This window comes from Brugia malayi (assembly GCF_000002995.4).
Source record: "Brugia malayi strain FR3 genome assembly, contig: Bm_v4_ChrX_scaffold_001, whole genome shotgun sequence".
NCBI lineage: Eukaryota > Metazoa > Nematoda > Chromadorea > Rhabditida > Onchocercidae > Brugia > Brugia malayi.
In genome coordinates, this window is record NW_025062479.1 from 5,820,309 (window position 1) to 5,948,120 (window position 127,812).

At 34.1% G+C, this 127,812-nt stretch overlaps 22 protein-coding genes across 34 annotated transcripts; 9 read left to right on the forward strand and 13 right to left on the reverse strand.

Moving 5' to 3' along the window:
* Nucleotides 1-1,641: 1,641 nt before the first annotated feature.
* Bma-wrk-1 (Uncharacterized protein) lies at nucleotides 1,642-10,406 on the forward strand (the record flags this gene model as incomplete). Its single annotated transcript, XM_043073769.1, has 11 exons — nucleotides 1,642-1,786; nucleotides 1,984-2,087; nucleotides 3,179-3,284; nucleotides 3,580-3,701; nucleotides 3,933-4,083; nucleotides 5,495-5,521; nucleotides 7,104-7,234; nucleotides 8,531-8,696; nucleotides 9,251-9,400; nucleotides 9,625-9,792; nucleotides 10,318-10,406. 11 exons carry the CDS (start codon nucleotides 1,642-1,644, stop codon nucleotides 10,404-10,406), a joined length of 1,359 nt encoding a protein of 452 aa, XP_042929703.1.
* Nucleotides 10,407-12,135: 1,729 nt separating this feature from the next.
* Nucleotides 12,136-14,702, reverse strand: Bma-lpr-7 (Uncharacterized protein; the record flags this gene model as incomplete). 3 transcript variants are annotated; one of them, XM_043073771.1, is made up of 7 exons in its annotated part: nucleotides 12,136-12,241; nucleotides 12,318-12,501; nucleotides 12,884-13,039; nucleotides 13,236-13,284; nucleotides 13,694-13,841; nucleotides 14,157-14,225; nucleotides 14,542-14,702. In XM_043073771.1, the coding sequence occupies 7 exons, from the start codon at nucleotides 14,700-14,702 to the stop codon at nucleotides 12,136-12,138; spliced, it is 873 nt and encodes a 290-aa protein (XP_042929705.1). The 3 variants fall into 3 exon arrangements, with proteins under 3 accessions (XP_042929705.1, XP_042929704.1, XP_001899234.2); XM_043073770.1 differs by having other exon boundaries at nucleotides 13,601-13,841; XM_001899199.2 differs by lacking the exon at nucleotides 14,157-14,225 and having other exon boundaries at nucleotides 13,601-13,841.
* A 3,756-nt stretch (nucleotides 14,703-18,458) lies between these two features.
* Nucleotides 18,459-26,896, reverse strand: Bm9611 (Uncharacterized protein; the record flags this gene model as incomplete). 4 transcript variants are annotated; one of them, XM_043073774.1, is made up of 23 exons in its annotated part: nucleotides 18,459-18,957; nucleotides 19,077-19,300; nucleotides 19,588-19,758; nucleotides 20,083-20,227; nucleotides 20,459-20,640; nucleotides 21,104-21,231; nucleotides 21,336-21,702; nucleotides 21,806-21,991; nucleotides 22,399-22,527; nucleotides 22,686-22,836; nucleotides 23,127-23,356; nucleotides 23,618-23,759; nucleotides 24,004-24,098; nucleotides 24,163-24,249; nucleotides 24,340-24,493; nucleotides 24,574-24,676; nucleotides 24,857-25,106; nucleotides 25,394-25,484; nucleotides 25,673-25,859; nucleotides 26,191-26,371; nucleotides 26,508-26,615; nucleotides 26,721-26,767; nucleotides 26,887-26,896. In XM_043073774.1, 23 exons carry the CDS (start codon nucleotides 26,894-26,896, stop codon nucleotides 18,459-18,461), a joined length of 3,867 nt encoding a protein of 1,288 aa, XP_042929708.1. The 4 variants fall into 4 exon arrangements, with proteins under 4 accessions (XP_042929708.1, XP_042929706.1, XP_042929709.1 ...); XM_043073772.1 differs by having other exon boundaries at nucleotides 23,594-23,759; XM_043073775.1 differs by having other exon boundaries at nucleotides 26,721-26,773.
* Nucleotides 26,897-29,633: 2,737 nt separating this feature from the next.
* On the forward strand, nucleotides 29,634-32,799 carry Bma-mrt-2 (Uncharacterized protein; the record flags this gene model as incomplete). Its single annotated transcript, XM_043073776.1, has 7 exons — nucleotides 29,634-29,744; nucleotides 31,420-31,575; nucleotides 31,730-31,870; nucleotides 31,960-32,130; nucleotides 32,287-32,406; nucleotides 32,507-32,596; nucleotides 32,749-32,799. The coding sequence occupies 7 exons, from the start codon at nucleotides 29,634-29,636 to the stop codon at nucleotides 32,797-32,799; spliced, it is 840 nt and encodes a 279-aa protein (XP_042929710.1).
* Nucleotides 32,800-33,054: 255 nt separating this feature from the next.
* Bma-nas-15 (Uncharacterized protein) lies at nucleotides 33,055-36,755 on the reverse strand (the record flags this gene model as incomplete). Its single annotated transcript, XM_043073777.1, has 10 exons — nucleotides 33,055-33,280; nucleotides 33,528-33,741; nucleotides 33,845-33,919; nucleotides 34,196-34,333; nucleotides 34,536-34,742; nucleotides 34,899-35,057; nucleotides 35,281-35,417; nucleotides 35,795-35,928; nucleotides 36,245-36,409; nucleotides 36,663-36,755. 10 exons carry the CDS (start codon nucleotides 36,753-36,755, stop codon nucleotides 33,055-33,057), a joined length of 1,548 nt encoding a protein of 515 aa, XP_042929711.1.
* Nucleotides 36,756-39,065: 2,310 nt separating this feature from the next.
* On the reverse strand, nucleotides 39,066-40,226 carry Bm5560 (Uncharacterized protein; the record flags this gene model as incomplete). Its single annotated transcript, XM_001899195.1, has 4 exons — nucleotides 39,066-39,232; nucleotides 39,428-39,590; nucleotides 39,719-39,796; nucleotides 40,053-40,226. 4 exons carry the CDS (start codon nucleotides 40,224-40,226, stop codon nucleotides 39,066-39,068), a joined length of 582 nt encoding a protein of 193 aa, XP_001899230.1.
* Nucleotides 40,227-42,046: 1,820 nt separating this feature from the next.
* On the reverse strand, nucleotides 42,047-43,045 carry Bm4859 (Uncharacterized protein; the record flags this gene model as incomplete). Its single annotated transcript, XM_001899194.2, has 3 exons — nucleotides 42,047-42,226; nucleotides 42,564-42,710; nucleotides 42,971-43,045. 3 exons carry the CDS (start codon nucleotides 43,043-43,045, stop codon nucleotides 42,047-42,049), a joined length of 402 nt encoding a protein of 133 aa, XP_001899229.1.
* Nucleotides 43,046-43,805: 760 nt separating this feature from the next.
* Nucleotides 43,806-44,489, forward strand: Bm9612 (Uncharacterized protein; the record flags this gene model as incomplete). The annotated part of the gene is made up of 3 exons (XM_001899193.1): nucleotides 43,806-43,879; nucleotides 44,199-44,303; nucleotides 44,381-44,489. 3 exons carry the CDS (start codon nucleotides 43,806-43,808, stop codon nucleotides 44,487-44,489), a joined length of 288 nt encoding a protein of 95 aa, XP_001899228.1.
* A 158-nt stretch (nucleotides 44,490-44,647) lies between these two features.
* Bma-mdt-9 (Uncharacterized protein) lies at nucleotides 44,648-45,381 on the forward strand (the record flags this gene model as incomplete). Its single annotated transcript, XM_043073778.1, has 2 exons — nucleotides 44,648-44,775; nucleotides 45,216-45,381. 2 exons carry the CDS (start codon nucleotides 44,648-44,650, stop codon nucleotides 45,379-45,381), a joined length of 294 nt encoding a protein of 97 aa, XP_042929712.1.
* A 1,240-nt stretch (nucleotides 45,382-46,621) lies between these two features.
* Nucleotides 46,622-47,371, forward strand: Bma-lsm-3 (Uncharacterized protein; the record flags this gene model as incomplete). The annotated part of the gene is made up of 3 exons (XM_043073779.1): nucleotides 46,622-46,705; nucleotides 46,803-46,892; nucleotides 47,177-47,371. 3 exons carry the CDS (start codon nucleotides 46,622-46,624, stop codon nucleotides 47,369-47,371), a joined length of 369 nt encoding a protein of 122 aa, XP_042929713.1.
* Nucleotides 47,372-52,191: 4,820 nt separating this feature from the next.
* Nucleotides 52,192-52,770, reverse strand: Bm17931 (Uncharacterized protein; the record flags this gene model as incomplete). Its single annotated transcript, XM_043073780.1, has 2 exons — nucleotides 52,192-52,250; nucleotides 52,560-52,770. 2 exons carry the CDS (start codon nucleotides 52,768-52,770, stop codon nucleotides 52,192-52,194), a joined length of 270 nt encoding a protein of 89 aa, XP_042929714.1.
* Nucleotides 52,771-52,787: 17 nt separating this feature from the next.
* On the forward strand, nucleotides 52,788-56,799 carry Bm1956 (Uncharacterized protein; the record flags this gene model as incomplete). Its single annotated transcript, XM_043073781.1, has 7 exons — nucleotides 52,788-52,932; nucleotides 53,234-53,428; nucleotides 53,820-53,938; nucleotides 54,634-54,807; nucleotides 55,121-55,217; nucleotides 55,638-55,706; nucleotides 56,609-56,799. 7 exons carry the CDS (start codon nucleotides 52,788-52,790, stop codon nucleotides 56,797-56,799), a joined length of 990 nt encoding a protein of 329 aa, XP_042929715.1.
* Nucleotides 56,800-60,960: 4,161 nt separating this feature from the next.
* Bm4546 (Uncharacterized protein) lies at nucleotides 60,961-64,069 on the forward strand (the record flags this gene model as incomplete). 2 transcript variants are annotated; one of them, XM_001899190.1, is made up of 9 exons in its annotated part: nucleotides 60,961-61,036; nucleotides 61,539-61,619; nucleotides 61,840-61,915; nucleotides 62,047-62,228; nucleotides 62,425-62,684; nucleotides 62,985-63,056; nucleotides 63,152-63,358; nucleotides 63,709-63,918; nucleotides 63,992-64,069. In XM_001899190.1, the coding sequence occupies 9 exons, from the start codon at nucleotides 60,961-60,963 to the stop codon at nucleotides 64,067-64,069; spliced, it is 1,242 nt and encodes a 413-aa protein (XP_001899225.1). The 2 variants fall into 2 exon arrangements, with proteins under 2 accessions (XP_001899225.1, XP_042929716.1); XM_043073782.1 differs by lacking the exon at nucleotides 62,985-63,056.
* An 82-nt stretch (nucleotides 64,070-64,151) lies between these two features.
* Nucleotides 64,152-67,479, reverse strand: Bma-tut-1 (Uncharacterized protein; the record flags this gene model as incomplete). 2 transcript variants are annotated; one of them, XM_043073783.1, is made up of 8 exons in its annotated part: nucleotides 64,152-64,235; nucleotides 64,700-64,790; nucleotides 64,859-64,978; nucleotides 65,066-65,207; nucleotides 65,526-65,656; nucleotides 65,807-65,985; nucleotides 66,305-66,478; nucleotides 67,381-67,479. In XM_043073783.1, 8 exons carry the CDS (start codon nucleotides 67,477-67,479, stop codon nucleotides 64,152-64,154), a joined length of 1,020 nt encoding a protein of 339 aa, XP_042929717.1. The 2 variants fall into 2 exon arrangements, with proteins under 2 accessions (XP_042929717.1, XP_042929718.1); XM_043073784.1 differs by lacking the exons at nucleotides 66,305-66,478; nucleotides 67,381-67,479 and having other exon boundaries at nucleotides 65,807-65,916.
* Nucleotides 67,480-68,796: 1,317 nt separating this feature from the next.
* Nucleotides 68,797-70,081, reverse strand: Bma-rab-19 (Uncharacterized protein; the record flags this gene model as incomplete). The annotated part of the gene is made up of 4 exons (XM_001899188.2): nucleotides 68,797-69,062; nucleotides 69,236-69,357; nucleotides 69,609-69,764; nucleotides 70,050-70,081. The coding sequence occupies 4 exons, from the start codon at nucleotides 70,079-70,081 to the stop codon at nucleotides 68,797-68,799; spliced, it is 576 nt and encodes a 191-aa protein (XP_001899223.2).
* A 1,327-nt stretch (nucleotides 70,082-71,408) lies between these two features.
* Bma-hecd-1 (Uncharacterized protein) lies at nucleotides 71,409-91,618 on the forward strand (the record flags this gene model as incomplete). 6 transcript variants are annotated; one of them, XM_043073787.1, is made up of 60 exons in its annotated part: nucleotides 71,409-71,480; nucleotides 71,585-71,728; nucleotides 72,192-72,333; nucleotides 72,669-72,790; nucleotides 73,110-73,232; nucleotides 73,383-73,693; nucleotides 73,855-74,021; nucleotides 74,115-74,209; nucleotides 74,486-74,650; nucleotides 74,733-74,889; nucleotides 75,121-75,239; nucleotides 75,544-75,777; nucleotides 76,086-76,308; nucleotides 76,450-76,553; nucleotides 76,708-76,816; nucleotides 76,990-77,146; nucleotides 77,256-77,315; nucleotides 77,397-77,535; nucleotides 77,695-77,860; nucleotides 78,016-78,200; nucleotides 78,411-78,620; nucleotides 78,762-78,961; nucleotides 79,163-79,353; nucleotides 79,668-79,836; nucleotides 79,936-80,044; nucleotides 80,191-80,302; nucleotides 80,424-80,533; nucleotides 80,755-81,023; nucleotides 81,249-81,436; nucleotides 81,503-81,603; nucleotides 81,686-81,786; nucleotides 81,869-82,005; nucleotides 82,196-82,321; nucleotides 82,459-82,544; nucleotides 82,728-82,908; nucleotides 83,425-83,566; nucleotides 83,687-83,884; nucleotides 84,101-84,312; nucleotides 84,654-84,809; nucleotides 84,952-85,107; nucleotides 85,313-85,429; nucleotides 85,711-85,845; nucleotides 86,092-86,234; nucleotides 86,504-86,677; nucleotides 86,854-87,042; nucleotides 87,244-87,333; nucleotides 87,391-87,525; nucleotides 87,714-87,851; nucleotides 88,111-88,316; nucleotides 88,616-88,688; nucleotides 88,808-88,927; nucleotides 89,053-89,193; nucleotides 89,291-89,397; nucleotides 89,504-89,687; nucleotides 89,837-89,912; nucleotides 90,255-90,414; nucleotides 90,506-90,650; nucleotides 90,831-90,908; nucleotides 91,093-91,282; nucleotides 91,437-91,618. In XM_043073787.1, 60 exons carry the CDS (start codon nucleotides 71,409-71,411, stop codon nucleotides 91,616-91,618), a joined length of 8,931 nt encoding a protein of 2,976 aa, XP_042929721.1. The 6 variants fall into 6 exon arrangements, with proteins under 6 accessions (XP_042929721.1, XP_042929720.1, XP_042929722.1 ...); XM_043073786.1 differs by having other exon boundaries at nucleotides 76,714-76,816; nucleotides 81,869-82,002; XM_043073788.1 differs by having other exon boundaries at nucleotides 76,714-76,816; nucleotides 80,833-81,023; nucleotides 81,869-82,002.
* A 1,605-nt stretch (nucleotides 91,619-93,223) lies between these two features.
* Bm13432 (Uncharacterized protein) lies at nucleotides 93,224-93,654 on the reverse strand (the record flags this gene model as incomplete). The annotated part of the gene is made up of 2 exons (XM_043073791.1): nucleotides 93,224-93,363; nucleotides 93,567-93,654. The coding sequence occupies 2 exons, from the start codon at nucleotides 93,652-93,654 to the stop codon at nucleotides 93,224-93,226; spliced, it is 228 nt and encodes a 75-aa protein (XP_042929725.1).
* A 1,032-nt stretch (nucleotides 93,655-94,686) lies between these two features.
* On the reverse strand, nucleotides 94,687-96,281 carry Bma-szy-2 (Uncharacterized protein; the record flags this gene model as incomplete). The annotated part of the gene is made up of 4 exons (XM_001899186.2): nucleotides 94,687-94,793; nucleotides 95,165-95,391; nucleotides 95,897-95,994; nucleotides 96,192-96,281. The coding sequence occupies 4 exons, from the start codon at nucleotides 96,279-96,281 to the stop codon at nucleotides 94,687-94,689; spliced, it is 522 nt and encodes a 173-aa protein (XP_001899221.1).
* Nucleotides 96,282-99,630: 3,349 nt separating this feature from the next.
* Bma-hpo-5 (Uncharacterized protein) lies at nucleotides 99,631-102,102 on the reverse strand (the record flags this gene model as incomplete). The annotated part of the gene is made up of 7 exons (XM_001899185.2): nucleotides 99,631-99,936; nucleotides 100,368-100,463; nucleotides 100,590-100,862; nucleotides 101,075-101,365; nucleotides 101,463-101,603; nucleotides 101,751-101,921; nucleotides 102,028-102,102. The coding sequence occupies 7 exons, from the start codon at nucleotides 102,100-102,102 to the stop codon at nucleotides 99,631-99,633; spliced, it is 1,353 nt and encodes a 450-aa protein (XP_001899220.2).
* Nucleotides 102,103-103,832: 1,730 nt separating this feature from the next.
* On the reverse strand, nucleotides 103,833-106,056 carry Bma-tsp-12 (Uncharacterized protein; the record flags this gene model as incomplete). Its single annotated transcript, XM_001899184.2, has 6 exons — nucleotides 103,833-103,910; nucleotides 104,129-104,239; nucleotides 104,425-104,670; nucleotides 105,067-105,251; nucleotides 105,511-105,718; nucleotides 105,967-106,056. The coding sequence occupies 6 exons, from the start codon at nucleotides 106,054-106,056 to the stop codon at nucleotides 103,833-103,835; spliced, it is 918 nt and encodes a 305-aa protein (XP_001899219.2).
* Nucleotides 106,057-106,451: 395 nt separating this feature from the next.
* On the reverse strand, nucleotides 106,452-107,750 carry Bma-rpl-33.2 (Uncharacterized protein; the record flags this gene model as incomplete). The annotated part of the gene is made up of 4 exons (XM_001899183.2): nucleotides 106,452-106,475; nucleotides 106,727-106,913; nucleotides 107,272-107,382; nucleotides 107,701-107,750. The coding sequence occupies 4 exons, from the start codon at nucleotides 107,748-107,750 to the stop codon at nucleotides 106,452-106,454; spliced, it is 372 nt and encodes a 123-aa protein (XP_001899218.1).
* Nucleotides 107,751-113,321: 5,571 nt separating this feature from the next.
* Nucleotides 113,322-113,880, forward strand: Bm1264 (Uncharacterized protein; the record flags this gene model as incomplete). The annotated part of the gene is made up of 2 exons (XM_043073792.1): nucleotides 113,322-113,391; nucleotides 113,810-113,880. The coding sequence occupies 2 exons, from the start codon at nucleotides 113,322-113,324 to the stop codon at nucleotides 113,878-113,880; spliced, it is 141 nt and encodes a 46-aa protein (XP_042929726.1).
* Between the last annotated feature and the right edge of the window lie 13,932 nt (nucleotides 113,881-127,812).

Sequence of the window (127,812 nt, forward strand, 5' to 3'; positions counted from 1 at the left end):
AATCAGTATTTGGAGATGCAGTGAAGTTTTACCCCCAAGATTCACATATGAGCGCATGAGAAGGAAGCAGTAGCTGGGCGGGGCTCGTCGAAAGACACATTTGTTGGGTTACCGGATGTTGTTATTCCGTTTGCGGTGGCGATCATTTCTACTGAACATCACTACTCCCAAATGACTGATGGCTAACCCGATATTCGAATCACTTTCTTAGTGCTTCGTATTTTTGGCGGTGAGGAATTCACCTTGTTTTTTGTGAACTATTTATTTGTGTGCCAGGATTACATGAAACCCTTGCTTGCTTACCGCTGATGCTGTTTTTGACCAATCGGCATGATGCTTTCTATAAATCTAAGTTCAGCCTGATATATGGGTCATCCATCCTGTAATTAAGGAATAATCAATGTCTTCAGTAAAAAAAAATTTTAATTCAAAAAAAATTTTTTTTTATTTAATATGATTATTGCATAAAAGAGATGTGTCGATTAATTTATTTTGCTTCCACTAATGGATTTTTAAGCTACCGTTTATTCATTCATTTACCCACTTTTTTTCACATATTTTATTTTATTTTTTCACATACTTTCAAAGTATACCTATTTCACGTTTATTGATTACATTGAGCGTATTACTTCTTGTGAGTGATTGCTTTTTAGCATGAGAAATTGATTTAATTTTAAATTGATCTGATTCTTTAAGGACCGTACAGTTATGTCATAGCCTGTACAATTGAAGGAAGCTGTTCGTCTCAAGCAGCAAAACTAAAGCTTTTCATTGCTAATAAATAAATTTTTGAATAGTTCGTGGAAGGAATTATTTTCATTGGTGGATAAAGTGTTTTTCCAAATTCTTGAAATTGAACGGATAAATAAGTAGGAGTATATACCTACGTTTCAATAGCTTGTTTGTGTGTGTTTTGTAAGTAAGAGATTGATGAGAACAAAATTTAATTTTGCTCGTTTTCTGTCTTATTCATCTATCAGCTTTGCATGTCTTTCATGACGGCAGCCTTGCTTTTTCTGCCTATCCAAGGCTATAAGTCTATAAGCACTGTGAAGTGGCCATTAGTTATCGACTTTTCAGTCCATGTAGAGCAGTGTTGAAGATGTCGTTTCCTTTTTGTCTCCTCCACGTGTGTGTCAATACCATTTAGGATAAGTTCTAAAAATTCCTATCAGTAGGTTGACGGGACATGTATATCTGCTGCATTTGTACTGTTGCAAGGGGAACGATTAATCCATGTAACATATTATTCTCTCACTGATAACAAACTTTGAAAACTGCAGAGCGCAGTAGTCATCTTATCAGGAATATGTAAGACTTTTGCTGTGAATGGTATACCGATAAACAAATTAAAACTTGTGTGTGATGACTTATCATCATACGTCGCAACCAACTTGAATTTAAATTTTAAAATTGGTTTCGAACTCTTACTATGGATGGAAATACAAGCAGAAATAAAACTCCTTAAAGCTTATAAGCAGCAGCACCTTTTTGTATGTATATTTTTGTTTACTCGTTGTTTCTTGAGATGATATCGTTTGGGACATTAGAAGTGTCATTTTCATTCACTTGGACAGTGAATATACCGGAAAAGGAGAAATTTTTTTTCCAGGTTTTTCTTTTTTAAAACAGACGAATGTTATGGCATACAACGTTACTGGTTTAATCTTTTTGACGTTGCTCGTACTCTTCAGTTGTGCGCAAGCTACCATAATAACGAAAGGAGGCCGTTTCATTGTCGATGAAGGTGACAACGTCGAATTACCCTGTAATATACGTAACATTGGTATGCTTATATTTATTCCGCAAATGAAATAATAAACTTATATAAAGAAGCAAAATAAAACCAAATTCTCAACAATAAGGAGATGGCATTACAATTAATCACTCTTTGTCATATGTCAGGCATCAAATCCGTTCCAAAAATTTGCAAATTATGAAAGCTTTCATAGTAAGCAAATCTAAAATTGCAATAAATTGTAGCGGAAGATACAGTAGTGATATGGAAACGAGGAGAACTTGTATTGTTCACTGATGAAGAAGTCTTTCATGAGGATCAACGATTTCAACTGCGCAGGAAAGATAATGTTAGTTTCTACTTCCTAAATTGGTTGTGACACTTAACATCCTTGTACTTAGTTTTTTCTACTTTTTTTTTTAAATATTTAGATTTTAATTTTATAAACTGGTTTATAAGGTTGAAATTTGAAGTCACGCTATATTCTTTGATGTTTTTCTTATATCACAACTTGAGCAAGAAGTGATTTATTGAGTATGACTTGTGTTGCAACTTTGGTTTGTTATAATTAGATGCTGTTACTACCTTATATGTTTCTACACAAACAATAAAGTATTTTTGGAAATTTAATGGGAATTTCCTATTATCAACAAATTTCATTACTTACTATTTACTGCCTCATTAATTAAATAAAGCTATCTCATAAATTTCGTGAAATTAGGTGTTTTTTGAGCAATATGAACATGGGAAATTTAATTACATTATTTTCTTCAACTTTACGATTTTGGGAAAGTAAAGATTTCAGCGAACAAAAACATTTGTCAGGACTTTGAACTGTAATTAATTCCTCCTTGTTATCATGATGAATGCACATAATCGATCACCGAATCAAGATCACTTTGAACTGTAATTTCCTGATGCTAATAACAACTACCAAGAAATAGATTATACCTACTCAATTATTTCTTTTCCTTCATGTTATTTATTATCCTTGTAAAATCTCCAGTTTCCAGCATCGCTCCAGTCACTACTTTTCATTTTAAAATTATAATTCCAGAGCTTCTTTACTCGCACTTCTTATTTGCTGCCTTTTCGCTGTTCCCACAAATAATAACAGCTTATCGTATTATCAGGTTATAATCTTTCCTTGTAACTTTTGCTTCTTCTCAAAGGTGTTCTATTCTGTGCTTTCTCTTTTTGAGATTTTTATAGGTAAGACTGTTTTGCTATACTTTTCATTCTTAGTTTTTGCGCAGTCACTTGAGAATGACAGAAATAATAGTGAGAATTTGGAAGAAAAAATATGCAGATATAAATAACAATCATTACTTCCAACTACGAATCAGCCAGTCTTTCAAAAATATTTTTTTCACATCTTTCATTGACAGGAATCATATTTACTGGAATGTGTTTCTGGTATTTGTGTCAGCAGTTTTGCAGAATTTTATATTAGTTATCGAACGAGTGGAGCCATATGATGGTGCCAAATATATATGCGAAATAACATCACCTGAGATGTCAATAACGCATGTATTGGAAGTGAACGGTGCGACTTTTATTTTTTTTGGGTTTCTTATGATTGCATCTAAGCAAGCATAAGGGCATCAGAAGCCCAGTCTAGAACAGGAATAGTGTAAGTAGAATGCACCTTAAGCAGATGATGAAATTGAGGTGCAAAAAACGGGTATTAATAAGTTTCTCTATTCCAAGTTATAATTTGTAATTTACAGAATTGCTGAGTATCTAGGCTATTCTAGTGAAATAATGTGATCCTAATAGGTGTGGCCATTGTTTCCATATTTATTTCGCAAATTTTTTTCTTGAGATAAAAACTTTTTTAGTACGTCCTATGGTTTCTATATCGCCGGATGCAAATCCCTTGCTGATGAATGTTGGCGAGAACGTGGTCATAAAATGCTCAGTATCTGGTAATCCACCACCAAAAGTTACATGGACTCGGCAGGTTATTTACAGTTTTGTTTTTTTTTTTTTTTTTTTTTTACAGTTTGTTTACAGGGACATACAAAACTGTGGTTTTATTTCCCGGTAATCTTTGGATTGATTTGAAATATTCTAAATGATTAAATATCAAACTATTGGACAGAATGGTTCATGAAAGATTTTTTGAATCCATAGTTCATCCCTAAATTGTATCCTTGTCATTAGCGTTAGCGAATATATGATTCATTTGTAGGATGGCCAAAAAATGCCAACAAGAGCTACATCAAGAGATGGACAGCTCAGGATAACTCGTGTGACAATGAATGATAGCGGTATCTATGAATGCACAGCATCAAATAATGTCGGCATCGATGCGCATGATACTATCGAAGTCCTAGTGCAGGGTAATTTTTCATTTTTTTGTTTCAGATTTATGAAGTGATCATGTGTATTACCTATAGCAGTGAATTCAGCAAACCTACAGATATAATCCAGAAATGTTGAATTAAAATTAATGCATTCCACGTATCCAGAGCTAAGTACTCAGGCTTAAATGATTCTTAATTTCATCTCCTAACTTAAACTTATTCCAATAAAATTTTATTGAACTCATATACTAAGTCTCATATTCATGAGGAAAAAATTTCAATAAACATAAAATTTCTAGTTTTGTAAGTTTTCTCGCGAGTAATTTTGGTGTGAACTTGGAAAACAGAAGGGATTATTCAGAAACCATCTTTTGTGGTACGAATTTAATTGTGTAATATAGTCTTTGCAAGTTAATTTTTTTTTAACGAAATTAGCTGTAGAAGCCATTTGATAGTAACCCTCCTTATCCTTATGTGTTCAGTGATCATACCGCTATTGATATCATCTTTAAGGAAGTGAACTGAATGATATGAATCATCCATAAGAAAGGAAAAGAATTTTACAGGTCTAAGTGGTTTTTAAAATTTATACATAGCGTAAAATGCATTACGGAAATTTTTACATCCATATTTACATATACCCATATTTATTTAAAAGCTTCTGCATAGAAATTTTGTTTACTATATTGTAAGTTGTTGTGTGAGTTCTTGAACTAGCTAAATTCACCTTAGAAATTATTCCTTACGTAGTACCTCTCAGCATAAATACTATCGGAGGTAATGACAAATGTTCCCTCTCTTTTATCAGACTCACTTATTTAATAATATCTTTTTTCTGAAGCAATTTTTTATAGGAATCTTGAAAAAGCAAATTTAATAGTAATGAATCCGTTGTTTGAATCTTAAGAAGAAACGCAACTATTAGCATGAGTATGACATTAGCAACAATGGTAAGGGACAAATGGAAAAGATGAATCAAAGTAAATATCTGAACTCATTAAAACTGGTTAATGTAACTTGGATTTAGTTTTGCAAGTAAATTAATAGAGGAAATGTTCTTAGAGTTTATTTTCCGCAATAGTTTGCATTTCTGCTTTTATTGGAGTAAATAATAACAAAAGTAAACTTTATGACTGGTTGTTTGCTACAAAAAAAGCACTCTATTTGATGTAAAATTCAGTTGAAATTCGGAAGCTGGATTGCACTTAGTTAACTTTTTAATAGGTAAAAATTTTGTTAACTAGCATGGTGTGATTTAAAAGGAAAAATAAATGTGCATTTTCTGAAAATGTCAATTTTTTAATTTAAAAGTTGTGTTGAAAGAATTTTGCAATATTAGACTTACTTTAAAAAACGATATTGAAAAAATGTAGGAGTTTTCGATTGTTTTAAACATTAATTCCATAACCTTTTTAAATTAATTGATTTATTGTATTGTTTATTTCAGCAAATCAGTACGGAGCGCATGAGCCGTGTGAGTTTGCATACATTTCTTCACTTTTTTCTTTGTTTTAAACTAATACTTGCATGCTTTTATCCGTCTACTCGATCTGTTAGTTAAAATTATTTCCTTATATTGTTATTGAATATTGAATGTAGACTTCAATTTCTAACCTCCAGTTCGTGGAAGTAATGAAGAATACTCCCAGTTATTCTTGACAAGCCTCTAAAAGTGTTTTCAATTAAAAATTTTAGTTGTTCCATAATGTGATAATTTGCGCTGGTATAACCATCAGTTGATGATATCTAGGAATTTGATAATTAAGCATCTTAAGCAAAATTTTTTGGGAATTGAAATTTGAGTCTTTTCTGTTCGAGCAAAAAATTTAAAGTTTGTCTCCTTGTGTGATGATTACCACACTAAGATTTCTCTATCTTTTACGGACAGTTAAGCAGAGATGAATTTGCGGGCGCAACAGATTATATGGTTTCATCCTTTTTCATTCTTTTTTGCTCTTAATAATAAACGACCAACAGTAGGCTGTGTTGCGAAAAGTAAACAGATGGATTCATGAAGATTGATGGTCCGGTCACTCGTCTTACCTTACATCCTATTTCCATAGACCATTCATTTGTTAAAGTCAGTACATTCTTCTTTAAAGACTAATGAATAACAACCGATTCCAAAATGAAAAACAAGTTGAATGATTACTTTTGCCTCACATACATCAAATACTGTTTTCATAAAAATCTTTGTGACAAGGATTATCTCATCTATATCAATTTTCATTCTAAACTTTGTTTGTAATGGTATATAGCGGAAGTCCGATAATGTGTTATTTCGTTTATTTATATTTGCTTTTTCTTTTCCGTCTTTCACATCGTCTTCCACACCTTTGTGTCACATTATTTTTGTAGATCTATCCTACTCTATGCAGTGATGTGTTATTATATCATATTTTGTTAAGGTGTAACTCATTTATTATGTCGGATTCACAGGGGCGTCCAAGATACTGAAAATTCATAAATTGTTTGTGATTTATTCTAAACGTAATCATGGCGTGCTCTCACTTTTGCACACAAGAATTATTACTTTAGTTTACGTCATAGTCGCTTAGTATAGAATTTAGCTTCCATATAACTAGTCAAGACCGAAAGGTTATTGACGTCTGTTTAATCCTATATTGGAATTAAACGAATTGCTTTTGAAGCATACAAATATTATTGCCAATACTGCATGTGGCAAGACCAACCAAATTACCTCCAAAATTCCGCCAAATTTTAAAGTTGCACACGGTTTTCACTTCATTAGTATATTTTGAAACTTGATTTGCAAATTATTCATTTCTACTTTCCACATTCCAAATGCATCACATGGATCAATTTGGAATCCGTGTATTTATTACTACTTTTTTTACATGCATTTACACCAGTACATTTTGAAATTTAGACATTTAATTGGGAATACATTCATTTAACTCAACTGATAATATACGTCAACACAGCTGTGCGTTTTTTCTTATTTGTTATTCCCTGTTTTTCTCACTCTGATATTTCTTTGTTCACAAATAAAATTACAGAAAAATAATTTAACGGAGTAAGTTTTGTATTTTTAGCAGCACCTTGGGTGGATTCAGTATATACATATATGCCAGTAAGGTTAGATCAAGATATCAATTTAACCTGTAAATATAACGCCGAACCATCACCTCAAGTTGATTGGATCTACAATGGATTCACAATTAATGTTAGTGATTTCAATTCTTTGTTTTTTCTATTGTTAAGAATTTTTTTTGTGCGTGCATTGTAAAGGAAGGATAACTTCACGGTTATTCGTGTTACAAGACACCAGGAAGTAGATACCCTTTTTGTTGAAGTCTCTAAATTGCATCGAGATATGTCGGTTTTCTTGAAAAGAAACTAAAACAAGCAGCTCGAAATTCTCTGGATATTAATTCTGCCATTTAGATTGAGCGACCGTTATTTAAGGATGGTAAGAAATTTTATGCAAATGTATGTTTCTTATTGTTTAGTAGTAGGTAAATAAGCTTTAAAATCACTTTGCAGCATCCACTGACACAAATTTAAGCTTTGACAGCAAATTCTCAAATCACTTTGGTAACTGTAATTTTTGGCATGGATCATTAACGGCACATCCTCGTCATTTTTTCCCTTTATATAGAGAGCAAATGGCAACTCGTATCTCTCGAGCAGATGTTGCCTTTTTTTCGTTTTCCTTATGTCAGTCACGCATGTGCTGTTTTCTAGGATACAGAGAATGAGTAAAGAGATTAGATTCGAATGAACTATAAGCAGATTAAATAGCTCTTATTACTAATGCTACTGCTATACCCAAATGTGAAACAGAACAGAACAGCGCCATCAGGTTACGTCACCAATTCATCCATCAGCTCACAGTTACAAATACTGACCGAATAAGGAGATAATGCTGTTAACAAGTTGGAATAATCAAAGATTGACCTTATGCTGCTATAAATATTACACATATATTTTTTTCATATGTTTAAAAAGTCCATTGTTATTAAAAAGCATAAAAAGGTAGGATGGAAGGACAAATGTACGCTTGTTCGTTTCCTGAGATAAAGACGAAGAGCAAATGAGCACTTTTTCCTTCTGTGTTGATTATTCAATTCATAAACAAGCAAACTAGACATCGAATGATCTACCTTACATGACAAAGTGTTGTTAGATCAGAGTAGTACGAACTGATGTTTCACATTTAATGACATGTTAAGTCATGTAGAACTTATAGCTCGTAGCTGATGCTTTGTTTGCTATAATTAATAATTAGAAGAATAATTAACAGTTTTAATGAGAGTCCACAGGAAGAAAATTCAGTTTCAACCCATAAGACCGATAGCAGATGTGCTTCAAACATCATTGTTACTTCAGATGCATATAGATATTCTTAATATTTATTGTTTAGATATAATGGACAGCATTTGACCTTTACAAATGCTATAATTACCTTAAATCTTCTAACTATTTCCCACCTTTGGTATTACAAACAGTTTTTTTCCAGTTTTCGGACGACAAATTCAAAGGTTTAATACAGTATGCTGCCAGACGGGATAATTACAGTGAATCCATTCTAGCAATCGAAAATATCAAGGAAGATAATTTTGGTGATTACACATGTCGTATAGCGAACAATCTTGGTATAAAAGAGAAAACCATTTATGTCAGCGGTTGGTTCCTTGCTTAATCATTTCGCCGACCAATTTTTTGGATTTCTGGTGTTTAGAAGCAATAGAGTAAGCATTTGGAGTGCTCAAGATTATGAATAGTTTATTGAAAACCTGTGCTAAATAAATCTAACTTGCCTTAATAAACCAACTAATCGATTTCCAAGAATATTAAATTATGGTCGAAAATATGACGGTTCATTATAATGTTATTGAGAAAATGATTTATTGGTCCATAAAATGAGTGGAAGAATAATAAAAATTACCCCCTGTGGCAATCATTTTTTGTTCTTTAGGTGGGCAATTAAGTATTTAGACCATTCAGTAAGCAGATGTAAATTGTGCAATACGATTTCGAAATAATTGTGGTCAAAAAACAAATTGTCCTTTTTTTCTTTCAAGTCAATCAAAGCTGATTTTATTTAAAAAAAAAAAAAAAAATCTTCTTAAAATTTTTTCTCGTCAAATTGATCTATCGATATGTTTAAAATGCAGTTTGCAAGGGAGATGGAATTTTAAATTTGAAATCGAAATATTGAAGTTGCATTATCTTGCAGGTCGACCGGGACCACCTCATCTAAACGCAAGTGGAATCCGGCTTTCTTGGAGCGTACATTCGATGGATCCAGTCATCGAATACCAAATTTTATATCGATTCTCCAACGATGATACATGGCAGCAATTCAAGTCAATAAGAGCGAACAAAGGTTGTCTGTTTGAAAATTTCAGATTTGACCGGGAACTGATTTAGGAATTTCAAAATTTTCATTTCTCTTTTCTACGTTGAATATATATATATGGAACAAATATTGAATGAGGATAATTGAAAGAGATTAAATGGTTTCAACATTGTTTGAGTTTAATTAAAATAAGTGAATGATGTTAAATTTTCAAAATTTTTTGAGTTTTTAAGTATGATTAAACAATTCAGAGGAGCAAGATGGTGATATTTGGAGCGGAAGCGAAGATTTAGTTTGGCTACGACCAGGCTTAGAATACGAATTACAAATGAAAGCACGAAATACACTAGGGTGGGGCTCTTTGGCTCGATCTTATGTTATAATGAAAATACCGCCCTTTGACAATGTGACCAGTGACAGTAAGTTTTTCATTCAGTTCAATTACTACATCAAAAAACTTGTAAATCTTTCCTCTTATATGCTAATGATCATTCATGCAGTCATTTATCACGATCTTAATTTTTAGCTGTGCAACTCTTCGGTCTAATATTGAAAAGCTAGGTGCTGTGACACATTTTGATAGGCTTTAAAAAAAGTTCTTAGTTAAATTGTTCGCATTGGTTTGATATAGCTGAAATCCCTATGGGTGCTGAGAATTATAATAGTCATCTCGTTTTAATACCTGATTATAATACCTGAAACTTTTTCAGTTACGTTACATTCTGCTTTGAGATTAAGTATTGACATCTCATGCACTACTGAGATGTAAATTTTAAATTTCATAATCCTGCTGAATTTTGCAATGTTTTTCTGCTGCCTTTTATATTTTCATTTAAAGTTTGAGGACGATTTTCTTTAAATGTTAATTTGTTCCAATCTAAATATTCTAATGCACTACCAATGTTCGGCAAATTATTCACATTTATAATTAATTACACTTACAGAAAAAGTAAACGCAGTAAAGCGGATATATGCTTCACGATCATGTTTGTCCGTCGTTTCATTTATTGCTGCATCGATTTTCCGATTATGATTTTACTTCTTTCATTGATATTCAAGTGATCAGTATTCTAATTGGTTCAGTCAATTACTGATATTAATTCATTGGTCAACAGTTTGTGAGTTAACGTAGATTTTGTTTTTTGCTATTCTATGGCGTCGACATTAAGTTGAAGGAGTTTGTATTTTTGAGAATTGGTTTTTGTAGTGATCTTAAAAAATAATCTGAATTTTGTTCCACAGACGAATCGAACCATAAATACACTAAATACATATGTGTAAATGAAGTCTGTGTTCTTGCTGATTCAGTATTGTTGTCCGACTTCTTAGTTCAATTGTTTGAATCTCATTCTTCACATTTTTTGTTTATTATAATTCATATCTCCTTGAAACTCGTTACGTTTAATATTGATTTCAGTTTGATCATAAGTATTGAATCTTCAGCTCTATTTGAGATAAGCGTTTGCAAATAAGCGTACTGAATTTGTGTAGTTCAGAATTTGGTATATTGGAATTACTTCTTTGTTAGAAATATCCAAAATTTGCTTTTTTTTTCAAAAGAAATTTTTTTTGGTAGAATATATGTCATACCTTTCATCAAATTGATGAATGATAATATGATTTATCATTTCCACTCGCTGCAGGATGACATTACAAGCAAATGGGATTCCTCATAGTCATAATTGTGGGTCATCTTTTAACTATTTGTCTGACAAATATTAAACTTCATATCGATTTTTTCATGGTTTTGTTAACTTTGTCGTTGCTGTCTAGTACCACGAGGCGCTTTCTAGGCGCTTTGTGCTGGATCATATTTCATATATCACTCCGTCACTGGTACGTAACACTTCTCGTCCATTCACTAAAACCCTTAAAAAGAATCAAATAGTGCTTTATTTATTTTTATTTTTTTTCGTCTAACCGATTTCTCAGTAGCAAAAAATTCGGACAAAGGAATATCACTTATTTGTAATAAGCTATAACAGTTAGTAATGATTTTAAACGATAGGAAAAAACTTACTGAGTCAGTCTACAAATAGATTATCAAAAATACCTCTTTAGCATATTTTGCTGGTTCATTTAGTCAAGCCATTTTAAAAACAAAGTTTTCAACATGTTAGATAATTGCCTTCGCAACACATATTGTATAAATCAGCCATATGACGACACATTTCAGTTGTCCAAATATTTTTTCTCATTATGATGGTCACTTTAAAATGCCCGTGTTGTTTTCTTAAAACTTTTACATCTATCGCAGAATTATGGATGTTCGATCATATTTTGTCTTTTGTTATATCGCCATTACAAAGCATTATTAACAAAAATTAGTGAAAATCTGCCACAGTCAGTTAAGGTCCAAAAGCCAAAACAGTATTATCTGGCACTTTGGAAGTCTTTTAGTCGCATTACTGCATGTCCCTTAGAAATGCTTGCTGAACTTCGGTACCAGAAGTGTCATGAATAGCTGATATTTCTTCAACAGTGACTCAATAAAAAAATAAAGCCTCGGAATATTCAGTAAGATTCATGTCACTATTCTACATTGACCGATAGGTTTAACTAACCAAGTTTTTAACTCGGCCATCCACAAATAGTTTGCTGTAGAAATGTGTTATGTCAGATAAGAAATAAGTTCATTTAATCCGAAAACTTTATTTTTTTACAAAGTAATGGGGAGTTTAGTTTTCACACATTTCATTATGTTTTTCTAACAATTGATATCACGAACAACAAATTACATGGTAGAATTACATTGTAGGTGGTCACAATCCAATAATAAGTCGGTTTATAATGTTTGAAATGAAAGCAGTAGGAGTTAATGGCTTGCAGTCAGTCCAATCAACTTCATGCATCCAATTACCGATTATTCTGAAATATACATAGCTCCTGTAGATCCATGTTTGGAAGTAACTAATCAATGTTTAAAAAAAAAAAAAAAACTAGCTCAGAAAATTCGTAGATATATCCCTCATTTCTAAGGCGCTGTATGAGTTCATTTCTGTAGTTGGCATTGAACTGTGCCAAGTCACGAGTCATAGCAACTAGCGGGAATTTCGTCCAATTGGTAATTACGATATACTCGTATTGTCCACTTTCAGTATTTTTTGGTCCTGTTATCACGATTTGATCTGAAATTTAATGTTCAAATTAAATGACTAATGCATTAGTTAGAAGGATGCTGCGGTTCATCGTCACAGAGCTTTTAAAAATAACAAATGCCAAGAACTGATTATACAGAGAATTTAGCCATTGCTTCACTGTTCGTTATAACTAACTATCAGTTTCCTGAGGTTATTTGTGCCATTTGAATATTACATTAAATAAATAACTGCTGCACTCGGTCTCCACCATAATTCTCTAGTGTCAAAATTCTCTCAGTATTTACTGGTACTAATATATCTAGTTTGAAAACAGCCAATTTTAATATGACAGTGTTAACATGTGGTGGAAGTAACCTAATGAATTTCATTTTAAAAATGTAAAGGTCAAGAGAAGATATCTTCAACTAACAAGGACATGGATCTTCCTGGACATAAATGTAAACTTTTTTGCTGTGTATGATGCCGTAACCAAAGCCCATTTTAGGAGTGCCATGAGGACTATTGACGAGGAAGGAATCCATTGTTGAAAAAACTGACGTATTTCTCACTTCTGTCACATTTTTAACTGCAACTATTGCTTTCATTAAAAAATCATGACGCGAAAGCGATTACAGACTGTGAGGGAATATAGGACTCATATATAGCTATGAACAATTTCTCATTGAATTTTATTTCTTCTTAATTTAAATTCTAAATTTAAACAAATATTTTGGAGAAATTAGCTGGAGAAGTGAAAGAAAAAGAAGGAAATAGAGGCTAACACTCAGTAGTAGGACAATAACGATCATGCACTCCGGCCGTAGAAATTACCTGCAAAAAATTGTCCAGTCAATCATATGTGTAAGACAACTATGATAGACAATGAGTGTATAGCATTCATACTTGTCTTCTATACAGATTGACTGGATGACTGGTTATCACTGGTTATCAAATTTTTTTTCTCTCTTAACAGGTGTAAAGAACCTAATAAATCAACAAATTTTTTCTAATACCAAAATAATCTGTTATTACTAACAAATTTCAGAATAATCACTGCATTTCAATATATTTTTCATTTTCACAAACATATTTTTGCATGTCTCGTCAACTCATCACTAAAAAAATCATAACTAAAGCAATCTTTTACCCAGTAATACTTTCCCATTAAAGAGTTAAAATCGACTATTGGCGTTTTAACCAAATTAGAAAGGTAATCTTGCACTCCAGGTATGAAACGAACGAAATTCTGGAATAAACTTGGTGAACGCTGGTTAACGAGTGGCGTTCGACGCAGTAAACAACCACCAATCCCAGGAAAACTGCCGATAACACCAGGAACAGATGGAATACCATCAAGAAGAGTTACGTGCGGTAGTGGTTTCTGTAATCTGCAGTGCGATATTTAATCTACAATATTTAATGCGTACAAATATGCAAAGATAGACTAAAAATCCTGAATTTACCAAATGTTTTGGGGAAAATAAATGCAGTTTGAAAAAATACACATTGTGCAATAATTTTCCTTTTATACTTTCAAAAACTGATGAGGTTTTTCTTTTAACTAGATTTCATAAAAATCTAATATATAACATTTGAAATCAGGGATACGATCGAAGTGTCAATAACTCCTATGAAAAACTGCTTGCAATGTCTTCTGTGTTATTATTCAAAATCATAAGAATATCCCAACTCTTTGCATTCACCTTTTATTGAATGGATTGCTTGAATTTTGCTGCAAACCTTGAATGAAACTGATAAGAGCAAAACTCTGACTAAAAATACAAAAATTGCGAGGAATCTAGTGCTTTCTGTCATTTTGTTATGAAAAATAATAAGAGAAAATGAAATTATACAGTAAAATTTAATATTGACTGTCCATCAAAATGCCTTTAAAATGATCTCACATATTAGTGTAAGTTAATTTAAAACCAAAGACGAATCTATTTTTTCCACCTAAAAATGAAGCAAAAATGATAAGCAAATAGAGTGATGCCCTTTGTAAGAAAATCTTGTAAGACTGCAGATGTAAAATCTATTGTAAATTTGATAAGCAATATGGATATAGAGAAAAAATGGGATTGTTTTCACCTGGTAATATCATCAATCGGTATACGATCACTCACCGTACCAGTTCGTCCTGTATTTATGCCAAAAATATCCAATAAATTGTTATACTGCGTCAAAATCGGACAGCAGCACTGAACTATGAAGACAGCGCTAAGGATATCTAAGTTAGACGGAAAGGCCATGATACCTCCTTGGTTTCACCACATTATAATAATGATGGATATTAACCGATGTGATATTAGTTGGAATAAATTTCAGTTTACATTTCTATACTGCCAACTTCATCTAAAACGAGCAACTGTGAATGGGCAACTCCATGAAAATGGGAACCATTAAACAAGAAATTTGCAGAAATGGGTATATAGACTTTTAAAACCAGTAGAAGTGTCCGCAAACATGTCAAAGATATCCGTGGAGTTCAATAATGATTGTTTATCATTTAGTAAAGTTTCATGATATTCATTTCATTCATTTAAACACTTCATTTTTTACTTGATTTTGCTTATTTTTTTAAAATACCATCTGATTAGTACATGTCACTACTGCAAGGATGGGAACTTTTCCCTCTGAGACGCCCATGAAACAAATATAAACTTATGATATGAGGAAATAATAAATTCAGACATTAAATTGTAACACTAAATTAGATCAGAAAAATTGCAAAGACGGAAAATTACAGCAAGTTAGAGGAAACTTTCACCAATAACTATATAAACCCAAGCCTATAACAACTCTTCATTAAGACATCAAATTGGAAAATTAGAATGATTCACGAGAAAATACCTCGAATATGAAAAAAAAGTCTCTCACTATCAAAAATATAAGGAAACTGACAATTTTTGAAAATTTTCACAAAAACAGTAGAATGTTCAATGCGCCAAAGCTTCAAAATCACCGTTGGCAAAAATTTTAATTCTTACCAGAAATTTTAGCTTTTTTCTCATAGTTTTCAATACGCTAATCATTTTATTCTATGCAATTCTTAATTCTCATTGATTTTCAGGAAAACTCTAAAGCAAATATTAACACGTCTTACAGCATGTTTGTTTTGTTTCAATAGCAAATGCTAAGTTACAAATTAGATAGATAATTAAACCAGTCAACTTGATACACTTCTTAATTCTGTTCTGCTCCCAATTCATGCGACCGAAATAGACACCTACATATATTGAATTTGCTTTACCTGTGATCTACCTGAAACCAGCATAAGTCCTTCCTCTGTCTTTGCTTTTTATCTCTTTATTATCCCTTTTCATACCCACCCACTGTTCCATATCCACTTATTCCGTTTTAATTTGATGTCACATCTTCTCCGTACATTCAGATGAATAAAGAAGTTAAAAGGGACCAACCCATATTCCTCCTCTTTTTCGACTTTTTCATTTTATCCTTATTTTGAGTTTTATTGGAATGAAGTTTAAGTTGTTTCGCGTCGAGTGTTAATCCTGTCAAGAAATTTCCTTATTTTTATGAAACATTTCTTGAAATTCTATACGAAAAAACTTCGGTAAACCAAGAAAACTAGATGTTTTAGCTTCTCTCTGCTCTGATTATATGCACAAAAGCAGCCTTTTGTGCCAGCTGATATAACTGAGACATGACTTCACATTACTACCCATCTTAAAATAAATTAGGTTCATATTCAGACACAAACCTTATATGATTCAATTACTTTTTGTATGTTATTGTGCACAATTCCAAAAACTTTATTCTATAACAATTCCACATCAAAATGTATCTTCTCGCAGCATATTTAAATGGTTATGTTGATAAAAGTTAGCTCGGTTAACAATCCGTTAACTGTCTCGAACAAAACATTTTGAAGAGCTTATGGAATTCAGAAATTAGAAATGTGCATGACAGCGTACAGAAAGTAATTGAATCCGATCGACTCACTATATGAAAGCGTACAGAGCATACTCCCCACAAAAATTTTGATTATGAATTTGAAAATCAGTCTTTTGAGTTGGTTCCAAAAAAACGAGTAGTGAGAAAACAAACCTACCTAACTTTTGAAAAGACTGCACAATGTAATATTTTTGAAGTGGATTTTAAAAACAGAAGCACAGAAAATTCCACTTTAGTGAAAACTGCTTTTTTTCGCTAGGCAAGCAAATTGGATGCATTTGTAATTCGCAAGAATAGATCAGTCGTTTCAATTTACACGGATACCATATTCACCATTTCTCCATTGGAAAAGGCTGAGCTAGATTGCTATGCTCATTGATCAATAAGCACATGAATTCACCGGAATTAAATCTTTCGTTTTCTCCTATGCTCTTTTTCCTTAGTTTTAGGCAACCAGCTTGCTCCAGGATTTTGTCTTATCATTCAACAAATTCCCAGATTACCACTGATTTCGAATGAGATAATACTTTTAGGTCAACGTTTCAGCGATTACCGTGTTGATAGGGTCAGCATTTGTCTGCTCTTTTTTAATAGTTTAGGTCCTATTCAACGTCTATTTTACAGATTACCAATGGTATATTCATTAACTTTGTCACAATAGATGATCCGCAATAATCTTACTGAATCTTATGTTTTGATCTTGCTATAGAGATTACAATATTGCAGTAAAAAACAAAAAAAAAAAAAACGAAATGAGGTTAAGTTTCATTTGAAATATTCCTACCAACTTTGAATTATCACGAGCAATTTAATTAGTGATACTCATCCTTATGGAAGAAAATTTTCTTATCACTTTCACCCATTAACGAGTAATTTTTGTGACCACGGTGCTCATTACGGTGTTCTTCCATTCGACACTCACTAAGAGTGAGATAGCGTCGCAGTATACACCGCAATAAGTATCGTAACGCTTGTACGATTAATGGTTGAGTAAGGATATTTCTGACCATCTTACATGTTTCGAAATTTTTATTTCTTTCATTAATACTAAATTTTCTGTGAATGCAAAACCGCTAAGAATGAGAGCATTTTCACAAGAATATGAAACAAAGGTGACAACAATGTTAAGGATTGGAATAGGGAAAAGTAATCCACACTAGATGGAAAAACATGAGGGAACTGAATAGAGAACAACAGTACAAGTCAACAGCTCTAAAAGCCAAGAAAATAAACAAGAAAATAAAGTGCAAGTAAGAGATAGGTTTTGTGACGAAATTTCCAAATACAGAACGGAATGCCAAAACTTGCTCACTATTACTAGTTACAGATTGTTCAAGATTGGAAGTATTTTTCTTTGACAATAAACATGGAACACAAAGAAGTAACAACATCTATTGATAGAAGACATGGCTACCACAAAAACTATAAGACATTTTCGTACATATGATAAAATAAAAAACACCGATACACCAACTCAAATACAATGCTACATCGATTTACATCAATTTAGTTCGTCTCTCCCAATCAAAGGCAAACAGAATTTACAAAGCTCCTCACAATTTATGGTAACATAAACTGCAATAAATTTGGATTAAATACATAGGAAGAAACACCTTTAAAAATATATATGAAGTTAAAGATAGTAAACGGTAGATCTTGCGATGCATTTCCAGAAAGAAAATGATACAAAGACAAACACAAACTCCCTGACATAGACAAATTACAATTGCCGTTAAGTGATATTATAGAAAATGTATGGTCATTGAGAATAACATGCATTTAACATCAAATAACACGATCCAAAGCTGCAATAAACACCATAAAAATACGAGATCATGTACTATTGATTTCTCATGAAAATTATTGTGACTATTACTCCTGCTAAGAAAAATCAGCAATGAAACTTCACGCTACAAATGAACTAAGTGAAAAACATGCCATTTAGACTTGTAAAAATAAAATTAAATCACTAAATATGATGAATCAGGGTTAACAGTAAGGGCTTGGACATGCAGGGGCAGATTGCTTGAGACTTAAGTTTAAAATATAAGTGAAAGTATCTAAAATGAAGACCGAAAACGATGATTAATTCAGCTAGAACTCGCACCTCTATTTTCTCGATCGAACAGATCTGCTGTATAATCCCTGAACATTTTGATCGCTTTCACTGTCAACACCTCACTGATTCGCAGCGCATGTAACAGCGTGGCGAAATGCTCGCGTATGTATCGCCCGCGTGTTTGCACATGTTCTAATAAACTATCATCATTTTGGGTAGGATCTAAGTAAGGCACTGTCACCGATGAACCAACATGACTTCCATCGCTTCCATTCCTATGCTGTGATTCTTCATTCTTCAACTTTCCAGTAACAATTCCTGAATCTTCAGAAATTATTGCCGTAACATCATTACTCATTGCACTTCTATTTTCTATATTCATTGTTGTATTCTTCTTCAACAGACCACAGTCTGCACAGGACTGAATTGACATTTTCGCTGTTCCCAATCTTTGTCGTTGTCTATTATGCGATGGTTGCTCCTGATCAACATATGCCGAATGTAATTCTTGTTGTGAGCAACGTTCATATCTAAATTATTCGAGCAGAAGTATCTAAAAAATTTAAGAGCTGCAGGATAGTTAAATTAGTCCATCGTTCGAAAACACGTGAAAAAACAAAAATTAGTACGAAAAATATATTCAACTTACCGAAATGCTTTCATATCCATTCCAAATTCTTTCTTGAACATCGTATCCATTTCTGCAGCTGAAAAATGTGGCTCAAGATCCTCCAGCTTCGGCTCAGGAGTCGGAGATTTTTTTTTAGAATGTGTAACACTTCCGCGTTGACGACCGCGACCTCTACGTGACTGGCTTTTGCGCGCCCGTTTCATCCCTGACCGAAAACGTTTTGGTGGACGAATACATTTCTCCTTAAAGCCATTATATGGTTCAAGAATGACTGGGTAAGTTGAAATTAGCTATGATGAATAAGCAGATCAGTGCCCGCACAGTCAATAGCTGGTAACTCCATTACAATTACGAAAAATGAGACCACCCAAAAACAAACATATGAGAAAGATGCCCTCTTCCAATAACCGAATCACAACATCATAACAAAGACTTGATCGATCTTAGTTTAATCCAAAAGTCATTATGTTCATCTAACATATATTTTATTACATGAACATTTCTATCCTCAAAAAAAAAAAAAACAGACCCGGAACAATTTGAGCGTATAATTCATTGGAGGATGAAGCTTCATTGATATATTTGCATCATAGTTTTTTGAAGTTGGAATAATTTTCGGAGGAACTGCTTTAGTAAATGACAAAAGTCGACTTTGCCATTTTTCTTCTCGAACGCTTTCATTGTCGTAAGGCTGACAGTCCTTAAAAAAGTATACTATAATAACCTAAGACCAATAGTGGTGTGTCAATTAAATCATAAAAAATGCAATAACACGTAATATAAAACTGCAAATAAATTATATATCCCAGAAAATTTTAGACCTGCATTCCTTCGCTGCTAAAAAAAACTTAATCTCATTAAAGTTACTGCAAGGTTAACGGCTATGGCAGAGTTCAGCGATCCACTTCGTGTTAGAATGACGATAATTATGAAAAAAATACCTCGAATTGATCTAACAATCACATCTTCAGCCCAAAACTACAAGAGTCCCTGATTCAAGTAAATTCATTAGAAGTAAACTAACTTCTTTGTGACCATTTATCAGTTCGACATAAGATGTAGGGTCACTGTATCTAACAAGATTAAGCATTTGTTTTGTCGCTTCATTTAAATTGTCATGTTCAGCCTTTCGCACGTCGGATAATCTCTGATGAACTGCTCGCATATGACTGAAAATTCCTTTTTAAAAGACACAATTTACTACTAATTGTATTGAACTGATAGCCAAGTCCGGTCATCATATGCATAAACTTTTGGAATGAAGATGTGACGACTGAAAATTCTAACCATTTCTGGATCAGCCATGTGTAAAAGAGTAAAACCGAGGACGAAAAAAACCTGCTGTAATACGCATTTTATGATATAGATACTACATTATGAAAGCAAGGTATGCAACAAACCTTAAAGAATGCAAAGTCCTCGAAAGATTTTTATCTCCTCCAACTCGTTTCTTTTTACGATTCAGTTCATTCTCAATATTCATAAAGAAAGCATCATCCGCATCTACAGCTTCTGGCTTCCTTTTTCTATTAAAAGTGTACTGGCTCATATTGTCATATAGAGCAACAACACTGTTTGAAGACTGAAACATAGGCTACTAACATAACTGCAATAACAATTACTATCAATACGAAACATAGGTAGAAAGACAACGACTAAAAAATGCACTTAAAATCTAAAGAGAATACGACACCCAAAAATAAAATAACTGTCACAGGTCTAGACCTAAATTCGTTGAATACAAGAAGTGAACTCTAGTTTAAAAAATTACAAAACTGATATTGACCAGCATTAGATAACGAATAGCTCAGAATATAAGATTCATTGAATATTTCAATATGCTATAGGCTAAGAAAAAACTAGAACAGAAAGTCATGTTTCTTTATTCATGATGACATGTGGAACCCAACAAATCAACCAACACTAGAGGATGCAACACGCAAAGGTGCAAATGTCTTCAGTAATTGCAACACAATTCGACTTATGTTTACAAAATCGTCATTTTTCCTTTTACTAGATTTTCTGAAGAGAATGAAATGCTATACTTGAGGTACAGAGTGAGATAGTTCAAAGACACCAAATCGGTCTGCAATTTTGATTTCGAACAAATGCTCATCTTTCTTTCTCCTTTTTCTTCCTAAATGCCATTGTTCATTTCTTTCTTCTCTTCCTTCTGTAATATAATGCATGATTCCCCTTGATGTCAGTAATTTGGAACCAGTAAAAAACGAATCTTTAGTAACTGCTCAAGCATTAAATCCAGAACAAGTTTATCACCTATATCATTTTCGACAACAACTTCAATGATTTCCGCTAGAACTTCTGCAACGGCTTGTAGCATTTCGGTTTCTGGATCACGTCGACTCATGCAACCAAAAGACTGCACGCCACGAGATAACCTAACACCTGTTTGTATGCATCTCTGAGATGACGTATGGCCAGTTCCTACTAGGCGACTGTTCGCTCTATGTGTATAAATATCTAAAGCTTCTTCCAGATATTTGTAGACGTATACAGGTCCATTATCAACATTCTTCTCAAAAACATTATCAGAGGTTGACGGTGAACAAATCGGGTAATTTTCAAGGAATTTCTCTGCCTGCTTTTTGGCTGCCGTAAGTGAATAATCATCCAATGAAGCAACCTGTAAATCATCCAAATTCTGGGCACCTAATATAATTCAACATTTAAAACCAATACATTAATATGTAATGGATTATTAACATAAGGAATTCTTGGGTACAAACCAAATGTGGATTTAGTTCAACATCGGCTGTTGCTGTGTGTTTTGTATTACGGAAATGTTCCTGTAACATCCAACGTTTCATATATATTCGTTTCATTATACGTTCGCAACCGGAAATGCGACCAAAACGTTGCCAACGGTCCTTTAAACCAGAACAGAGAAGCATTTGAGCAAAGACTTTGCGATTCTATAAAAATAAATATTTAAATAAAAGTGGCTTTCCACCCTCACAAACCTAATATATATAAAGGTCATCGACAAATAGTTCACCTTATCCTGAACATAACAAAAACAACAGTTCCTTACTTTTTCATAAAATATGTAAAATTCTACAGCTTCTTTAGCATAAGTATATGCATAGATGTCCTTCTCTTAATCGTCTAACAGTCACCGATTATTATAACAAGAAATTTTAATCATATTAACCATCAAAAATACTGAAAGCATAAAACTTTCAAGTGGTTCGAATGCTACTAATTTTTCTGTCAGCGCCAAAAGTAGAAAACCGATGAACGTAACTAATAAACTACTATATTAACCACTGAAAGCAACGAACTATTGCGTCTCATTAGAAGTTTTATACAATTACTACACCTGTTCAGTAAATTGACGACAATGGATTTCATTTTTACCACAATCATTTTGAATATTCGATGTGTCTCCCGATGTGATGACACTTTCTGATATAGTCGATCCAACAGCTTGTTTTGCCGTCACTGTTGCCTAAAACGTAAAACAAACATCAGATTATTGATATCTGAACAGTGAACTACAGACAAAATAACTAAGGGATATGCTTAGTGTAGCAAAAGAGCAGGTATAAATCACAAATAGTTTGAATTTCCCTCTGTCCTTTCCACTATTAAAAACAAAAGACTTACACGAGATAAGGTTTCATCTAAAATAGTTGATGGATCATTTCCATTTATCTTGTCCTCACCAAAAAAGCAAAATGTTGCTGATATATCACATGAACTGTGAAGAAACCGTTGATTGTTTGGGTAAGGATTACTTGGGACAGTCATTTGTAACCTGTAAGAAAGTTTTGTAATTGTAGAACACAGAAAATGAGGGTGGAAGCAAACGAATTATTCAAGCTGCAACTAAAGGAAATGACATCAATCTACTTTTCGAATATTCCCAGTTGTTCATTATAAATCTAACACAAACTTCAATAGTTCCTTCCCTAAAATCGAACGATTAACTGTATTACCGAATAACATACATGCAAAAAAAAAAAAAAAAAAAAAATTATTTGTTCCGAAGAAAATATTTGAAAGCATAAAGGAAACAGCTTTTACAAAACTGAACAAAAAAATCACCCAAATATATGACACATCAAGTACGCAGTATCCTCTATTTTCTGAACTTCTGCATCTTCCATCCATTTTTCGTTTGCCTGAGCTTCTATCGTTTTTGCATCTGCAGAGTTCATTTGTCCATACTGAAATGATGCCCGCTTTTCATCGACAAAACTACTCACCGGCCATGAATTGGAGTCCAGCTCAACAGCTGGGATTCCTAATGCAGATAATTTATTCCGCGGAATTATCTGTAATTAATCAATTCCTTCCAAAAAATTATGTGTAAAATTTAAGCAAGGCATGGATCTGAAGAAACTAGACGAGAGGACTAGACTTGATAAACTTCTTACGATACATATTAGTAAAAAATGGGAATTCTGAAATTAGTTTCAGGAGGTGAGGAAGTTAATGAAATTATGATAGCATTCGTTTAAAATAGTTCAAAATGGTAGCAAATATTTTACTAATAAACAATAAAGGCAAACTTTAGTTTTCTTCATCCTCTTCACCTTTGTATAACTGTCGGAATTATTCTGTTGGGGAATTGACGTTGAAACGCGCTGCTGAAACGACACCGTCCCTGTGCCATTATCTATGTGTACTCGACTGCGCCGTTTCGGCATTTTTTCAGGCACTGGATCTTCTACTCCTCTAAAAAAATTTTCCTGTATTTTGATTCACCTGAATTACCTCTAAAAGAACACATGCAAAATGCTGACAAATGATAAATTCTGAACACAACTTCGCTAAAAGAACTTGATGATCAAGCAGTCTGATGAAAACATGAAGCGCTAAACATTATTCCTGGATAACAGTCAAAAGGAATGATTTAGCACTATGACAGGAACTACTATGTTGTTTTGGAAGGCATGTATCACTAATATAGCAAACATACCGTGATTCACAGTTAAGATCTGCAGATTTCCAAGTCAGTTCATCTTTCACAGTAACGAAGGAGTCTCCAACAACCCGTTCAGTACTTATAAGTAACTGAAATATTTAATAAAAACCTTATTCAGAAATTTAAATATGAGACCAGAGAAATAAACCACACCTTCATTTTTTCCGTATTCGTGCACTCGAAATTTTGCTTTCTCAGTCTTTTTCGTGGTGATACTTCCACGGCTCCAGCAACCGCAACCTTAGATACAATATTAATTACGAATAAACAAATTTGTGATAATTCATGGATACTAGAACATTTATTCTAAAAAAATGCAATCTGTCTAACCTGATCTGAAAAGTTCTTCGTGTTTTGCACAATGTTGCCAATGAGTAGAGCAGGCGTTTTCCTAGCAAAAATTCCACGAGTATCAGGTGATATACACGGTGCTCCACTCAGTATACGACTGTCTGTAGCGTTCGTGCGTTTGAAACACATTAAACTGAAAATGAAATAGAAGATATTGAATGACACATAAGGATGAGCTCCTGCAACAATTAAAAGTTGAAGGAAAAAACTCGCCTTGAATTGTCTTTTACTGCAGTTAAGGGGGACGCCACAACTTCCTGATATGGGTTTGCATGAGCTTCCGCAACAATTAAGCGACGCACTGCAGAGAGAGGGCCTGAAAAAACCGTGAACACGTCAAGAAATACAGAAAGCTTCATATAAAATGGAAGTAGTGAAAATATGAATATTTCGTAGAATGTCTCAAAATAGCCACTATAAAATCTTTTGTTTTAAACTCTTTTACTATAACATCAAGTTACTGTACTTGAACTCTTTCACTGAAACATCAAGTTACCTGATTCGCGGTTTTTGCGCAAAATAGTAGGTCGCGCACTCGGTCCAGGGTAGGAGGTACCAACTATGCCATCATGCTGTCCTGCCGAAATAGGAATACCTGTATCATGCAGTGTAGTAATAGACGCAGTAGAGGCAGTAACAGGTGCAGAACACGTTATGTTTACAGTTGGTGCGGGTATCATGACAGGTTTCACATCCGCTCTTTCATCAGAAATACGTGTTACTACTTTCGCACCACGCAAGAAGTCCTGAACCGAATTTTATAAAATAGAGAGAAGTAAATTTTTTAAAAGAAAGAAAAATTTTTGTCTTTCCCCATCCTTCTGTCCAGTATATAAAACTTGCAGCTTCCTTAGCAGATGTTAGAAGCTAATTTATGCTCTAGGGATGTACAAATATTGTTTGCAATAAAAATACTCATTAGAAAAACAACTTCTAAGACGCATCAAATAAGATAATGAAAAGAAGACGCTGCGTTCCTCAGCAGCTAATACTTGCTTACAAGCTAGAATTACTGAGATAATACGAAACGTACCGCACTGCTTACAACTGGATTAACTCGAATAGAACCTCGAACCGGTATATCACTAACACCAACAACACTTCGACCAGATGACAAATAACGACTTGAAAAGGATGAAATGAATATACTAAATTATCTGATTCTCAGACTAGAATACTATATAACGAAAGCAAAAGAAAAGTTCTACTGGAAAAACATATGCTATAAAAATCTAAATACATGGATTCTAGTACAATTAAATCAACTATGAAAAACAATTACAAAATATGAACTTCAGGTAGAATGTCATACCGTGAATCGATATTCCCACAGTTTGCAAAAGCGGCTGGAGAAGACCGAACAGCGCGTGATTCCTCCAATTCTCGAGCACGTGGCGATAAAGGAAGAACAGGTTGCTGTGCACCTGCTAAATGTAAATTATGTTGCTGCTGAAGATATACAGTCGTCATAGGGCTACCACTTAACTGGGCAATGTCATCTAAAAATAAACATTACTTAAGAAAAAAAAGAACGACCAAGTAAGTATACGATGTATACGAATGTGATGCCATACCATTATTGATAACATATTAGCACTAAAATGTTCAAATTGACAGCCACTTCAAAATTTTCAAAGCATTACAGAAAACCCTACTACAAAGAAAAAAAAAAACCTCAGCTTGCTTTAAGCCATCATTTTGATGATGAAACGACAGCATCTTTTATACAAATCCTAAACTTCCTTAGAAGATGTTGCACATTTTCTTTTTTCTTTTTTGACAGAAATTCATTCCACAGTTACGAAAAACACAATCATCGCCTAAACTAACATGATTTCAAAAAGGAATGGGCAGCTCCAACTGGACGTATGGTAACTAATTTAGAACGACCAGGAACAGCAGCGGCGCACTGGGGAACAGAAGAAACTGTTGTTCCATAATGTACCACTTTTTGACTACCATTTGAACAACCTGCTGGAAATGGCGCATTTGCTTGGCTCCTTATGTACGTCTATAAATAAAAGTGCTTACCTAACAAACTCTACATAATAAATAATACACACTGAGGAAAAAATGCAATAAGCCCGCTTCATATAATAAGGACAACAAATTCAAACTAGTGATCCTCTAGAAATATAGGAACTAACCTTCATAAATTGACGTGAATTCTGCTGCAAAGCAATACTCGGCACAACTGGAGTAATTCGAGCTATGGGAACATTAATTGACTGTTGAAAGAAACGTCGACCATCTCTCTTAAAATTGAGAAAGGAATATTTAAGCATTCGATAACTGAAAAAGCTTAATCATCTGTATGAGCAGAAATTGTGAAAAAAGCAAACAAAATATATTAGACTTACTCTTTCCACTTCGTCAACAGACGGCATTGTCTCATCGCAAGTTAAATCTGAAACTATAATAATAATAATAACGTGCCACGACCACGCCAACTTTGCAATATCAATTTTGTAGTATGAAGGTCAAGTTTGTCTGAAAGAAAATCGAAGACACAATTTTTGAACTTACCACGAGACATAGTAGACCGTTCTACGACGAGCTCTACATCAAACGGACAAAAGTTTCTGCAAAAGAATACACTTCAAACCACTGACCGAAAAGTTACTATACTACACAAACGACAAACGGGTCACGGAAACCGAATAGTCAAGCTACAAAACGCGAAATGTCGAAATCCCCCCAAAAAAATGATAATTGACTGTAAAGCATTTAGATTCCAAATGTTACAAATGAAGTGCAAAGGAGATGAAGGTTTCAAAGAGGGATAATGAGGAAGTGATGAGGAAGTGTAGATAACATTAATTATCATCTTCACGAAATTATGGACGACAATACAATTCAGGTCGAGATAAAGAACAGCGTCGCTAAGCACATAAAAGCAAAGGATGTATAATGATAACGATGAACCAAATTTCAAGCAATGGACAGGATGCGAACAACCTTGTAAGATGGGTGTAACAAAACAACCAATACTATAGGGAAAATGCAATGATGAAGTGTGCTTCTTAATTGTAGCATCACCGTATGTGTTTGCGTCACCAACCTTGTTCTTAACCGGATGTTTCTGAAGTAATAGCGGGAAATATAAAACGAAATGTAATCAAGAAGTGATATCCGGAAATAATGCACTGGAAATTGCAATAGCCAGTGAACACAAATTTCACGCGACACAAATTCACGAGCAGCAGAAAAAGAAAAACGACAGCAACTATTGCAAATATTGCGCCCACTCGATGCTATTGAATTTACTGACAGCTGCAATTCTGATCTCGTACTCTCTGCAACCAGCACCTTCCTCTCTGTCCTATCCTCGTCTTTTCTATTCATGTGGGGAGAAGAGGAGATACCAGTTTTGCTGTTTTATTGAGAGGCAGAGAAAAGAACCGAGTGCTGTGCAGTCCTCATGGAAGAAGGTAAAGGTGCTTACAACTGTTGCTGGTAAATGAAAGGTGGTACCATAAAAGGTCGACCCACGTCACGCATACCTCCTTCTCCTCTTTCTTGTTCAATTCGGTATCCATATATCTTCACTGAGACGAATCATCAAACATATTCTTCATCTTTTCACTGAGATTAATTCTCATTCAAGCACTAAGTTTCGTTTTTTGTTTTTTGCTAGCTGCAGATATTTCGGGGAAACAAATTGTAAAAGACGATAAAAGCATGCTTCATTAGTAAAGTGTATGTTGATGTTACACACAAAAACAAACAGTTGTCGAAATGAGTAGTCAATAAGTATTTCTTACTGAAACGGTCGATAATTTTGACGTAGTACGTCGATCGTAGAGACTGGCAGACGACGGCATGCGGTGGGATGGTGGCTTTGAGCGGATGATTGCGAGAGAGTCGCAGAGAAGCGTGGCGATAACGAGAAGTTTGTGTATTGCCTTAGAAAAGAGGTTGCACGAAGTTCGATGTATTCTGGGTAAGGGATCTTTTATGATATGTATCGTCACTGGATGGTATAAATGGCTAGTAACTTGGTCAATTCATTCACATTATCACTTAATTATGGAGGCAAGAGGGATTTACTCAGCTGCCAATATATTTGTTTAGTGTTGCGCTTTGTGCCACAAAGACTAAATCGTAACTTTCGATAGTTTAGCTCCTTTTCCGCTCACTTGCATGCTAGTACTTCGTCCTGCATGTTAATCTGTTTGCATTCTCTGTCGTAAAAATCATCCGCTCAGTGTACTACAAAGTAGTACCAACTGAATTTGTGATGAGTTCATAAATAGAAATTAGTTCCTATGGCTTTTTAAATATGCAAACCCATACAATTATATAATAACATCTGAAATAAGAGCCAAGTTTAATAAGCATAATAAGAGCTAAAAAGACATATTTCCTTAAATTCATCACCTAAAGCGAGACTTGTAAAATACAGTTCCCAGTCTCATATTAGGTGATAAATTTCATATATTAACGCAGTTGATCCTGACCACTTCAGCCAAAATTAAGACATGGTATTCTATTATTCCTACATAAAGTAGCTATTGATTATATCATAGCAAATCAAGAAGGCAAACATCTGAAATGAAGAAGATAATAAGGAAATTGGAATTGTCAGTGTACAAAAACCCTTTCACTAAAAGTAACTTTAATGAGCCAGTCTGAGAGAATTTTCCAATTTTTTTTTTTTTTTTTTGAGTTTGAATTCTATGTTCAATGTCATGCTCTTATTAAGTCATTAAACATGTAACATTTCCTTGTACCTCGGTAATATACGTAATATTACTGTTTTAGCATAAGTTATGTATGCAGTATGTTAAGCCTTAAATTTCTACTTTCCACATTACAAATCACCTGCATATTCCGATAACGAAAACCTGCTCCTTCCCATAATTAACTACGGACAACAGAACTCCCTCAAAGGATTCGAAATCACCGGACTTCTGTTCATCTCTGGACTGAGCGCTAAAAAACTTCATACGGCTCTTCATGTGAAATTTATTGTCCCCAGTTAAAGGAAGTAACGAGAAACATCTGAGTCAGAAACGTAGACTGCAAGGCTTTTTTTTCGAACAGTTGGTACTGTTTGGTGTTTTTACTATAGAAAGGATTTGTGTGTTGCTTTGAGAAATTTCAAAGTATGAAATATTACACTCAAAAATGATTGAGAATTCGAAGACAATACTTCGCTCACTGTCAGTGCAAATGAGAAATGTTTTAGAATCAATAACTTGTTTAGTACTTGAAGCCTGAAATTTTTCCTTTCATTAGCTTTCTGTTTCAGAGCGGAGAAAATTTGGTTTATGATGACACTTGTACTCGATGGAATAGCACCTGAACAGACGCTGGTCCTGTTGAAATTAGAAGATGGACGTGATCTTCATCAGGCACTGAGGGCACTCGATTTTCGAGAGGTGGTATTACTGATTATAAAACTGATACTGTATGTGCAGGCAATATATTTGTGGAATTCAAGAACATTCAACCTTTCAGTGCAGCGTCTTCGGGTCTTCACCATGCGAGATCCTCTGTATTCCAAATCGACATCCTCACACTTTTTCACTGATATGTGAATAAGGTGGAGAATAAATTGATACTTCATATTTCACTTCATTTTCTTTTCCCTTTTATGTTAAAGTGTAGTCTTCAATTCTTCCCAGTTATTATGTTTTGAGATTGGTTTTAGCAATTTGACAGTGAAAGTCTTTTTACAGTTTTCATGTCCCAAACACTTAATCTTTTTTCCATTTTGACGAGTTCTTGTCTTTACCGATGATTTTCTGTCTCATGTGGAAAGCTATATTTTATACATTGTAAAACATTTACTGATTACTTTCGTGCCAACTTACTCGGTGTTTACTTCCTTCAAACTTCATTACATGATATGTCAGTACTTTCTTTCTGTGCACTTTCAAATTTGTATTTGCGAATCTAGGTAACAACTTCAACCACTATCGTTGTTAAGGTACCTGTTGGGTTTCGTATGAGGGAATATACTTGCGAGGAATATACTACACTCATATTATCTCCATAGGTTATTGTTACCAATAATTGTTCCAGAAATTGTGGAACTGTTACTTGGCACTGTCTTCCCCATTCTTAAATCCTAAGCACAAAGTGAGTTCTAGTACTTTTTTATACCTGCGAGAACTACTACATCCCTCTTTGAAACTATGCGATCGTTTCTTGGATTGCGATCGTTTCTTGGATTGGAGATATCCTAACATGTCTGAATATGCGTGCGTTATCTCTCAGGAAATATTCGTCCCTTACTTTCTATAAACTCCATGCGTTTGATTTTCTTTTTTATTTATCTTATTTATTTACTCAACATTTACTTGTTTGCCTGTATTCCTATCTGTAAAATTCCACTCAAAATTCTTTCATCACCATGTGGTCGTATTTTATATGATCTTTGATTTCGTTATAGGACTCCAAATATAATTATTATCATTTGCCGTGGAAAGACGCACGCCGGATAATTTCTGAGGTTGTAATTTGTTTGGCAGAAAAAAGCACAACAATTCATAGGGAGCGAAATTTTTGGGCATTAAAAAAACCTTTATTCCATATGAAATAGTTTTCCTCACTCTCACCAAAATCGTTATAAAACGTCTCCATCTTTTGATACATTTGTGAATAAAGCAGTCGGTTATTTATCTCTTAATAACTTCTGCAAGAGTCCACAGAATTGAGAATATGTGCCTTCATGGTTTATTCCTATCGATAAACATAACAGATTTTATTCCTACCGATAAGCATAAGGATCAGGTAGAAATTATACATCTAAGAATTCACGCTCACTACTGGAAAGATCTGTTGCTATCTTAAATTGTTCTTTTGCTTTGCTACATTGTGATTTCATTAAAATAAATTGACTTAAGCAGAATTAATCTGCCAATAAAAATATCAATAGTATCAACCTTGTTGTGTTGGAACTTCTGGTTATGTTAAAAGTGTAGGCTGCATTTTTAACAGCTTTTCTTGAGTCTTTTCAAAAAGAAACATTTAATTGTTTCACCCACTTACTAGTTGTTACACAAAAGCTGAAAATGCAGGATTATTTTTATGAAGTTAAGATTCTTTTAGAACTGTGTTGTCGATATTAGCAAAAATGGTTTACGAATTGTCGTGGATGACCAGAATTGTGTTCAAGGAATCGCTTACTTTAAAAGCGATTTATTTGCAGAGTTTATTCTAAATGAAGATGTTGTAACGTTTCGCATTCCTCTCTGTATTTTTATGGTTATTTTTGTCCACTTCACGACTTACTTTTCCTTTCTGTTACGTTTTTCTATTTTCATCGCTTTTCTACGAATTATCAATTTGCCACAGATATTAAGGAGTGCAAAATATCGAGTTACTACAATATAAGTACTCTCCCCTCTTTTATTTGTAGGAATGCTTAAGCGCCTTCGGTGCTGGAGTCAGTACAGTTCTGAAAATGACTTACGATGGTTACGGTGAACCTCTCAAAGTCATGCTCGAAAAGGATGAAATTGTTGCAAGATGCTTGATCAAAACACAGAATCCAGAAGTAGTAAGTGATTTCCAGTTTTTTTGATGAATTTATTAAACTAAAACAAAGAGCGAAAGATATTTCTGATGTCAGCATGCAAATCAATTCAGGTACTTGATTTTGATTTCAATCCTGCCAGAGTTGCTGCAAAAGTTATAATGAAGCCATGGATGCTGAAAGAAACATTTCATGAGCTTGATCAGAGCAGCCCATGTGTTGGTTTCAGAGTTGACCAGTTTTCATTGAGTGTAATCACGAAAGGAGATCTGGGTAAAATCAAGGTTCATTTTACACTTAGGTATCATATGTAGATCTATTTTGTGATACACTTGCAACACTACGTAGTTTTTCGATAATTGAAGTTACGGGTCGCGAGTATCCGACGACTTTCATTATGTTTAATTATCGAAGTACGTTGAGCCTACATTTATTTGCAGACGAAGTTTCCACATTATTCTGAGCAAATCGAACTGTTGGAATGTAAGCAAAATGTCGAGTTTATCTATAGACTGAGTCTGGTAAAGCGAATGACTCCTTCGTTAGACATCTGCAGTAAGGTTAAGATATTATGGTATAAGGGTATGGTCACTTAACTTTCTATAAAAACTGACTCGATAAATTTCGTGAAAAGATATTTTATTGCGTGACTTTTTTTAGTTGTCTCTTCGTATTGATCATCAAGGGATACTGTCTATACAATTCGTGGTGGAGCATAATGGAAACAGCCATATCTTTCTTGAATTCTTTGTAAGTTTGTTTTTACAATATTCCATACAAGAAACTACCAAAATATCTGGAGATTGCAAAACAGATATAGCTTAGGAACGGTTTTTAAAAGAGGTGATATGGCCGAATTGACTAATTCCGTAATGCTAGAAGTCAGCTGCTTAACTTTTCAGTGTATACCTGATATCCCTACATCAGAAGAAGAAAATATGTCCATGGATTAATGCTGCAATTTATTTGGATTATGATCGCTTTGGAAGAAAATGATTGTTACAATTTTTTCGCTGCTTAAAACATAGCAAACCGGTAGTTTGAGCTCCATGAAAACAAGTTATATATCTCTTGCAATTGAGCCTCCTTAAACATAATGTTATGATTAGGAAAACAGTGAGGAAGCTATACCTAATCTGTTCAAAGATTTCAGGTCAGAATTCGTTTGGTTTCTTAATCTTAGCTTTAATAAATTATAAGTGTTTCATTTATTTGGAATATTTATCATCATATTCATCGGTACATGTTTTACATGACCGTTGACAGTTTTCCATCATAAAACTGGAAAACAATCCTTTGCAGAATCCAACATTTTTCCAATGAGTGCAGAAACGTTTCCTATCACTGCACAGTTTTTGCGTAGAAGATACTTCAGCAGGATTTATTTTTGAACTGATTAGCTTTCTCCATGCAGTTCCGAACGATTGTTTCAATCTGTGATTTTCAAATCTCAATTTTTTTAACATTCAGCGAACGCTAAAGATTTGAGTGAAACTCACGAAAGACTAAAAGATTATAAGTTAATTAATAAGCCTTCACATAAATCCATGAAGGTATGTACTGTATGTACTATCAGTGACCGGAAAGTCCTGATTAGACATATGCTACGTGGAGAGGTAGAAACTAGGAAATCAATGAATTGAAAAAGAATAAAGATGTCCTATTCTTACCACAAACCCACCTGCTGAATTTCTTTGTTGTCGCCTCTGTTGTCATAGTTAGGGTTGTAGTTGGTAATTTTGTTGTTGCCGCTGTTTTATTGCTCAACATCTCTATTGATTTGCAAAAACCACATGATTTTGAGCAGAAAGCCTGCATGAATGCATTCGAAATTGTACAGTGACCATTTTGCAGAAGTGTAAAACAATCTAGCCGTTGGTCTACACATGGCTGAACTGAAATCTTGCTTTAAATTAACTGGGATGTACAGTATCTGATTCTGTTAAAGATATAGTGAGCCTATGTAAGAAGATTTCAGTGTATTATTAATTATCGCACCTGTGAAATTGCTGCACATGCCGCAGCTTTTTGAGCAGTAGTGCTTCATCCATCGCGGATTACCTATACACCATCCTGAACAGTAAGAATGGAGAGTATCATGAAAAATTATATATCAGAAATAGTATGCCAACCGATGCACAAAGGGAGGGTGCTAGTTGTAGACCTACTGAAGAATGTACAGCAACAATTAGAAATCAGAACTGGTCAAATTATTCTAGTACTAACACCGTAACTTAAAACATTTTGAAAGTATCGTCACTGAGTGAAATCTTTCAAGTGATAGAAGTTCCTAATTGACATTGAAGTGAATGACTTCAGGTTTTAGGAATTTATAACTCACAGAATTACCGTAAGTGACGAGTTCGTCGCAATCCGAACGAATGTTTTTACAAGACTCAGTTATTATCAGGTGTATGGATGCATTTGTGGGTTCCTGACTGATTTCAGATGCTGTAGTTGCTACTATTCTCTGTGTTTCAGTTACACCTGGAACTAACAGAACTGGGGGTTCACTGTTTCAAAAAAAGTGGGATCAATTATTGGTATTATGCGCAACTTTTAATTTAAATCTTAAATTTTGTGCTGAAATCTTGATGCAGTCTTCATTCTAATGGTTCTATCATTCACATCAAACTTTTGACCTCTTTACTATTGATCTGTAAGAAAAAGATAAATTTCAAATATTTACGTAATGAACAGTTGTAAAGTTTATTGATTTTGAATATATCGAGCGTGCTGAAATTCAATCGCTGACCAATAGAAACAGGGATTTTCGGCACTAACGTTGGTTGACCATTGCGACTAAATGCTCGAGGTCCATAATGCATAATCGAATCGTAATCATAGTCAGCACCGAGTGAATCGACCATGCCGTGATCATATTTTTCAAATTGCCCTGCAAATGGGATAGCGTGATAGCGTTGAAGGAAGATAGTAATAATGAACAAAAAAATCCTAAATAAAAGAACAGGTTAAAACAATGGAATTAGAACTAGTGTCGCTTTATTTGTACAAGAACAATCAGTTGAAATGTACTACCAAAAGAACTAACCCTGCATTCCAGGTTGTATATTTCCCCAGAGCACTGTTATGTGCTTATCTCGATCAGTTCTGGACTGTTCATGGAAAAACCCAACCGCGTGCATTAGTTCATGCATTACGATGCCCTTTTGTATGCACCCCGTACCCAGTGATACCGCTTGTTTACCTCCTAATAGCAAAATTAGTAAATTTAGGGAAACTCTGTTCAAAGTATTTAAATTTGTGTGGTAAGAAAAATGTTTTAAATTCATTTCATGCCTTGTACTTCGGCATCTGCTTCATTACATGATTGTAGGCGGAATTTTAAGTTCATATCGGAACATCATATGCGATAAAAATGTGAAACAATTAAAACAAGAATTCAAAGAAAAATAGTAAGAAAAGGTATTTACCAGTTTTTCCAACCATTGAATAACAACCTCGATCGGGCACTATGTAGATATAATCATAATCCTTAACAGATCGTGGTACCCAACGAACACATGTATGTTTCATATATTCCTCCATTGCGGCTGCTATTATTGACCGACTGCAATCTACCATTATTCATGCATTAACATATCATATTTCATTTTTATTATTAATCGCTGTGAATAGAATTCAAGATGATATTCTGTGTGCTAAATCTAATTTCATAAGGTACAGAATTCTCTTTCATACGATTTTCATATGCTTCGGAAAGAAAGAGCACATAAAGTAAATGTTCTTCAGAACATTCTGAAATCATTCCAGTACATCGCACTCAGTTTGTTGCATCAAAGATGTATAAGAGTTAATTGGAGAATAGCATCAGTTCTCGAAAAATCTCATCCAACGAATTGTTAAACTTCTTATTCCTGATTAAAAATTAAATGCAAATAATTTTAGCACTTTTCAGTAATTTTTAAAAGTAATGAGAAGTGTTACCTATATGGACTGTATTGGCTACTTATAGCATATGGTATTCGGGCACTAGGCCACAGTTGGTGTCGATTTCGTACCGCATTATATAGTACATTGTTTTGTGAATTTATATCGTCGTTATCAACATTTCGATAGATCTGAAGATATGGTGACGATAACAAATTGAATAATGTGCAAAGAGTATAATGGCATATCGTTTATATTATCTAATGGGCACTGCAAAGCTGCATTTAATTTTCAAAATCGAAGTACATGTAATGAAATATTCAGTCAGGAAGAATGACCTTTTAAAAATATATACTATATTTCTGAATTGTGATTAAAATTTCAACAAAAAATACTATGCTAGAAAAGTCACAAGACTGAGGTTAGCAACGCTAATGTTTCCAAATAAAAGTTCAAAAAAAAAAAAAAAAAAAAAACAGTGCTGAAGCGCTCGAAAAATGAGCTTACATTTGCCAAATCAATGACATTTATATCCATATCACCCTCAAATTTCTCGGTGTTATAAAGAACCCAGTCATCACTATTTTGCCAGTGATCATCAAGCTCTGAAGCCATTGCGAAGTCAGTCGGCGTTAGGAATGTCTCATAATCAGCCTTCCGCCGATTGAAATACTATAATTGAAGTAAATACTATAAATTTTTGTTTTTTTTTCGGCCTGGAAAAATAGCAAAAAACAACAACTTAAACTATATTTTTTCAAAATTTGTTAAAATAAAATTTTACTTGTTAAAAAAAAAACTATGTGTTATATTCAGTATTAAATTTTGTATAGGGAATGTATAATGCATTTCATACATATATTTTCCGTTTAATGACGTTTGTGAAACTGACTTCACAGTGGCTAAAGCGTTCATTATAGCCAACCTTTAAATCATCCACATCATTCATTGCAGTTACAGCTGTGTGTAAAATTGACTGATGTGCAATGACATATAAACTTATTTTTAGAAAAATCATAGGTCTACGCTTCGCTGCAAATATTACTGATATACTTTTAATGAAACACTCCTACGATAGTTGTAGGGAATAATGTGAAAATATTCTTCGGAATTGAACCGCATGACAATATTAGCTATTATCCGTGTAAAAGTGATGAAATTGTAGCAACTGCAGTGCAACATATCTCATATTCTTCTATTCACGTGTGAGTGCTATTTATTACTCTATCCACTGTTTTATCAGAAATTTAAAAAATTTATTACAGATCTGCAAAATAAAAAAAGGTTACGGGGGAGTTTAGCGAACTGTTTGGTGTAGTTTTAAGTTATTATTTGGAAACTTTTAAAAGAACTGTTGTTTTGTCGTTTTTAACTCCTCATATGAGATTAATAATATAAAAATTTAATCAAAACAAATATTGCTAAATTTCTATTCTTGATTAAAAACATTATGTTTGTCGATTTTCTCCTTTTTGTTGACGTAAGAATGAGAGGGTCAAATCAAGCAAACTAAAAAAGTTTCTAAACAGAAGCAAAACTCGTACATCAAGTTAAAGTGGACTTAAAATAAAAAGTTCATTTTTCATTATGAAAATGGCTCTACTCCTTCACTTAATATAAACATTTTCATTTCCATTTGCTTTGAATGAAAGATTTACAACTGATTTAGTAGCTATAAATGTCGCCAAATTTAAGTAAAACGTTTGGGGAACAGAAAAGAAGTTGTTGGGAATATACAGACAGGTGTTCGAAGAGATAGTTGCGGTTGGTTACTAATGTCGACAATACAGATATCGAACTTCTTTTACATTCAAAGTAAATAAAACTAATAGTGTATGATGTGGAGATCGTGTTGGCCCAAGGAAAACCAGCAATTTGTGTCGTGCAATAGACAACACAGACCACCAAACATTCAAATCCTACACAGAGTGGATGCTACTTATCTAATATTGCACGCGAAGTGCTTCAAAACCAGTACCGACTATTGCAAGTTACCCAACAGCTTCTGACCTATTAATGGATTTGAATTGCTGTCTCACAATTCAGAAACTAGAAAACCTAGTTTTAATTACTAACCCTTCACTCTGTAGCTTCCATAGTTGAAAAAATGAGATTGAGAAAATGGTACTAGACTTCATATGCGCTTACTTCACTTGTAGCCTTCAAATCAATATAGTCAACCAAAAGAACAAATCTAGACTTGTAGCGCAGCTTAACCATGTAGAAATAACAAAATAGGTGACCAGACACGAAGTGAAATGCCTATCAGTAAAGATTATATGTCCTTTATACAGGGTGTATAATATAATCTCGATGGTCTTACCTTAGCAACAATCAGTTTTGATAGATCTATTTCCAGCATTGTTATTTGAAAGGAGTATAACTGTATTAATATTCTAATCACTTTGAATTTTTAAATATATTTAGCAAACCTGCACAACGTAATCAAAAATGTTTGTAAAATGTATGCATTTCCTCACTGCAAGAAAGCAAGATTTGTCCACTTAATTTTTATTTTTCTATTTATCTTAATCGAGCATTGCAAACTGCATGGAAAAATAAAGTTACCACATAACTACAAATTATATAAACCTCATCTTGTAAGCCTCTCAAAGGTACAAAAATAAAATAATTGAAAAAAAAAATTCCTTATAAAGTCAGAACCTTATACAAATATAAGTTATATCATAATGACATGGAGCAATCTGATGTCACATGCCACAAAGAAAATAACTGAAGTATAGTAGCGATAAATTATATAACAACAAAAAATATAAGCAGCAATAACACAACAATTCCGCTGTTTTCGAAATCAACAATTTCAAACCTGGATGATTCTTAATTCCCTTTGCAGAAAGCAAATTTTTAATCAGCTGTAAAACACAATCGTTCAGACCAACATATAGACAAAACAGTGAAAGTGACACATACACTTTCGCAACAATAGTTCATTCATTTGATTAAATCACCCGATACCAAAAACATAATCTGCTTTAAACTAAGTTTTCTGTAGATAACAATCGCTGAACATATTTGCTACGCATTAACAGGATGTTTTGAAACAACAGTCTTAAAATTTAATTTTTCATAATACTACGGAAGTTGACGCAATAAGAGTAGTAATTCTAATTAAAAATTTTTTCATTTAGCTGATCTATATCTGTATATCATTAAACACTTTTTTTTTTTTTTTTTTTTTTTTTTGCAAAAATTTCTTTACCGTTCGTATTTCCGCAGTCATAGAACCTAAAAAATCTATCAAGAAAGATATTTTCGAAACCTTTCGGTTACAGCAATAATAATGTAGATTGCAATATCCACATGAAATTCATTTGCTTTTCTTCAGCGGAGCTTCCTGATCATATTTCGACTTACTGCTGTACCATAGTATAAACGGAATAACTGTTGATGGTGCAACCAACATCAAAAATACCAACCATACACCCACTTTCGCCGAAAACTTCCGATCATAATCTTTCCTTCGATAAATATATCCTGAAGATATTCTTCAATTCTAAAAAATCAAGTTTCACTTTCCGAAATGTGCATTATATGCTACTATACTTATTTTCGCCTGATCGATGCTGCGTGTCCCATCGTTAGAGTAAGCATAAATACGAATCTCTGTACTACTTCACGAAATAAAAACATCAAAATATGGCATCATTCATTAAATGAAAATAAAAAGACCTTCTCCCGGAGCCGTTGTATAGCTGACGCGCACTTCCTTAGCATCTTCAGTTGGATAGTAAGTTATTTGAGCTGATGAATAATTAAATGCACCAACAGCTCGTGGACGCACTACTACTGAATGTGAAACATTATTGCCCGGAGCTATTCTTTCCCAACGTACCTCAAATTTAAAGTTTTTTTCATATCAGCAGCTTTATTATAATAACAATATTATAACCAGAAGTTAAAGATATTTAAAATTATTAAAAATATCTGCGCACTAAAAAACCCGATGAAGTGTGAAATTACCTGCAAGAGACCTTGTATAACGTCAAAAGTTTGCGTAGGGAAACCATCTCGATCATCTAATGCTACACGTAAGGCAGCCTGAAAAACTTATTCAACAAGCATACTATCACTCCTTCTATTGACTATATCTTTTAAACTTATTTAAATATAACAACAGTTTCACAAGGCAAAACAAATGTTCGTCAAGTATCCATAAAACGATGAACGGTACTTGACCTTTGCATCCATTTCTTGTTGGGATCTGGTAAACAGTAATAATGAAAAAACGTTCATTCACTATTAATAATGTGAAAACTTATGCAATGAAAACATTCATTATAATATCCATTCTTACCTTGTCACCGACGTTGTATAGACGATAATCAATAATATAATCCATCCCTTCAACTGCATATTGTGATAGTGTAAATTTTGATGCAACAATATGTGCTGAGTCATTCATATCTGTATCTTCTCCATACGTGATACTTACATACAGCATTAAAAACGCTGACAATTTCCACCTCATCTTAAAGCACTGATAATTATATATAAAAACAAACACACTCCAAAACAAAATACATACATTTTCACATCATCTGAAGAGATTTGCAGGGAATGGAACTAAAGTGAAAAACCCTTAAAGTACGAAAATTATTACATGAATATACTCTATGAAGCTTCAAGTCAGACAACAGAACAGCACATATAAGTATTTCAACCAATGAATGATCAATAATCGGATCATTGATCGCCGCTACCGTAAGCCTTGACCAAAGAGAGAAGGACCACACTCCAGTCTCATTTATTCAAAAGAACAATTTTGCTACGTAATTGCATAATAAAATTTACCAATGTTTTAATAGTTTACTTGGCAACACTAAAATCTCTCGAAAATTTACCGAAAAATCATACTATAATTAATAAAACTTCAACTATACGTATATATCATTTCCATTAAGAGACATAGATCCAAACCAATGAACGGACGGCATTTCTTTCAGTACCTCGTCACTACATCCACACCAATATCAGCCTCTACATACCCGCTGCGTCTTGCCTTCATGTGACGTCGACAGTCCGACGTCTCCTCTCTACCTGCAGTACATTTATAGAGAATTTGATGAAATGCACATATGAGCTACACAAACTGCAACTACGATGTGCAATTATTACGACTCAAGAATCATCACTGGCTTACTGCCGTCTCAGTGCGAAATGCGATTACTACTAGGTTTTGGTGAGTTGTGTACCTTGTTTAGTTTGGTGAAAATCGGACAACGACGCGACATTGCTAAAATTCACATGATCGGAATGGTATGCACCACCAGCTTCGGTAACGGTTAATTTACCTGGTTACACCGTTAACGCTCACACAGAAACTGAGACTGGAGGGGAAACAATAAGAGATGGTAGCGCACGGAGAGCGAGAACACTTGGGAGGGAATAAAAAACCAACGAAAATAATGATAAGAATATGAAGCAGAAACTAGATTGCAAGTTAATTGATTTTACTATGGAAAATAAATCGAATCTATACATTTAATAACTGATAGACGCATCACGGATTCCACCACATCCATATGGAATGAGTGGATGAACGAATGTATAAAACCAATGAAGGTAATAAGTTAATGTTATTAAAAAAGATCCGCGCCATAGGGCCTAAAGATTATGGAGTAAATCAGAAACGCTGATAACTAGAATCTTGTCTTGATGTGTTTTCACTTTTTTTGAGGAAACCAGTTCACAATTTATACCATAATATACTTTGGTCATGTCAAAGTCTTCGTTTTAAATGGCTCTTGTTTAATACCACTTTGTTTGCTTTTATATCATCTTAATTTTATCCTCTTTTCCAATGCTTCGTTCTGTTTCAGTTTAATTTTCGTTTGTCTTGTTTTTCTAAGAATGAGTAACACAAAACATAATTCTAGTTTTCAAGTCACTTTAATAAAAGATTCAATTTCGTCGAATTTTCCCTTGAAGTAGTGTCGTAAGATTCATAAATTTTCTAGAGATTTTGGATAATCATAGAATGTAACGGCAACAAATATATGAAAGCCACATCCATATCAAACTGCACTAAAATCTATCGAAATATATCAACGCAAGAAAAAAAAATACTAGCGCAGCATATTATATCAACATATAGCTTTTCGACTTCCAAACACAGAACCTGCACGCGCCTATTAGCATAACTATAAAAATCTAAACATTCGCTTGCTAAATATGTCGTAACGTTTATCAGTAATTGACAAGAGCTACTGGATTTTTAATTATTTTTGTTTGTAAAAACTTCAAATACATATTTCCAAAATAAATTAGGAAAAAAAACTACGATGTTCATCAAGCTTTTGGAGGAATATCACAAGTGTTATCTTTGTGATGCTTCATCATGTTGGTCAGCTTTTTGTCAACATAGTTTGCTGGAACAATGTATCCAGCAAACGAACGACGTCCAATAGCTTCACCAACAAAAAACCAACAAATTATTTCCACTGCAATACATGTTCGCACTAGTGTATCCTATAAAACGCTCCTATAAAACGCACTAGCGCATTATATATACAAAGTGAGTCCGTTTATCAAAACAGTCAAATTCTCTTCTACCGAAGCAGTTCCTATCCTTGAACATTTATGGGAAAAAATCTAGTCAGTGATAACTAATAAAATTGTTATGCCGCACAGCCGCGTTTTCGTATAAACATCATATTCATCATGATAACCTCGGCAGTATAAGGCGACCCCATTTTTAATTTCTTTACTTCAAAATTTATTTATCCCGTTACAACAAAGTTTTGAAATCTATTGAACAAGTTCTGGTCTACAAAAAGTGATATGAAAGGAGAAAATAGTAATTTACCATGACGGTCCACTGAATATATGATCTGCTTGTAATGGCATCCATCATTTGCTTGAAATCTTTCTTTATAGTAGGCCAATCTTCCAACGTTGGTGGTTTTAATTCCTTATGCCAACAATCTTTCCACAATACTTTTCTTCGTGGAAGCTTAGAAACAGAACGCTTGCAAGAGTATTAAAATTTCAATAATCTCAAAAAGTCCTGACAGAGAACATATTCCACTCTGAAGACCTTGGCACAAAAACCCCTTTTTTTAAGGCATATAAGATGTTAAGATCGTATAATTTACGAAATCATTCTTTTATCTCTCCCCTACAGTTACAAAAGGAATCAACATCTTTCCATTTTCACTAAAGTAAAATAAATAAACGCTCAGTGTAATCACCCTTAACTGTTCTGTTGATTACCTGAGTCAGCTGATAACGGTACAAGTAGCCCGCAGCATTTGCCAGTTTTTCGATGAGACCTATGTGTTTTGACATACCTAAAAAGTGAGTAGTTAAGGCAAACAACACTTAAAACTTAACAAATCCAAACTGTAACCGACGAAGCAAAACACTGAAATAGGCGACCTACTCGAGTCTTACATGATTGCTTCAGGTATACTACATACTTAAGCTATCAAATAGGATGATTGGTTTAGGTATACGTTACCTACTTAAGCTAGCTCAAATACATTTTAATCTTATTCCAACGAAATAGCAAACTTCTTCGACAGTTGTCCTATGTCTACAATGCACATCTCTAAAATAACAGGTACTATAAAACGGGAAAGCATATCGCTATATATTCTAACGAACGCTTTCCAGGACGATTTTTTCGCAACAATTTAATGTCTGTATAAAAAAGCGGGGTTCTGGGACGGAAATTAACACTACTGAGAAAAAATGTCGCTCAGTATTTCTGAATATATACTAGATTTGAAATGACAATACAAAGAACAAAGAAGAAAAATAAAACTCTTCCCCTTCTCTTATCCCCGCCAATCACTCTTAACAGCTCCCAAGAACAACCAAATCGTTGCACTGCAATACGCGCATCACTCGTATAGGCCCAGTCGTATCCGAACAATTCTTCATAAAATTCGAACTCGACTAGACATGATGCTTACCAGAATACAGACGGGTCAGTTCAGTGTGGGTCATCGTAAATGAGAGTTGGTTGAGCGTATTTCGTGCTGTTATAAGGTGGAATGGATGGAGTAAATATATTCGTCGGTTTAGTTTCCTAAATGTGGCTATTATGAGCGTGGATGGGACCACTGCCTTGAAGAATTTAAATAACATTTACAACAGCATCCACAACTTCATCGCTTTGTAAGTTATTTCCCTAATTTCTCACTTATTTTAGATGGAATTGCTTTGACGGCTTTATGCTAAACATATTTCAGGATTTCTTCGGTTTGATGGTTTCATCCTAAACATATTTCAGGGTTTCTATGTATAGTCATGTCCAGCACGAGATGCTTGCAAGAAGCGTGGATTTATTTTAACCTTTTACCCTATTTCAGCTGCTTCCGTTCCACAGTTCGAAGCATTTAAGTTCAGTGACTACTCTCGCCATTTTCTGTTATAATGTCTTAATTGAGGTTCCGATATAGCTTGATAAAGACGGATAACAGCTTTCAAATTACAGAGCTGAAAAGGGAAACAGTTCGGATATCGCATTAAAGCTACGTCACTTGGAAGCATCACTGGAACAGTTGAAAGAAGCCATTGATTCTACTTCTGATATTATTGGGTATGACAGCTTATGTTGTTGTATGGTGGCTTCCATCAGAAACGATTAAAAAGAAACTGCAAATTTTTTCTTTTTAGGAACGAAAATTACCAACGTGCTAGGATAGCTGATTTGAATCGACGAATTACATTGAAAGACGGTTTAATCAATTCATTTCGAAATGGACAGTGCTCATTCGGCACATAATATTGACCTTGTATTGTTTTTTCCTTTAGTTGCACTGAGAGGTTCAACACTTTTCTCCTTAAATTTTACTAAGATCACCAGTATTGCCGCCAACTTCCTAAACTTAGATATTTCAGAATCTTTCTACAAATAACCGAAATAAGCTTCCCATTCTTTGCATGCGATGTAATTGTGCAATACTGTCTCCTAATGTTGCGTCTTTTGTGGATGCCAAACCATTTTCGCTACCGTTTTGTCGACAGGCAAAAAACAGCACTTCGATAAACGCAGAGGTTATCAATTCTTGGTGTGTTTTTTGTGAAAACATATTTCGATATCATTGTCTTAGAAAGCATAATACTGTAAATTCCAGCAGCACAAAATTCCAATGTACCAATTTATAAAAATGAATGCGTTATGAAGAAGTGAGTTGCAGTTTACAGCTAACATGTAATGTTAAAATCGTGTAAACCAGAGATTGCATCATTAGTATTGCCAGCGTTTAGCGTAACATTTTTTCCAGCAGCTGACTTATTTTCTAAAGGCATGATTTCTCTCATGATAGCAAGAAATGAAAATTTTCAAGGGAGGTGAGTGAACATATTTCAAGGAAAATAGGTGAGCATAACCTCTCTAAGCTGATTGAAGGTGTATCTCACTGGTGTGTTACTGGTATTCATTATCTGCATACCTTGTAAATAAGAGGTATATTAAATGTTGCACTTAGAGATTTTACGAATGTTATAGGTGGCAGGTTGAGAGAATGTTCGATTTTGAAAATATTGGTTTTACACATGCTCGCGATGGTGTCAAATATTTGATATGCGCGAATTGTGAAGATGGCCCTGTAGGCTATCTATGTCCGGTGACCAAAGCGCACTTTGTTGCTGTATGTCGTGTCAAACAAGAATAATTTGTTAGTGTTCTGAACAGCTCATGATTCTCTTTTCTCCATCTTTGTTCGATTGTCTGAACAACATTCAGTGATTGACGGTATTGCTTTAATAGCCTCAGATTTGATCTATTTTATGCTTTGCAAATTCTGATCTTTTTTATTAAAGTTGGAAGCTGTTTTTTGGAGTCAGACTAATCTTCTATTGTCCAAACATTACGATTGGCGTTGTAGGTATTTATCGTTCAAAAAAAAGAAAAGTGAATTGGGAAGAAAACTCGTTTTTACATGCAAGAAGTTGGGTGTGAGCAGCTCTGTAGTCTCGTTCAAGGTTTTGTCTCTATCATTGTCAATATATGAATATTATGTTGCACATTACTTTTTGAATCGATTAATAACTTCTGGATATGAATGCTATAATTCGAAGAGCTAAACATGCTTCCATTAAGAAGTAAGGCTGTAGTTGAGTCCAGTTACCATTAAAAATTGGAAAAAATAAAGTATGAATTTATTGTAAATAACGGAAAACATGCACGCCGATATATTCCTTTTTTTCCTAGGAGTTTCTTGTTTTTTACTTCCGAAATTCTTGTTTCTAAATTCCAAGTGTGAGCAGCTCTCTTATAAATTTCAAGAAATGACATGCATATGTCCTTCAAAGAATTGAAATGAGGCGTTTTTCGTGACTGATTCGTCGTTAGTGTATGTGGTATGTTTTTAATATAAAATATATATATGTTCACTATAGTTTCGTGCTGGTATCACGGATGATAATGTTGCTAGTTTATTATAATTTAATGATATCAATGATAACGTTGCTATGTTTTTAATTCATAAATTGCATGCATTTCTTGTTTGCTGTAATTTAATAATGCTGTTGCAAATTATTATTATTTTTTGCTATTTTTTTAAATTAAAAATTGTATTTCTTATTTATTGCATTTTTACAGTAGTATCACAGATACATATTTCTCTTTCCTTAATTTGAAAATTGCATCTGTTTCTTATCACATTTTTGCAGTGATATTATATTTGTTGCCATGTTTTTCATATAAAAGTTGCATATATTGTTTATTATTTAATAATGATATTACATATTCTGTATGTTGGTATGAAACATATTTGTTACTGTTCTCTGCACATAGTTTTTCTGCTGTATTGTTGAAATTCAGAATCTGTTAGGATTTTCTGATGTCCTTTAAGTGATTGATTATTGGCTTTTCTTTTTCTGCTGAAGGTCTTAATTTGTCGTGCTGTTTCGATGTTAATCCATGTTTGTTTTATGGATTATAGGAGGTGTGCTGTCCGACTGTTTAGGATGGCAGCAGAACAGGGACAAACAAACGTAATTTTTTTTTTTTTTCGTTATGTATCTCCTAGTCTTATTTGTTTAAATTTACCAGTTATTGATCACTTCATTAGTTTTCAAGTTTTATTTATAGATTGTCAGTACAGGTGTGGAAGAGCCATTGGATTTAATTCGATTGAGTTTGGATGAACGCATTTATGTGAAAATGCGCAACGATCGTGAGGTGTGTGTGTGTTTGGTTTTTGTTTTCAAACACGGAGTTATTAGAAACCGCTTTTGTGGGTAGTATAGTTATATGGTGCGGGATTTATCGCTTGAAAGTTGCTCTTCTGGTTTTTTATAAGAAAATTAATTGAAGTAATGGTTTCCTGAATCTGTCGTGCATAGTTATGGTCTTTAACTTTTTTTTTAGTCAATTTGAGTCGTTTTATGGTGGTTATTTCGCGGGTTGTTGATTACATAAAGGAAAAATACAAGCTTCAATAGTTGTGAACATTAAATTTCCAGGTCCGAGGTCGTTTGCATGCCTTTGACCAACATTTAAACATGATATTGTCACAAGTGGAAGAAACAGTAACCACTGTCGAACTGGATGAAGAAAATTTTGAGGAAATGCATAAACAGACGAAGCGTCAAATACCGATGTTGTTTGTTCGGGGTGATGCTATTATACTTGTTGCTCCACCTTTGAGACATACATAATTTCTTTTCGGTTTTTTATTGCATTGATCTGACTATTTGATATCTGCAAGCTCCTTTGGGATAGTTTTATATAATTTTCGATTCGCTCTGATAATTCAAGTTTCCTGGTTATCTCATTTTTCACTACCGATTTTGATCACACTGCTTACTGACAGAGTCTATTGCATCACTTTATTTGAAATTATCATTTCCTCCATCAGTTATTCATGACTGTGCACTTGTTCTCCTCTTAATAATTTCGTTGTCATTTGATCCATTTCGAATAATTTGTTATTTTCTGTAAGTTGAAGATGCTTGTTGTTTTTGATGTTTTTTTTTTCCTTTTTGAGTGGAATTTCAATTCAGAAGCAATGTTTTATAACATTGTATGTCGCTTCAATAGTATTATTTATGAATTTTTTAATGACCTACCTTGCTTACACTTTTTGAATTATTTCCCTAATTTTATATACTACTTACTGATCTGTGGATTATATATTATGAAGTCTCGGTATACAAATTTTAAGAAAAGGAGAAAATTGAGGTGAACTTTGTGCACTTATAAAATTTTTTCCCATGAACGAGTAAAAGTTTTTGTGGTCCTTTATCGCGTATATGTAAAGTCACTGTTCATATGAACATCTGGAAAGAGACCACAGTTGCTTACACGAATAGTGAGTTGCAAGTTGAAAAGGTGTGTTGTCACTTTATTATATGAAGTTAGCATGTGACGTAAGACAACAGTGCACTCCAGCAGTGTTATTCAATATGGTGGCGTGAGATTGCTGACTTAAATTGTGTTGTCACTTGTTAGGGTTTTTCATTTGGCATTTGGTTCTTCATGGTTGATATGATAAAAAAAGAAATGAAATTGAGGTAACTGCGTTTCAAATAGAAGGTTCAGGTCATATTGGAGTTCTTCACTTTTTGCCAAGAATTTCTATTTAAATTTACAATTTGGTCGCAACAGTAATGTACATTGCGTATTTTAAATTCTTGTAGATTTCTTTATCCAAAAATGTCTCTACTTATTGCTTGTATTATTTTTATCAAACAGTGCCTCTGAAATGTCAATAATATTCTTTGATGAAGAAAGCGATAGTTAAAAAGCACGAACTACGAGACAATTTCTTCTTTTGTAGTGTTGAAAACCGATGATTTCGAAAAGCACAAGATTTTAGTTCTATTGATGTCGATGAAATTAATTTCTTTCTAGCGCCATGCTTATTGTTTGCATAGATCTGGGACTAAGCGCAACTGCAACTGCAGTAAACTTTCTTTTAGGTGAAAAGTTACTCGAAAAGCATTGCTTAAAATGTTTAGATTTATTAAATAATAGTGGTGTTTTATTCAACACAAGCATGCAAGACTAGTAACTGAAAGGAAAGAATAATGATGAAGTTGTGTGGAGTAATAGTATGGAAGAAAGAGGATACCAGATTTCGGATTGATTCAGGAAATAATTGTCTTTCATGACTGAAGTCATATTCTTTATTTGTTTCTGTGGAGCTTGTAACAATTAAAATGATTGCCACTGCACATTACTATAGATTCAAGATCAAGTCGAGTAATATTTCTATTTAGGAGTCAGTCTCTTAAAGGGGTAACCTAAACAGCAAGCAGATGAATAATAGAAAGGTTTTGTCGAAAATGTAGCTGAATAGTTATTTTGTAAGTTTAAAGCTTAAAAATGGTATCTTAGATAATTTGCATGTTTGATAAAAGAGAGGAAAGAAAGAAAAAGAAAGGCTAGACATTTGAAGACCTTCAAACTGAGATTACGGTGTTTCATTAAACGATAAAATGGACGAGGGAATGAAAAGAGAGGTTAGCGAACAAATTTCTTCAAACAGATAAACATTACCAACACTCAGAATGTAATCATGTAAAATACCTCCTTCTTAATGTTCAGATCAATAGCTTTGAACTTTACCTGCTCGCAGCTGAAAACCATTTCATCAAACAATATATTTTTCTCATGCATCATGTTTTTTAATCACTTACACCTGAAATATATTATACTACAAATCAAAATGAAATTTTCAAAAATTGTAGTAATCTGTGTTACCTTTTGGAATCCTTTAGTCTATCAGCATTCTTGATTTCAGTTTTAGCTTACATCGACTGTTACTCCGATATCTAAGTTTCTGCATTCCGATAACCTGGAAAACTATAAAATTTGCAGCACTTGTACGAAGCTGAAAAAATAAATGTAAACAGCTGCTTGTTTCCTATTTATAGGTGGATGCATGCTAGCTAATGCGGTATGACTTGACGATGAAAATGCCAGTGGAAAACAACTATAGAATAACTGAATTCCGTTTACAACAGTCAATCATTCAATTTAGAAGTTGCATTCTCGATGTAAACAAAATGCACATCTTTTCTTTTGATTGTTTGTAAAATAAAATTCATTTCATATTAATAATGAAACTTTTTTATTGCTTCAATTGATAGAAAAGTTGAAAATCAGTCAAGAAGAAAGGCACAACTATGATGAAATACATTTCAAACATACCAAAATAGAAAATTTCAAATCTCATTTCCATTTTTATTGCCAACTATTTCCTTTTTCATATCAAAGACAATTCGAGATAAAAACGTTTGCAATATTATAGTATTTTCCTGAAAGAAACATCTTATTGCAATGAATCTTATCGCATTAAGATTATTCTCCAGAAATGTCGAAAATGCTTTTTGAAGCAGTAGTTGTTATAAGTAGAATATTTTTCTAAATTTTTTTAAAACATTCAATCAGTATTCTTTCTATTTTCTTCTTTCCTCCTTCATATATAGATGACCTTTCTGTCGTAATCCAATCACTATTCACCTGCAGAATTAATCGGGATTTATTAGTATATCAAAAAGAATTCGGGATAAAATGCCTACAGTATTACAGTAATTTTCATGAAGAAAACATATCATTGCAATGAATGCATAAATATTATTTCCCAAGCGTAATCTTCTTGGAATGCTTAATTAGCATTCCACCTACGCATATCAATCACCTTCCACTGTTCATATAAATTATACTTAATGAGTAGTCCATGTTGAACTTCGCTTTAAGCAGTCATAATGGTAGCAGTACTTAAAACCGATTATACCATGTACGACTACAATTACATAAAGTTACAATGTATACTAATAAATAGTCCATCTTGAACTTCGCTCAAGTTATCGTCTGTTAGAAAAAAACCCTAACAGTTTCATTTATTTTTATATTTTAATTATAATCCAAAATAAAGCATTTTGGAAGAAGGCTAAAGTTGTTAACTACTGAAAATCGGTTTTTCTTAAAAATGGTAATGAAGACAATAATGATCATTGAAGTGGACTGATATTTATATTGGACTCCGTAACTTGTATCTGTCACTTGAAATAGAAAATATGCTGCATGAAATTTTGACAAATTTGGATAATTGAAAAGATGGAACTCTTTAGATTTCGTAATAATTTTTTTTTTCGGAATTTAAAGAAAGTAGCATGCTATCGAAAAATTACTTCTAAAATATTTTTTTGTGATAATGTCATCACCAAAATGATTGAGAAGAAATTAAAAATACATGTACTTTTCCGAAATCGACAAATGACTTCCTTTATTTCCATAAGTTTAAAAAATGACTAGATATGGCAAATAAAATAAAGATAGCAAGTAAACATGAAATTGTCGGACCAATACTAAGTTGTTACTGATTATCTATGATTATAGAGGTGATGAACACTTTACCTGCATTATTTCATTTATCAATGCACATGAAAAAGTTGACATGGATATTGGTCATTAAATAGTTGAATATTAAACTTTATTAATTTAAATCTTCTTGTAACACAGAACTGATGAATAAATGAACCAAACATTGTTGTTGCAATTGGTTAAAAGTTATTTTAGACTAGTTTTGAAATCTAAATGAATTTTGAATCTGTAAAAATTAATGGAATTTTTTCGGTGGCAAGTTTGAGTTATTCTAGTGTAGTTAATAAAATTCACTTTTCTAGGCTTTCAATAGCAAACGCCGCAAAAGAAGAACAAAGAATAATGAAACCGAAAAAAAAGTTCCTTTCAAAAGTAAGTAATTATGCGAAAATTGTGAGTGTAAAATATTATAGTTTGAAAGCACGTATCACTTTACCTGCATTATTTCATTTATCAATGACACATAAACAAGTATCTGTCAAGATGTTTACACAAATTCGTATTGAAATGATATCATACTGCGGATTAGCAAATTCAATAAACTGATTTTAAGCAAACAAAAAGAAAAAAAATGTTGTCAACAAAAACTGATTTCCAAACAGTAATATTTTTGTCATCTTTACTAAAGTACAACTGTTAGTGATATAGTTTACTTTAAAAGTACATATGAAAATAAAATGAAGCTTTAATGACGGAAATATATTAAATTTTGCAAAGTAGGTTATTAAAGTAAAACGTGCATAGTACCATGATATTGGGGTTTACATACTCCTTAAATGAAAGAATAGGATGAATAAAAAAGTTCATGGAATTAACTGATTTTTTTTTTGTTCATCTAAATGATATCTATTCCGCACAAAATTCCTTATGTATCTAAAAACCTTTTAAGAAGAAAATAAAATCCAAATCTGGAGTTCTAATTTTGAACAGCAACATAGCTGTAATTCACTTATCATAATCCAAATGTTGACTCCATGAATTAGATTGCAGAAATACATAGTGTGAAAATAAGCAATGAATTTTATACCTATGTCAAAATTACCTAGTTCATAGAAATTTATTCTAGAACAGTTATTTCTTACTTTATTGTCAGGTCTATTCAGTAATAAAAACAAGACATAGACATAACTATTCAATCCTGTATGATTTAAGCTGTGCTGCAGTCATTTTTATTTCGTTTACATGATTGCACATAATACGATACGTCTAGAACACATTACAATGGATCAATTTTTGCAGTTCGAAACAGAAAGTTCAAAAATTGGATTAAATTGTGAAACGTTTGAAGATTAAAAGAATCCAAAAAGATAATTTACAAACCTTATTTTGCAAATAAAAATCTTCATTATTACCGAGTAGGTCTGACGATAAAAGACAAGGTTGGATCGAGGTCTAAGTAGTCGAGAAAGCAGGAAACAGGTGGACACTGTCCAGAAGCCTTTAGTACGGTGTAATTGTGGTGCAAGTTTTGGAAAAATTAATGGAAATGCTTGAAAAATAAGTAAATAAACGAACACTTCACATGGTTAAGATGATGGCAATCGATGACTGATAAGATGAAGTGAAATACCTGCAGTGAGATATGCTTTCTGGGCATATACGATAGAAAGTTGGTAGGCGGAGGGTTGGCTTGAACAGAAAGGCGGAGTTCGATAAGTGCGCACAACCAATCAGCTCCGCACAAACGATCGTTGCCTCCGCTATGCAACCAAGCATTTTCGGACATTGCTCATTCATTTGACCATGGATTGCTCCTTGTGGCCTCGATATGCCGCAGCAGCTGCCTACAATCCAGCAGGAACCACTGTACCGAATCCAACTGCTGGTGCCGCAAGTGCTGCTGCCGCTGCCGCCGCTGCTGCTGCTTTTTATACTCAACCATTTACCAGTAATAACTCTCATATTATAGTGTACTTTTAAACAAAGCTGTTGCTGTATATATGCTGAATCAATTATAAAAAGCAGTAAATATCTTAAAAAGTACCAAATCCTCAGTAAGCTTATATATTTTGTAGTCAAAACCCATTATAAGCACGAGTAATAAGCTACTACGATGTCTCTTCTGAATGCATTCACTTTATTCGTAGATATCAAGAAAACGACTCGCTGCGAACTTGATTTAAGAAATTCTTCCATTTAGCAGAATAAATTACAGAAGTTCTAGAATAAACTACCGTTTCTGATATCAGGTCACACAGGCGTCAATCAACTCGGAGGAGTTTTTGTTAATGGACGGCCTCTACCGGATCATATCCGGAATCGAATTGTTGAATTAGCACATCAAGGTGTTCGCCCCTGCGACATCTCACGGCAATTACGGGTATCACACGGGTGTGTATCGAAGATACTTGGCCGTTACTATGAGACTGGATCCATTCGACCAGGTCCTTCCGCCTTTTTCTTACCAAAAATTCAAAGAATATATACAATACAGTATGAACTCAAGTTCTTTCTTCTTAAGCGTTCTATTTTTCATTTGTTTATAGTAAATAGATTCAGAAATTTTTAATTCCTAATTTCTTCTGTGAAATGTACCTAATATCAGAGGAACACAGAAATTCTTGTTATAACAGTCTAGATTCCAAGTCACACTCATTGCAAAAACCATATTGCACGATGACACCCAAATTCGAAATATTCATATTTTTGGAGTTTTATAATTTATTTAAGCCATTAAAAAATAAATGTTATTTCTTGATTTTTTAGATTATCCAGAACATGGTATCATAAAATTGTTAAGTTTGAAATTTTTGTCCTTTTATTTACGCATTTTAGGTGTTATTGGCGGGTCAAAGCCGAAAGTAGCCACACCAAAAGTTGTTCAAACAATTGCCGCTTATAAAAGAGCTAATCCGACAATGTTTGCCTGGGAAATTAGAGAAAAATTGTTAGAGGTAATTATATTTTGATTTCTTTATTCATTTTCCAGATTTCACCTTGCTCTTACTTTTCTGAAACCATGAGATCTAGTTTTTGAAAAGTAATTTAATAGCTAGGCAATCGTTACTATGCATTTCACGACTTTTTCTATTCTTTTCAATCTATGTCCTTAAACAAATCTTTGATAGCTATTAAGCACCGTGGAACTTGCCCTCGAGTTTCTTTCGCAACTTAAATTAGTTGTTCTAACTTAGGATACTTTGTGTTCCCGATAGAATTCTTGGTTTTTTTTTTTTTCTTTTTTGTTAAATATCAATTTTGTGTATTTCAATGTCCTAAAGACAACAGAGAAAAACGCTTTTTGGTGTAAACCTCATCTAAAACAAGGATCATTAATTATATCTAGGAATAAGCTTTTCACTTTCAGAAAAGCACGTCAGCAAAAAAAATTCAAAACCATTTTTGTATCGGAACTTGCTACTTAACTTCAATTCGATTTTATCTTTAATGATTTTCAACTCGAGTAAAATTCTAAATTAAAAATTAAGAAAAATATGGAAGCGTCAATGTTCATTGAAATTTTTGTAAGAATTATTGCATCAATGGGAACGGAAATTAATAAACTTGAATATATGAATCTTCTCCTTAATCTGAAGGCGGGTATTAACGATATGAAATGCACTCCTAATTCGATGCTAACCAAATTTAGGAACGAGTGTGTGATTCAGAAAATGTGCCAAGCGTATCTTCAATTAATCGGATCGTTCGGAATAAATCATCCATGGATCGCTTATCAGAAAGAACCCTTCAGCAAACAGCTTTTTTAGCACCGACAACTCCCTATTCTATCAATGAGCTCCTAGGTTTCGAACAGCCTTCTAAAGTCTGTTTTCTGGAATCTCCCATTGCCACTTCATTTTGAGAATGACTAGTTCTGGATTTTTCTCATAGGTTCTCATAAAACGTTGCAACCTCAATTTCTAAAATACACAACGACAAAATAATTCCGCTTTTTGTTATAGGAAGAAAATTTATTTTTTAGTTTAAAATTTTCCCTCTTCTATTTCTTCCCCAGTGTTCTTTCTCCCATTATTCCTCTGTAGTTAGTATCACCGCCCTTAGATAGCCATCAGCCAGCGCAGCGTATGCGTCTTCAGCTTCATCACTCATCTGTTTGCAAATTAAATTGTTTCAAGAGCAGCGTGGACAATTCCCAAACATCGCAGCAGTTAGCAACAAATTTTAAAACGACGAATAAAAATGCATTTGGTTCACGTCTTCACGTTTCTCTAGGTGACCTCTTACGTTATATTCGAATATTTAAACTTCATTTTTAAAAATTGGAAAGTATAAATTGGGAAGTATCTGCAATAATCAAGAATTGAATATAGTGAACAAAGTGCTCAGTATTGTCATAAATAGTGCCTATTTTCGACATAAATAGTGCCTATTTTGCATAAATAGTGCCTATTTTGCAAATTAATCGACATAAATAGTGCCTATTTTGCAAATTAATTAATTGAATCTTATGTGGTGTTTTTTAGACGTATGATATTTTTAAATTATTATTTTTAGAAGCTTAGTAAGATATGAATGCCTTAAGTAATTATTTTTGCCTGAAATTTGTTAATTTAAAGTTGCAATTAATTTCAAAATCTGTAAAGTATTCTTAAATAAAAAAGCACGCTTTCCTATTGTAAACAATTTTTATAGAAAAAGGCTGGGAAGGAACAGGTCCTACAGTAATCACATCATCAAATACAAATTCTCAAACATATTTTGGTAAGTGTTCGAATTTGTTAGTCGTCTCGTCATTTGTCGCTGTCATTGCAGTTGTACCATAAATAAAGGGAATTTATGTAATATTACTTAAACTGTAATTTTATTTAAAAAGTCTTCTTTCACAAAAAAACCCCATAATTATCAACCCTATATTTGAGGAATGAAGAGATACCGATAACAGAAATCGGAATTAGCAATAATAACTGTTTAAAGTAATATGTAATTAATCAGGCTAGCTTATTTTGTCCATATGAAATGGTTCCTCTTCTGATTGCTCACTCACCTCTATAGGTTAAAAAAACATTTTGCCCGTCTGTAGCATGCAGTTCATTGAATTATGATATGAAATCCATTACTTCAAACTAAACCATTTCTTATCGAAAGATCATTGATTCCGTACTTGAAATAAATCATATATATGGACATCTACTCAAACAATTTTTCACCTATTTTGGCGAAATTATTGTGAAGATTTATAACTGAAATAATAATTTTAGACCTGAAAAACTGGAATAGTTGGTTGATCAGTTAGAACGTCTGTACTATTAATTAACATGCTAGTCTAGTTTTGCCCCAGTTGTACTCTTTTCAAATTTTTAAAAACTCCTGTGTATCTTTTTCTTACATTTAGTCTACTAGCTACTTTATCATGTGAATTTTCACTCTGACCAGAAGTCGTCCTAGTAGCTTCATATATTGAAACATTAAATTATTTTAGTAATATTAACGGTGGGAATAAAGAATCTGTGACTTATTCAGTTGAAATTATTAATCAAAGCTTTTTCTAGTGAATTCTTTAAGTGTTTAACAATACTAACTTCTATTTATCATTCCTATTAGGCATGCAGTGTGTTCGTTTCTAGTTCATGAATCTCAATATCTACTGAAGGAAAAATTTTTAGACGGATTTCTCGGTGATCACTGGGCTGATTCGACACGAAATCCTGAATGCATGCTACCAGGCAGCATTAACCTCAATATAAACTCGAACAACAGCCGGAGTAATGCTAACATCAGCATGCCATCTGCTACATCAATGCGAACATCTTCGTATGTATTTTATTCATCCACAACCGCCGCTGGTTCGTATTAAATAATTGTTTTATTGAATTCACATCGCTTTGTTTTGTTTGCCTATTACTAGATAATATTGTATCAAGATTTCCAAATATGTAGATTTTTGTGGAAATAAATGCATTTATTGATTTTTTCTTTAGTTAACTATAAAACATAGTATTTATGGATATCCATTAGTTGCAATTCCTACATCTATTTGAAAACCGGAATCTAAGTCTAACTTATAAGTTAAAATTATTGATATTAAATCATCAATAGTTTATCACTTAAACTTCAAACCATGAAGTTAGGGACATGAAAGTGGAAAGAATTTTAAATAAATTTCAAAATTTAGATAGTGGAGAGTGATGCATTGTGCAAATTATATGAGGTGTGCTTGATGTTTCAGAGAAGAACAAAAGGACGGGATACCCATCGGGGATTGAAGCTCATTTACTTAACGTATTTCTACTTCCAAACCACCATAACAACATTAGCGCCTTCTTTTTTCCATCATCCAATTTACTGTTACAATCGCTTCTTTAGTAATGGGAACATTCTAAAGTGCTTTCGATTCATTCCTGAAAGCAATATTTCCTTCCTCCCATCTAATCATCTTCCCCACCTCCCCTCTTCCCTCTTTCCTCCTCCCCTCACATAGCTTTCTAAAATATCTTGATTACTTAAGTTAGAAATTCCAATACAAAAAATATGAAATTTGATTACTGCTCCACTGACTTATCAGCAACATCACAGAAAGATAGTAATTAAGGGATAAAAAGAAGTACAACTTGTTTAACTGTCCAAAAACGAGATCCATATGAAATGGTAAAATTAAGCGATATAGGGAAATGAAAGATGCCTGCCGCATATTAGACAGGAAATGAATAAATGTTGAAAAAAGTGACATCGCTTATGTTTCTGTTTGTACACGACTGTTTATGTGCTTCTGATATCCTTCATATGTTTCTCTTTACATTCACAGTTACCTTGAGCCATCCAAAAAAAGTGTTATTCATCCTCGACGGTCGGTTGCCTAAAAACTGTCAACATTTCACGCTTCTATGGTCAATTTCGATTTTCTTTTTCAAGCAAAATTGCAAGCAAGCTGAGGGTAATGTCTGGTTACTAAGAATTATGAATTATTAATATTATAGCATGGAAAGAAAAAATGATTTCTCTTAGAATAAACGATAACAAATAACTCACTAATTTTTAAAAATTTGTTCGCTTCTGATTAACCCTGCAAAACATTCAGTTAATTCATTTTTTGTTATATCATAATTTAATTTGAATCATCGCTTAGGCAGTTGGCTCATTTTTTTACTTTTGTTTTAACGACAGTTGTAATAAAGCTATTAGATAGTTGAATCGCTTGTTCCTGATGAGATATAAGTGTAAAAGAACATCTGAAAAACAAAGTGCTGATTAAAAAATTTGGATCTCGCTGTTTGAATGAAAAGTGGATATACAAGACTGTGACACAAAAGATATGAATCAACACAAGAATCATGCCAATTCTTGATTCTTGCAAATACAGATCCATCAACTATTTTTTTTTTTCTTTTTTGTTCAGATAAAAGGTTGGAAGAAAGTAATGACACAGAATAGATTTAAACAGTAATCATAACGCCCTCATCGTTCATCCACAAATGTGTTATTTTTGCCTATTTGAACTACAAAATCTTAGCAAAACTAGCCGATATTACTGCATTATGTTATATTCGGTTCTTCCCTTCTTCTCCAATTCCTTTTTTATTTCCCTCCAGTTAAACCTTGTTTTTTCTCCCACTCTACGATTTCAATTTCTTAATCGTAAGTCAATTTTGAGGCATTAACAAAAATTAACTTAAACGTTCAAGTTTAACTTATAGAGGACTGGTGATAAGCGGAACAAAACTTTACAACGCCTCTGTCTTTCTGACGGAAATACCCGTTGCAACTGCTTTAAGAATGAAGAAATGTCTGATTTGTTAACAGTGTTAGGATGTTAAAATTATTTACAAAACTATGGCTTCAGAGAATACGCTTGTCGATTGTTAGTTATGATTATCGGATAATATTTAACTAGAAATGGGCGGAGACCGGGAGGAAAGGGAAACAGTTGGGTCACAACTGAAGTATACCCAAGTAAGGTCACCGACTTTTACCGGAAGTGCTTGGTTGTCGACATCTAGCTGTTAACAGATCAATGGCGTTCATCATACAAATAGATGAGGGATACTTGAAAGTAAATAGTGCACGATGTGAATAAGTGGGACGCTGAAGGGATTTGTCGACAGTCAGAGGATTGCCGAGAACGATGAATTTTAGTCATTGACTGCCTGTTTAATTCACAAACTTTTCATATTACTCAGCCATAAATTACTTTTCTATTATTATTCATCACCGTCAGATTTGTTAAAGAAGTTAGGGAGGTGAAGAAAATTACCTATATCATTGGACGGATATACAACGAGATATTTCAAATTAAAAATGGAAATCACTAAACGATTTTTTTGTTTGAAATGCTATATCCAGTGAATGACTACCGCAGCAACTGTGAAAATCACACTATTGGATTTTTGATCAAAAAAAAAAATGTATGGAAGTTCTGACAAAAATTATTTTCTAACAATCGCATAATTCCAAAGAGTTGAAGAGATCTACTGAAAACACTATTTTTGCAGATATTTATAAGGATCGCTATGATTTGATCATACAAAGTTTAGTCAGAAAATAGTATTTCAAAAATATGATCACTTTTAAGGTCTCTTAGGAACAATTTATGTGAATGTGTTGTCAGTAAAATTTTCACAACAAAGTTGCATGTTAAATTTTGGTTAAAAATTAGGATTCCAAATAGGTTTTATGTTAAGTACTATTAGATGTCGAATAATATATTAGGGTTTCGCTTGTCAAGTAGCGATATTATATAGCTAGAACTATAAGAAGTAAAATGAGTACAAAGGCGATAAAGATGAAGGTCATACAAACCCAGGAGCTAAACAGCATGGATAACTAAATCAACTGCAGTGTATTTAATCACTAATGCAATTATTTTCTGAATATTGACCACAGTTATCTTCTGAATTTTTTATTTAAAAATCATTAATTGGACCAGAAAACCAGTTTGTATAGCGTATCAGTTCATCTAAATCACAGCAAGATAAAGCGCAAATTACAAAAAGAAAAAATAGGTACGATCTATTCCTGACAGATGAAAACCCGAGACAATTTCTAATGTTTTATCAGCAACTTTTCCTTTATTATTACTTAGTTACCACCAAAATTTCTATTCTTTTCATCTGATTGGTAACAGCTACTATAGTTCCCCATATCTCTTTTTTAAAGATAAGCAAATTTTTGTGATAAATGATTTATGGAAAATGAGAAAAAAAAACATTTAACGAAGAAATTTCTTGTAGAAATAGTGCCGTATTTGCATCCAATCCGTATATATAAACATTACAACTTCAACTACTACAACCCTAATAAACCTGTCGATTCAAAGAAAAAATATTATGCGAACTAAAAAGATGCTAAAAGAGCAGAAATTCAGAAAAATGTAAAAGACTTTCAAATTAAACCTGAGTGACATTTCATTTTTGGTACCTGAAGGCCACTTCAATCTTCCACAACTTTCACTCTTTAGGTGAACAACTCCACTATTTGTTTTGAGAAATACGAGAATATACAGAAGCGAGGCACGCTCTTAATGTTGATCCAAATATAGTAGCAACACGTGGCTATTCCTATTTCCACGGCCGCGATAAGTGAAGAGTTGTTTAGCGTAGAGTTTTAATAAGTAAGGGAAATGGGTTGAGGCCTGAACTAGTTCTGGTGGGATTCTTGTCTTTCATATGTAGCATTGATGAAGAGTGGTTCAAATTGCGCAGTTCTAGGTGGTGGATGGAGCTTGTTGTTGAGATGAAACAGGGTTTACTGAAGCGATTAATTTGTGTTTCATTTTACTTCAGTTCAGATCGCCCCTATTTCTAATACAGCATGAAGTTACACTTATAAGATGGAACCTGTATTCACTGTGCTTTGGAAATAAGTAGTGGCGTTGTGATGTCTGTTACTATTGAAATATTAACCACATCTAATAAGTTATTCGTTGGAATTTTCATCAGTTTTCCAAAAACGTGTTGATGAGCAGTTTGATTTAATGTGACATGTCGCGTATACTCAACATATGACTGTTTTACTTGATTAAATGGGAAAACGACGTAATAAGAACAAAGCAGATCGAGAAGATTTTGCTGTTTTCTCCTCTGTTTCACACAAAACTGGTATCTCTTTTTTCCCTTCTCAATGGAGAAAAAACTATCATCGCAAACCTCATTTTTAATTTTGGTCTTTAACTGCATGAGGATTAAATAGTCCGAAATTTAGAAAGATTGAGAGTTATCTTTAAACGTGTTCTGGTTCCCGGAATTTGTAACTTAAACTGTTAGCTATATTGACTACTGGTTGAAATAAGCTATCACATGAATTTGTTTTTTCTCCTTACTCCGTACACCATGATGTAGCTATTAAGAGGTAATAGATTTATTAAAGAAGTCATTTCTCAAAAGGAAAAAGTCTTTGTAATAAAAGAGCGAAGTTTAAAGTGTAGAAAAGGAGATATGGCGAGTGGTTCTTCCACAGAACTTCTCCAAATAAACAAAGATTTAATTAAGATTAAGAGCGAATTGAACGCAACTTCGCATCTCTTTACCTTAACTCATAAATTTGCCAATATAATTGATATATCAACTTAAATTTCAATTCTACAATATTCAGTGCTTTCAGTGGTTGAAGTGGGCAGTGATGGCAGTGATGATGCATCCTGTGTTACACATTTGATACGGGATTATGATACGCGTAGCGCTGGTAAGGAATCTAAGTACTTTACGTAAGCCCAGACTAACAGCAGATTTTAATTTAACGGAATTTACTAGGTTGGAATTACACGAAATATATAGATTTAAATCTTAGCCCTTGTTCCGAACTGAACTTTTTCTCAATACTGTCGTAAAATTGCTGTTTTACTTAGAATTTTGCATAAACTTCGATGAAGTGATCTCTCGTATATCAGTGTATAACATTTCAGATGAAGAGGATTTCAGTGACACAGTGACTACATCCGATCAGCTGGATGGTTTTCTTGATAAGGCTACCAACAAAAAGTAAGAAGAATCGATGGGAGTGAAGGAGTTTTAACATTAATAAAATGTGTTGTTAACAGTTTACTGCGTAAATAATAATTTGATATCTTCTTCTTTTTTTTATTAGTAGTACAAAGCGCCTTATATTTCAGTATATCCATCCGTTTTGCTGCAATGGGTAATATCAAAACTCTATTAACTGAAAAATACATAGCTCTGGACCTTGAAAAATGGACTGCAACCTTAATATATATTACTGATAAAGCGTTACGAAAAACCGACAAGGAAGCGAAAATTGCTGCTTCTTTGTCTATTCTGATCTCCATTCAATTAGGTCAAGTTGATGGAAATTCACTCCCGAATAAATTTCTACCTATTATAGTTAGAAACTTTCTAGAAAGCAGATTCCAGAAACGAGACTTGCACAGTTTTGATGTTGACGAATGTTTTTTTTTTTTTTTAACAATCATGCTGCATCGATGATTCATCAAGAAAATTTTGTCAGTTTTTTGTTAGTCATCCATTTTCAGGAGAAAAGGTTGCCAGTGAAATGGAACCGGTCGTCAGTCTTTTGTGCCAGTTATGCAGTGATCCAGCTCGAAACATCCAGTTGCGTAGCCATTGTGCACGGTCGGTGGCTCTTTGTACTTTTCTGTGCTTGGAACAGCCAACATCAATCCTTGCATCCGTTGCCACACTACGGTCTATTTGGGTTACTGCGAAATCAAATGCTGCTTCTGTAGGGCTGTTTTGTGCAGCTTTATCAGGGTGGTCTCTGCTTATCCATCAAGTAAGAATAAGATATTGAAAGACAGAAAGCGTCCATCAATTTACCCACTGGTGGGAGTCACAAACATATTTGTCTTCATTTGGCTACTCGTGAATCCCGGTTGCATTCTATAAACTGAGTACGGATACATATGGAATGCTGCAAGTTTATGGTTATTCCTTCAGATCAATAGGATTATTCCACTAGTCAAATTACTAGCAACCTAATAGCAATTATGTCTGCAGTTCAACTCACACTACTTGTCGCAATATTTTATCAAATTAAGTTGGTGCATTCGCCGTATTCAGGGAGGATTTTCAGGGAGGACCAGAAGCTTTGAGACTTGCATTACTAGATGAACCCAAGCTGTCTACATTTCTCGATGGGATACATGTAAGTAGAATAGTATCGGTTATCGTATTTTCATGTTTTAAGAATTGAAGTTAACTATAACTACAGGTGCATTCGCTATATTATATTCATTAAAGCTGGAAATGAGACTGAGTGCGGGTAAAGCTTTGGCAGTTTTACATGAAGCTGCCGTAATGACATTCGGTGATAAATACCGATTTCCTAACCAGCAGCATCTTCTGGATATCTTTGCAAATTTGACAACCGATTCGTTGAAGTCCCGAGCCAAGAAAGATCGAAAAATACAAAGGTTCACGTTCAGGCAGATGTATGCGTCTATAAAGGTAGCCTTACATAACCCCACTGTGTTTTAAAGAACTGTGGCCAAATGACATTAAAAAAAGCCTATTTCAAGAATATTGGTTTTCACCGTGATTTCTCAAAGATAAGCATTATTTTGGAATTTTACTTTTTTATTAAACACTGCGTAACGAATTTTAAATAGTCAACTATTCGTATTTGGATATTGCATTTTGTGTTTTAACCAGTGGGTTTAATATGCGTGTCGACGAACTTACACGGTTTTGGTTATAAGATTTATATTACAGAGTAATATTTCAGCAACCATTGGTAAACAGAAGGGAATGAAAAGACCGTGAACAATGACTTTCTGTAAAATACTTTGATCTTTCAGGAACAAGAAGCGCCGATATTTGATGTAAGATTTGGTGATGAAACACTGAGTATTAATTCATGTCGAAAGAAACTTTTATATGAATTTATATGTGATGCCTTACATGGCAACATAATTTCCCATCTGAAAATGAATGCGATTTTAAGAGAGCAGTTCGATTTAAAACCGACGATTGAAATATTTCCAATGAAAATGGAAAAACTGCGACGGGTATTTGCATATTTCACTGCGTATGTTTACTTCGGCAACATTGACGAGTCATTCTTGTGCGATTTTGTTGCAGGTTGCCATACAAAATGCGATCAACAAAACAAGGGATTTGCAGCGGTTAAAGCAGAGAGACAAACGCACCGTATATTGACTTTTAATTTTAAGAAAAGGCTGTGCCTTGAATTGTTTCATTTCAATTTCCTGTTGTTACTGTTGCTGGGAACAGGAGAAATTCAAAAGCAAAACTTGTTCTTTGTCTCGCAGGCACATTCTTTTTTGAGATGTTTCTTTGTGTATGTTCTTTTCTTTACCGTTTCCTGCAAAAGCATAGTGAATTTTTGAACAAATTTTTTTTCGGTTAAAGTTGTGCATATGTAATGCATGCCACATACGAAATCGAATATCATTAATTTTTGAAACTTGTCTTGAAGCCCACCTACAAGTTTCTCAAGCTGTATTTTCTTCAGGAAATACAATCACTACATGTAAGGAAGGGGAAATTGTGTAGATTCCTGTGATGAAGTTCGAGATTTGTTACTAAGATAAAATTCGAAAAAAATTCGGAAGCAATGTAAATTAATATCCCTAGACATAAATACTATAGCACAAATTGTGTAAAAAATTGTATAAAGTTTTGATCCTCTTTCCGTCAAGCAATCGGAAATTGTTAGAAGCGAGACGTTCATCTACGTAGGTCTTTGTTTCTCAAATATTACGAGGAAGAAGTATATATCAACAAAATGTTATCCAAACTGTGACATGTTTCAACAAATGAATTTACCTTTTTGATACCCAAGCTATAATCGTTCGTAAACAGACCGTGCAGCAAAAGACATGCTTTACAATGCTTCTGCGAAGACATGCAGCCACATCTAAAATTAACTGATTTACCCCTGATCATGAAAAAATTATGACAGTTCTGCATTGAGACAAGACTTACCTTTCGCATGTGGTCAGTGCGGGGAGAGAAACATCACTGCGAGCAGAAATTGTCTCGCCGGATCTTATTAAATCCAAAATCGCCTTCGGTTGCAACCTCTCCAATTTCCTAACATACATTCTGTAAGAAGAAATTGCTCTTGCGCCAATTTATGATGATTAATTTGGCACCGTACTCCCGTAAATTCAAATTTAATTGAATAGGTACCTCACGTAATTGCGAAAGGAATCAGGTGCATATCTACATTCGGTAGAAAAATAGTCCAGCCTGTTGAAGTGTGCGTACATCACAATATCTTTTTCAAAGACATATTTTAGAGGTTTCGTTCTAGGCAAACAGCCTTCCAATCCTAAAAGAGATAACTGATCTCTATTTCTAAAAAGTACATAGAATTCCTTGACTACCAGGAACGCTGGGACGTTGATATGATAATGAGATAGAATATGTGGGACCGTATTTTTTATATATCTAAGGTATCAATCTTACGGTAACTCTTAATCACTTCTATTTAGAACCCACTAGTCGCATTAGTTTAGTTTCACCCTATCTGAATGTTCTGGACAATTGTACACTATTTTCCGAAATACTTAGTTACGCTAAGGTTTTTAGCTCACACTGATGTTAGAATTATTAAAAGCTGAAAATATAAAGGAATTATTAGCGGAACCTGTTACAATTTCAGTACATCGTTGTAACCGTGCCAAATCGCCTCGCAATACGTTAAGTAACACTGTTTCTGCCATATCATCAGCATTATGCCCTGTTGCAATAATATGTGCTCCACACTCAATTGCGCCCCTAAAATGCAAGGAATGAATTTCCCCAATCTTAGCATAACTAAATTGAATAAAACTGATGATTCTGGTTCTAACAATGATGGATATAGAAAGTAACCAATGTCATGGATACAAAGATTAGAGCAAAAAAAAGAGTCAGGAATGTAGTCACCTGTCTAGAGCACGTCTCCGAAAAACACCACAAAAAGTGCAGTTATTTCTAGCACCAACAGCCGACACTATTTCATCCATCGTCCAACCATACAGTTGTTTATAAGACATTACAACCAACGGTAATCCATAATCATTTCTGTTTCTTTCAACGGCTTTTAGCGAATCACCACGGTAACCCTAAAACGACGAGTTTGAACCTTACTTAGAAAAAAAAAATTGGAACCTTTGCTAAGTCAATTCAAAGCCTTTTCTTAAACCGAGAATTCGTTGTTTTCACTTTCAAGATCGAGAAAAAAAAACATTAACTTGCGAGCTTTCGAATTTGCTCATTTGTAATAATGGGTAACTCACTTTATCCTTGCACGTACTATAAAAAACTTCTCGATACATTAATGTTATAAAAGATTTCGGAAATTTGGATCGGAAATGCTACACTACATTCTAAATGCGAACCACACATGCAAGAATTCTGGGAATACCAGTTAGAAAAAAGTACCGCGATTCCTTCATCGACTGAAAGCAGAATGATGTCCAATCCATAATCATGTTTTTGATTTAGTTTATTTAATACATGAATTAGTACTGTCGAGTCTTTACCACCTGACGCTCCAATAGCAATTTTTTTACCCTTGCCGAATAAACCGTAACTTTTAATCACGTTATGCACTTCCTGCAGCAGAAAAATAATTTCAAGTAAGTCCAATATTACCCTTAAAACCGTGATTTATAATCTAGATGATGTCTAAATACACTAAAGCCAATGAGGCCACACCAACCTACTTTTATAGTTGCTACTATCCTTAATTTCTCTACGATTCTTAATTAAAAGTTATCCAGTTCCAACTACTTCCAATTGCTACAGTTACTCAAATGCTCTACAGGAATTTTATAAACCTTATCAATTAGTGACTTTTCTTAAGATGGCTGAAAGCATCATCTTGTCGCAAATTCTTGTGTATCGATGGACTACCACATACAGCGTGGGACCTACCTATAACGCAAATATTATCAGGACCTGATCATTGCTTAACGATATTAATTGGCAGTTCAAAACCTGCATTCCTTCTTATAGCTTTTCCCACGAAAAAAAACATCCCATTAAGCATTACTACTTTCCTCCCAATTCTTCCGCATTTCAGTGCATGAATTTCGCAAAATCAAATTAACATCCTTATTACTGACGCCTTACAAACCAACTGTCATTAGCTTGCAACTACCTTTATCTAGCTCGTCTGATGGAAGTCTGTTGAATCCATCTTCCTCAATCAGGTAATTTTACTAAGTGAACTATATTCCACTAAGATATGATCAATGTCTTGACACTAAGACAGCAATCAGCCCGTCTACATAAAAACCATAACAGCTTTAAAATCACAACAAATGGTAGGGACATGCAGACAGCAACTCCCATTTCCTTTTCTTCATGTCATTGTATTTCTTTCTTGTTGCATTCCAGTGATCTACAGAAAAATACTACAGTCAGTATGCGAAAATTTTTAGAATGATTGCTTTAGCTTAAAGCACTAAAGAAGGTGGAGAATATAATTCTCTAAATTTTTATATCCAATTTACCGCTTCGAAGGCATCAGTGAAGCAAACGACACAGGCATATTTACCATCCTTTGACCTCTTCACCGAAGCAGACGCATTGCACTGCCAACATGGTGCCATAGTGTATTCTAAGTGAAGATCATTAGTCGTATGCAATAAAGAGACGCAATAAAACTATTGATCGAATCATAGTACAAATCACTATCCTTATTCCAAACGTGCATTACTGATTCACTACATTCGTTTCTAATGTTTTATTAGATTGAAAGTAACCTCGTTGCATGAAAAGGCTATATTAAGTACGCTGCTTCCAAAAAATTATAGTCCATCCACCTAATTCAGCATCACACTTTTCAACTGTTCAAAAAATCACTGAGTGCAACTTTCCTGAGTCCCTCATTCACCGTACTACAGTATATCTAGGGGTACATAGTTTTGCGAATAATGAATTCATGCACATGTAAAGATTCTATATGCATATTGGAAGAGATAACAAACAGAACCATTCAGGTGAATAGTTTGAAAAATACAAGAACAGTTGACCAAGTATATTAACATGAACATGGAAATACACAGTTTGTATTCAGTATCACTCCAAATTCTTTCCTCTATGCATATAAATTATGCATTATGAAACTGAAGCACTAGAAAGGAAAATAAAACGCATGAAGTATGCTAAATGCATTAAAGAAATCTGCCTCGACGTGGGATACAGCATCTAATTCAATATGTTAAAACAAATGAGTTAACATTCAAAAATATTCAATATTATCCATTTCTTCTTCAATGACGATGCGATTCACCTAGAACATTCAAAATGACTATCAATAAATGAATAGAAAAATTTGATGCTTTGATTTGATGCCACTGAAAATTTGCAAAAATCATGTAGCGCCAAATGTTAATGATAGAACGGGTATGAAAATACAGTACACTTAAAAGGATTAATTTCACAAACTAAGGAAAAAATAATATTTACAAAATAGTGTAGATTAGGATACTGCTATTAAAAGAACCATGAAAAATTTCGACGTCAGAAAAATCAGATAAAATTATTGAAAACTTAGTGGCCAACACTGAAGCTCAGCAGAACCAAAGATGATCAAGCAATCCTTTTTGGACAGTATGGCTCTAGTACTATCAGTTTCTGTTTAACAATGTTTTCAAATTGAGTACAGTTTTCTAGATTTTTTAGAATCCAGCGTCCAAAGAAAGGTCTCAACATTATCATGCCATACACAAAATACCATTCAGACACACTCTTGAAAGACTGATATTTGTAAAACAGCACAGCACAAACCTAGAAAATAATTAAAGCAAACACGGATTCATAAAAAACAAAAGGCAGCGAAAAAAGAAAATTTGTAAACTAGAGAAATTCCAAAACTGTAATTTCTAGCCGAATTCCACAATCCAAGAATTTGAAAAGTCGGATTGTCATAAATAATGGCAACATGAAGTCCATTTGGAGCTTATCGTTGTTGTACCTTGCGAAATCTTGAAAGCATCCAACTGAGAATCCAGATGTACACCTGCTTCATATTGTCTCTTCAACTGACACGCTAATTCCAAAAAGGCATTATCCACATTTAAATTATTTTTTGATGATGTTTCAATGAATATGCACATACCATTTGCATTTGCCAATTCGCTACCTTCATCTCGTTCGACGAGACGTTCATTTTCAAGATCTGCTTTTGTTGCTAAAAACTAGTTACAAAAGCATTTTGCATGAATATCTTACTTACTTCCTTGTAATTATTTATCAAACAAATAGGTGCTTCATTTGTTTTTTATATCTGCAAAACCTTAAAAACGGTATCAAAATGTCCAAGAAATACGCAATGTAACAAATTAAACGACTCAATAAACCTACCAACAAGTATCTTGCAGACATTTGGTGCAGCAAATTTCGATACATCATCCAGCCAACGATGAAGTGATTCAAAAGACTGACGACATGTTAGGTCATAACATAATAAAATGCCATTTGCTGATCTGCAATAAACGAATCATCAGAATAAACATCTGATTTATGTTAAGACATTAACGCAAAAAGTACTACATCCTTTCAATAATCTAGCCTCTGCTTTTTATATTACCCCCTGCTTAGTGTTCCATGTATTGCTGTGAGCATAAAAACTGCTTCTGGAAAGCATATCACAGCACAGTAAAACATAAAATGGCTTGTTACAATACCTTATAGCGCTCTCTTTTACGAAAGGACACCACAGTTTCAATATACTAACCTGTAATAGCTTTGGGTAATTGTGCGGAATCTTTCTTGACCACCAGTATCCCAAATTTGCAACTTCACACGCTTGCCTTCGATAATCATTGTTTTCATGGAGAAATCAACACCAATTGTTGTTCCTTGTCTTTCGATAAATGTTCCATTTTTGAATCTTAAGTAGCTCAAAGCTTCAATTAAATTCAAAAATATTATTTGATTACGGGTAAAAAAGCAAATTATTAGAAACCATTTCTTATTACCGAGTCTTCTTCTGGATGCTGTGTCTGTTAATAGCAATATTTCAGTAATAAATCATAAAGTTAACGACTACATTTCAAGATTTCAATAATAAATAATAAAGTTAACGACTACCATTTCATGTGAAAATCTAAGTCAGTAAAAAAAAAAAAAAAAAAAAACAATAATAATGAAGTGTTGTTGAAAACGTTCAAGATACCTTTGTACGACACATGTTTTACCCACGCCCATATCGCCGATTAGAACTATTTTAAATAAAAAGTCGAAGGAATCGTCCGTTTCCATTAAGCTGCTAGTTACCAATTTCCTGAATTAAAATAAGCTGCATATAAATAAAACTAGCAAGCAGGGAATGAGTGAAATTCGTAGAATTTGTTCAGCTTTATAAATATAGCATAGGTACGGACCCAAGCATTGAAAGTGGAAATAAAATAGAACCAGTAAATCACTATAAACAAAAAAATCAAATAAGGAAAGACGATTACCTTATAGACATTCAAGAAAGAATTTTGTTCAAAATAGTGAGTGAAGTGCATGATAGAAGAGCAACTATGAAAGAAGTCTTTTAAATGACAGGGAATAAAAAACAGTAAAAGTGTAATGCTATCTGCCTATACATTGGGATTATTATAGGTACAACTTGAAATTATAAAAAAAGTTATCAAAAACATAAGATGCAGTGAACAGTCATCATTGATTATTCAAACACTTTTCATAAATGGTTACAATTCTAAAGATTTGGATTAATCATTTTCAGTGCCCGAAAGTTTATTTGAGTGACGTCATGCACGAATTTCAGTTTTTTTCGAAGTGTTCATAAACATCACAATCGTTGTTTGAAATATCAAAACAATGTCATACTTTCGCACCTCAGGCTTGATACTAGGAAGTTCTTTACTATATCAATCTATTTTCAGAATAAGTCTCACTCTCTCATTTGCCACCTGAAGGGGCACTATCATGGACGACGACCGACTCGTCGCTTACCCATCAATTTAACATCATGCAGAATGATATGAACCAGCCAGGAGCACTAATTGGTGGGAGCATATGAAAATAAAGATCTCTCTTGGTTTCTACATAGATGTACATCGTTTTTGATATCGGGTATTCATACGGGGTAAAAATCTAGTGTGGATTACCTATTCTATCATGTAATGATAGCAACGTATTCTCCATTTCATCTTGAACGTTTTACTGACTGACTTACTGCTTATTAAGTAATGTGTACATATTAGCTTAACCACGGACAATTTTCAATTTAGTTAACTTTAAATTGCCACAAATAGCCTGTGCGTGTATGTTCGCATTGTGCAATTGTTCGTTTGACTGTGGAAAAAGGGGTAGAAGTGGTCGTGTGTATTCCTTTCAGTGACTGTGCAGATGAGTGGTATCCGCTATCATGTCGTTACCACAGATTTCGTGTCATCGTACTTTTCATTTTATTTTGTTCTTCCACTTTTATACCCTTTTATACCTTTTCATACTTCCACTTTTAGTTAACGACTTATTTTTAAGGTGTGGGGGTGTGCTGTTCAAGGAATACAGGACAAGTGTAATGGAAGGTGTGGATCCAGACACTCTTCTGGAATGGTTGCAAACGGGAGTCGGTGATGAACGCGATATTCAGGTAATTAGTGGATCTTATTTTCCGTCATATAAAATAAGGATTCCATGTTTTTTTTCTTTTTTTTTAGAAACGGCAAAAACATTTAAAGAAAAATTGGATTTCAGTTAATGGCATTGGAACAGCTTTGTATGCTCTTGTTGATGAGTGACAATATTGACCAGTGTTTTGAAAGTTGTCCACCAAGAACTTTCCTTCCCGCTTTGTGTAAAATATTCCTTGATGAAACAGCTACAGAAAATGTTTTGGAAGTATGCATAATATATTATTCCTGAATTTGTAGTTTAGAAGGTGAAAATGATTGCAGATAGATGTAATGATTATGTAGCTACATATTAATCATAACAGTTCTGCCCTAGGACACGAAAATATTATTTATCTATAAATGGAAAAGTTATGAGCTAACATTTTTGCGCTTGAACACAAAAATTTACATTTTCCTAAATCATTCCAAACACATTAGTTTGCAGGTTGAAAAATACTTAAGGAACACGATATTAGTTGAGTTTAAAAAATTATACTTGGTCTTTATAAAGTAAAGTTCATACAATTTGGACCAAGTAACTAAATCAGTGGAAAAAAAAAGATATGAAACTGTTCGGAACAAGCTAACAGAATCATTTTATAGCCGCGATATCTCCTCACAAATATTTTTTTATTACATTAAGTCTTTTTTCTCACTGAATTCCTCGGACCTAGGCAAAATAAATTTAGGTCACTGCCCGTGCTATAACGTACTATTTGGATGTGTCGAATGAATGTACAAGACGAATAACACAAGTGGATGGTGCTGTTAAGGCAATTTGTAACCGACTAGCAGTTGCGGAAATGAGTGATCGTACAAGCAAAGATCTCGGTAACACATTGCACTACGTAACAGCATTAATACATTTTTTTATAGGTGTATGAACCTAAAATGTCGAACATGCTGTAAGGGCTTTTTTCAAAATTAGCATTTCACATCTCGCTACATTGTCTTGTATTAAGAAAAACAGGAAGAATATATGAAGAATTAATGAAGGTTAATCTCAGTAGGTCGCAACTAGTTAAGTTTTGATAACTTACATTTATTTGTCTGTTATAAGTTGTGGCACTGTTTTTATCTTTTAAAGCATTTTTATTTCAGAATTTACAGATGTTATATAGTATTGTTTATTTGAGATACCTTTTTCAAATTTCCTTTTTTTCTAGCCGAACAGTGTGTGAAATTACTCGAGCATGTTTGTCAGAAGGAAACATCTGCAGTATATGATGCTGGAGGTTTACAATGTATGTTGACTTTAGTTCGTCAGCATGGACAGTATGTTCACAAGGTAATGCTGTCAGAAATTTTACTTGTTTGATACTAAACTTTGAAGGATAAGATGGAACATGAAGTGCTCAGTACTAAAAATTAGATTTGCACCGATATAAAATTTTGCCTCAAAATTCTGATTTTCCTTTTTTTAAACAACTAGCAGTGCTGTAAAAATCATAGTCAAAACTAGAGGTATTCAATCCAAAACAACTGAGTCTGATCTGCCTACACTCTAAATGGTATAGAATTTCAGTAACATTGCAAAGATAATGGGAGTCGAAATAACCTTTTGATCGTAAAATATAAGATGATAATGTTATCATTTCATATTAAAGGATACTATTCACTCAGCAATGTCTGTCATTACGAAACTATGTAGCAAAATGGAACCGAGTGATTCTACTCTGCCAGAATGTAGTGCCAGTTTGGGAGCTCTTCTTGAACATGATGATCCGAAGGTTTGTTTTGCCGAAATTTCATACATTATTTGACTGATTGCTGTCAGACCAAGTAGTCTCTAACATTTTCACAAATTTTGCTAGTTGAAAATTTGAACCATTCTGCAAGTCTTTGTTTTTCCAGAAATTAAAATACTGTTTTCTGTTTAGGTTTCAGAATGTGCTCTTCGTTGCTTTGGCGCACTAACGGATCGTTTCATTCGTAAATTCATGGATCCGGTTGAAATGGTGCAACATGGGAATCTCGTTGAACATCTGCTTAATTCACTATTGCCTGTACACCTGACTAGTGTAGCTTGCACTGCAGCACTTTCACATATGAGAAATACTAATTCAGTGGGATCAAGTGACTCAATGGCATCATTTGGCTTAAATCGATCAGCGTCATTTGTCTCCGTTGTCATTTCATTATTGAGTAATCTTTGTCGTGGCTCATCGATTGTTACCGAACAAGTCGTAAGGTGATTTTTGCGACTAGCCAGTTGGGTGATTGGAACTACATTTTGACACCAAATATATTTTTGATCATATATTTTCGGCGCATTTTTTGATGTATCAGCGAAATTTTAATTTTGCTGGTGAAGCAGGAAAATGAGTATTTGGCAAATAGCTTTTTTTGCAGCTCTCCGGTTCTTCTTTGTGCACTGAAAACAGTCCTGATGGGCAAAGATGAACGCTGTATTATGGATGCTTTGCGCTTTTGTGATCTTCTTATGATACTTCTCTGTGAGGGGCGAAGTGCGTTACCTAAAAGTATGGGTTCCACTATAGTTAATCGTACCGAAACAGGTTTGTCATTTGGAAGCTCTGCTTATTCTATGATCTACTATGATCTCTTTTTTAAAATTTTAAAAGAGATGATCAAATTTCGTTTGCTCTTAGGTCCTAATTCATTTGACCGATCCCATAGGCATCTCATCGATGCAATTCGTCAACGTGATACAGATGCTTTAATTGACGCTATTGAATCAGGACAGGTAAACTTGAAGATTTTTGACATGAAAATTTATGTTGAAAGTGAACATTTTGTTCGACGATGCTAAATAAGTCACCCATTTCTTACGAATGATCTAAATTTTTGTTTTAGTGAAAATGCATTCTTTAATTCTTTCTGCTATAGTTATCCTTTTAATAGCTTGAAATTAATCTGAATAGTTTCTTTCAATTCAAATAATAGCTAAGCATTACACCAGTATTTATTTTGTTGGAAGTAAAAGTTCATTTCTTACAATGTGTTATGTAAGTCATTTCAGATTGATGCAAATTTCACGGACGATGTGGGACAAACTTTGCTTAATTGGTCTTCTGCATTTGGCACTGCTGAAATGGTGACGTATTTGTGTGATAAGGGCGCCGATGTAAATAAGGGTCAACGGTCCTCATCGTTACATTACGCTGCATGTTTTGGAAGGTCAGATGTAAGTTTTTTTATATCCAATCATGGTTTTTTTTTTCTTTTCAAAACTTGTTCCTTATGTAATGCTTTATCCTTATTTCAAGATTGTGAAAATTTTATTGAAATACGGAGCAAATCCTGATCTTCGTGATGAGGAAGGTAAAACAGCACTGGATAAAGCGCACGAAAGAAGTGAAGAGGAGCATCAGCTGGTAGCAAGTATTCTGGAAAGTCCAAGCGCTTATATACAAGGGATTGATGGTGAGATAATTCTTTTAGAAAGATCAACTTTCACTTTTATAGTTTTGATATCTGGTTATCCTGTCAGTACTTATATTAAGTTTTACATATCTGAGTACCTTACATCTTCACACATTATCTCTAAATATTAAAAAATAGCTTAAATATCTAAGGAGTTAATATAAGCGTGGACTTTTTGCCTGAAGAATCAACAAATATGGGATTCAAATACTATCTCGAACTTTGTTTTAGAAAAGGTAGTGAAGGAAAAAACTGACGTCGCGGGAGAAACATCAAATGAAAAGATCGATCCCACGATCGTGCGTCAATTACTGGAACAACTTTTACCAGTTTTGTGCGATGTTTATCAGGTAACATAGTCCCTGATGTACAAAATGACATCACTTATTTGAATGTGAAATCTGGCTTGAAAGTACATCTCGTATCATTTTCTATTATGTCTGTTATGCATTAGTCAGATAGTAATTGTTTTGAGATACTGATGAACAACTACGTGCAAACTTAAATTTAACCCTGCTGTAAGATTTTTTCATGTCTTGAATTAAGATTGTTGTTGTGAATAATATTTGATTATATTTCTTAGCGTAGCAGTAGCATTATAAGCGGTGGCAGTTTTATGCTGTTGATTGGAACAAATTTATCAAAAACTTGCAGCGTTCGCTTGGTGCTAGTGTACATAGATCCAGTTTGTCGCTGCTTCGTAAAGCTGTCTGTCATATATCACCTGAGTCAATGGAATCGATGGTTACAAATGATAGTAATGGAATTGATATTACGACTGATATCTGTTTTTCTCGTGGACAACGGCTTGCTGAAAATCTTGTTAGCGTTCTCATGATGGGTTTGGAACATGAAGACGACACAGAATCGCATGAAAATGTGTTACAAGTATGTATTTAATCGCAGAGGTTACACAGTTATTCTTTAGTGATAGTGCAACAATAGTAATAGAACAATAATTAATAGTAATCTCCTAAGCTGCGTAATTTCTTCGTAAACGGAAGTACTGCACCAAATATGGAAGAGTAAGAACATATATGGTACAACAAAAAAATGCTTTTACACTTAATAAGGAAACAGTTATGATAACCACATAAGATGCTCACTCTTAATAAAACAAATTTAGTTGTCAGTACATCAAGCATTGATGTACTGTCATTAAAATAAGCAAAAAATACCACCAATTAATTTTGCAGATTGTCAAGTCCTTGTTCATGAAAAGTACAGACTTTTGGTTAGAGCAGTTGGTGCGCGTTGGGATTTTCGAAAAAGTTGAAGCTATTGCTAATCAACCAGTAACACCAGTGAAAGATAGTGCTGTGACAACAGTGGTCACTGACGGGAATGGTCGTATGTCAAGCTGTTTATCTGTTACAGTTATGGATAACATGTTTGTGGAAGCAGATGAAGTTTCACAAGGTTTAGCTGGTTATAATTCTTATTTCTGTAAGCAAACGTATAAATATTATAATTCTTATTTAAGTAAACGTACAAGTAGTTGTCACAAATGAATAGCTATAGATGTAAATTGTGGTGTAAAGAATGGACAACATTTTACAGTGAATGCTTCAAAAAACTGGAGTGATGAAAGTACCACATCTTCAACGGTTATATCATCAGCTAAGGAAATAAATGATCACGCAATGGTCAACGTTCCTGTTCATGTAAGTTAAATATTTACGAAAATTCATTGTAAAGAAATGCGTTGTGAAAGTAAATGAGATTTCATATGGTCATTATTTCTATCTCTTAACTGGTATTTCTGGTTAAAGATTTTCTAGTTTTGTTCTGCATTGCACTCATGACCACAGATTCCAGTTCCAGGATGATGATCTACACAATATGCAGGTAACTGTGTCTGCAAGTATAAATGCTTTAACTCCATCCTCTGTTTTCGAAACATCTGAGACTGGTTCTGTCACAGCGGGTTGGTTTTTCTATTAGTTTTGATGCTATTTCAGCAAAAAACTGCTACTGAAATTTTTTTTTTTTTTGACTTTTCTGTTATTCACTGTACTGAAAAGCGTCGTCTCACTGAATTCTGCAGATGTATAATTCTTACCTATTTCTCCTGCTGAATATTGACAGTTATGTTTATAGTAACTTCCAAATATAATACGGGCGTTGATCTTTCGTTGGCAGTAGATGATGAATGGGAAATTGTACAAGGTAAGAGCTATCGATGGAAAGATTGGAGGATGATCAAAAGCAGAGATTCCTTTTTTATTTGGTGCGATGCTGTAGCCGTGGAATTTAGGTCTCTTTTTTTATAAAATAGTCTAGCATTATGAATTCATGAATTTCATAATCAGATAGTAATCTCAGATGAAATTATCTCCATTTGTTCTTATCAGTATTGTTTTCAGCGATGGTAGTAATGGTTGGTTCCGCTTCATGTTAGATGGTCGGCTTAGTACTATGTATAGGTATTTTATTTGTCTTAAATTCTTACCAGGCCGCTATTTTTTCTCCGTTATTGCAACTTTTGCTTGATCACGTACTTCTAGCAGTGGGAGCCCAGAGGCTGGTTCTGACAACGCTGAAACCCGTGGTGAGTTTTTGGACAAGCTCACCAAAGCTCGAAGTGTTGTACCACCAGGCAGCTTTCTTCATTCAATATTTAGCGCACCGGATATTAATAAAACGGTATTTGTTCTTATTTAAACTAATTTGGCAACACATCAGATTACCATGAATTTGATAGTAGAATAAGGTCGAAAAATATTTTCAAGGTGTTAAGCTTATAACAAGTTTGAAGTAAAATTAAATTTGGTTTTTTATTGCTTTAATATTATACATATTTAGATTGAAATTGGCAATTGGATCTTGAGTTCGCCAAAAATTGGTGAATTAATTGTAACAAATTGTGATGGGAATCAGCAACGTTTGATCATTGTGGAGGATTTGCCTGGTTTCATTTTCGAATCAAATCGCCAAACAAAACATTGTTTCCAAGCGGAAAGGACTCTAGGTTTGTTTGAAGATCTTTTGAATTGTTCAAATCTCTTCATTATTATAAATTTCCATGTTATGTGTTTTTGTCTTTCATGTATGTAAATGTTCACTTGTACCAAAAGTAATTGAATGTATTTCGTTTCTTTTTTCTGATATTGTGTGTATTTCCAGGTTTAGACTTTGTTACTGGGTGGGCTGCACGAGGTGGAGGGCGACGCTTGCGCTTCCGTGCCGAGACTCAGAAAGCGAAACTACAAGAAATGGCGAAGGAAATTTGGGACAAATATTTGAAAGAAGCTCAATCAAAGCCACGGGACGCTTTAGTTGAATTGCAGAAAGCATCATCCACAATCAAGGTTCGTGTAAATAATGCATGCAAACAATTATGTATCATGGAAGTGGGTGCGGGTGGAAGCTTATAGTGATTCAATTAAGAGAAAAGAGCAGATATTTTGTGAACCAGTGATGTGGAATCTTTTTCATAATGTTCGGTACTCTACTGCATAGTAAATGTTCAGATTTTTGACTATTTAACTTCCTGGAGTAGGTTAATTTTATTCTTTAAGAATATCTGCCAGCAAAAAAATGATCAGTTATCGGCACATATGCTTTCGGAACTAGAAGCAGCTTTGAAATGCATACATTCTTCCGTTATTAATGATCGTCTGCTGTCAACTTTTGAATTGTCGATATCTGGAATGGTTGGCGCTTTATTAGCGTTTCTGAAATTTGTACAAAGGGACACGAATTGTGAAATAGCAATCATTTTCCGAAGGGTAAAGACATTCACTTATTTTTTCTTTTTCTAAATATTGCATTATTTCGTTACTTTTCTACTTTTATATACCTCTGTTATTCATTTTTAATCGATTCTGTATCATTTGGCTTTTTTTTTTTTTTAACCAGTACCTTTTTAGGTTTTCGTAGACCAGCGTTCACTGTCCGCTCTAGTGTGTAAAATGGTGTCGGTTCTAGATTCTATAGAAAAATTTCCTCAGTATCTCTATGACACTCCTGGTGGTTCATCATTTGGTTTACAATTAATTAATCGTCGTATAAAACTGAAATTGGAACAATTTAATTCGAATACACCTCCTCAGATGCAGTTGCTGGATCGGTAGTTTTTTTTTTTATGTTGTCCCGCGTTAAATTGGTGTTACGCTCAAAATTAAGTTTAAAGGATTCATTGTAGAGTATGGTTTCCAGTTAAGTTCAAGTAGTTTTAAGCAACTCATGTTTAATGTTTCTTGAAAGAACTCATAGCAAGAACAGACTGCACCCTATAAAATGCTTCAACCACGGCTTTATTTATTTTTAGATCGGGTAGAACAATGAAAGTGGAACCATTAAGTACAGTGAAGCAGTTGAAGTGTTATATTTTGCGAATGGTTACTAAACAGTGGTATGATCGAGGACGTCAAACGTTTCATTTTGTGGAAGAAATAAAAAACGCAAGAAAGCATGGAACAAAAATTTCATTCACCTACACTAGTGACTTCGATGATAAAGGTTTTCAGTACTTTTGATGTATGTATCTCTTTTATAGATCACAGTTTTAATCATTGTCTGATGCATATTAGCTGTATCATGCATGCAGGATTTCAGTGCAGTAATTAAGTACTTTTTGGTTGAAAATATATATTGTTTTAGCAAATTGTTCAAATTTTCCTAACAGGGATGACCCTGCATCGTTCTAATTTAAAAAGTCAGGTCAACAATAGTGGGTGCTTGGAAGTGGGCACAAAAGCGTTTTATGTTTTACCGATACTTTTTTCTATAGATTTATACCATTGTCAGGACTTTTTTTACTGAGACTCTTTCAGGCATAATTTATTGGCTGGGAACAAATGGAAAAACAGTTACTGAATGGACAAACCCAGCAAGTGTTCATGTTGTTTTCGTAACAAGTTCGGATGGTGAACGTCTACCATATGGCCAACATGAAGACATTTTAAGTCGTGAAGCTCTCAATTGTCATACTTCTGACGATAAGTGAATTTTTTTTCCTTTTGGAATGGTATACATCGACTTATACTTTATGTTTTCCAAAAAATTTTTTAGGATATTAGTGCTGTAATCTATCATTTACAGGAACGCTCACTTTACGATTGATCTCGGTATTTATTTTTATCCAAAAACTTATACGCTTCGGCATGCTCGTGGTTACGGACGATCTGCCCTTCGTAATTGGCTTTTACAGGTTTAATTAAAGAATCAAATAATAAAACCTCTGGAATGAGTTAATTTGACTAAAATTTGTTCTCATGGATACAGAAGCTGTTTCTTTCTGAACATCAGAAAGAGATTTTGGTTGTAACTTTGTTTATTGTGTTTTTATTTTTGTAGGGTTCTCATAACGGTCGAATATGGGATGTACTTGTGGTGCATGAAAATGATACCTCATTGAATTATCCAGGTTCCACAGCATCATGGCCAATTGCTTGTCCAGAGGAGAAAGGTATGTTTATGTATGATACAAGGGTAGATTTATTTCGATAGATTTATTTTTATTGTGTCTACGGTATACTGAATTTCGTGTTTATTGCAACATAAATAGAGATTATAATATGCTGTATTAGGTCCCTATCGATATATTCGCATTGCACAAAACGGCAGGAATGCCAGTAACCAGAATCATTATTTGTCGTTATCAGGTTTTGAAATATATGGTGATGTTGTTGATGTCGTGGTAAGTGTGTAAGCTTTGAACTTTTTTTTTTTTTTGTTCTGCTGTGATAAAGATGGAGGTTCTGTGTCATCATTTTGTTTTCGAGGGTTCATAAAGAAGAGAAGGATTATTAAGTTGTTTTAAGTTTTATGTATTTAGAAGGAATATATAATAATTTTCGTTAAGAGAAACAGGACAGTTTTCCATATTTTCTTCATTTCTGTGACTGGAGAAATATTCAGGTAGATGGTTTTAAAATTCTGGAAGAAAAGCCAAGCATGAGTAGCAGGCGATCCAAAAAATGTATTACTAGTACTAAGGAAATATCAGCGAAGGAAAGCATTATTAATGAAACATCGCTCACTTCAATCAATACTAACATACATTCTGCGACCTCACTTGGTGATGCCAGTGTTGTATATTTGCCTGGCGGTCAAACCAATAATAAAGTTGTAAGTGGTATTATTGGATGTGATGTGATGCTCAGCGGGACAAATACAGTGAAGAGCAGGTTTGAGAAATTGCATTTTAAAGTAGCTCGCTTTGTTTTTTGTTTAAAAAAAGAAAAAAAAAGAAGCTTTTAAGAGGGTTATAATTGTTGCAATACCTTTTCATTATTTTTTGTAATAACTGTAATACGAAGGGTCAAATGAAATGTAAGACTGAGTTTATCATTTCAATCCTATTTCAGTAAAACTTTTACATTTTCTTCAGAGTATTTTTTGTGAAGTTCTAGGACATTTCGGTATCGGCGTGGTTCGCGTTTACTGGCAGCAAATATAGCAGGACGTGGAATCCGTATAGCTAGCGTACCTGATGCAGTGACTTGTCCGGTAGGCAGTCGCGTAGTTCGAGGTCCAGATTGGAAATGGGATGATCAAGGGAGTAATATGGAAGGCACGGTCATATCTCTCATTGATAATGGTTAGTTTCTGTTTTAACCTTAGCTGATCATCATTTTTAGAAGGAACAGTGAATTGCATAATTTAGGTTGGATTGATGTTCAGTGGGATGATTGTACATCAAATTCTTATCGCTTTGGTGCCGACGGAAAATATGATATTGAATTGAAGTCTGCTGAATGGTCACCGGTAAATTTTACATTTTAAAATATTTTCATTGGATACATTTTACGCATTTGTTTGGCTGTATCTTTCAAAGGGCAAGTTTTAGGGTTTACGTCGAGGTTTTCGAATAGTTGGTGCACGACGAGAGAGTCATGCCGCAGCTACATTGTATCCCACCGGTAGTGGTGAAGTCCCTCCTGGATTTTCGTAAGGAAGTTCTTCAAAATTGTATTCATGACATTCACAAATCTTGTTTTCCGGAAACTTCGTATTTTATTCTCATTTTCAGAAGACAGCTTCCTCCAGTTCCGCGCGGGTTTATGGATCATAGTCCCACAGAAACATTACGAAAGGCGAAGCCCGGCAATGCATCTTTTTCCCGGTATCATCAAAGTGTCAGTTCACGTAGCAGTGCTGAAATGAGTAGTTTGTTTTACTTTTCTGTTTATTATATTAGCCGTTAAATTCGTGCGAAACTGCTTTCGGTAATCATAAAACCGCTTAATATGTATGGTTTCTCAAAGTCTTTTCGATGAACAGCTCCTTCATGATAAAGTGGTTTTTAATGAAATGTAAGATATTTGAAGCTATTACTATAATTTAAGTTTATTTTGAGCTTTCGATCGGAACAAATCTGACTCTTGTCTTCATTGTGGTTCACAAGAACATCGTACAAAAGATTGCGTTAATGGTTTGGACTCCTCTAATTTACAGAAATCAGAAATTAATGCAGAAGACGAAAGTAGGTCTGACAGTCTGTTAAGAAATCACTTTGGTCACTGTCGTCACAACGCCTTTTAATTAAAATCGTTTTCATCTGTTTGAGTAACTGTCTTTTGCAGAGTATTCATGCATTAATTTAAATTAGCATAATTACAGGCATTACTAATGCTAAGATTATTACTACAAATCAGCTGTCCTCAAATATTGCACAAAAATCGATGTCAACTACCAATTTGTTTGATGTAAAAGTTTGGTTTGTTTAATTTGTGTAGAAGTGACTTCTCGGTTGAATAACACTCTTCATTTCCTAGCGAAATTTGATTGACTGTCTGGACTCTATTGTTTGAAACATGACTTTTTCTTTTGCAGTTTGAAATCGTTCATTGGTGGACATTATAAAAGAATATATTAAATTATATCTTCAGGGATCTGAGGCAGCGAAAAGAGCGTCAGTAGCATCAACCAATCAGGCGGCAAGTGCGGAATCTTTGCAACATCAGACACCATCCTTAGAAAATTTATTGGCACGTTCAAAAATATTCGATGACCGTATCCCAGAAGTAGTCTCGGATGATATACCTACAGTTGAAAGTCAGCATACAACTGGTAGGAGCTCCCACTTTGTCAAAGGGTAGCAATTAATTCTCCGTATATCTGCATATTCTGTCGTTAATTTGCCAGCAAAAGCATACAGTTTCTGGATTTTGCAATAGACCTGCAACTCTTATCAGGTTGTCCTTTCCATTCTCCTCTATCCAGGTTGTCCGTTCCAGGCTTCTTTTTCTCTTTGTTATTCTCGGTTGTTCAACATATAACAGATTTTGGTCTGATGAAAATCAGGGTCACATCGCTTGCTGATGTTATTGATGAGAAGCAAATATATAAGATTCGGAAGTACTTTCGGAAGTTTTCAAAAAGATTTATGTTACCTTTCATTTTCAGCATTTAAGTTTTATGTTACCTTTTATTTTCGGCATTTAAGTTGTTTTGTTCTTCATGTTCTCTACAGTAAGTGCATCGTATTTGTAAACCCATTTTCACATTTCACTATCGCTGTTTGTTAATAACGTAGATTTTCTTTGCTGATTAATTTTACATTTTTACATTTCCTCATACTTTCAGGCTCCTCAACAGCCGTCGATACTGATCAGGAAAGTATTTCTACAAATAACTATGCCGGTTTGGATACCAGCTTTGAAAGTTTTGATGGTGCAGTCGCAATTATCGAAAAGACACATGATGTGAATGTTTCTATAAAACCGAGGTGTAGTTTGAAAGATTGGTCCTGAAAAAGTTCAGATGATAATAATGTTAACATTGTCTTTTTTTGGTGATATTTCAAGATATTACTTTTTTTGTTGTGTGTTGAATTAAAGATTTGAAGCACATACGTTGGTGGCTCTCAGCCTATATTACCTGATCAAGATTCTGACACTTCTGGAGAAGCACAAGTAATCAGGCAGCGTGATACGTGTTCATATCCTCAGAACTCGGTGAGATCCAATATACAAAATGATTTAGCTCCAGCAAGTAGTAGTAATACTACATCGCTGGGGGAGGCAAATGCGCGAAATTTAGCAAAGTAAGTTGCCTTTCCTTGTTTTTTCTTTCTTTCTGGGTAAATAAGAACAGATGTACAAATATGTAATAAGTGTAACGTGATGCTGAATGAAAGTTTGTGCTAGGTGTCTTTGGCTTCTTGTGCAGCTGATTATATCAAAAGTGTATACTATGGACTGAAACTTCATTATTATTATTATTATGCCTTTCGTTTATTCTAATGTTACTGTTTATATAGTATGAGTGTCAGCGCTCCAAATTTGGTTATTTTACGACAGCTTCAACAGTCGGGAACAGCGTCGAATACTGATCAAATGTTCTTATCCGGTGACGATGATTTAGTGCGGAATATCTTGCAAGATTTGGCCAGCGATCCATCGCGGCTTCGTAGCTTGCGTCGATTTGCACTTGCAAGAAGCGGTTCAGCTATGATAAGTGATGGTGATAACGGTAGGCTTTCTTAGGAGCTCCATTCCGTTTATCTACCTACTTTTAATATTAAATAGATAACAAATTTTTGTGCCTTTTCTTCATTCTGTATTCCCAGGCTGCTTATCATATAAAAAGCTTACGTCTTTTCTCACACTTAGTATGTGTTTAAGCGTATTTGCATCAAGGACTTCAATTTTCAGTTTTTTTTTTTTTTTTTTTAAATTTCATGTGAGTGATTAATACATTTTGTTTTATCCATCCAAATGGTAAAAATGTACCAGTTAATCAAAAAAGACAAAATACTCTTCCATCTCTTAAAAGCACGTTCAAGTCAACATGTATAGAACATTGTATTATAGCTATACATGATTCTACTCGGCGGTCTTTAATCAATGAAGAATACGGGAGAATAAGGAACGAATCGTTTGGAGCACTGACTCATGAAATCATTCGCAAAAATGCCGACATGAGTAGCGAAGTTAATGAACATATCGATGCTGTCATGTCACTTGCTGGTAAATATTTCTTTTTGAAGTTGATTTGATTGGTGTTGATATTGTAAGGTATAACTGTTAATTAAAAAGTAAATATCAAGTTATTGAAACAAGATATTTCGAAAAAAAGTTTTTTTTTGTCTCCGTCTTCATCATGTTTTAGATGGTGAATCGAATGAAAGCAAACTAGGAGACAGTTGGAAACAAAAAGAAAGAGGTCCCTCAGAGATACAAGGAAATACATTTCCCTTGGAGCCTGTGAAAATCTCGTTGGTGCCCATGATGTTGCAGTCGTTTAATCCTGGACAGAGAATAATAAGTATTGGTTATATACATAGCTTGGAACTTCTGTTTTGCATATTATCTTTTTTTTTTTTTTGAGGTCTTTAATATGATCTGAAATGTATGAAGGTGATGAATTAGTATGCTATCCTAAATACCTACATGCAATGACAAAAAAATATGAATGTACTGTATTCTTTTTTGCTGTCTTGCCTTTGTATTTCGCCGTCTGTGAGTTACAGCTGAAGAAAATAGTAGTAATCGCGAAGTGGCAACAAATATATCGATTGCTGATAGCACAGTTTTTTATACAAATGGTCGCAAAGCGCCTTTAACTTCTTGCTTACCAGAGCAGTTAGGTCCGTATTTTGTGTATTTTTTTGAAATTTAAAAAAATTTATTTTGTTTATTTGAAACTAGGTGACTTCCAGTAACTTTGTCATCGGATATATATAGAGCAGACATTCATGATTGCAAACTCTTTTGATCGTATATTTTGTAAGTGTTGGAGGTGAACACAACAAATATCACCATCTCAAAGATTTTCGATGTAAAAATGGTTTTACCTGTCCTACTTCATGTAATCTCAAGTCTTTCGTGTTTACTGGTTTACTGGTGGTCAATTATGTACAAGTTTTAGATGACGATGTTTCTGATAAAATGGATGCTTCGATGGAAATAATTGGTTCAAATCAGCCAGGTGGTTCCCAAAGAGCACTTGGCAAATCTTCGTTTGGAACAGGTTTTCGATCAGCTTCTGGGACACAGTCTTTGTGTATATGTTTTTATCCTTTTTAAAATTACTGGTAAACAGGAGTACGAAGTACATTTTTTCTTTCTGTGCTCATGAACTATTCTATCTCTTTGGTTTTCAGTTGTTTTTTATTTAGATGTCTTATTAGATTAACTCTGTTTTTCGAATTTTGTTGTGACGAAGTGTCACTATCAGTTATATTGTATAACTTTATGGGCTCAAAGTTATTTGTTGATTCACTATAGGTGGAATTATCTTGCATTTTAGGCTCACGACGAAGTATGCAAAATAGTGGAGGTAATTTCCCTTCACGTTTAGGTAATTACGCAGATGTTCTACGCACTGTTGTCATGCAACAAATCATTGATTCTGGTGGTTCGCTGAATGGTCTCGAGTTAGAAGAAATTGAGGTCTTCATTAAATGTGTTGTCTCCACCTATTTCAGGAATAATTGATTATAGCTTAACATTGCAGTTCAATAAGCAGTGATATGTGTTTCGATAATGCGGTTTTTTTTTTAATATTTGTTGTGATGAACAACGGAAGAAACTGTTTGGTGCATCGTAGTGAATCAAAATACTTTTCTGATAAAACTTAGGGTTATTATAATTTCTTGCTGTGTAGATTTCATATCTATAACACTTCGGATCGTTTTAACTCGTTATTTGCATCCCTTTAGGATGACATATACGATGATGAAATGCAAGATGAAGGTAACGAAGATGACTGTGATGAGGAATATGCAAATGGTTTATCTGTAGAGGCACTGGCGCAAGCAGCAGCTGCTTTTCATAAACAGTCCAGTGGAGGAAGCACTGGATTGAGTGGAGAACTGAAGTTTAACTGGAAACAGGCATAATTTTTACCTTGTGTTCAGTCAATTTGCTGCTTTAACATTTTTTGTGATTGATTTGCTTTTAGTTGTCAGTAAAGAATATATTTCGAAATAACCAGGTCGCAGTTTGAATTCAGTTTTCAGTCTTTGTCCGATGAATTATTTTTGATTATTACTTTATTATTTATTTAAAGATTGTAATGGGTGAGGCTGGCAGATTGATAGGTGATCGAGGTTTACGATCATCAACCTCGCCAAGTAACAACAAACAGAATCGAGGAGGTGTCAGTCGGAATTGGGATGATGAATTCGTTTTGAAGCACCAGTTACCCGCCTTAATTCCTGCATTCGATCCTCGTCCAGGCAGAACAAATGTCAATCAGGTAACTTGCATTTATTGTCACATTTGACGATTTGCTGTGCATTAAAAGCCTTTGGTAACGCTACTGGTAAGTTATTGGTTGCTTTTTTATATAATTCATGTATGAAACCTTGCAAGATTTACTTTATTACGAATTATTACTGTAGCTGAATTTAGTAATGATACCTCCGATAATGCTTTAGTTATATGACCATTGTTACAGATCCAGGATATCGACTTGCCAGATGGTATCAGTGAGTCTCGGAGTGAAGCGGCATTTCATTCTGGGTGTTCAGTGCCGCATACGGAAGAGGTAGTACGATTTAGAGTATTAAATTTGCTACAGTTATGTATCCGATGTTGTTTTCAGGTACCAGAGTTGCGTCTATATCTTCAAGGACCCAATTTAACAAACATAAGTAATGCTACTATCGAACTGGTTGATAATGACAGATCGATATTTTTCTATCTTCAGCAGCTTGTTCAAAATGTCGAGTGGGGACAGGTAAAGCTATAGAGAGGTGTCCTTTTGCTGTGTACTGATAATGATATTATAACAATATGCAGTTGTTGAATTTGATAATTTGCTGTAGAACTACACCCACTTGGTGTTCTTGGATTGCACTGTTGAAAATACTTGATGACTTATCATTATGTTTAAATTCGGACGTTGGTTTTGATCTCACATTACAGAAAAATGAAAGAACAAGGCGTATTTGGGAGCCGACGTATACATTGATTTATCGAAATGCATGTGATAATGATGAACTTCCGCAAACAGTTAATAAAACGATTGCAGAAATGAATGGTTTCCCAGAAAATGTTGCTAATGTAAGTTCAATTGTTTTAATGTGTTTAGATTTTTGATTTACATATTCCAGTAGTCAGGCTTTGTTCGTTGTCGTGTTTTTTTTTTTTTTTTTTTTCTGATTAGGAAAGCAGTGTCTGATGAAAAAATTTGCTGTGTTGGATCTTATATCATGCACTGTTTACTTTTTATTTATTCTACTAAAGACGTCGGTCAGATTAAGGATCGTCATTGAACATGAATTCCAATGCTAATTAAGCAACTTTTAAGGGCAAATTTCAGACTTTGGTAGTTCTTTCAAGCTTACATCAAATTGGTGCAAATGTAATGAAATATGAAATGGCGACAGATATTTTTGTTAGTGAAAAATTGACTCAAAAACTGATGCAAGAGTTAGCAGATCCATTGATTGTTTCTGCAAGAGCTTTGCCTTCTTGGTGCGATGAACTAATTTTCAAATATCCATGTTTATTTAGTGTTGAAACGAGGTAAGCTCTACCTTGAATCTTTTGACACACATTAGTGCTGCTTGTTTTTATTGCTAGCTGGTTCTGATTAAAATAATGTAATTTCTTATACTTGCTAATTCCGTTGGCATTGTACCTTTCGAAGACTGAAGGTTTTTTTTTTTTTTTTTTCAAAATTTTCATGCATAGTGATGAGCAAGGCACTGTAAAAATGAGAAATTGGAGCTCGAATCCCTAAAATCAGGAGGAATTTATCATCATATTATGACTTTATTATGATGCAGTTGATAACAGTCGTTATCCCACTTCATTTTTTATAGGACTAATTATTTTCGAGCTACTGCGTTTGGTACTTCGCGTTCAATTGTATGGCTACAGGCTCGTCACGATCAGGTAAGGAGTTTATTGTCGTAATTGATATAATTAGCACTCTGTCCACAGTGTCTTCATGATGATAGTTGCAGCAATGTATTTGATTAGTTAGTCAGAATAATTTAATGTGTGATTAACAGATGCTTGAACAGTCTCGTGGTGCAACAAGTGCTGCATCGGTATCGAATCTTACTGGAACTCGTAGAGATGATAATTATCCCGAGTTCCGCATAGGCCGAATTAAGCATGAACGCATCAAGGTATGTTTTCAAAAAAAAAGAGTGGATTTTTAGTTTTTAAAAGTTATAGAAACAAATTTTCGAATGTTTTAGCCACCACTTTACTGTTTCATGTTTCACTAAAAATTGCAAGCATTTGATTCTAGGTGCCACGTGACGATGAGCAGCTATTCGAATATGCTGTCCGATTATTGGAGTTTCATGCTTCTAGGAAAGCGGTGCTGGAAGTTGAATATATTAATGAAGAAGGAACTGGATTGGGACCAACACTGGAGTTTTATGCTTTGGTTTGTACTACAACCTTGTCTCGTGTTCTTTTTTTGTTTTTCTGGATGTTGGTTCTTTTGTCTTTTGCATCTCGGAAAATGAGTGTTCATAATTTAGATGGCCGCCGAATTTCAACGCAAAGACTTAGAAATGTGGATCTGTGATGACATGGATACTGACCAGATGGAAGGACTAGATCTTGGGGAGGGTATGAAACCACCGGGGTAAGTGTTGTTTTATTCTTATCATTTTTTACGCATACTTGCTAAGGAATTTTTCTTTCTTTAATTTGCATAAAACTACGAGAGCATGTTATGTATCAATATCTAGATACTATATTCGTCGCCCTGGAGGACTTTTTCCGGCTTCAATACCAATTTCATCTGCAGAAAACTCACGTGTTTCTCAATTATTTCGAATTTTCGGGATTTTCCTAGCTAAAGTACTACAGGATGGTCGTTTGGTGGATTTACCACTGTCGCAACCATTTTTAAAAATAATTACCAACCCACAGGTATCCTTTCTTTGATTTGAGTAAAATAGAGTTATAATGCCATTCAGGAATTTTCATAATTGGTTTTGTATTTCGAGATTTTGGTGAAACTATTTATGGAATTATTCAATTTTTGTGTAATGTGGATTACATAATGTAATTTTATTTAGCTGACTGAAGGAAATACTGTTGATTTGAATGGTGTACTTGATTTGAATGATTTGGAAGAAGTATACCCAGTCAGAGGTCGGTCCAACTTCAGTTACAAATTCATAAATTATTTCTTTATTGTCTGCTGTTCCTTTCTCGTAGCTGTAACTAACTCTTTGTATTGATAGGGTTGCTAGTATTCTTTAATATTAGTTCTGGCTACGTCAACAGTTCCTCATTGTTTTTTGCTTTTTATGAATGAGGCTGATTTTTAATTGAAAGTGATTTTGGTTTCCTTCCAGAAATTTGGTGATAAAAATTTAAGTGATGGAATTGAAAGTAGTTTAATTAAGCGACCCTTTATCTATGTATATATTGAAAAGTCGATCGCAAGTGTTTAGTATTTCAGTTGGCAATATTAAAGAAAAAATTATTCAGGTCGTATATTAAAAGAACTAGATGCATATATCGTGCAGAAACGTTCTATTGAAGCTGACAAGAGGTTTGATCCAGATACTCGACGCCGAAAGATCGAACAACTTAAATTAAATATTAATGGTTCAGAATGTACAATTGAGGATTTATCATTAACTTTTTGGTGAGCATTTCTGTGGAAATCTGAATTTTTTGTAATTGAGATTTTTTCACTTTTACCGAGATATTCTGATTTTGAATACTAATTGTTTCAGTGTAAATCCATCGTCAACCATATTCAACTATAAGCAAATGGAACTGATTGAAAATGGTATGAATATCGATGTCACTGCTAATAATGTTGAACTTTATATTGCTTCATGCACAGATTTTTATCTCAGTTCTGGTATTCTTAATCAGGTACAAGTTTTGGTTGAATTTCGTTAAGTTTCGGAGAAATTGTCTTGTTGCTATTTTGCAGACATATTAGACCACGGATTGATTAGCTAACCTCATGATTTTATTTAGCAGAATTTCTTTCTAATTTATGCATACTTTGTTCCAATGCATGTGTTCAGTTCAGGTCAATTTTTTTTTCAGTTGAAAGCATTTCGCGAAGGCTTTGATCTTGTTTTTCCTTTACGAAATTTAAGGATGTTTGTTCCAAGAGAATTACAGGCCGGTTTAAAACTAGAAATTTTTTGCTTCTACATTAATGTATCTAATAGTGGTGTTTATTCAGATTGTGTGCTGATATTACATTTTACACACACAGATACCTGATATTACATTTTTTCCTTTTTGAAAATGGAATCCAGGTTGCAATCCTTTGCAATTTCAAATTAAACTGGTTGGTTTGCAGACTTTGCTCTCTGGTGATCAGTGTCCGGAATGGACTCGTGAAGATATTATTAGTTTCACTGAGCCAAAACTGGGTTATACTAAGGAATCGCCTGGTTTCTTACGCTTTGTTGATGTTCTAGTAGGAATGAATGCTTGTGAACGCAAGTCCTTTTTACAGTTTACAACAGGTTGTTCTTCGTTGCCGCCAGGTTCGTTATATGAAACATGAATCGAGCAGTTTGTTTATGATTGCATGTCATTTTTCTTTTCAATTTTTTTTTTGTGATAAACAATTGAGATTTTTTCTTTTTATTCAGTCATCCATTCATTATATTTCTCACGCTTTTCATTTCATATTTGTAGGTGGTTTGGCAAATTTGCATCCACGTTTGACAATTGTTCGAAAAGTTGATAGCGGCGACGGTAGTTATCCATCTGTGAATACTTGTGTTCACTACTTAAAATTGCCCGATTATAGTTCTACGGAGATTATGCGTGAACGTCTTCTAACAGCAACTAATGAAAAAGGTTTTCATCTAAACTGAGGGGAATTTTTATACCATTTATTGCTGAATTCATCTCTTTCAGTAATATTTCGTATTTTTCTTTGTTCAAATTGGTGTTCGGATGCATTGCTGAGTATAGTTGGGAATAGTATGCAGTTACTATTCAATATTCACCATCCTTGTAGAATTGTTGTTCTTACTCGAGGAGTTCTTATTCGCATATTCTGTTTTAAATTTTTTATGTTGAGGAGGCAGAACTTTCAAGATTTTGCTATTTGAGTTATTAGTGCAACTGTACAATGCAGATATGAGTTATATTGAATCAGCTAAATGTGTATTTTCACTATTGCAGTTGTAAATTCGTATTATCTTAATTTTACTTCATAGTGTTCAAGTAAATTTTCTTATATATCCGTTGTTATCTGAAAGGAAATGAACAGGTTTCACAAGATTACAATTCGAGGCGGATTCTGAAAATCCTAAATTTAGATGAGAATTCCATTGTCCATCTTCGTGAAATTGTTCCTGAACTTTGATTCATTTCATAGCTTTTGGGACTTTTTCTTGTAAATGAATTACCGGAATCTGTATTTTGACTTAACAAACAATCAAAATCTGGACTGTATATTCAAACTTGCACAATATACGGTCGAGACCGTTATAGTATTGATTTTTGTCGTAGTTCTACTTGAGAATCCTGAGACTTCTTGGTGAACATCTCCGACTTGAAATATTATCTTTAGAACGTTTTATTAATGTAATCATTTATTTTCAACTTTGAAAAAGCCTATGGTTTCGGAACTTTATGAGAGAAAATAGTGAATGCTCTACAGAAGAGGAAATGAATGTTTGCAGGGACGGCGAGTATTATATTGTATGAACTATGAGTTGTGGTTAGCACAGACGGAACTTATGTTTTGATTGCACATGCACTTCACTTTTTTGCAGAGAAAGAATCGTTTAGCACATCAGTCATATGAACTGTATTGATATATTTGGTTATTTTTCGAGTTCAAACAAAACCATTTTTTATCTAATGTAAATCAACTTTCACTTTTGTAGCTAGATCCTGTCTATACGGGATATTTGTATGGAAACAGTGTTGTTTTTAACTCTGTTTAGGTGCCATAAACAGTTTGTGGTAATGGAGTTACATAAATACATTGAATTGCCGTAAAAGTTGCAAGTCATCCTGGGTGGTATGGAAAGGCATGTACTACTACATGAGATGCTCAATAGTGATTATGCATACAGAACGAGAATGACTTAAGACGATTTATCTTTAGTTTGGGAAGTGGTTGAGAGTACCTAAAAAATGTTCAAATAGTTCGTTCACCAAATTTTTGCTTTGAACGAAATAAACAAATTTTTAGTACAGAGAATTATTTAGTTAATTGTCCATGAGAGTTTTTATTGTGGGAAGCTAACTGGTATTGGATGGTTTAGTCAATCTTTTATAGAGATAACGCTGAAATGATCACGTAAATGCAAGGATTGTATCAGGTCAAATATTCGGAAATTGTTTGAATACAGCGTTTCAAAATACGGCATGCCATAGAAGTTTAACATTGCTGAAACTGGTTTTGCGATCGCATCTTAATGACAGCACTGTATTGCAACCGAATTATACATTGATCAGTTTTGTTATCCATACACCATATACAGTTTACGAATTGCAGAATCACCACATTCGTACCGTTCAACGGCACGTGTGGAAATTATTCCCGAAGCGAAGCAAACTTCCACCAGAAAGCAAGGCAAGAAACTTTCATAGAACTCGTGATCTGAAGATTTCTTGCCAGAATTTCTGCATTATATTGTATTAATTAAATATATACTTTAACAAACCCCATCTCAAGGCAACCTTCAATTGATTTTGTTTAAAAACTCTTCTGTCCAATCCGCATAAAGTACAACTACCGAATAACACAATAAGTGTTAATCATCTGAACAAACACAATAATTCATTGATATAAACAGTGGATACCCCGGTTGCTACTTCTGTTGTCTTGGGTAAACAATATACGTGCGACGCGTATAAATACCAACGACCATAGCTTTAACGAAATCAACATCAGATAACCTATGCCCACCTCAAGATACACAGCCTTCTAGTTGTAAATTTGTAAATTAAATAGCACCGGAAAAAGACACTGAGGTAAAACAATAGAGCTTGACTATCTTGATACATAATAGTGAGTTCTCAGGAATTTCATCCAGTTAGAAAATTTCTCTTGTGACAGATGAATCCCTAAGCTATTAGAGTTAAGGTGATGCACGAAGTCTAAAAACTTGCCAAGCAAAAAAGAAACCTTTATAATTATCAGACACTGCTAAAAATAAGAACTGATATTCTTACGTGATGAAACAGAACCCGGCGAAAAAAAAAAAAAAAAAAAAAAAAAAAAAACAGCACTGCTTACATTTTTATCATACATATATGAATCGACGTATTGAGTTTACTACATCGTACCGACCAAATATATGCTAAACGTCTATTTATACGAAAGAAAAGAAACGGACGGAATTACCCTGAGGAACTTATGAATTATCCAAAGAACTACAATTATCATTGTAGTTTAATTATGATCAGTATGCAAAACCGACTTTCTCCTTGACAATTACTGAATCTTCACTATGAAATAATCCAACTGCAGTTGACTTAGCTGACCAATAAAGTTCATCTGATATTTGAACAACGTATCAATTACTAACGAATCTGACATAAACGGTAAAGAATGACACAGCTGCAAATAAGATTAGGTGATGTGCCAACAAATTCACTAAAGAATAGACGCACTTGACCACTAGCAAATAAAATCATATAAAAAAGTTAAATAAAAATCAGGACACGAATTTCCTTTAATATTTCTCCTTAATTCCAATTTGCTTCGATTTCTTTTTTTTTTTTTTTTTTTTTTTGAATTTCTGCTCCTTAAAATTTAAAATGCAACCGAGGAGATATCAAAAACTTTAAAGCAAATTCTTGAATTAAAACAATGAATTAACAAAGTGCAAACATCAAAATCAGAAAACATCAGCCAACTGCATAAGGATATTTCCGGAGAAATTCTGAGAAAAATTGAACAGGTTTCCGAATAACAAATCTATTCCATGCTTTCTTCATCCTTTGCTAACAGTTCTTTTGCTCGTAACAATGCGGCACCTTCGTTGTAATGCATCCTTCTCTTTTTTTCGAATTCACACTTATGGGCTGAAAGCGAAACAAAATTATAAACAAAAGCTGCACTCATTTTATTTCAAAATATACCTTCAAAGACTGAACCAGACATCTCTCTCACAGTAACCACTAGAAAAGAACTACGCTTCAATTTAAATACCATTTGTAATCAACGTTTCTGGAACTTGAACAAAAATTCGAGAGTGTTGTTGCTCGAGAATCTTGAATTAAAGAATAACAGTAAAGAATTAACAGCAAACACGGCAAATTCTTTACTGTTCTAATGAGATCCAGAATTTAACCATAACTGTCATAAGTAAAGCTTTCAAAGACAATCCATTTTATCCAGAATGATGACAGAACACAACTGACAAACGGTTAATAACAACAAGAAATCAACATACCAATCTGCTCAGGAGTAAGTTCAACCTCGCTCTCATCATCTGGTAAAATTTTTCCGAGACAAGTTGGCGGAATAGATGTGCCAGCTTCAATGCTTTCAGCTAATTTCACTGGATCAACTCCAACCAAAGAAACTCGGCGAGGTGCCTTTGTAACGTGATTGTCTGTATCATCTTCGCTATCGCTATATCCATGATATGGAGTCTTCGGTTCTTCAATCTTCATATGCCTAAAACATGCAACGAAAGACGGTCAATAAATCAAAAAACCTAAACAGTTTCAATCTGGAAGATGACACTAAAAATGTATTAGTAAAAAGCACATTTTCCAGCACTAAACTATGATTTATAGGATGTTCGAAAAACCACGACTAGAGAGAATAAATCTGAAAAGAAATGATAACACACATTGGATTTAGCAAGCATCTGAAAAATTCTGAAAAAATTTGAAAAACTCAAATAATAAGCATTAAGCAAGCAGTACTATACCACAGCGAACAAGATTAGAACATGAGTACTGTTCAAAATAGCAATCTTAGCACCTTATTCTTTGGTGATACACATAACCTGCTGTTAACACTATTTGTTTTGATGGAAATGTGATATTCTGATAATTTTTAAGAGACCAAAAAAGCTGGTGTATTTCTAATAAATTAACTAAATACAAGTAAAACATTCAGGAACAAGATCTTATTTCTCTTTCGAAACTGTCGAGAACAAGAAAAAATTACAAACCCATATTCTTTATCAATTGGATGATGCGTTGCGATAATGTTCATTTCATCGAAGTGGGCTCGATCTTCAGCAATACGCTTGCTTTCTTCCGCTGATGGCTGCTTTGCAAAAAATATAATTTTGAAAATCGTATACGAGAAAAACCATCTCCATCCCACAATGTTAAATGACCAAAGGAATTTTAAGAACAAATCGGTTTTAAAAATGAAACCAAGAAGTGGAAACAGACACGATGTATATCCAAATACCGATGCATTATACCGTAGCAGCAGGTATTTTTAAAAAAAAAAAGAACCTTGAGAATGGACTTTTTCGGTTTTAATTTCAAATACTCGCTTGGATCAAGCAAATGTGCTTCACCAGAAACTTCCTGACCATTATTCATGATAGAGCTAAAACAAAAAGGTTCGGAAAATGCTAATGGATGACGGAACGGACAACAGCAAAAAAAGTATTGGAGGAAAAGAGATCAGTGTCAGTAGTACGCATTTTAAGCCAACTGATTTACTGAGTAGAGAAATTTTTGCTGCTTCACCAAAGAATAAGCTGTTGAAAAAAAATGTTATTTTCAAGTTCTTCATCTCTGATTTCTTCATTTTTCTAAATTATTGAAAACTGAAGTTCCGGATGTTAAAATTGCAAAACGAAACAAGGTATTAACTGAACTGTTTAAAACAAAAATCTTAGCAAAGCCTTTTTTTCGCAATTTCTCACATATCTAAAACATTTCAAAAAGCTGACTTTGGCCCACGATGGGTAACGCTCGACTGGAAGTAGAAGTAATCAACAGAAAATTTGTCTCCTCAATCTCATGGAAGTTTTCAAGAGATATGATGCCTAAAAATTAGTAATAATAAACGGTGAGTAACTCTCCAGTATCGTAGAAAAAAGACAAAGTGATAAGATGGAGCAGCTGCAAGTAATCAATTCAACAAAGCGATAACTGCCACTAAAGATAAGAAAGCTAGGCCTATTTTCTCATTCTTCTTAAGTGCTCCATCAGCTTCCTCCTAACCTGTAAAAGACAAAAAAAAAAAATTGTCAAAGCAAACCATACAAGCTGAAAATGACCTAACCCTACACCCGACGCAGATCTGGAAGTTCATGGTGAATGCCGCCAAACCATTCAGCTCACTTACCCGTATTCCTCGGTAGACCACTGCTCTGAAACGTCTCAAACCAAATGAATGGCCTAACTGCTAACTGCCTTAAAATGTTAGAAGTTGATCCATTGACAACAGCGATGTCGATGGTCATTCGACAGTGACATGGTTTGAACTAAACCTTTTTTTACACATTTCAGTTTCACGAAAACCGCTAGGTATGATCCACGGCTTAATACATTGGAGCCAGTTCCAGAAAGGAAGCACAAAGAACCAAGAAACTCAACCCACCGATCCAGCCTACAGTGAGTCGAACTGCAAACTTTCTAAACCAAAAAGTTGACGCACTCCGGAAACATTGCTTTAAATCCTGGGTCTTATATGATATGGGCTTCTTTTCTTTCCTTACAAAAGGGAAACCAGGCTTTTCATTTGGAGACTGAACTTTTATTTAGAAATCCGGATCTTCAAAATACGACTTCCGACACATTAGTTCCTTTTAAGGGTTACTGTAAACGTCCAGGAAACTTATTGAAAAAAAACTTCAGTAAAAATGAAGAATCTTAGGAATATATTAACAATATAAACGAAACATAACTTTTACAGCCAAGTCAGACTGACTAAGAGCCCAGCTAAACGAAGTCCAACCTATTCTCCAAAATAAGTCATTAGAACAGGCTCCATTCTAAATCCCTGGATAAGAAGAACTGGTGTTTTAAAAAAAAAAAAAAACCTTGAGAATGGACTTTTTCAATTTTAATTTCAAATACTCGCTTAGACCAAGTAAATCTGCTTCACCAAAAACTTCCTGACCATTATTTATTATGCAGTTAAAAGAAAAAGATCCGGAAAATTCAGGTGGATGACGGAACGTACAATAGCAAATAAAGTATTGGAAGATCTCCCTTAATATAACTACTAACAAACAGCATTACATCATCTATTCAAATGGTTATTTGCTTGGAAGAGAAATAGTGTCACAAGTATATACATGTTAAGCAATTTAAGTTGGTGGGTAGAGAGACTTTTCCTAGCTCACGAAACCACTAATGCTTCCTTGAACATAAAACGCAGATGTAGCCTTGACTGTCAGGACAATCATCAATAATGAGTTGTCATCCTCGTTGCAAAGTGCAAGAACCAATCTAACTATTTTGAAGAAAATTCGGTTGCTGTTGTTAGGATAGTAAGGAACAATTCCTCTTTTACGGATACTGTAAAAAAATGTGTAATCAGTCGTGAAAAAAAGAGAACCATCCCAATACTGATAAATATAACAAGACTACCGATATATGGAACAGAATTTGGGATCTTGAAAATTCTTATTTTTAATGCTTATGTTGATCTGACTGCTCTCTATTGAATGAATGAAATTTTCAAATTTGTGAGCTAAAACCTACAAGAAACACAACGAAATGTTCACGCATTAAGAAATATAGGAAATAGATATATACATACGGAAATTACTAACCTATCTAAATTGCTCTCCAATATTTTGCATCTACCTGTTTGATATGAAGAATCTTTACTGAAAAGCCATATTCATTCTGTAATTTCAACTAAATAAGTTGGATATTAAAATCCACTCAACCGCTCAAAGTGAAACCCTTTATAAAACTTCTAAATAATATCTACAGCTAGCGAAAGTTAGTCGCTTTAACACTGAAGAGCATCACCTAATCTTCCTGGCAGGAACGAAAAAAGGCAGAGGGAGCTACTATAAACCGACCTGACTAGCTTAACTATGAAAACTTAACTACTTTCGAACTATTTTCAAATTAAATCTACATCCTTTCTAAATTTTACACCAGCTATTAATGTATCACCAACTACTTATTTTATCTTTTCACCTCTTGAAGGAATAGCAAAAAAAAAAAAAAAAAACGAATGAACACTATTTCATTTATTACTTTCAAAATTCATTTCTCTTGGTCACAAAAAACAAGGGAATTTTTTCACATGATAACCAATTTAGAATACAAATTCCGTTACTTCCAAAGTATGAAGGGATGATGAGAACTGGAATGCATTGGGCATGCAAATTAGAAGTAGAAATTTTGTAGAAATTTTGCACTGAGTCAACGGTAACGATTGAAAAGTTTAGTTGACTAAGCTTTTCTGAATGCAAAACCTATCTTTACCCATCCAGTATCTACTTAAAGCCAAAAGTGAACCAAATAACGGTAAAAGCGTTGGTAAGAATAATGGCAGATAGATTGCAAATTTCTGATCATTCGGGAAGTACAACAACGAGAGCAAACTTTTGTCATTCAAAGCACTTTCAGCCAATGCTCGACCTTTAGCAACCGATGCAACTTCAATGTGGCCGGTTTTCTCAACTGTTGTAAGAACTTGAGAAATAAGCTCAACCGCCAGATTAGTTTTACTTGCCACCTAAAAGTTTATTATAATTATTTGTATCAAAGCTACTGACATAATAAAAAATAACGATAAACTTTGACCAAGTAGTTCAACATTTTTGGTTTGCTCTTGTGCGAAGAAATGGGCTAAAGTGCAGAATAAAGCTGCTGTCTTCTTTGATTATTCCCCTTCAGCACAAGACCGTTTGAAGAACACTTTTAAAAAATAGTCTAATTTTTTAAGAATATAATCATTTCATTCCGGAAAAAATCATTTGTAACATATCTCTTCATTTATGACAATGTTATCAATCTGTGAGATTAATTTGTGAATCGCAGCAATTGACGAGATCCCACTTATCGAACAATCGATAAATGACCGTAATTTAATGCGTTTAATTTCCCATTTTGCCACTGGTAATGATAATCGATCAAATGATACTGGTAAGTCTGTATCAAGGCCAAAAAGAACACGCATAGCAGCAACCACTGATTGATTGAGAGCTAAGCGTTTTTCGCCACCATAGGAAAGTAAAGCGCCCCAGGAAGCTACAATCACACCATTGCTCTCATCACCCTGAAAAACTTAACCTTATTTTTCATTATCAGTTTGTCGAAAAGATTTGCAAAAAACCCTATCCCTAATAAGCTTATGATTAAAAAGTGCAAACCATCTTGTCTCAGGTCAAATATATTTCCGCTGCAGGATTATAGATCCTCAGTAATTATTCTTTTATAAAGCTGTAAGAAAAAAAAAGTTCCTACTTTTTATGAAAATGGTTATAGGACTGTCCTCTTTTCAGCAGTGATTTAAATAAACAAAAAAAGTAAAATCGAACATCAGCATGAATGGAGAGTACAAAAATAGACGGTTAAAAGGCTTTAATGGATATAGTCATTTTCATAACAAGTTGGAGAACTGTGTCAAATATGTTGCACTAAGCAAAACGTTTAGAGATCAATCCCGATAAGAACTGCCTGAAAAATGCAAAATAAAAAAATATATACCATGTAATCAAGAAGAGTAATTGGATGAGGTGCATCCAGTACTACTAATTTCATAACTGGAACAGATGACTCAACAGTACTGGTCTCCTGTTCGATCTATAAATCATAGCACCAACATTACACCAAAAAAAAAGTCAAAACACTTTTTGATTATGAAAGTTACAAAAATTTCTAGACCTGCAAATAATCTTTCGATTTTGATGAATTAGCAAAATTTCTTACAGCAGTAACTATTTGTGATATGTCATCCATTCGAATGCTATTTCTTTCTTGCATATTTTTTTTTAGCCATGCGGTCAAGTCAAAATCCCAGAGATGTTCTGAACTGATAACCAAGTCTGACACTTCGGCCAATTTTGTGGCAAATCGACGTGCATGCAAAATAATATTCTCCGCTGAATAATATTCGTTGCTCTCATTATAACCAGCGTGTAAGAATATTACTTGCACAATATATCGAGCACTTAAAGCGACTGAATCCCAAATCAAGCGTTTCTGCAGAAATAGGACAAGGAAACATGCAATAGAAAACAACTAAAATTTCTACCAAAAAAATTTTATGGAGGTTATATATATAGGTTATATAAGTTATATATATAGCTTGTCTAGCATTTCCTTCATTAGTAACAACATACATTTACTTCCCACTTAAATGCACAATTTAATTCGAATTTAAAACGGACAGAAACCATGATATAAAAGTTAACCTGCTGACTTGATGATAAAGTAACAACTTCCGACGATAGTATTCGCTGCCTCAGATCACGTTTTACAATTGCTGAAAGATGACCGGTATCCAAAAGAACATCTGTTATGGCTGCAAACATACGTTGCGCAACCTTCGATTCATCTTGATGGTTAAGGATAAACGACCACTGGTCATCGAAATAGGTTGTATATCCAGAATATGGCCATACTGTCTCATTAATTATTGCAATATGCACTCCAAACAAATCACTCTTCTCCGTATTAATTGTTGAAACGAATCCCAAAGCATCCTGAATAAATCTACCTAACAAACAGATTAAAACATTTATGAATTTAAAGCAACGAATACAGCTGTAAAGTAAATAACACAAAAAAAACAAAACAAACCATATCTTCGTGATTCAACCTAAATATGAAGCGCAGTTGATCGATTTTTGGAAGCTTAGAAAGTTCATTCAGAAGTAGACCAATTGCACGGTCAACATGAGATTTCATAGATGAATATGAGCTAGCTATTGATATATAAACCTGTGTTACAACATATTAACGCTTTTGAGAACAACTGTCTCATATTGATTTTACTAAACAAAAGATTTTCGAATGAAATGAGTCTAAAGTAAAGGTACTACTAAAATTTGTAAAAAGGTGGAAAACATATAAACTCAAAAAACGTACTGGCAAGGTGATTTGCTGGTTAGGAGGAAAAGTACGAAATGGTACTCGGTATGTTGAAGTTGTTTGCCACCATAATGGTAAGCCAAATATGAGCATAATAACAATAAATGTAAGTGCAGAAATCCTTCGGAAAGGTAATTCTGCGCGTTCTTCAGCAGTAAGCATCAGAAGCTAAATATTTTACAATAATCAATATTTGATTTGATTTTGAAAATTAAATACTCATACAATTACCTCGCTAATTAAAGAAAATTTGCAAACATTAAAGCGAATATACCTTTCTAATGCGCTCTTCCTTTCTTTCTTGATAAAAATCATGTACTGGATAAACGTTAACATCACCAATGGTCATTCCGTTTTCTGCCACTTATAAATGAGGGATTTAATTAACTGCTTTCAAACTTACAATCGCACTATGAGCCTGAAAACGACATCCAAAAAGGCAAAACTGAAATAGCAATTCGTACATTATTTTAATCGAGCGAGAGAAATCGAACCCATGAATACAACTAGAATTGTAATCTTGGTGTACAGATATCAATGGAAATAATATGAAGCATAAGGGTCAAAGATTCACAAAGAATGGATTCTTGAAGTCCAATGACATTTCGAAACTGTCATTTATCATTTATACTTTTTTACTCTAAAAAACAAACTCCCTAAAAATGGTGGGGAATTACGTGCTCCTCTTTTGCTTCACTGGTCTTCCTTTCTTAAATGACGTTCCAAAACCATAAATTAAAAAACCGTTCTTAGATACTTTGAATTGCACTTACATCAAGGATTTCTAATTTGTTTATGATGCATAGTCTTGACTCGAATCAACAATAAATCAGAAAGTATTTATCTAAACCGACGGTATTACATTCCAGACTAACTATATATTTCGCTCTTCAAAAAGAATTCATAAAGACCCTCAATACATTAGGCAGTCCTTACCTAAACACTAAAAGTTGTGTGATGTGTAATGCTTAGCTTGGAAAGCCTTCATTTACTCACGGTACTTACCCATTTAAATCGTCGAAATGTAAAAAACATACTACCTTGCGGAGGTTGATTTTCAGAGTGAAATGGACTTCATATAAGGCTTATGCGACTTCATCTTGAGCAGATATGTTAACTAGCACTGTTATCATTCTCAAAAGTCAATGTTCGAACTTTTAGGACTGTATACGTTACAACAGAGAACGACAAACTTTTCGAAATATCGTTCTTTTGACTGACAGACACCTGAAATATGCTTGGACACAGAATAAACGCAGCCAAATTTATTGAAAGTCAGCGTTAAAACAATGTACATATTATATAATAGCATGCAATGGCAAAATGTTACATAAATGTAAAAAAAAAACTGTAGTAATTCGACAGGATGTCCTGCTTGAATATATATGTGGTGAAGAAAACGGCGACTAATTATTTTCAACAATAAACACACGAACAAAAATAAACTCAAATCTCGATGATATGAATCTTGATAAACGAAATATTTCGTGAATGAATATCACGCATGCATATTCAACAGAATTTTGTTAGAAGACTGCATTTTTTAAATCTGTGCTATCTGCTCCGATATTAACTAACGCTTGTACAGCTCTCAATCGATAAACTATTTAAAAAGTAATATCTAAAAAGTAATACCCACAGAATACGGTATGAAATGATTTAACATATGTACTTTTACAAATATAGAGTGTTGAACTAATTTTATGCTACTACTGATAACTCACCAAGACTTGTTTTTCTGCATAACAAATAAATCAACACTGACCCTAGTTACATATGCTTTGGAATATAAGGTCGAGAAAACTTTTTTTGAATCGACTGCATAAATTTTACCAATAAGTATGAAAGGAGTAAGGAATGTAAGACAGTAAAAGCTACCAAATCTAGGAAGAAAGAAAACAACGATTTAATGCTAAGCTTTTATATTTTAATGCTAAGCTCAGCGTGACAACAGAATGTAAACAAAAAACCAAACACTGACAAACATTAACAATATCACTTTGTCAGAAGCTTATGATAAATCACAACCATTAACATATTTTGGACATTTCATGTCAAATGTATTATTCGCTTTTGATTTCATCTACCGGTATACCACCTTGCACGTTGTGCAAAGATATCGCTACGAAGATTTTGAGCAAACAGTATACCCAGAATCTAAAGAGGTATTGCAAAATCTGACTACAAAATCAACGAATATTATATGCAAAGAAAGAGGCAAAAATCTTCCCCTAGATTTAAACAGTGCAATAGGTTTGTATTTGTGATGTGCAGACAAGAGAAAGCAAATCTCCGACGGATTTATCACATTAACTGTAAATTATTTGATTTAATTCACTCATCTCTTCGACAAAATCAAGAAACACGAAACTTACTTGAATAACTGCGACAAGAACCACTGCAATGGCAACGTAAGTCATATTCTGTGACAAGTAATTTTCAATTTTCGGTGTACATCCTTCACTATGTATCGTGTCACTTAAACCCTGCATACAGATACATACTTATAATCAGAACACATAATACATCAAAATTTTAAAAAACTGCACTAGTTAACAGTTCTTCTCACACTGATTATATTAGTTAACTTCTAGCTTCTAAATAAATATTATAACACTGAAAGGCGGAAATTTTCGGACTATTTGAAAACCTAAGAAAATATACAAATTACCTCTTTGAAAAGTCTAGCACCATGGCCACAAAAGAAATTAATGGGACCACCATCTAAACCACGCATCTTTTTACAGCACGAATACGGTACGCCACCAGCTTCAGGTGACGAAAATTGTTGTGATGATTTATTGAAATATATATTCATGTCCCAATCATTTGGTGATCTCATACCACAACATTTGAAATAGATTTGCACCCAGTCAATGAGGGCTTGCAGATCTGGATCATCTCGATACATTATAACCTGAAATTTACTGGCAAACTTCCACGCTTAGTCTAATCTAATGTTCTTATATCTAGAAAGAATGTATGAATATTCTCTAACTGGAATAAGAATATTATAGTTTGTAAACTCATCTAAATGCTCATTAAATCTTATTCATTACAGCGACACGAAATAGATGTAACATTATATATGAAATTCATTACTAAGCCTTACGAATTTCGATGTAATTCTTATTAGTTTAGAACAGCTAAAAAAGTATTGGATTAGTAATAAAAATAAAATAATAATAAAAAAAAAAAAGAACATGACTTCTAAGAACCAACTTCTTCACAGTTGTACTTTTTTGTTAACTGAAGGGCAGCTAACGTTACAATAATTAAGCACAAAAAATACAAACGACTGCGTTAAATATACCGTGTCATCCAATCTTGTAAAAAATTCTTGAGTGATCCAGTCTTTAGAAGCAAACACCAAAACAATTAAAGCCATCTCAGCCAATAAAAGAAGACCGATAATCGTTGAGTATAAAGCCAAAAAACATGTATTTTCTCTTAAGGCCCCAACACAACCACTGAAACCGATTAAGAATATGAGACCACCTGAAATATTTTAAATCTTCGACAGAACTTATTTAATAACTGCATAACTGAAATAAGAACTTTAATGGCAAAAAGGAAGAGATGCTAGCGGTTTTTTTTATGTCTTTTATTTAATGAGTTTTGGTATAGAGTTTGACAGATCCAACAAAACCGGCTTATTTTTCAGCATCTTGACAGGAAATAAAAACACTGAAACTAAAGTTTGTGAAACGGTAGCACAAAATCTAAAACAATGCATTGAAGGAAACCTATTTCCTACCAGCAAAAATAAGAAATATAGCTGGATCAAGATAAAATCTTGATGCCTTATTCAGATGAGAATATGCACTGTTCTTCTCAAAATGAGCCCAAACACCAACTGCGAGAAGCGCAAAACCAATAATCCAGAACAAAACGTTAAACCCAAAAATTGTGTATTTGACACAACAACTGATTTCAGACGTGTTATAATGTTGAACGAGCATTAACTGCAAACAATGACAAACATATTACAGTATCTTCGCAAACCGAACAAAATTCGGTGAAGCCATCCTATAAAATAGTTTGGAATGTATATGCAGGTATAATAATGTTTCTTTGTGATACTAACAAACATTTCTACACCAATACTGTACAGCAAATCCTATGACGCCCATCCTCCCATCCTTGAAAAATCACATCAAAAAAGTAATTATTAAACGCCTAATTTCCCAACACAGAAATATTACGAACGAACTTGATGGCGACTCATCATCGCGCCAGAATGATGGTGATGGGCGCTTAAACTAACTGGTCGATTTCTAGTCGTTCTTTGCACTGGAGCCATACTCTATCAAATATACACTTCGTATCTAGTTCGCTTAAGCCTGAACTGAAAACCCAGGCGATAAATCTATCTATAAGACCATGGTAATTTGTAAAATAATAAAGAACGAACAGCCTCTATCAGACTAATTTCCTAATCGCATGAACGATCAACGAAACTTTTTGTAAATCTTATAGAACAAAGTGCAGGGATTTGTACCACAGAGATAAACATATACGTTTCTGTGTAAGAATCAAAAAAGGAATAAAATCCACCTGATTAGAAACAAAATAATATATGTATGTGCAACGGTAATATGTAATCCAGAGAGTCAAAAATCAAAAATTTATTTTTTCTGATAACTGAACAGGAAATAACAGCAATCAAAATTGAGTTTATGCTTCTTCAGCTCTTTTTCAAATATTTGAAGGATACAGCATCTAAAAATAATTATAGGATAAAGTGAGAAAATGGAAAAAATGAAGTCAGTGCTAACACTGAAAAAAATATTTGCTTCCAACGACGAATAAACTTGTTTCAAATGATTCGGTAGTATTATAGCTCTGGCTATACGTCAAGCACCTGACATTTCAAAACTTGCACATTTGATAATCACAGAACATTCTTGCGAAACAATACTGGTTCTATACTGACCAGAAACAGCAGCTTTTAAAAATCCTCTAAGCCTTACCACGCGCACACGCTTGCCCATCGCTTGTGGTGGGAGATTTCTTCGGAATTTTGCTTTCACTGTACCTGCATTGCCATGTACTCGAGTTATTCTACCCCAGATTGCTCGTACGCGACTTGGTGTTTTTCCATGCACTCTTGTTTTTTTATGTGCTTTATAAACATAGAGAACCCTTTTTCCAACATACCTGAAAATAATACTCCAGAACAATTGCTGAAATGGCCAAAATTTTGGATTTACTATTTAAGATCAGCTTCCAATTAGAGATCCTAAACCTCTACCGGATTCTAAACGAAGATTTATTAAATTACATAAGAATAACAAAGTCACGATACTATAACAACAAAAGCGAAGCTCTCTTGTCATTCAATAAAAGTAATTCTCGATAAAGAAAAAGCTGCATCTAGTGTTTACATTACCCAGTTATTACATTCCCTGCAGTGCAACAAAATATCCAAGTTTGGTTCCAGCGGAACACACGGAAGGGAATTACAGTAATTTCATGTCATAAAATAAAGATACTGTGAGTGCAGAGAGAAACAAACCACTGGGCATCCTGCTTGTTGTAAACTCCTTCCAGTTTTAGAAGTGATGTATGTTCACGCTGATTTCGTTGCGAACGTTTATAGCCAACAAATACTGCTTTCACGTACAACCTGTCATAACAACAATAAAAAACATTAAAAGTGGTTCTCAGAAATGCAATGCTTGGTGAAACTTAATAATTAAATGAGATACTTCATATTTCTTACACATCATCAATAATTTTATGAATATCCAAACTAATTTATCTTGGGTAGTAGTACTTCCAACAGTACTGAATTCCAGTTGTCAGTGCATTACTGATAAGTGAAGTCTTTCATACTTATAGTGAATGATAGAGTATATATCAGAGAGATCTAGTTTAAAGGATAAAAAGCCGCCAATAAAAGAAACCTTAAGTTAATTTATTAAAGAAACATATAGAAAGATACCTGCCAGCAGGTTTGGGCCCTTGTTGTCTAACTGTCTGATCTTCGCTCATTTTCCTTTCAGTAATCCAGGCTATACCACTCCTAATGGAATAATAAATCAACTTTTTAAAACATATATCAATCAAGACTAACAAATAAATCCGTACCAACCCATCATCCGAAATACAACCCACAACACGTGCGGCATAAGAACGAAGCGGAGAGTGATTAACCGCGAAATATAGACTGGGCCCGACTAGTGCTAAGAGAACTATTTGCCCATGCGGAAAGTGGATCTTGTTAAAATGTAGTAGTATATAGTCCGATACGACAGATGACTGCTATCACCACCATCTCCTTATCGTCCTATTAAGAATATCAATCTTTCCAAAACAATAGGATTATTTTCATAGTGACCCTTTCTTTGCAGTCTACTTACACTGCTTTGGATATGTGGTCTGTTGGTGAAGTATGGGGTGGGAAGCTCAAAGTAGGCTCTGCTCAGATTTTTAGGGGGGGGGGGGGGGGAGAATCCAAAGACTGGTTGAACCTGACAGTAAGTGGTGTGCCAGTTTCCGTCGTCATTGGGATTTAATTTTCATGATTTATGAGGGTAAGGAAGTAACATAAACAATTATGGGAGGGTTTTTTGAAAACACCGGGTCGTATCACTGTGTTAGTTTTAACAGAATAAGTTTACATAAATATTCTTGTAATACTCAGCTATATTTTAATAATCGTAATAACCAAGTTATCAGCTGACAAAACCAGAACATAACTGAACATGACAAATTTTGTTTTGCGGTAAAATACTGTAGTTCCGAGGTCTTGTCTGTTGTTTCAACTCCAGTTACATGTGGTTTGCTTGTACTGTAATTATAAAAAGCGATTTGGATATTCGTTTACAGAGTTAAATATGAATTGATTAATGCTATATTTTGAAACACAACAACCTCGAGCAGTTTATTTTGCAAAATTCCCTTCTGCTGTCTAATGTTCAGCGCAGGAAACCATGGTGATCTGTGGTAACCAGAGACTCAAAATTTGTATGGATAAATAAGTTTAAAATTGAATAGTGTATTGGACAAATTTTAAACTATCGTTTGTATTCTAAACTATCCCGGAAGTCCCTGCAGACTATCATATTCTGAGCCTCAAATTTTTACGAATTGTAAAATCTAAGCCGGAAACGAGCTAACAATGCGGCCTGTTTAGATGCAATTCACAGCCAAAATTCAGAAATTCAACAACTGGCCAATCAACGCACACAAAATATCATCTTCACTGCCATTGACATTAAATCACTACCAGATGCGCGTGTTTCGTTTCACATACATGAAATCAGTTCCGGTTTCGAAAGTGAAGAGTAAGCTTTAACAAAAAGGAACTTCCTGCCAATGCAGTATCTCAGAACGGCCTTAATTACAATCATTCTGCCTCTCATTTATTGGTTTTGCAGCGAACATTATCCGTCGCTCTTTCCTTCTCCTATTTCCTTTGCTTCTTATTCACCGTTTCGATGATTCACACAAGACTTGTTTTCGAAAAGGATTCTGATTTCATTCCGTCTCTTCTTGCCTTTTCTTTTTACCTGGGTTCAATCCGTTTAAAGAAACAGGATGACTACAGCGCAGCATGAAAACATTTACATTTGACACCAGTTTTCTGGTAATCAACGATGATCCACTTATTCGAACATCTCCGAGTTATCACTGTAATCACTGGTTATACCATAAAGGTGTGTGGTAACCGTAAAGAGTGAGGTTAAACAGAAGTTAAGTAGAGCTGAAGAAGTCGAAAATTCATGTTAAGTGCTGGAATTGGCACTGAACAGTACAATTGCTAGATCTGGCTAAACACAGGCAATGCAATATGACTGTCGTGTCATTTTAACCAGTAGTTTATTATAAAAACAATAGCATTTGCTGACTGGATAAATTGTTTAACTTATTTATGAAGGGATTTCTAATTTCTTAATTGTGCTACAAAGTTTTTTAATTATTGACGAGACAATAGCGTTATTAAAAATCTAGTTTAATAGATTCCGACTACACATGGTGGTTATAAATATTTGCATGATCAGTTTTTTTTTGTGCATTAAGATCACTTAATGTAGTGCCTTACACTGTAATGCCATTCAATGAATTACTGAATAGAAATGTTGCAAATTTTAGCCGTACCGAAACTGTCTCTTAAAAATGAATTTAAAACTGCTTTATAAAAGACAAACAATCTATTTCTTCTAAAATTAAAAATCTCTTGTAATTCACATGGTTGCGAATTTACGAGAAGTTAAATAAAGCATATTGATTGTGGGGCATCCCTGATTGTGGGACAAAGATATCAATAGTAGAGTATGGGGATAGATATCTGGCTAATAAGCTAAGTTGTGGTTATCATCGTTGTCTTCGCCAGTTTCTGGATCTCTTCTCAGAACCGTGAATCCCATGAGTACATCAACGAACTAACAAAGACACAAAATGTGACCGCTGGGATCATTTCTCAGTGCAGCACTGCATTTCAATTTCCGAAACACCAAAAATTGCCGAGAATCTCATTCAGATCTGTCATTGAAGATGAGCAGAAAGGATGGATACGGACAGACATAGATCCATACACATATATTCATTCTTCTTGAGAGGCGTACTGAATTCAATTGCCAACTTCCAAACCAAATCGTCAATCCATCAAATGCATCAGTTTAGTTCTACTTTTCGAGTATTTCAGAATTTACTCCCAATGGATTACAGGAAGCAAAACAATTGAAATGAATTGTTGAATATTGAGCGGTTGAAAGTTCCAAAATGCTCCTGTCCTTCATAGCTTTTTAGTATACTCCAGTTGAAACTGAAATTTAACTCTTACAGTTAAAAAAAGGATTAATTTGAAATACAAACTATATTAAATGTCAAAAGAGCCAACGTTCTAAATCAAATATTTACATTTGCCACACTTTAGTAACTCTTTTCTGCTATTGCCCTCACCTTTTGCTTTCGCCTTTCGGTTGACGTCTTCTACAATATATTGAAATATGAAGTGTGCTACTAGTTTAGCTCTTGAAATTACTGACTGGCATCGTTGATAGAAAGTGCCATTCACAGTTATTAATTAAGCTTTTTCATTAGCAACATGCAATCTAGTAATTTAAAAGTTGTCGTGAACGAGTTTTTGCACGTTGGAACTGTTTCAATGGATTCAATCGGGGATTACAACCCCTTGACCACCATATCAGAACAATTTCAACAAGATACGCAAGAATCGAATTATACAATATGACTGCCGCTTAGTGATACATGTATCTTGATTTATGATGCCAGATTCGTTTTTAGAGTGAAAAGTATGACCAGATTTAGTATTATATAAGCATTATATTTAGACTTTAGCGATACAGCTGAATATCTTTCCCAAATAATATCGAGTATAACAAGTGATATCAGACCATTCAAGAGTGGATTGATCGGATGGGTTATGAGTTTCTTTTTCTTTAAGTATCACAATAAAAAGCATAAGGCAATTATTCGCGTGAATGAACCTGCTGCTGTAATGGACAGAAAGAAATGCTCAGTTTACTACCGATACTGCAACGGACGGTTATGGTGAGTTCATTCGTGCTTAAAACATCAATTTCGGTTAAATTTATTCCAAGCTGCTAATTTGGCACATACATTCACATCCCATCAAACGGTTCCAGAACATGCACAATTATGTGTTGTATGAATCTGCTATTTCTGTAGCTGCCCAATCAAACAGCAGTGAGTCATGATTTGATGGAAAAAAAGATAAGCGTGGTAAAGCTGGGATAGATTTCTCCTTCCTATTCTAGGCTATCCTCTAATTCCACCGATAAAACTATTATATAAGATAGGAAGAGTCACAATTGCACATCTCCCCTTATTTGATTCATTCATTTCTGTCACTTTCAACTATGAAATGCATTAATCTGACATTAAAGCCATCTCTTTCTCATAAATTTTAGGATCTATATAACTGTTCTCTGCAACAATGTTCTTTAGATTAAATTTGAAGCTGTATTCTTTTTAAATAATAATATGTACGAGGTGCATGAAGTTTGGTGAACGAATAATTATACCAGTATATTGATTATATTAAACAGTATATCCTGTGAATATTCTTTCCGTAATCACTGGCTTTGCTTGATCTAGTTAAATTGAAAAAGCAAATTTTTGTAAGAGTAAGGGAAAGAAACTAAAAAGAGAAATTTTGCAAGTTTTTTGGAATTGTTAGTAGTGATAATAATAAATTATTTTTTGCGAAAAAGGACAGTATGAAATAGGATGACAGGTTAAAAACAATTTAAAAAACAGATAATCGTTCATGGCCAAATGTTCAACTAAGTTTTTAAAGAATGCCAATGGTCTACCATTAATTTTGCATTTGAAGGCTTCAACAAAGAAGGCGTCAAAGATCACTACTCACCAATAGTGCCTGCAAGGAAATGAATCTAGTTAAGACACATTGACTGATTTTCCCTTCTAGTGTCATTTTCAACTTCAACTTTTTGATTTTTAATAAAGATCTAACTTTTTAAAGGGATTATTCATTTAAAGGTCGCAGTAATAAGACCAATGAGTTTAAGGTATTGTCCTGTTGTTAGTCTTTCAATGAATAAAATGCTATAAACATGATTTACCAAAAATAACATATATTAAATTCATCCTTTCATGGAAAACAGGGGATGACGAAGTCCTGATCGCATCATTATTCAAATTCGGCTTCTAATTTTTGGTTATTTCCTTTTTAAGATACAAAATTTGATGACTGTGGTATTTTCCACTTACTCTATTGGCCCAGCAGGGTCAATACGACAATGAATTTCTATTGATGAAAATTTATAAACAAATCAAGTATATTTACAATTTTTTCGAAATAGAACTTTTAAGGCATTTTGAAGTCTTAAACTTTTCTCTTGAAACTGCATTGAACAATAAAAACTCTTTGTGCTTACAACTTCATTGCTTTTCGATTCCTTAATTCTAACGGACATTTACTATGAAATATATATTTAAGTGATGGGATTTGTAAAATTTTAAATCAGATTGAAATAAACTCAATATCTCTCGTATCACAAGTGTTGCAGTGAATCGGATGCATGCTGGTGTTTGTTTATATATCTCTACAAAATTCGTAACAGAAACTTTTCCGTAACAAATATTAAATCTATTCGAAGAGCTGTATTTACAGAAAATATCGGCTGTTCTATTTTTCGAAAGTTTTCAAATTTTCCTTACTTTAAAAATAACATTTGCTGAAAAGCTTACATTCTCTCGCCGCAGTCAAAGTAAAGTATATAAAGTATATCGCAAGAGACTTTAAATAGAATTTATATTTGCGGCTTTTTATTATTTCATATTCTTATGATGCTTGCTTGCTTGTTCATTTGTACTATGTAAGCATTTCATCTACTTTTTTTATTGAATTGGTTTAATCACGAAACTGCTGATAATCAGTGCTGTGTAATGTTATAAAAGAATAGAATGAAACTGATTCTGTGTGAAAACACGAATAAAAGCATTTTTGCTCGTTAAGTTGATCATGATATGTGATAAGATCGCTTTACCTGATTAAACTGCAATTTAAATCGAGAATTCTAAATACATGAAACAAATTTTCATGGCTTCCACATGGACAATGCCGACCGAGCTGCTTTCTCCTGCATCAACATACATAAGAAAGCATTGCCAAAGCAAACAGGTTAATCGAAGTTAATCGAAAATGATTTGTAAAAAGGTGATATGTTTGCTGATGGGTCAGTACAAATGGAAGGGTCCAATTCTCAAAAGTTAATTTTGGTATAACAGCCTTTAACTTGAAAAGAAATCTTTTATTTGAATAACTGCTCCAAAAAGTTTCGGAAATATGCTTTTTTTGGAAGCATTTGAAAAAAAATATGGTTAGATAAATATGAAGGTCTTTCATCGTGATTTATTTTAATAATTTGAAAAAAAAATGTATGGGGAAGTACAAGGACCTTGTCCAGTAATGCTTACCGGATGGTTGAATAAAAGAGTTTAACAAGAACAGAAAAAGGACAGAATGAGTGGAAATTTTACAGTAAATATTGGTAATTACGTGGATAATCAATGGATATTCACTGATGTTTATATTTCAGTTGTGGGTGTCATCGAGGGCGGACTCCATGTGCACTTCGTGCCAAAGGCGGATTATAACATTCAGCAATAGTTTGGAACGATCGTCACGATCAACTAACTACTCCTTTTCTCATTAGAAAGCCTGATCATTTTTTTCATCAAAGAACTAATTTTTCGAAATTGAGAGAAGCAATGAATAAAGAACGATTTTCGACGTGGGCCGCTTCTTTGTCATTTCATTTTTTGAAAGCTAGTCCGTTTTTCAGTACCATTCAGCTTTACATTAAAAGTGAATGGTTAATTGGCGATATTCCTCTAGTAAATAGAAAGGCTGACAGGAACCTGAGACATGTTATAAACTGGAGACATTTGACACAATTCCGGTTTACTGTGTTGTTCTAACTGATATGAAATTGAGTTCCATCCATTAATATGGTCTGACAGGCACTTTTAAATCGCTTACTGTAAACAAATTCTATAAAGTCAAGTCAGAAATCAGTAACACAACCGGCATAACTTTCATTGGACACAAGTCACTAACGGCTATTAATAATAATGGAAAATAATATTATATGTAAAAACCCGTACCCAATAGCAAGCAGGCTCAAAATTTACCCAGTTCTAGAATGATCAGTCCCACTCATAGCTATTAGGCTTTCTTAATTTTTAAATTCACGCTGATTTTATTTCAAAGTTTTCCTTTTTTCTCACTTCTTTCCTATCTTAGTCGACGTTTCTAACTCCGATGATTATTTGAATAATAGTCGGTTATGTCATTATATTAATAACTAAAGTAGTGAATTACCCAGACACAATGTCCCATAAAATTTGATTTAACGTGGCAGTGAAAAGATTTTTTAGGTTTTCAGTCTCAGAAGTACTACTAAGTGCTTTTTTTTTTTTTTGAATTTTTTTTTCTGAGCTAGAAGACGTCCGAAATTTTAAATAGCACAAGTGCTTTGGTAAAATATGGATAGTCTGACAGCATCTAGCTTTTAGAGAGTCAGATTAAAAAAGAAAAAATGATTACAGCTCTTAATACGATTAAAATTCTTTGTTCTAATACGATTAAATTGCAGTTCCTATGTGATAATCGAACATACGTAAGCTAACGCAAACAGAACATTTACTTTTCATTCATTTTTTACACTTATTATTTGTTGTAAATTAAGATTGCAGTGTGGCATGTAAAGTGATCGATGAATATATATAGTGAGTGTATCACACCCATTTTTCAACTTCTGGCAATTCAAATACCAAAACAGCATGCGATAGGAATACAATCTACGCAAGCACTTAAACCATTTTGAAAATAATAATTCATGGCATTTGATTAATTACTTTGAAAAACTATCGAAAAGTATTCGATGATCTGTTTCTGATCCTGGTAGGTTTAGCCTAAATAAGTTCCATTAAGTTAGCCTGATGTATGACGATTTCTTGTGGTTGATTTAAAACGATCTACACCAAAACATCTTGAAATTTGCAGGAAGTGGTCTTCCTGAGACTTGAAGACTATTAGTTCAATTTGTATGATTCTTTGTAAAACGGAACTATTGTACAATCCGTAATAATATGCTGAGTAAGCCCTGACAGAAGAACTGGCAATAAGTTGGAAATTGCAGGGAACTTTGTTTAACTACGTATGCTATTTCGTGAATATAGAATAACTTGAGATTAAATATGTCGACAAACACGATCTTTGCTTTACATGCCTTTCTATGAAAATTAGAAATTATGGTCAAAACATAATTACCAACTTGTAATTAGCGAAGGAATTTGTATTTACAGTATTGATGACTCTCAGCAAGGTTTCATAGCGTAGAAGGTAGAATAACTTATAAATATTATAGAGAGTGAACGGAGATACCTGGTTTCTAATATTTCGCTATTTTACTGTCATAAGCTTTAATGAAAATTTTAAGAGAGAATTCTTGGGCAAACTTTACATTTACATTTACTGTGTTGTAATGGATCCGATTGTTGGTTAATTCGTACTTACCATTTAATTCAGTTGAACTTGGTTTCACATGTGAAGCGGTTAGAAAAAGGGATAAGGAAGGGTCAGGAGGAAAAAGAGCATTAGATTCATGATGGATTAGGATGAGCGGCGAGCGTTTATCTAACATTGCCTCTCTAGTTACTGTGGATTGAGAAAGAGGTACAATGGGGTCATTGAAGTGACAGTCGTAGTATGTCCTATTCGAAATGCGGTACCGGGACAACACATAGGATGAAGCATGAAATGGATTCATTTGAATATTTAATGAGGAAAGGTCAGCAAATGGGAATGAAAACAGCCAATTCAATAAACAAGTTTTCATTAAATAAGCTTCGGATTAATAGTTGCTTTGTTTTGAGACTTTGTTATATTTCAATGATCCCTCTCGGTGAAGTAAGTCATACAGGCCATTCTTTAGAATAAGTATTGTCTTCTATTTTTGGAATCATGTCTTGAGATCATTCAGCTTATGCATTTTATAAGAACTGAAAGAAATGAATAGCCTTGCCCTCAAATCCTTGTATTTTTCGCACCTTATTTATATTTTTAGCTTTTCCTGTGGATATGTATCGAGATTCTTTCTGATTCTTCGAAGCACTTTCAAATACAACTTGAATTTAAAAATTGTTGTTTGATATTTTAACTGCGGATTTTCGTAAATGGTATATGGATTGAGATTACCGAAATTAGTTCACTGCAATGAGACTCTGGCAAAAGCATCGTCAATTGTAATTAAAAATCCGTAATTTAAACTGAAAGGACATTCATGTTTTATAATATTTGGAAACATAAAAGGGAACCATTGGAACAGCCACCGTACCATATTAATGGCTACACACTTCAGATCACTAGAAACCAGTTACCTTCAACGACTACCGTATGCTACCACTCACCTGTTGTTAGCGCGTTTTGTGGTTATTTTATGTGAGATTTTTATAATTGTAATTTAATTCTAAAGGGAATTGGAGTGGTGACTTCACAAGAGTTGATTGGTTGGATGAAGTGGAAATATAATGTTAATTCATGAATGAAATGGAGAAACCGTTTCTGCTTAAACTTAAGCTGTTACATTTACATCTATGGAGATGATTTTCCAGAAAAGTGCTTCCCAAAATATCAGTGTTTTGCAAACACTGGTTTATTTCGCTGGCGAAAGACGATGTACATCCTTAATGGATTATTATCACCCTGTTTAATGTTTCCATACTTTGTACGCACTGTTTCATACGAGCGCTGTATGGTCTGCTTGCGAGGATTCCTTACAAGGTTTTAAAACTGAAATTTCAGCAAATCAGATGTTCATTAATTTTAAACGATCCTGCTCGTTTACGAAGCATGTGTGTATTTTCGTGTGGAATAAGGGAGCTGGATACATGCATATTACTGTGTCAGTGTACTGTATACCGTAGTATAATGGTGTATAAGAAGAGAAGCACGTATCTGCGTGCACGTCATTCCATATCACGCCACTAAAGGAGTACTATTTGATGAGCTAGCAACAGCAATCCACATGTAAGTAAGCATCCAGAGCGCACTGGCACAGAGTCCTTCCAATGTTAGCTCATTTACCGCAGGTGTCCGTAAAAAGGAGCTGATGTAGGAGCAGGTATTGATTGGATGACGGTGTCTGCCGCATCTTCCTACATTCATCCAGTAATGTCGGAAGAAGCCGAAGAGTTCCCGCATCGAAGCATTGGTAGGATTTCAGATGTAACATACGTATATGCTTATATATATATATATATATATGTGTGCGTCTTTGTGTGTATGTGTACGCACGTGATGGATGGGATGGTTGTATACTTCGACTGGCCAACGACTCATTAAAGTTGCCCCTGAGGCTTCAATTCAAAAGAAGCACACCGTAGTTGGAGCAGCCCTATTGCAGCCTGCGAGGTACTCAGCAAGGTAGTGCACGGTGTGTTTTGCCTCCTGGGCTGAGAATTCCGAATTAGAATGAAATGAGTGGATACATACATCACACCATAGACTTGCTGGAGACAACATCGCATTCTGTCCACATTCCTTTCTCACTTCCAAAATTATTTCACGTACGTCACTGTTAATGTAAGCCATTCTATTCTTTCCAGTGTATTCTAACCCGAGAAATGGACTTTGACACTGTGTCCTTATTTCGTTATTGATGATAGTAGAAGTGGCGATAGTAGTAATAGTAATAGTGAATAGTTAGTAGTAGTAGTTCGTGACAACTGTTTTCGAAGATATGGGAAAGAAGATACCATTGTGTGAGTTCGGCTTGTGAGAACTAATAAGCACTTCAGGAGCAGGTCCATACGTAACAATGAGATGGAGCACATTAACAAGAGTATCAAGTGATTCACACCACCAAAATTCCTTGACAAGTAATCAGTTCTACTTTACCCGGATCGCCTTTATTTTCCTTGAAATTGAGCCCATCCGTTTACTTTCTTCCCCTTCATATGTCTTCCGATTAAGCAGTTAGCACCTGTAAAGGACTTATCCAATTACTAATTTTTTTGTTTACACTTTCCTTCCCCTATTTGTCTGTTTGCAATGGTCTAACACTATCAGAATCATTCAACTGCTGGCAACATACCGCCGAATTCTCCGTCTCCTTCCACCCTCACACTAATAAACCTGAAATGAATCGATAAACATCTGCATGGATTATGCCATCCCCACGACCTTCTAATTTTGACTTCGATGGATGAGTCCGTAGATACCAATTAAATGTCGAAATTTGTGCTGGATTGGTGAGCATTAGTAGAAGGGATAGTCAACTAATTTAACAAAAATGCAAGATATCTTCAGAATCCGAGGAAAAAAGTGGAGTGGACTGTTCGTAGACAGTATGCAGCGTACTTGGTAAAATGGTGTAGGAATATATGTTTGTCCGTTTCTTCATTTGAACGGTGGATTGGTTGAAGTCATAGTAAGAAGATTGCATGTGGCCAGATGGGCTGAGGCTCAGTGGGTCGGAAGTTGGAGATGGTGGGAGAGGAGGGAACATTATGGCATTCTCCGCACCCGTGTGCTCTTCAATCGTACCTTAATCAGGGCCAGAGAATGGCAGCAAGAAAAGGACGAGGAGGAGGAGGAGGAGGAGGGAAGGAAGAGAGCATCCTGACCAAAGCTCTATTAAATTGCTCCTTGAATGCGCTTCTCGTCGTTTGTCCATTGTTGATATGTCCAGCTCATTTCTGCTAACGCATACAATCCTGTTATTTATGCTCATCCCATCATTCTTATCCGATATAGGTAAGACTGTTTAAAAGTTCCAGTCTTGTCAAACTCGAGTTCATACCAACGTATCAGCTGAGTTTTAGTGATATGTCCGCTCAGGTATTAACTGTATCGTCACTGTTACGCTATGATCACTTTTTTTTACTGCCGGTAAATATTGAAATTAGCCCGTTTTCCAGTTTCTCTATTCCCACACGTAATTAAGTATCGGCATTTCTTATGTTCTTTTCGAGCCATTGATTTCCTATCCATTCTCTTCAATCCTATATTTGCATAATGGTTTGAGAATTGTTCATTTTTACTGGGTGGTGGTATGTAAATTTTAACCATAAATATCTAACAATCTCCAAACTCTAAATTACATGCAAAACTGTCTTGTGCAGAATTCTTTTTTAAACAAAGTGATTGTTCATGGGGATAATTTATGATGAAACGACATTACTGCGTAGGAAAATCGACGATTTGAGAAATGCCGTAAATGCAATTTATGATGACTACCGGTAATAATGTCCACCTTAAGTTTTATTTTTATTTTCTAGCTGCAGGAGCAAAGTACTTTTGTTTCTTTTGCAGTAAGATTGTAAAGACGTTTGGTTTATTGGTGTAGATTTAGAAGTTAACATATTGAGAATAGAGAATAAAGCCAGTTAAAATATTTGGAGCTGTAATAAAAGTTTGCATTCCTTCATTTCTCTACTAATCGAACAGGCATGTTACGCATACACTTGCAATAAATTGGTTTGGCACTGCATTGGAGACGATACCGTTTATTCATGTCATTTTGCACGGCAGAAAATTTTGGAAAATTGTCGTTTTATCTAATGTGTAGCAGAAGATCAAGGGCTTTTATATTTGTTTATCTATGCGCCTATCCCTAATCCCGAAATGTTAAATTGGCCTGTTAAACCCGACCATATTTGGTGGTACTTTTTTTCAAGTCATGGTTTAATCTTATCCATCCAGCTAGGTTCATGGATTTACATGCTAATATAATGCTATTTGGTGTTTGTTTTCATTCAGTACTTCTGAACATAGAAAAAAACTTGCCTGCAATGAAGTATTGCGATATATTTTGCTTCATATGTGTAAAGAGTGCTGATTTGTTTATCCTTTAATCGATGTTCTCTCGTGAGACTTTGCGAGATCAATAAAACTATACTGACATTGGTATTTGGGATCACCTTGTTAGTGGCTCGATTAAGCTTAGCGTAGTAATATTTCATGATTGAAATATATTGTAACTGGAACGTATTTTATGATTCCAATATATTTGCAACATAGATTGAGATTTATACTCGATTTAAACGCATATACTTATTCCAAAGTTCGATTTCAAATAGCTGTGAATTATAAGATTGAGAAGAGGATAGGGAAGCATTTGAACGATGTTGATAGAGGGATGAGTTTTCATAGACCAAAAAGGATGCGTTAAAATTCTTGATTATTTGTTGCTGTAGTGCGAATTTGAGACTAAAAGCTTTATAAAATGAGGCGCTGGGGACGTATGCGAAAATGTCACTACTTATTCCAGCATCATACATATAAACTGTTTATAACCTTTTAGCTTCCGGTACATTTTCCATTTGCAAATAGACTAATACACATAAATATAAACATATTGCATACTTAGATCAGATATTTTAATGTATCCCGAAGGTACCATCAGTTCCTTCCCTTCCAGACTAAACTCTCCATTATTTTTATATGCGACTGAGCAAACTTATTGTTGTATTTGCAAGTCTGAGAGTATCTCCTCTATATATTCCCTGAGGATTTTCTCTCACTGCACGCTTCATGTTCTAAACGTTCGTCTTACAAAGGTCGCCTGAGTTTAAAGATCTTGCTTTCCATCCATCCCACAGTACAGCTTTCTTCTTGACACAGTGAATATATGTCTTGAATACTTCGCATTACATTAAAACAATTTATTTATCCTTTAAAAATTGTTTTGCGTTTTCCTTCATATTTTCACGTTACGCTTAGTGTTAGTTGTCTTTGCAGATTCTTGTCTAAATTGTTCTCATGTAGATACTGCTACTGATAGATGTCAGATGTTAACCCTTGACTCCTACTCTAACTTGATGTGAGCAGTGAGAAGTGGCTTTCAATGTTATTCCTCCGCATACCATTTTATTGCCAAATTGCCAATTGCTAGTCATCTGTGATGCTATAATGCTATAATGCTGGCCCACACTCTTCCAACTTTATCCATAACTTCCCTTTAACTTATCTCTCCCCAACAATGGCTTCAGCTTGCTTGTTTAAATTTCCACCAGCTTACCTTTCCCACTTCTTTCTTCTTCCAATGGATATTTCTTTCGTCTTGCTGTTATAGATTCCTGAAAATGAATGGAACTTATTTGATAATATTATAAATCTGTTGTGAGACAAACCCATTGGACATGGTTCAACAATTGTAGGCATCTCATCTCTGCATTTCCATTTGGCCTACCAACCGATGTTTCTTGTTCTACAAGTTATGTGGCATACTTAAGACTAATCATCATTATTTTCTGGTGTCACCTTCCTGGCCTGCAAGTTTGTTCTATCCTGTTTCCATCAGTTCCAGTTACTTGACAATCATTTTTAACTAAAAATACCATTGTTGATTTATTTTGACCAAGAAATGTACTTATTTGCTTACCATCCCCTAAGGAAATAGACAGATACAAAGCTGACATAGCAGTGTCATTTTAATTAAACGCCAGGTAAAGAAGTTTGTAGATGTTACTTATGGCTATCGGCCATTTCACATAGCGTACACAACCATCCCATCCTTCTGCGAAGTAATTACCATCAAAATATTGTAGCACAACCATACCATTCCACTTTCAGCATTCCTTCTTGTGTATATGCCGAATTCGTTTTTTTGTTTCTGAGCTACGGTAATTCATAACCGCACCTGCCCCGGTTGCACAAACATAAGACACACACGCCAACCAACACATACACACACATACTACACACATATACATACGCATGAGCGTTTAGTGCTCAATTTGTCTATGAGGGAGTGTTGCGTTTGTGTTTTAGTCCTGTAATTATACAGATAATTGGACAAAATTTGGCAACAATAAGCTAAATAAATCAGATTCGTGAATTTTGTGTGCCGAATGCTATTGTTTTCTTGCGTTACAAGTTACTGTGAAAACAATTCACTACGTTCGTAAACTTTTAGTATCTAAACTAGCTAATGCATTGAAGGAGATGGTTTGACGGTTGCGTAAATGACTGATATACTTTTTTTTTTACTTCCGAAATGCCATCATACCATCATAGAAAGATATGCTGCTCGGAACTGGATAATCTATTCCTCCTCCTCCCCTCCACCTGCCTCTCCCGTCCCTCCCCTCCCCCCCTTCGAATTCCCCGATTGATAAATTATTGGAACAAAAAGGTTCAGTGTCATTATATCTGTATAGTGGATCTGACATCTTCGGTTTCTTTTTCCAGTTTGGCTCGCTTAGTATTTTCATTAAAGGTAAAAGATATGTTTATTGCTGTCTATTAATTGCTCCGCTTTCCTTTAAAGTTCTCAGAGTTTGAGCATTTAAGTGAATTTTTGTGTTCGAACATTAATTGAAGTACAACTTGAAAGTTATGTATTTCTTCTGCTGTTTAGTTATTTTTACTGAACTGCTTTTGGAATTTAGGAACTTTCAAGAGTGCCGACCGGAGATACTGTAGATAGAGACTTGTAGGAGTGAAACAGTATTTCCGCTTTGTAAAAAAAATCACGGTTCATTAAAATGGCTAAGATATGAATGATGGAATAAATAGAGAGCAATTTAAATACAGTTACTCATTTCAATAAGATGTGAAAACTGGCTAAAGTGGAACACTGTTTGCGTACAATACATCAATATTCTTAGCAGTTATTAAACTAGTATTTTCATTTCAGCTCCGTATTAACTGATAAAAACTGTTTGACCTGCTTTGTCAGTTATTTTTATGAAATGTGAAATATTTTAGGGACAGCAAAGAAACTAAAATAAACTCCACGAATTGAATTTTTTATTACTGAAATGAATAACAATTTTATCCCTCCGAAAGACAGCTTAAACTTTGCTTATACTGACAGTAGTTGATAGGAAATATGAGTGGCGTGACCACCCAGAAAATATACTGATTGTTTACAAAGTAATTCGGCTTATCATCTGCACTAAAATGATATTTTACATTTAAGTGTCTCGTGCTGCATGAATTTTTATGCTATAAAGGAGAAATGTGCAAATAAACCGCTGAGCTATTACTAGTTTTTTTTTCAGGACCACTTTCACTCTTCCCATGAAAAGGAAATTTTCATGGCAGCTGATATTTAAATCAGTCATAGGTGAATAAACATGAAAAAATCAAATTTATTGACGTGAGGGTTCAAATACCACCTGTTGGTTTTCTGGTAGTGGGACAGCTAGACAAAAAGGTATCATTTTTGTTGCTCTCACAAAATATTTTTGAACAAAGCTGGACGACCGCCACCATTAACATCTGCCACAATTTTGTTTCTTTGGCGTCCAAATTTATAACCTTTTAATTTCAAAAATTTTGTCGTTTAAATACAGATCTTACCACTAGTCTCTTAGAACTAGCTACACACTTTCTCTAAACTTTTGCTTCTCTTTTCCTTTACTTACTATGATATGCAGAAAATATTTAAATGCATGTCTTCTTTTTACATTCGCAGTTTCTATGGTTTTATAGAAATATTCAAAGAAGTTGCATAAACAAGACGGAAAATATTGAATTTGAAACCGTATTTTGAAGATAAAGCTATTATATAGGCATGAAATGCTCAAATATGTTTTAACAGCTATATATAAATGTGAAAACAGTGAATTTCAAACAGTCTATAGCTTAAGAAAAACTATAGTTCCTGTAACTTAATACAGTTGCTAACATCAGTATTCATGAGAATGATAAATTAAGAGCAAGTTGGAATGGAAGATTACGAAAATATTTATGATCAGCTCTCTTCCGCTAGTAGTCTCTGTAAGTGTAATAATACTGCTAATCTGTAAGCAATGAACTAAATAGGTATTGTAACTTATTATCTGGTAGTAATAATGGGAGAATAAGGAATAAGAGGAGAAGGAAAGAGGATGTGAGATGAAGCAGCTGTCAAGCAAGCATTATTGTATATTGAAAAATATCTCATTACCCCATCCTCTCAGTCTTTAAACAAACAGGTGCAAAATCGGCATTCTTCACTCCAACCCCACCTTCATTGCTTTTGTATATCTTTTACTACCGTATACCAAACCTTTTACCACCGTTTGATGCTTCTGAAAGCTTACAGTGGTAGTTTGAGCAACATCTACTAGTCAATGAGTTAATCAGTCTACCCGTTTCCTTTGTCTCCTTAAAATGTCACCATTTGTGCCATCTGGGCGCCTTTATCTGTCTAGCTGAATGTTGTGGTGAGAAAGCCTGAAAACAATTTACCGCTTTTAAGTGTTTCACTGTTTAAAATTCCTTTATTACAACGCACTTGTCAGTAAAGTAGTAGGCTGGTAGAAAAAGTGTCTCATTTTGGTAGGAATATTTTTAAACTGAAGCATTTAAATTTAGCGAGTTTTACCGTCGTTATTGTCAACTGACAAGTTTCGTATCTCTCTCTGATTGAGGAAGTTTTTCAGGTTATTTTTGCTGAGAGTTTTTGTTGGGTAACTCTTACAGGAACGATATCCTGCAGCTATATATGATTGAGAAGTTAGAAGGTGTCATATCTGATTCTCAATTTGCGAATTACATGACAGTGTCTCTTTTCGTATGTTTTGAAGATGTTCGAGTGGTGAAATTTTTCTGTTTGTCGATTTGTGTTCTTCACTGATTAAAAACGGGTGGATAAATTAGTAACCGATGGAATCGAATTAGGATTATTTTAGGCAGCAGTGAACTGAACTTTGAGAGTTCCATGTGGTACCACAGATAGTCTTGCATAGATAATCTTAATTTTGTCAGTCTCATAGTGCTTTGATTGGCATAGCTGATTTTCACTGGATGTTTATTTTTTCAGCCGAGAAGCAACTCTAATTATTTAATTTAACCTTACCACTAGCAGTACGACAGTATCATGGGTAATAAATTATAGATAATGACACCTATAGGTAATGTTTGGATGTCTTTTCAGTAAATGATTTCGTCACTTGTGCCGTGGGAATCTAATGAATTATAATATTTGAGTAGTTTGTTGTCGTGCTACAATGTGACCTTAAAAATTGCTGTCCTCTCTGGTAAGTTCATTCGTTTTAGATATGCTCTTGATTATCGAAGTTTTGCGTATCAGAAGTGGGAAAAGTAGAGCTAACAAGAATAGATAGGAAATAAGAGGAATATAAAACGCATGAACTTCTGAGGGTCATCTTTGGACATCTTCTGTTGGCTATACATTGATAGTGACCGTTAAAGAAGCTTGTTAACCCCCAAAATAGAGCTCACGACCTTCATTTACCTCCTTTCTCCTGGAGAAGAGACCATCTGTTCCACAGTTGTGTTCTCCTCCTGTTGTGTTCCGATTCTCATTCTTTAGAGTTGCAGCAGACTTCTGTATATATATGCGCCCGTCCTTAGCATCACTTCCCTAATTGCCACTAAATATCTTATCCTCTTTCGTTTCCTTGTTCGATTACAGCCCTTTGTATCTGCTATTGACCGTGGGATTATACAGATGAGCACCTGTATTGTTGCTCAAACATCCTCCCCTTTCACCCCGCCCATAACCTCGAAGATTTACCTCTAATGTTTTTCCAATCGGTTTCATTTACTTCATCTTATGTAGCACTTTTAAGAAATCGACTGCAAGTGGTGTATACAGATCGGTCCTTACAAAAATATCATTTCCCAATTGAATCATTCAATTTCAAAAAAAAGAAATGAAACAACTGACAGTCCGAAAACTTCTGTGGAAATATATATATTGCATTCTCATTATGCTCGGTAGCACTATGTGATGAGAACCACTGTTTATTCTCGCTCTATAGCGTTAAAGTCCCATGCGTTTTACAATATTCTGCATGTTTGAAGACCATACGTGTAAACTAGAAAGAGATTTGGCATCATGGATCGCTTTTCAGTGTCACGGGATATTTGTAATGGAGAATGGAGAAAGTTAAGGCTTGTGATGATTATCCTTTATCGCAGTTCATGTACGGTATACTTTGAAAATGAGTAGTACTTCTAAATGAAATATGATATGTATAGTTTGAATCACGCTAAATCACTAGTACGGGAACGGTAAAGCCAGAAATTAGTTGTCGACCCGTCAATAAAGCTGGGAAGGGTTCTGCAGTAGGTATAGGAAATATTTTGGAAGGAGGATAAGGCTGCTGTTGAAGGATGATTTGAAGCATAGTAATAGCATTCAATTGGGGAGGAAGGAGGAAGAAACGAAGGCAGCAGGACAGATGGGTTCAAACTAATCCATTTTGGCTGGCCTGTCTCTGGCGCTACTATACCTCATCACTCTTATCCAATTACTTAATGTCTCAATCGTCCTGTTCGGTCTGCTGGAGCGCCTTACCTTCTACTCCACCTATCGTTAAATCATCACCTCCCACTCATCTCCCTTATCGTTTCATCCTTTTTGCTGCTTCATCAAAACGAGGCATTTCCGTCACGTCCATGTTCTTGAGGCTGTAATTCTATCTGTGCACTGCATACTTCTTTTTTCTTTACATACGTATTTAACTGTCATAAAGCTAAGACCCTCTGTTTAATCTTAACTTGTAATAGACGCTTTATAAAATAACCGGTTTGTACACTTAAGGAAAGCCTTTCGAGGTACTGTTTGTTCCAGTTCATCAGCCGGATTATTCCAATCGATAATAAAGGAACCATTTAAAAAAATCAGAAAAATTAGTTCTGTCATCACGGATCGACTTTGATAAAGCGAGAATATTCTGCAACAATGTCTTTCTATTCTAACGATTTCTTCTAGATAAAGTGCTGCATAATCCAATTTGAATAAGCGTTTGGCATTAGCACGTTTCGGTTTTTCAATTGATACGAGGAAGGTGCTTATAAAATAACATTTTCTTCTTGTCTTATTAAGCTGTGCATCCTCAGTGCTAAATCTAGGGGACTGAAACACTAGTGTTGTATTCGTTTACTATTCCCTGGTATTTGCTTTCAACTGCCAATGTAATAAACATTTTCCATTGCTATTTATTTCACTATTTTTTTATTTCTACTGATTATGAGCTTTTAGTCCATATTTAGCAAAACGAAATCTGAACATGTAATTATCCCGTTCCACGGAAGGCAAATGCTTACTGAACTTAACTGGTCGCAATTAAAGATGTAAATCACTACAACTTACCTCTTTCCCAGCTTTGGTAACTATAACCCAAACTATAAGCCACCACTTGCTCAGCATTATAAAACTTTCTCTTAACTTTCTCTTATAAAACTTTCTCTTATTGGTTTTTAAATGAACTGTAAATTTAATTTCCAGGCCTGTAATGGTTTCCAAAGAATCACTCCGGATAACAACTCTTTTGATTGTAATGTAGTTGCAGGTCATGCACATCCATGCGTAGACCTTTTGAAAGAAGTTTGGCGAACTACTCGGTGTATGTCAAACTGCTCTGTTCATTCTACTCGTTGATTAGTTTAGGTTATTAAAGAGACGTTCCGCTGCCGTCACTTCTCCTAGAGTTTTCAAGATACATATACTGCCACACTTCCGCACTGATCAATTAGTGCTGCTTGTACACTCTCTATAAAGGAACAGTTGTGTGGAATCTTGATCACTAATAAATATAATGATGTTAAAGAATTAGTCAGTCACTTAGTTGA